Source organism: Loxodonta africana, chromosome 6 (assembly GCF_030014295.1).
Source record: "Loxodonta africana isolate mLoxAfr1 chromosome 6, mLoxAfr1.hap2, whole genome shotgun sequence".
NCBI lineage: Eukaryota > Metazoa > Chordata > Mammalia > Proboscidea > Elephantidae > Loxodonta > Loxodonta africana.
Window position 1 is genome coordinate 92,476,855 of NC_087347.1, and position 144,179 is coordinate 92,621,033.

Sequence of the window (144,179 nt, forward strand, 5' to 3'; positions counted from 1 at the left end):
AGCAGAAGGTTCCATATGTGTGTGTAGAGAATGGAGAAAAATGAGGGTCATGTTAAGTGTTTTATGTAGTTTCTAGCTATGTTTCTCAAAAGTCAGGCATTAATTATCTTTTAAATAGTATTTTATAAATTTATTTTAGAAACCATGGAATAATAAACCCACTGCTGTGGAGTTGATTTTGATTCGTAGAGACCCTTTAGGACAGAGTAGAACTCCCCCATAAAGTTTCCAAGGCTGTAAACCTTTAAGGAAGCAGACTGTCACAACTTTCTCCCAGTGGGATAATACTTTATTTAAATGTTTATTTTAATTTATAAGCTTTATAGAATTTATTGATCTAGACTTAAATATTTGTTAGCGTGAGTTCTCTGAATGAAAAAGATGTTAAGTAGTCAAATATTGTATATTTCCGTGATTCTAAGTTTTTCTCCACCTTTTAGATTTTTTCTCTTTAAAAACCATTAGCATGGCCCATAGTGGATAGCAAAAATTCTAATACTGATATGATGACATATATGTGCGTGTATATGTGTGTGTATATATATATACACACATAAATGCACACATATATTTATATTCACACCCATGTACATATATATACATATTTACATACATATACATACATACATATATATATGTATGTTGGCAAACTCTGGTGGCACAGCTGTTAAGAGACAAGGGTGCTAATCAAAAGGTCGGCAGTTCAAATCCACCCAGACACTCATGGACACCCTACGGGGCAGTTCTAGTCTGTCCTTCAGGGTTGCTATGAGTCAGAATTGACTCGATGGCAAAGGGTTTGGTTTCGTTTATGTATATGTTCATATGCATATATATGCATTTATATATATATATATTACATTAACCAATTGTGTTTTAGCCTGTTTTCCATACCATTTTGTCAACCCTCATAATTCAAAGAGAAATATTCTTAATACTATAGCCAACCCCACTGCCATTCAGTTGATTCCAACTCATAGTGACCCGATAGGGTTTCTGAGGCTGTAAATCTCTACAGAAGCAAACTGCCACATCTTTCTCCCTGGAGCTGCTGGTGACTTCAAACTGTTGTAGATTGTTTTAACCACTCTGCCACCAGGGCTCTTTTAATGCTATTGCAGGGCAGTGCAAATAGTGAAATTATGTTGAAGGTTAACTGAGAAAATGGTTGACCCCCACAGGTACCATATAGAAATGGTATTAAATAATTCCAAATTCTACACGCATTTCTACACAATTGCTTTTGGTGGAAAATCACCATCAAAATTAAACAGAATATATAATTGTAGAAATAATGCAATTGAAATGATTCAAGAATACTTCATCTAAAGAATTATATGTAGAAGTAAGTGAAATAAATCAGCTACATTTTGAAAAGATATTCTTCAACCAGGCAGAAAACAGATTGTTCACAGAAGTATTTTAAATATAGAGCAAATTAGGAGAGATTTAAAAGCATAAATGAATAGAATTTGCAGATCTTTCCCAATACAAAATTTTAACAACTGTCTGAATATATATGCTAATTTACACTACAAAGGTTTAAGGGTAGTTGATCTAATAATGGTGCCATATTTTAATATAATAACTGGTTAATCTATTTAATTTGTATAACAAACAGAAATGTGAGCTCTCAGAGTGGGGTTATCTTGCTGTTAAAGAAGACTTTCCATTTTTTTAATCAATACTACTAGATAAATTGCTGAATTTATGCTTTTGAAAATAACATTGCCTGGCATATTGAAAAGAAAAAAATATACTATAAACATAATCAAATACTAAGAAATAATTGAAAATGTGATAACATTTTTAGTCTTTTACTCACAAATATGGTGGTACTGTTGGACTTAGAGTTGAAATAGAAACTAAAATGCCCTGATTCAATGGCCCTTATTATAACGGTGGAGGGATGAAGACTCAGAATTCTCAAGAACATATAATTGCCATCAAGTTGATTCCAACTCTTAGTGACCATTTAGGACAGAGCTGCCTGATTGGGTTTCCAAGGAGCAGCTGGTGGATCCAAACTGCCAATCCTTTTGTTAGCAGCAGAGTGCTTAACCACAAGACCATATAGAGACAAAAAAAAAAAAGCAATTAATAGCCATTACTTTTTTTTTTTCACTTAAGCAATTTTTTTTAAAAATTAATTTTTATTAAGCTTCAAGTGAACATTTACCATTCCAATCAGTCTGTCACATGTAGGTTTACATACATCTTACTCCCTTCTCCCACTTGCTCTCCCCCTATTGAGTTAGCCCTTTCAGTTTCTCGTTTCGTGCCAATTTTGCCATCTTCCCTCTCTCTCTATTTTCCCATCCCCCCTCCAGTCAAGAGTTGCCAACACACTCTCCAGTGTCCACCTGATTTAATTTAGCCATTACTTTTTAAATAGACATTCAGTCCCTCAGTTTTATAGGATCATTATGTGTCAGAATTGACTCGATGGAAACAGGTTTGGTTTTTGGTTTTCTATTCAGTCTCATCCACTACTCTGGATTAGATTCATAGGTGATGTTTGATGGGGAAAAGGAGCCAGGGATAATCTTAACACCTAATAAAATGTCATAAAATTTTGAATATCCTGTATAGTTATTTTAAGTGTGTGTGTGTTTCTGACATTGCATTAGCAATGCTCATTTAAAGTAACTGTCTTAAATACATGGCTCCAGTCGAATTTGTGAGTTTATCGTTTCCATGCACATCAAATTCACCCACATATTTTAGCTGAAAAAGTTACTCAAGCATCATTTCTTGTCAAAATTATTAGAATGCCATAATGATGTGTTTGAAAGGCTATAATTAAGAGTAAGTTTAGCATTGCCATTTGAAATTCAAAATTGTTCTGTTTAACTCAATTATTCTATTGTAAATGATCTCGGTCTTTCAAGAACTTTTAAATAAATTTTTATCATAGCTTTACAAAATATCTACCACCTAAAATAATTCTGATGATCGGGGTGCTGGTTAAAAACACATGTCTTTTGAGAAAAAGATCTCACTTATTGATAGGAATTTCTATAAATTTCAAGTTTTAGTATCATTCAAAAATGGGGGAAGAGAACATGAGCACGTTGAAATTATATACAATTTTCTAAAAATTGCCAAGCATTTCAATTTTGTGAATTCACAGGAATTGAGATTGCAAAAAGCATAGCTATATTTTGCCAGGTGAAGTTATCTTCTAATTAAGACATACTTGTGAGCCATACCAGGAGAACCTAATTCATTTTATACTTAGGGTAAAATACCAAGCAAGAAAGTTGGAAGATTAAACCTTTCACCAGGGAGTAAATTCCGACTCAGAGCAACCCTATATAACAGAGTAGAATTGCCCCATAGGGTTTTCAAGGCTGTAATCTTTACAAAAGCAGACTGCCACATCTTTATTCTGCAGAGCGCCTCGTGGGTTTGAACCACCAACCTTTTTGTTAACAGCTGAGCTCTTAACTGCCGGGCCACCTGGGCTCATTGAGAAGATGATTAAATCTGCCAAAATCTCATTTAGTGACCACATATTATAGTCAGGCCATATATTCTTCTGCTTGTTCACCCTCTAATCATTTTGGTGAACAAGCCACTTGTCTGAGTGACAGAAGATTAAAAAAAAAAAAAAAAAATTCATTCTGTTCTATACCTGAAGGAAAAGGTACTGGCCATTTCCCACCTTCTCAATAGCCTTATCCTTTCAAGACGCAATTATTTTCTCCTTTGAATTTTTTGTTGATACTATGTGTTTTCACTAATGAAGGCATGCTGACGAAAGGACAAAATCAGAAATTTTGTTATGAATTATGGATTTTAATACTCATTACCTGGGATCCCTATGTTCCAGTGGTCTCTGGATGACATAAATCCTGCTGATATGAGTAAATGACAAAGTAGTTTGTAAATTTTTTTTTTAATTTTATGTCTTGAAAATTTGCAAAATACGAAGTAAAACATGAAGGTGCCTGGCAATGACTGCACATACGTTTTATTCTAATCTCCTTCTTCTTAGCCTTTTCATTATTTTTTATGAAACTTTTCAAAACGTGATAATGCATTCATCCTTACTGCAAAAACAGTACTCACAGCTCAAATAAATAAAGCCAAGGGATTTTTTTTTTTTATCTCAGGAAAATTACAATATTTGTCCTTTTGCAACTGATTAATTTCACTTAGAATAATGGCTTCCAGATTCCTCCATGTTATGAGATGTTTCATGGATTCATCATTATTCTTGATCATTGCATAGTATTCCATTAAGTGAATATACCATAATTCATTTATCCATTCATCCATTGATGGGCACCTTGGTTGTTCCCATCTTTTTGCCATTGTAAACTGCTGCAATGAACATGGGTGTGCATATATCTGTTTTTGTGAGGGCTTTTATTTCTCTAGGATATATTCTAAGGAGTGGAATTGCTGGATCATATGGTAATTCAATTTCTAGCTTGCTAAGGAAGTGCCAAATTGATTTCCAAAGGGGTTGTACCATTTTATATTCCCACCAGCAGTGTATAAGTACTCCAGTCTCTACCACCTCTCCAACATTTATTATTTTGTGTTTTTTGGATTAATGTCAGCCTTGTTGGGATGAGATGGTATCTCATTGTACATTTGACTTGCATTTCTCCAATGACTAATGATCGTGAGCATTTTCTCATGTGTCTGTTAGCTGCCTGAATGTCTTCTTTAATGAAGTGTCTATTCATATCTTTCATCCATTTTTTAATTGGTTATTTGTCTTTCTGCAGTTGAGTTTTTGCAGTATCATGCAGATTTTAGAGATCAGGCACTGACCAGAAATGTCATAGCTAAAAACTGTTTCCCAGTCTGGAGGTAGTCTTTTTACTCTTTTGGTGAAGTCTTTGGATGAACATAGGTGTTTGATTTTTAGGTGCTCCCAGTTATCTAGTTTTTCTTCTGCATTGTTAGTAATGTTTTGTATAGTGTTTATACCAGGTATTAGGGCTCCTAGCATTATCCTTATTTTTTCTACCATGATCTTTCTTGTTTTAGATTTTACATTTAGGTCTTTGATCTATTTTGAGTTAGTTTTTGTGCTTGGTGTGAGGTATGGGTCTTGTTTCATTTTTTTGCAGATGGATATCCAATTATGCCAGCATCATTTGTTAAAGAGACTGTCTTTTCCCCATTTAACTGATTTTGGGCTTTTGTCAAGTATCAGCTGCTCATATATGGATGGATTTATGTCTGGATTCTCAATTCTGTACCATTGGTCTATGTATTTGTTGTTGTACCAGTATCAGGCTGGTTTGACTACTGTGGCAGTATAATAGGTTCTAAAGTCAGGTAGAATGAGGCCTCCCACCTTATTTTTCTGTTTCAGTAATGACTCTTTCCCTTCCATATGAAGTTGGTGATTTGTTTCTCCATCTCATTAAAAAATGTCATTGGAATTTGGATTGAGATTGCATTGTATCTATAGATACATTTCTTAGTCCTTCTTTATGGATTTAACATTGTCGCCCTTTATGTAATGACATCACTGTTTCCCTGTTTTGAGTTTTTTTTTTTTTTTTTGTACTGATTTATTTATGTGGTTTCCCTGTCTGGGTCAATATCTAGTTGCTCTGTCCTGTGTTCTAGACTTGGGTTGACATCTGGTGTTCTTGATTTTCTAGCCACAGAACTCCCTTTAGTATATCTTGTAGTTTTGGTTTGGTTTTTGCAAATCCCCTAAACCTTTGTTTATCTGGAAATGTCCTAATTTCACCTTCGTATTTGAGAGACAGTTTTGCTGGATGTATGATTCTTGGCTGGCATTTTTTTTCCTTCAATGCTTTATATATGTCATCTCAGTGCCTTCTTACCTGCATGGTTTCTGCTGAGTAGTCCCAGGTTATTCTCATTGACTCTCCTTTGTAGGTGACTTTTTGTTTATCCCTGGCTGCTCTTAAAATTCTGTCTTAGTCTTTGGTTTTGGCAAGTTTGATTATATGTCTTGGTGACTTTCTTTTGGGATCTACTTTGTGTGAGGTTTGATGAGCATCTTGGATAGATATCTTCTTATCTTTCACTATAGGGAAGTTTTCTGTCAACAAATCTTCAGTAATTCCCTCAGTATTTTCTGTTCTCCCTCCCTGTTCTGGTACTGCAATCATTCTTAGGTTGTTTCTCTTGATAGAGTGTCACGTGATTGTTAGAGTTTCTTCATTTTTTAAAAATTCTTTTACCTGATTTTTCCTCAAATATGTTGGTGTCAAGTGGGTTATCTTCAGTCTCATTACTTCTGACTTCTAGTTCCTCAATTCTGCTCCTAAGACTTTCTGTTGAGTTACCTAATTCTGAAATTTTGTAGTTAATCTTCTGGATTTCTGTTTGCTGTCTCTCTATGGATTCTTGCAGCATATTAAATTTGTCTTTATGCTATTCTCTAATCTTCTTCAGTTCCTCTATTGCTTTGTGTGTGTGCTCCTTGGTTTGTTCTGTGTTTTGCCTGATCTCCTTCCTGATCTCTTGAGGAGTTATGTATACTAATCTTTTGTATGCTATCACTGGTAATTTTAGGTATACACCTTCGAGAAGATTTCCTGATTCTTTTTCGGGGAGCTTGTTGAAGGCATTATGGTCTACCTCTTTATGTGATTTAGTATTGACTGTTGTTTCTGAGCCAACAACAAGTTATTGTATTTATTTATTTTATCCTTGCTTACTGTGTCTTAAAAAAAAAAAAAAACATAAAACCCAGTGCCGTTGAGTTGATTCCGACTCAAAGCAACCCTATAGGACAGAGTAGAACTGCCCCACAGAGTTTCCAAGGAGCATCTAGAGGATTTGAACTGCCAACCCTTTGGTTAGCAGCCGTAGCACTTAACTACTACCCCACGAGGGTTTCCTACTGTGTCATAGATTCTTATTTATTTATTTGTTTGTTTGTTTATTTTTTTGTTATGCCCAAATAGTCTGCTCATGTGAGTTAGTTTGATTATTGGTGCCTTTGAAGCTCTAACATCCTGTCACTAGGTGGTTAGATCTGTTACTAGGTATGTGAGGCCAGGAGTCCATTTACTTTTCTTGTAAGGATTTAGCTCAGGTGTCCAGGTAGTCAGTCACCAAGTGTGTGCTATAGAGACTATCACTTACAGTCCTAAACAGGCAGGGGTGATTGGTGTAGGCACAGGTATCTGACTGGAGTAGGGGGTCATACGCTGAGCAAGGCAGGGTGCTGACAACCATACAAGATTGCCTGTGAGAAAAGCATGTCCCTGTTCCCTAGAGCACGTAGGTGGGTTGGTTTTGCACCTGGACTCTGGGTACCCAATGCTTTTTGCTATAAGGACTGAGAGTCACCACATATTCTTGGACCCTTGTTGTGGGTGGCTAGGTGTCATGGGTGGAGCCACCAGTCCTCAGGCCCCTGATGTGGCTGGGCGAGGACCCTGCTTAATAGGCAGAGCAGTGTCAAATGTCACCAATCTTCCTGTTCACCATATAGCTGATACAGCTGAGGTTAGACTTCATGTATATACCCTGTTATACTATGCTAATAAGGACCTATGCTGTTGTAATGGGCCCACACAGGTCTATGCAGGGGTGAAAGGTGTTCAAAGTCTGTGGACCCTGTATACCTGTGTCTAGGCAAAGGAAGTTTTTCTGCCCTGAGTTCCCAGTTTAGGGGAGCCAGGAGATTATTTTTTTCAATTTGTTAATTTGTTCCCTCTCCAAGGCTGGGAGAATGGCTTAGGGTGCATGATGGTTTCTACTTCTGGCCCAGGGGATGCACAATCTCTGAAGGTGGCTGGGCCCAGAGCAGAGCAGGAAGAAGGCAAGTAAATGGGAGAGAGGTTTTTCCCAAAGGGATGTTTTTGATCCTTTCAGTAGGTTAGATGCAGGTACTTATCTTTTGCCAACTGAGCACCACTTTTCACTGATTCTGGAGGCATCAGTGGAATCTCCACCACTCAGTCTCTCCTGATGTGGAAAACGTATCTGCCTGGAATGCCACTGCTTCCCTCGCTATGCTCTCACCAGCAGACCCAGCCTGTGGGGTACCGGTTCCTGCCAACTCAAGTCTGGCAAGTCTTCATTGCTTCTGAACCATCTCTCCCTTGCCTGCCTTTCAGTCCAATTCCTCAACTTTGCCTTTGATGTTAAGGGCTCCTAGACTGCCATATATAATTGATTCACTTGTTGTTTTTGGGTCTTTGTTGTGAGAAGAACCACAGGAAACTTTTGACTACTCCACCATCATGGCCCCCCCTTGGGTTTGATAGTATATTGGTGAGGACTTTTGTGTTTACTCTTATAAGAGATATTGTTCTGTAGTTGCCATCGTTTATTTTTGTTATCCAGGGTAATACTAGATTCATACTATGAGTTGGGATGTACTCCTTCCACTTTCATTTTTTGGAACAATTTGTGAAGAATCGGTATTAATTCTTTTTTAAATATTTGTAGACTTCACCAATAAGGTCTTAAGTTTCGGGGCTTTTCTTTATAAGAATTTTTAAAATTATTAATTCAATTTCTTGTTATAGGTCTATTCAGTTTTTCTATTTCTGCTTGAATTAGTTTTTGTGGTTTATGTCTTCCTAGGAATTCATCCATTTAATCTATGTTATCAGATATGTTAACAGATTGTTTTCATAGTATTGCTTCATAATCCTTTTTATTGCTGTATGGTTTATAGTAATGTCAGCATTTTTATTCCCGAGTTTGATCATTTGAGACCTTTCTCATTTTTTCCTGATCAGTCCTGCTAAAGGTTTGTCGACTTTTTTTTCAAAGAACCTACTTTTACTTTTGTTGATTTTCTCTTGTTTTTTTTTTTTCCTGAATTCTATTTCATTAAATTTGTTCTGATCTTTATTATAGTTTTCCTTCTGCTGGATTTAGGCCTAGTTTGCTCTTCTATTTCCAACATCTTAAGGTAGAAGGTTAGATTATTGATTTGAGGTCTTTCATCTTTTTTAATAAAGGCGTTTGCAGCTATAAATCTACCTAAAATCACTGCATTCTCTGCTTCCCATAAGTTTTTGTGTGTTATTTATTTTCATTTATGTCATTATTTTCTAATTTCTCTTTCAACTTCTTTAACCTATTAATTATTTAGAAGTGTGTTGTTCAATTTCCACATATTTATGAATTTCACACATTTTAAATCTATTATTGATTTCTAATTTCATTACATTGTATTCAGAGAAAATATTTTTATTATTTTAATCCTTTTAAATTAATGAGACTTGTTTTAAGGCCTGTCATAGGGTTTTTGCCAGAGACATTGTTACCTATGCACTTTAGAAAAATTTTTGTTTTGCTATTATTGTTTTTAGTGTTCTATAGATTTTTTTTTTTTTAAGATAGATGTTAAGTCTAGTTTGTTTATAGTGTTGTTCAAGTCTCCTATTTCTTTATTGCCCTTCTGCTTAGTTGCTCTATCATTGTTTGAACTTCATTAGAAAATCACCAACTATTATTTTTGATTTGTCTATTTTATCCTCCACCATCCGTCAGTTTGTCATGCTGTGATGATTTGTGTGTTGCTATGAGGGTCTAAGCTATGCCACTGGTATTTCAAATGTCAACAGTGTCACCAATGGTGGACAGGGTTCAGAGGAGCATCCAGACTAAGACTAGGTAGAAATGCCTGTGTCTTAGTTATCTGGTGCTGCTATAACAGAAATGCCACAAATGGATGGCTTTAACAAACAGAAGTTTATTCACCCACAATCTAGTAGGTTAGAAGTTCAAGAAGTCACCTCCAGGGAAAGTCTTTCTGTCTCTGTCATCTCTGGAGGAAGGACCTTGTCTTTAATCTTCCCCTGGTAAAGAAGCTTCTCATGCAGGGACCCTGGGTCCAAAGGATGCTCCACGTTCCCAGTACTTCTTTCTTGGTGGTATGAGATCCTCCTGTCTCTCTGCTCATTTCTATCTTTTATATCTCAAAAGTGATTGGCTTAAATTGTAGATTAATCTTGTAGATTGGGTCTACATAACTACCACTAATCCCATCTCATTAACATCTTAGATGTAGGATTTACAACATATAGGAAAGTCATGTCAGATGATAAAATGGTGGACAATCACACAATACTGTAAATCATGGCCTAGCTAAGTTGACAGACATTTTGGAGGGACACAATTTAATCCATGACAGCCTGGAAATCTACTTCTAGAAATTAGCCAATGAAAATCATATAGATCACAGTGGAATACTGCCAAACTCATTTACTTTGGACAAATCATCAAGAAGGATGAATTTCTAGGGAAGCACATCACGTTTGGTGAAGTAGAGTGCCAACGAAAGGAGAAAAAAATATGCATTTATACTCTTTTTTATATGTAATTACGTAATTGCTTTTATTGCTTTTTATTGATTGAATTGTGTCCCCCCAAAATATGTTTTGGAATTCTTACTCTTATGCCTGTGGATACAATCCCATTTAGGAATAGGGTTTTCTCTGTTATATTAATGAGGTCATATCAGTGTAGGGTATGTCTTAAATCTAATCATTTCTGAGTAATATAAAGAGAAGCATAGACACAGAAGCCAGCACAAACAGGCAGAAAGATAGACTCCATGTAGAGATCACAAGGAACCTAGGAACATATGGCTAGAGAAGCTGAGACAAGGATTTTCCCCCAGAGCTGACAGATAGAGAACTTTCCCTAAAGCCAGTGCCCTGAATTCAGACTTCCAGCCTTCTAAACTGTGAGGAAATAAAGTTCTGATTTTTAAAGTCATCCACTGTGATATTTCTGTAACAGTGGCACTAAGAAAGTAAGACACTGATGCTCTTTTTTTGTGTGTTGTGAATTAGAATTACCATCCTGGGTCATTTCCTTTCAGCCTGAGTACCTTCATTTAGTATATGTTAGCAATGCAATTTCTCTCTCTCTCTCTTTTTGTTTATCTGTGAATGTTTCTCCTTCACCACTTCATCTTTTTAAGATAGTTTTGCTGGATAAGATTCTTGGTTAACAATATTTTCTTTCAACTCTTTAAATATGTAATTCCATTGCCTTCTGGCCTCTAGTAGACAAAATAATGGCCACACAAAGACGTCAATGCCCTAATCCCAGGGAACTGTGTATATATTTTGTTAAATGGTAAGAGAGAATTAAAGTTGCAGATGGAGTTAAGTTTGCTTATCAGCTAACCTTAAAATAAGGAGATTTTCTTGAAGTATCTGAGTGGTCCTAATATATTCCTAAGTGTCCTTTAAGTGTGAAAGAGCCAGAAAGGTAAGCATCAACATGATATGATATGAGAAATACTTCACACACACACAAACTCACACACATATACAAATAAATCAATAATAAGGGCAAATCAAATCACCTGTAACCATTGCCTAAAGCATAACGAAGAAACAGAGAAAACAACCAACTTCGAGTTATGGAAAAGTAGGAAATAAATACCTACAGAGTCAACTTAGTGCCGTTTCTAGAAGAGAGAATTGAGTGAAGAACTCATAGAAAAGAGTGTTGTGGGGCAGGGGCCTGGGCTTTTTAACATACATAAAATCACTGCCCTCCACTACCAAAAAAAAAAAAAATCCATCCTGAGTAGTGAAATACACTGAAAAAGAATCATCAGAGCATAATAAAAAATGTGCTGTGAAATTTTTCTGCAGTTTATCCGTAATTTATTTTGATGAATCTTTTTGTAGAAAATAATTCTGCACAACAATTTTGGTAATACATAATTCTCATTATAGTGTGGATTTTAAATGAGTGTTCCAATGTTTTAGGCATGCATTATGGTAAGACATATATCGTATATTATAACTAAATGTGTTAAGGGAAAACCTTCCGAATTTTAAAAATATAGAAGTTGAGTCCAAAAATATATTTTTCCAAAATTTCTCTTGACATTCTTCTTTTGCTTTCCGTTTTACAATCCTTTTTTTTTTTTTCTTTGCCTCCAAAAATTGCAGTAAGTGCTCACGATACTACATACTGGAGGAAGATATCTACAAAGACTATACTTGTATTAATATTTTTGATTTTTCAAAAGTTTTTTAATAAGTCAGGTCAGCATGTCAATTGTTAGTGCTTTGAAGAAGCTTTTTAACAATCATATGGAGATAGGTATGCCCATCTTCTGGAAAAAATGAATTGTTAGAAAAATTCAAAAATGAAGAAAGCTTAATTTAGGTTTAATTTACTTTTTTTTTTATTCAAACCTATGGAGCAGCAAAGATAAAGACAAATTACAACTTCTCATAAGTCATTGCAATTTGTAACATTTTCAAGGAACCAAGATTAAATAATTTTGTGCACTGCAACACTACATATGAGATAGCAGGTATTGTGTGCACAGGAAGTTTAAAGAGCTATAGTGTGTGTGTGAGTATGTTTGTGTGTGTGAGTAAGGAAGAGAGAGAGAGAGAAGTGGAAAGAGAGATTTAAAAAGTCCATGCTTATTCTGGAGTCCCCAGGTGGCACAAAAAGTTAAGCACTCAATTACTAATCAAAAAATTGGCAGTTCAAACCCAGCCAGAGGCGTCTCAGAAGAAAGGTCTGGTGATTTGCTTCTGAAAGATCCCAGCCTTGAAAACCCTGGGGAGTGCAGTTCTGCTCTGCACACATGGGGTTGCCGTGAGTCAGAATCGGCTTGACAGCAACTAATTTGTGTCTATTCCACATTGAAATTGGGTTATTTTATTTTGAAATACAGTTTAACCTAAAAGTGATTTTTGTCATTTTACCCAAACCAAAATCAACTATACAGATTATTAAAATTGTATATATCTCTTATGAAGTAGATAGACATTGAATAATCATACCTTAACATATTTTTGAATTACTTAATAATATCAATATTTTACAATAGAAAAATATTTTTGAGAGAAAACTAAGAACTTAAGAAAAAATTCAAGCCTTCAGTTGCAATTGTGAAAGATTCTGTGGGTAAAATATTGAATGGCACAGGAAGCATCAAAAGAAGATGGAAGGAATACACAGAATCACTATACCAAAAAGACCTGTTCAATGTTCAAACGTTACAGGAGGTAGCATATGATCAAGAACTGATGGTACTGAAGGAAGATGTCCACACTGGACTGAAGGCACTGGTGAAAAACAAAACTCCAGGAATTGACGGAATACCAATTGAGATGTTTCAACAAATGGATGCAGGGCTGGTGGTGCTCACTTGTCTATGCCAAGAAATTTGGAAGAGCTACCTGGCCAGCTGATTGGAGGAGATCCATATTTGTGCCCATTCTAAAGAAAGGTAATCCAACAGATTGCAGAAATTATTGGACAATACCATTAATATCATACACAAGTGAAATTTTGTTGAAGATAATTCAAAAATGATCACAGTAGTACATCTACAGGAAACTGCCAGAAATTCAAGCCAGATTTAGAAGAGGACATGGAACGGGGGATATCATTGCTGGTGTCAGATGGACCTTGGCTGAAAGCAGAAAATACCAGAAAGATGTTTACCTGTGTTTTATTGACTATGCAAAGGCATTCGACTGTGTGAACCACAACAAATTATGGATAAAATTGGGAAGATTGGGAATTCCAGAACACTTAATTATGCTCATGAGGAATTTATACACAGACCAAAAGGCAATCATTCAACAGAGCAAGGGGATACTGCATGGTTTAAAATCAGGAAAAGTGTGTGTCAGGGTTGTATCCTTTCACCATACTTATTCAATGTGTATGCTGAGCAAATAATCCAAGAAGCTGTACTATATGAAAAAGGAGGTATCAGGATTGGAGGAAGGCTCATTAACAACCTGTGTTATGCAAATGACACAACGTTGCCTGTTGAAAGAAAGAGAATTTAAAGCATTTACTGATGAAAATCAAAGGCTTCAATATGGATTACACTTCAACGTAAAGAAAACAAAAATTCTCACAATTGGTCCAACAAACAACATCGTGATAAACACAGAAAAATTGAAGTTGTCGAGAATTTCATTTTACTTGGATTCACAATGAAAGTCCATGGAAGCAGCAGTCAAGAAATCAAACTCTGTATGGCATTGAGCAAATCTGCTACAAAACCTCTTTAAATCGTGGCAAAAATATCACTTTGAGGACTAAGATGTGTGTGACCCAAGGTTGATATTTTCAATGGTCTCATACGCATATGAAAGCCTCATAATGCATAAGGATGACCGAAGAAGAATTGACACATTTGAATTATGGTGTTGATGAAGAATATTGAACACACCGTGGACTGTAACAAGAATGAACAAGTCTGTCTTGGAAGAAGTACAGCCAGATTGCTCCTTGGAAACAAGGATGGCAGGACTTCATCTCACATACTTTGGACATGTTATCAGGAGTGACTAGTCATGCTTGGTAAGTTTAAGGGTCAGTGAAAAAGAGGAAGACACTTGACAAGATGGACGGACACCGTTGCTGCAACAACAGGCTCAAACATAGCAATGATTGTAAGAATGGCACAGGACCAGGCGGTGTTTCATTCTGTTGTACACAGGGTCACTATGAGTTGGAACCAACTCGATGGCACCTAACAACATCAAATCTGTTGGATCTGGGGGAAGGTCCTTGTCTTTTTTCAGCTTCTGTTTCTTGGTTCCTTGGAGATCTCCTGTGGTGTGGTATCTGTCGTCCCCCAACTGTGCTTGCTTTCTTGGTTGCTTGCTCAATCTGCTGTTTATATTTCTGAAAAGAGATTGACTTAAAACACACCCTACATTACTACAGCTTCATTAACATAGCAAAAAGTACCCATTCACAAGAAGGAATATAACCACAGGCATACCAAAACAAACCCATTGCCTTCGAGCGGATTCTGACTCACAGAACAGAATAGAACTGCTCTGTTGTAATCTTCATGGATGAAGAAGAATCGATGCCTCTAAATTATGGTGTTGGTGAAGGATATTGAATATACCATGGACTTCCAGAAGAATGAACAAGTCTGTCTTGGAAGAAATACAGCCAGAGTGCTTAGAAGCAAGGATGGTGAGACTTTGTCTCAAGTACTTTGAACATGTATCAGACAGGACCAATCCCTGGAGAAGGACATCATACTTGGTAGAGGGTTAGTGAAAAAGAGGAAGACTCACAAAGAGATGGATTGACACAGTGGCTGTACCAATTTGTTCAAACATAGCAATTGCACAAGGACAGGCAGGGTTTCATTCTGTTGTACATAGGGTTGCTATCAGTCGGAACCGATTCAACGGCCCCTAACAACAACAATCTTTACAAAAGCAAACTGCCACATTCTTCTCCTGTGGAGCCACTGGTAGATTCCAACTACCGCCCTTTCAGTTGGCAGCTGAGCACTTAACCATCGTGCCACCAAGGCTCCCAACCACAGGCATAGGGGTTAGGTTTACAACACATATTTTTGTGGGACACAATTCATTCCATAACGGTGGTAGAATTCTCACCTGCCATGCAGAAGGCCTGGGTTTGATTCCTGGTCAATGCACCTCATGGGGAGCCATCGCTCATCTGTCAGTGGCGAATTGCTTGTTGCTATGATATTGAATGAAGCTCCCTGGATGGCGCAAATAGTTTGTGCTTGGCTAGTAACCGAAACTTTGACCATTTGAACTCATGCAGTGATACCACAGAAAATAAGGCCTGGTGATTTGCTTCAGTAAAGATTATAGCCTAGAAAACTCTATGAAGTAGTTCTATTGTGTAACACATGTGGTTGCCATGAGTTGGAACTGACTCTATGGCACAAAATAACAACAACAATAATGCTGAACAGGTTTCAGTAGAGCTTCCAGGTTAAGATGGAATAGGAAGAAAGTCCTGTGATCTACTTCTGGAAAGAAATCCGTGAAAACCCTATGGATCACAGCAATCCAATCTGCAACCGATCAGGGGCGCAAGGCCAGGCAGTATGTGGTTCTATTGTGCATGGGGTCACCATGAGCTGGGGGCCAACTTGACCTTGATGACAGCTGACAACAACAATATATTTGTATGTCTACCTACCTATCTACCTACATATACATATAAATAAAATTAAGCATTTACTGTTGGGATATTAGAAAAACTGACCCTTTGAGAATAAATACTACAACTTATATCCTTTACTGGGGTATTACTTATTTACTATTTTTTACTTTTCTTCTTATCAATTAATTAGAACAACTGCAGATTCTCAGGAAATTTTTCAAAAGAGACATTATAGAAAAATATGATGTCTATTAGAATATCCTTAAGTATGTCATTTAATATTTATCATTTGTATCATGTTTTTCATACTCAAATCATCAAATTGTTTATATTATCCTGGAGATAGTTAACCCCTTAGTTGATCTTGTATATTTGTCTCTCTTAGAAAAAGTAAAAGATTAATTCTCAAAAGGTGACATTGCTGATAAAATGAACACTAAGGAAATGAAAACAGTCCAGAGAGAGTTTAGAATATCTGTCATAAGACTCCGTACGTCCTCTCGTGATTCCGAATTTCAAGGCAGATGAAAAATATAGTTGTTTAAGCCTGGCTAACAGCAATGAATATATCATTGGAGACTGGGAAGGGCTGTGGAAAAGAGTAGGGATCCTCACTTTAGCAAGATCTGTATAAGTATATACCTTACTATGCTATAATATAAATGAAGTTAAAAAACAAACAAAAAGAAGTCAGAGCATATGTGTTTGAAAGACAAGTGCAAAGCTAGACAGAGCTCTAGGCCAGTTTTGGAGTACATTAAAAAATTGATCATGAAAAAAGGAGATATTTCATGCCATTTAAAACCCCTAGATTTGGGGTCTCAAAGCCAAATGATTAAATTAAAAAGTTCTAAGAATATTTACTTTACCTTACAACAATGGGAAGTGTTTTTATATCTGTGAGTATACATGGGAGTGGGTGTGGGTGTGGGTGAGAGAGAGAAAATGAAGAAAATCCAACCGAAAGTCTTTAAGCACATTTCTATGTAAATAAAATAATCCTAAATTTATAGAGAAATTTTGTACCTAGTTCTGTGTTGATATTTCTCAACTTAAAAAAAAAAATGATCATATTGATGCACGCCGAAGTTAAATTCATTCAAGTAAAGTAAGATCAACATACAACATATATAGATGCAGTGTGCTCAGGTGAACAGTAATCAGAGTTTTACTGTTTAAATATTTCAGTATTTATTCTGAAATTTTGAGTTGGTGCTTGGTACAATATTAGATGCAGTGAGAGGACATTACTTGCTGATAACGATGACAGGATTGAGGTTCCTCCTAGGTTATTTTTAAAGTGCAGCTTCATAGTCCCTAGCTTCTTAATTTATTTCTTAAAACAATTTTTCCAAATTATGCATTTTTATTATTATAAAGAGATACAATGTCTTATATAAAGCATATGGTACAACGTTCTCTGAAATTGCTTTTTAAGACTGTGTCATATATCATATAATTTTGATGTTTACTCCCTAAGTTTTCCATGGTGGAATCTGTGTTTTCTTTAGAGTTTATCTTACGACTTATGTGGTAAAGATTGATAAATAAAAATTTCCAAAAAAAAAAAAAAGGATTCTAAAGACAGAAAGAGTTGACTTCTTTGCTCAGAAACATGTAAAAAATTATGAACCAAATGAATTTTGGGTATTTTACTAAAACTAAGTTATTTTATTATTTATGTAAACAGTCAGTGATTTAATTCAGAGATAGGCTCTGTTCATTGTTGCAACATGTTCTTGAATGATAAATGAGATTTAGAAAAAGATAGTTGAGACAAGGGTCCAGTGCCATGGTTTTCTTAATAAATGCTCAGTCTATCTTCTTGGAAGTTAGTTCCTGTTTGATAATTATGGCTTAGTGGCTTGTCTTAATCTTGTCACAAAAATGCTATACATAAATGACAAGGTTACAAAACAATGTCACAAGACACAGGTTGCATAATTAAGGGGTGAGATTTTAACTAAAAAAATTTTTTCCAAACTTAGCCTGCATTATAAATCTGTGGACTTTATAAACTACACACGCCTGTGTCCGGCTGACTCAGAATCTTTGTTGATGGAGAAGTTACCAAATTTTAAGAGCAAGTGGCCTGAAATATTTTGATTAATAAAAAGTTTAAAAAGTGCTATCAATTACAGCACTGAAGGAAACTTGACTTTTCAAATCACCACCTTGTCACTGAGTAGTATTAAACATTGAAATTGTGAGTCTACTGATAGACGTTAAGTAAAAGGTCAGTAAAAGAAGCCTCTCTGCATGGAGGGATGGAATGCAGTAGATGTGTAGTTTGTTGAATAAGAACTTGGCTCTTATTAAAAACTTGTAATATTACTTAAATAAATGAACATCCTTCATCAAATGTATAAAATTAACTGTCTCTATATACCTCTACTGAGTTTATGACATAATAAGCTAGGGCAAAGTGTGTCAGAAACACATTTTATTTCTTAAATTTATACACAACATTAACTTTTTGTAATGTACCTTCTGCAAATTTTGACAAATGCATAGCATTGTGTAACGACCATCACAATCAAGATACAGAACAAATTCCTCACCACAAAAAAATTCCCTCTTGCTTCTCGCACGCCTTGTAGTCAAATCCCCCCTCTCCTCCTAATCCATGACAAACACTGATAATTTCATAGTTCCTATAGATTTGCATTTTCCAGAATGTCATATAAAAGGAATTGTACAGAATGTAATTTTTGGTGTCTGACTTCTTTCATTTTTTAGAGTGAATCTGAGATTCAGCCATGTTTTTTACATGTTGGAGTAGTTTATTCTGTTTTGTTGCTGAGGAGTATTATACTGTGTGGGTGCACCAGAACTTTTTGTTGCTGTCGTTGTTTTGATTCATTCATCTGTTGAAAGACCTTGGGCTGTTTCCAGTTTGGGGAGATTATGAATAATGGTGACAGACGCATTTGTGTACTAGCTTCGTGTAAACAAAAGGCTTTTTGTTTGTTTTCCTCCTCTCTGTAGAAAATAGAGTGGGATTACTGGGCCATGTGGTAATTGCATATCTAATTTTATATAAAAAAAAAAAAAAAATCAGACTACTTTCCAGAGTGGCTGCACTCCTATCAGCCGTGTCAAAGGTCTCCAGCTCCTTTGTATCCTTGTCAGCATTGGTAGTGGCAGCTTTTCACTCATCCAATTCATTCATTCAAACCACTTTAAAAGGTACCTAGTGGAATCTCACATAGTTTTAATTGTCATTCCTCTAATAATTAATGAAGTGGAGATCTTTGCATTTTTTTTTTTTTTTGGCATCTATATATATCTTCTTTGGTAAAGCATTTGTTCAAATTTTTTTTCCTATCCTTTCAAATTTTGTGTTTACTTTCTGATTGTGGAGTTTTGAGAGTTCTTATTATGTTCTTGATATAAGTCCTTTGTCAAATATGTAATTTGGAAACATTTTCTCCAAGGCTTTAAGCTTGTTTTTCTTCTGTTGTTGTTGTTGTTAGTAATTGTAGAGTCAGCTCCAACTCATGGCGACTCCAGAATGAAATGCTGTCCAGTCCTGTGCCACCTTCACTATCATTGTTAGGCTCAAGTCCATTGTTGTGCTACTGTGTATTTTAAGTGCCTTCCAACCTAGAGTACTCACTTCCAGCACTATAAGGGACAGTATTCTGTTGTGATCCATAGGGTTTTATTGGCTAATTTTCAGAAGTAAGTAGCCAGTTCTTTCTTCCTGGTCTATCTCAGTCTGAAAGCTCTACCGAAATCTGCCCACCATGGGTAACCCTGGTGGTATTTGAAATAATTTGTGGCACAGTTTCCAGCATCATAGCAACACAGAAACCACCACAGTACAGCAGACCGAAGGATGGGTAATGATTTCATTCTCTTATGTATGTCTTTTTAATTTCAATGAAATACAATTTATCCTTTTTTTTTTTTAATGGAAAATGCTGAAACTCATTACCTAACCTAAGTTAATGAAGATTTTCTTCCATGCTTTGTTCTAAAAGTTTTGTGGCTTTACATGTTGCACTTATCTTTATTTATTTATTTTTTTAAAGTTTTATATCTTTTGAGAGGTCAGAGTTTATGGTTTTGTATATATGTGTCCAATTTTTCCAGCTCCATTTATTGAAAAAAGTACGTTTTCTCTATTGAATTGCCTTTCCATTTTGTCAGAAATTTTAGGTCTTTTAAAACATTTTTAACAGTGTTTTATAGTTTTCAGCAAACAAATCCTATACATTATTAGTTATACATATATAAGTAAATATGTACATACATATACATACACTAAAAAAACCCACTACCATCAAGTCAATTCCAACTCATAGTGACCCTGTAGGACAGAGTAGAACTGATCCATAGCGTTTCCAAGGCTGTAAACCTTTACGGAAACAGACTATTATATCTTTGTCCTGCAGAACAGCTGGTGGGTTCTAACTGCTGACCTTTTGGTTAACAGCTGAGCACTTTAACAACTGTACCACCAGAGCTTATATATATATATATATATATATATATATATATATATATATATATATATATAAAATTTGTTAGGTGCCTTCAAGTAGATTCTGACTCATAGCAACCCTATGTACAACAGAATGAAACAGTGCCTAGTCCTGTGCCATCCTCACAATCATTTTTATGCTTGATCCATCATTGCAGCCACTGTGTCAGTTCATCTCCTTGGTTGTATTCCTCTTTTTTTGCTGACCCTCTACTTTACCAAGCATGATGTACTTCTTCAGGGACTAGTCAGTCCTGATGTAATCTAGCCATCCTTGCTTCTAAGGAGCATTCTGGTTACACTTCTTCTAAGACAGATTTGTTCATTCTTTCAGAAGTCCATGGTATATTCAATATTCTTCACCAACACCACAACTCAAAGGCATAAATTCTTCCTTGGTCTTCATTATTTATTGTGCAGCTTTCACATGCATATGAGGCGATTGAAAATACCATAGCCTGGGTCAGGTGCACCTTAGTCTTCCATAGTGACGTCTTTGCTTTTTAACACTATAAAGAGATCTTTTGCAGCAGATTTGCCCAATGCATTGCATCTTTTGATTTCTTGACTGCTGTTTCTATGGATGTTGATTGTGGATCCAAGTAAAATGAAATATTTGAAAACTTCAATCTTTTCTCTGTTTATTATGATGCTGCTTATTGGTCCAGTTGTGAGAGTTTTTGTTTTCTTTATGTTGAGGTGTAATTCATACTGAAGGCTGTGGTCTTTGATCTTGATCAGTAAGTACTTCAAGTCCTCTTCACTTTCAGCAAGCAAGGTTGTGTCATCTGCATAACTAAGGTTATTCATGAGTTTTCCTCCAATCCTGATGCCCCATTCTTCTTCGTATAGTCCAACTTCTCAGATTATTTCCTCAACATACACACTGAATAAATATGGTGAAAGGATACAACCCCGACACACCTTTCCTGACTTTAAACCAATCAGTATCCCCGTATTCTGTCTGAACCACTGCCTCTTGATCTATGTATGGTTGCCATCAACTCAATTCCAACTCATAGCGACACTATATATATTAAAAAAAAGTATGAAATTAGATGTCTGTGCTTTGTTGATGCCTGTTATCATATTAAGAAAATTACCCCCTCTTACTAGATTGTCAAGAGGTTTTTTATTGTGAATAAATACTGAATATTGTCAAATTATTTCCCTTCATCAGTTGAACGTTTTGAAACTTCAGCCGACTTTTCATTCCTGGCATAAATCATAGTTGATTATGAAGTAATATTCTTATCACTTTTATGATGTGTAATCAGGGTAATGTTGACCTCAAAAAATGAGTTGGGGAGTGTTACCTCCTTGTTTATCTTCTGAAAGAGATTCTGTACTGTTGGTATTGACACCTTCCTTAAAAGTTTTGTAGAATTCACTGGGGAAACTGTTACTGGAACTCTAAGGTTTTTAACAAAGAATAATTTTTTTTTAGTAGATTATATAGGTCTTTTCAAGTAAACAATTTCTTCTTGAACGACTTTTCTTTCAACTTCCCTCTCTCATTGCATTTTAAGTGGGTTTCTTGAATTAGCACATAATTGGGTCTTATTTTTAATTCATTTTTATATTTTCTATATTTTAATTGTTAAGTTTAAATCATTCATACTTAATAATAATAGCCTTGAAGTTAGGCCTACTATTTTTGTATTAGCTTTTTATTTCTTCTCTATGTTTTTATTCTTGTCATTTTTTCCTTTGTTTTGTTTTTCTTTCTTACCTCTCTTCTGCCTTTTTTTTAGAGTATTTGAGTATTTTTTGTATTTAATTTTATCTATTTTTTTGCTGTATCTCTTTGTGTATTTCGAGTGGTTGCTCTAGGTACTAGAATATGTATTCTTAACTACAGTCTACTAAGTGTTAATATTTTATTACTTCAAATAAAGTATAGAAATCTTACAAATGCATGGTGTCTTACGCTGGATTCTCTAGAGAAGCAAAACCAGTGATGTGTATATATATATATATGGGGGGAGATAAAGAGCTTTGTATCAAGGAAATGGCTCATGCTGCTGAAGATGCTGAAAGGTCTCAAATCTATGACTCAGGCTGGAGGCTTCTCCTGACTCATGTAGTTGCAGGGGTTGGCAAACCCAAGATCAGCAGGTAAGATGGCAGGCAGATGGCTTACAGGCTTTGGAGGCTGATGAATCTCAAGAGCTGCAGATAAGCTGCTAGCTCAAATTCTGAGAACCTGAGGTCAGATGAAGGTTCAGAGCAAGCAGAACCCAGTAACTTTTGCCATAAAGTCCATGTACATTGGATGAATGCCATACCTTCAAGGAAACTCCCTTTCAACTGATTGGCTGCTTATATCAGATCTCATCATGGAGGTGATTACATTATATCAGATATAATTATGGAAGAGATTATGTCATTGTGTAGCTGCCAAACTACATCATAACTGTCAAACCACTGAGAATCATGGCCCAGCCAAGTTGACACACAACCTTAAGTATCACAGTCCACCCTTTGTCAACTTTGCACCATACACGTCTCCCTAAAACATACATAATCTCACAATAAAGACAATTATAAAGTCATACTTGTGCCTAACATGATACAACTAACACATGTACAACCAAAAACACACTAGCCCTGTTTACATCTTATATTTTATGAGTGAAGAAAACAAAAATATTTGATGCACACATATAAGAAAGAAATACTCATAAAAATTATAGTCCTTGTTTCTGCAACTGGTCACGTGGTTGTAGCTGGAATTTAGAACTACCTTCTTCCATCACACATTCCATCTTCCCTTTATCCTCTGCAAGTACCTCAGCTGTAGCAGTTCTTTGTCTGGTGGTGTGATCCAAATCTTGATTCCTGAAAGGTCTAGGCCATTAGTAGCCATTGGGTTGTTGTAGTTTTCCATTGATTTTAGTCACAGGGTGTGGTAGTACTAAGAAACATCCTAAGGGATCCCCAGTGTTCCAGACATACTCTTCTTTGCCTCCATTATGTAATATCAATCTGATTTCCTCTTGGTAATCATGAGCAATCACACCAACTCATATGGTAACTCCTTTCTTTGTTGATTCGGAGGCATGAGGGACCCAGAGTGGCTAGGTGGCATCATTCTATCCACCCTTTGGTGAGGTAAGGACATGAGACACAAATATCTTCACTTCTTTGGACCATTCAGAGAAGTCTATCCATATACTTATTCCCCATACTTCCTTGTCATCACTTTTCTGATCATATTTCTTCAAGTCCCTGACCAACCAGAAAACCATTGGTCACAACCCGTGAGTCAGTATGCAATCACACATCTGGCTGTTTCTTCTCCCAAGCAAAGAGGACTACTAGATGCACTGCTAGAAGTTCTGTCTATTGGGAGGATTTCCCTTAGCCACTGTACTTTTCAATGAGGTTCCAGCAACTGACTGTAGTGCTGCTGCTATCCACTTTTGAGTGGTGCCCAGATATTGCGCAGAACCATTGGTAAACCAGGCACAAGTTTTCTCTTCCTCAGCCAGCTGATCATAAGGAACTTTCTCTGTGGCCATAGGTACAAACTAGCAGAGGGCAGATAATGTGACCGGAGTGGAGACCATGGACATTTGGGCCAATTCATCATGGAACTTACTTGTACCTGCTCAGGCCAGATCTCATATATGCCACTTGAATTTAATGATGGAGTGCTGCTGTGCACATCTGACTTTATGACTCTGTGGGTCAGAGAACATCCAGTTCATGATGGGCAACTCAGGCCGCATTCTGGCTTGGTGGCCATGGTTAAGCATTCAGCCTCTACTAACATCCAATAACAAGCCAAAAGCTGTTTCTCAAAAGGACATTAGTTATCTGCAGAGGATGACAGGGATTTACTCCAAAGTCTTAAGGATCTGTGCTGTGATTCACCAATAAAGGCCTGCCAAAGACTCTAAACAACATCTCTATCTGCTGCTGACAATTCAATCACCATTGGATCAGCTGGATCTTATGTCCCAAGTGGCAGAGCTGCTTGCACAGCAGCATGAACCTGTTGTAGAATCTTCTCTTGGCCTGGGCCCTACTCACAGTAGCAACTTTTTAGTGATTTGATAAGTAGACCAGAGTAACACACCCAAATGAGGGATATGTTGCCTCCAAAATCCAAAAAGGATCACTAGGAGCTGTGTCTTTTTAGTTGTGGGAGGGGCCAGTTACGATAACTTATCCTTTACTTTTGAAGGAATATCTGAACATACCCCACACCACTGGACCCCTAGAAATTTCACAGAGGTGAAAGGCTACTGAAATTTTGTCAGATTAATTTCCCACCCTCTAGCATGCAAATGTTCTACCAGTAAGTACAGTCATTGACATTTCTTCCTTACTAGATCCAATCAGCATAATGTTATCAGTGTAATGGACCAGTGTGACGTCTTGTGAAAGGGAAAGGCGATCAAGATCCCTGCAGACTAAATTATGCCAAAGAGCTGGAGAGTTAACATAACTCTGAGATAGGGCAGTAAATGTGTATTGCTGGCCTATCCTGCTGAAGCCAAAGTGCTGCTGGTGGTCCTTTAAACCAGGTATAGAGAAAAAGGCATTAGCCAGATCGATAGCTTCATACCAGGTACCAGGAGATGTATTCATTTGCTCAAGCAGTGAAACTACGTCTGGAACAGTAGTCACAATTGGAATCACCATTTGGTTAAGTTTTCGTTAATTCACTATCATTCTCTGAGATTCAACTGTTTTTTGCATAGGCCAAATAGGCAAGTTGAATTGGGATGTGGTGGGGATCACCACCCCTGCATTCTACAAATTCTTGATTAAAAAAAAAAAAAATAGTGGCGGTAATTTCTGCAATCCCTCCAGGTATGTGGTATTGGTTTTGGTTTACTATTTTCCTAGGTAAGGGCAGTTCTAATGGCTTCCACATGACTTTTCTTGCCACAATAGTCCTTACTTCACTTGTTAGAGATCCAATGTGAGGGTTCTGCCAGTTGATGAATATATCTATTCCAATTAGGCATTCTGGAACTTAGGAAATCACTATAGATGGGTTCGGGCACCCACCGGACCCACTGTGTGCTGAACCTGAACTAAGACTCCATTAATGACATATATAGTCCCCTACTCTGACTGGTGGGTCACAGTGATGTTTTGAGTCTCCTGACATTAGTGTCAGTTCAGAGGCAGTATCCACTAATCCCCAAAAAGTCTGATTATTTCCTTTTCCTCAATGAACAATGACTCTTGTAAAAGGCCCTAGGTGCCTTTGGGGAAGGTTGAGAGAAAGATTAACAGTATACATTTTTGGTAGTGTAGCGGAGTCCTCCCTCGAGGGGACCTGTCCTCCCCTTACTTCAAGGAGTTGTGGGTCTGTAAATTGGCTCAAGTATGGGAATTGTTTGAGGGGTTGTGACTTCCTATTCTGGTGAATCAAGTTATACTTCATTCACTTGACTTAGAATTCTTCAGCTTGTACAGATCAAGTAAATATTTAGTAGGTTTCTTATCTATTTCACTTATAGGGACACTGTGACTAAGTAGCCAATGCCATTTGTCCATATGAATCAGACAATTCTGATTACTACTTTGACTGTTGTCCGTTATGGTAACCACGACCACCTTGTCTCTATTGATTGAGTGCCCCTACTTGGCCTCTACCACCATGGATTCCAATCAGTCCCATTGTATTTAGATGTCTTAATTTAGTTAGTGCAGTTCCCACTGTCAAATGTGACTTACATATTTTTATAATAGTAATCACTGCTGTCTTCAAGGATGCTGGGACTCCCTTCACAAATTTATTCCACACAGTTGTGGTAAAAGGTGTGTCCTCTGGTCACTCCATGTGTGGGTCTGTGAGTATTACCTGATAAATCCTCTCTAACATGCCAATTACCCTAAGCCCTTGAATACCTTCTTCTACAATATACCAAGGCACATCTAGTACTTCAGCCTGATTTACTGTGGGCCACCGCATAATCCATGCTTCAATGAATCATCCAAATAAACTATTAGACCCTTTCCTAATCTCTCAAGCTGAAACACTGAATGAAGAATCTGTGCTTAGTAGTCTCATGTCAATAAACTCAGATTGATCCAACTTTATGTTCCTTGAACCATTATCCCACACCCTAAATAGCTATTCCTGCACATATTTCCCAGGTTTCTGCTTGTACATATTAGAAAAGTCAAGCAGTTCTTTTGGAGTGCAGCATACATCCTCCTGGATCACACTTTGTACTTCACCTTTTGGGGATTGCTGGGACTTAAATCTAGTTAGAGGTCTAGAAGCAAAATTGGGTGGTGGGGATGTGTTCTGAGATCATTTGCAATGTCTTGTAAGGCATCTGTCTCAGGCGATGCCCCAGGCAATGACTCATGCACCTCCCAGGAGATTACACAGACAAAAGCTTTTCAGACACTGCAGGGCTAATCTCATCAGATGTTGGTCGAATCAGTGTTCCCAGCTTCTTGACTATTTGCCCATATGTCCCTAACCCAAGTTTCAGGATCCGATTTCTTCTCAGTCAATGCCCTCACTTTACCTTCACACAGCATTTGAGGTTGGGAATTAAATTGACATTGTAATTCAGTCACTCTTAATGATTAGACTCTGGGTTTGGTTTTTGGCAACATCCGCTCTGTTACTGCAAGAAATAAGGCTTTCTTTTAAGGCACAAGTGGAAACTTTGAGGTCATTTATGCAACACTTGACCTGTGACCCAGAAGTCCTGAGTTTATCTCTTTCTTTGACCACTTCATCTAGGAAAGTAGGATCAACCAACCAGCTTTCTTATACTTCTCGTTATAACAAAATCGTAGAAAGGTATCAAACATGAGATCACCCAGAGACTTGTCTCTTGTTAATACTTGACCTATCGGAGGTGATATTTTGCATATTTTTATTGCCATCTCACATCATAGATTAGCAGTGCCCTCTTTACCACTGGAAGCAGTCATCAACTAACCAAAGTCAAGAACCAATTTAGAAAAATAATTCTTACAGTTTTGTTTCCCTTGAACCATTCTGGGTACCAAATGTCTTAGGTTGGGTTCTCTAGAGAAGCTAAACCAGTGAGTGATGTGTGTGCATATTTATTCTTTTATATATATATATATATATATAAATCAATGGTACTGGGCTGGTGTATATAAAGGAAATAATGACTCATGCAGTTGTAGAGGCTGGAAAGTCCTGAGTCCATAGATTAGGCTGGAGGCTTTGCCTGACTCATGTAGTCGCATGGGTTGGCAAATTGAAGATTGGCAGGTCAGACAGCAGGCCTCTGGTTCACAGGGTACAGAGGCCAATGAATCCTAAGTTTGACAGGTAAGATGGTAGGCTGCTAGCTCATAGGCTTCAGAAGCTGACAAATCCCAAGATCTGCAGGTAAGACATTACCCTGCTGGCTCACAGACTGTGGATGCTGATGAATTCCAAGACCAGCAGGTGGGCTGCTAGCTCAAATCCCAAGTACCAGAGGTCACATTAAGGATCCAGAGCTAGCAAAACTAGTGAGTTTTGCCAGAAAGTCCACATATATTGGATGCCAGCCATATTCCCAAGGAAACTCCCTTTCAACTGATTGGCTGCTCATAGCATATCTCATCATGGAGGTGATTATATTATATCAGATGTAGTTATGGAGGTGATTACATCATTGCATAGCTTCCATACTATGTCATAAATGCCAAACCACTGAGAATCATGACCCAGTCAAGTTGACACACAACCTTAACCATCACATGTGGGTTCTTCTGTTTTGTTGTAATTGCCATACATTGAACATTCCATCAGTGTTAAAATATATGCTGTGTCTTGTCATACAAATTCTAAAAAATGTAAGAAGAAAAAAATAGCCTATTGTATTTACCCAGATATTTACCTTTCATAGTAAAAGTTTTTTTTCCTGTTATTATTACTTCTGGCTGAAAAATTCCTTTAATATTTCTTTAAGCCTGTATTGGTAGCAAATTATTTTAGTTTTCCTTTATCAAAAAAATATTTTTTTGATGTTTTTATTTTGCCTTTATTCCTGAAAGTGTTATACTTTTTTTTGCTTTTGTTGTTTCTTGTGGAAAACTTTCCCTCATTAAATATTTTTCCTCTGTAAGTTATGTGTCAGTTTCTCTGTCTTCCTTCTAGAATTTTGTGTTTGACTTTCAGCCATTTGATATGTTGTGTATAAATATGGATTTCTTTGTGGTTTTCCTGGTTTTGTTTCACTCAGTTTCTTTAATTTGTCATTTTTTAAACTTCACCAATTTTGGGAAAATTTCATCCATTATTTCTCCATTTCCTTTCTGTACCAACTTCTTTATCCCCTCATTCTGTAACTTAATAGACACAAATGTTGATGTTGTCCCATAGGTCTCTGAGGTACTGTTCCTTTTTAATTTTTTCTCTTCAATCTTTTCCTTTCTGTTCACACTGAATAATTTTTACCAATCTATCTTTAAGTTTAATGAATCTCACCACTGTCATTTCCACAAAGCTTTTGATTCCCTCTAATGGTTTTTCCAAAATTATTTTTTCTGTATTTTTTAGTTCTAGCATTTTCATTTGGTTCATTTTTATAGATTATATTTCTTTTCTGTGAACTTTTATCTTTATATTTGTTTAAAGAGTGTGTGCCCTTCTTCATGAAGCATTGTTAAATGATAGCTGCTTTAAAGTCTTTGATAATTCTGACATCTGGGTCAGCTCAGGATTGACATCTGCTGATTGTCTTTTAACAGTTTCTAAAAGCCTATACCCAAACAAAAAATCAAACCTGTTGCTGTCCAGTCAATTCTGACTCCTAGGGACCCTATAAGGAACTTAAAATCATCTGGAGAATGTCAACTGATTTTTTGTATGTTTGTTGGTCTGTTTTAGCAGACAATCAACCTGGTAAGGTTCAAACAGCAAGTCCTGAGAGTCTCTGGGCTCTGTTTCCAAAGCTGTTTAGTTTTCAAAGTCTTTGTGGTACTAACTTGGCTTTCCTATGCATGTTACAACCAGGAATTAATCTGGGACCTTCTCAGTGCTCCTAAATTTAGTTCAGATCTCAAAGCATTTGCTATATTGCTTGTGGCCAGTTTCACACACATGCACAGCTAAGGAATAAGCTCAAGACTTGTTAAAGGGTTTTCTTTCTCCAGCTCCTTTATCTCCATGATTTTCCCTATACTCTCTGGCTCCCAGGGGCGCCCTTTCTTGGTGCTCTGGATATCGCCAGGATATTCTACCCTGTCATGCACTTTTGAAGACTGAGTCTACCTTAGGCAAAGTAGAAAGAGAAAAGGGGAGGGGGGGAGTTATTGTCACACTCTTCAGACCACAGGGACTCCTACATTTTCTCTGAATGAAGAATATTTTCTCTCAGCATTTTAAGTGCTTGTGTGGTAGCTGCTGCCATTGCTGCCACCACCGCCACCATTGCAGAAGTGCAGCTTTGTGATACAGACTGTTTTGCAGCAGAAGTAAGACAGTAAAAAGAAAAAGAAAAAAACCAGGGATTTCCCTACACAATCTCCATTCCCCAGGAGCTTCCTGTCTTAATTTTCTGGCAAGAAAGAGAAGGCTCTTCCCGGAGTTTTCATTTCTACACAGCTCTGGAATTTAGGCATCCATACAGTCTGAGCCAAGATATATGGGAGGTGAAAAAGAAAACACAGCTGTATTGGTCATACTTTGAACAACATACCTACTCTTAATTTCCTTTCAGAGCACGTACGATTGCTTTATATATTGTGTAAAGGATTTGTAGTTGTGCTCTAAGTGACAAATAGGGTGTGATTACTCTATTCTAAACAATACAGAAGTTCCAAGAAACACATTGTTATGGTTACTTATAAAGCTGTTTTGCCAAGGTTCATCTTCAAGCTAGAAATCACATTTTCTATTGTGGTAGGCTGAAAAATGGCTTCCAAAGATATTCAGGTCCTAGTTCCTAGAACTTGTGAATGTTATCTTGAATGGAAAAGGGGACTTTGCAGGTGTGATTAAATTAAGGCTCTTCAGATGGAGATATTATTCTGGATTATTCAGGTGGGCACTAAATGCAATCATAAGTATTCTTATAAGAGAGAGGCAGAGTGATTTTGACTATAGATGACGGATAAGGCCATGGGACTACAGAAACAGGGGAGACAAGGTGATGCAATACAAGGAATAGGTCACTAGTCAAGGAATGTAGGCAGCTTCCAGAAGCTAGGAAAGGCAAGTTAAAGGATTGTCCAATAGCTTCCAGAAGAAAACAGTTCTGCTGACAGCTTTATTTTAGCCCTATAAGGTTTATTTTGAACTTACAGCTTCCAAAACTGTTAGAAAATACTTTTGTACTGTCGTAAGCCACGGAATTTGTGGTAATTTTTTACAGCAGCCATAGGAAACTAATACTCTTATGGACAGATAAGACTATCAATATGTGATCAAGCAAGATTTTGCCTTTCTTCTTCCTGGGAGGTTTCTGTCCTCCTGGGGTTCACCTTAGGATACCTGCATTACTGTTTGACATGTGTACCACCTCAGTGGAACTCCCCACCTTCTGATACTGTTCCTAGAACAAGTTGTGCCGGCCAATGTGTGGTTGGGCACTTGGTACCAGAAGCCAGAGACCCTCAGGGCTCACCAACCCCCACCTCATCCTTTACCTGATCAGTGAAGAAATAAAATTAATTAAAATAAAAAAACACCAACTCAGTGCTGTCGGCTCAATTCTGACTCATAGCGACCCTACAGAACAGAGTAGAACCGCCCCACAGAGTTTCCAAGGAGCGCCTGGCTGATTCAAACTGCTGACACTTTGGTTAGCGGCCGTAGCACTTAACCAGGGTTTCCAATTAAAATAAGTATAACACAAATTTGTTGTTTAGTTTAGCTTGTTAGTATTGTAAATAATGTTTTATGTGGTTATAAATATTAACTTTTAAGTTTTTTATTGGAATATACATTATATTTGGAAACCAAAAGAAATACAAATGTTTTCAAAGTTCAGGAAAAAATTGTGGTTCAGAAAGATAACATTTCTGTTTTTATCCTAACAATGTAAGATTAAGAAATATAAATCTTTTAAATACATATTCCTTACTAAATCTAGCTATTAAACACAAGAAATTTTAAATTAAAAAAAATTACTTAAATTAATTTTTGTTCTTTGAAATAAACTTTGAAAATTAAGTTAAAGCTCCTGTTCTTTAGTATATAACAATCATGACATACATTTTCACATTTTACCTTTTATTCCCAAAATTTTGACAGCAGAAAATAACTTTTTTTCTAATGTATTTCCTGAGAAAGAACTTCCTTTCACTTCCTTTCAGAGCTGTAAAATTAGGGAGGGGCAGAAGTACGTGAACCATTTTCACAGAGCAAGGAAGGCACTGAATAAAAATGTGTTGAATGGGAAGTGGTGAGTGACAGCTAATATAGGTTAAGTTATATTCCCATTTATCTGGCTGTATAAAGTCTTTGTTCCAAGACTTTCCCACACGAGTAGATACTTCTGTGAACAATGTATCAAGCATGGTATATAGTTACTGTCTTCTTGCCCTTGGTCAATTCTCCTTCTGTTAACACCTGTATTTTCCTCAGGAAGTATTTTCTTCTCCATTTCAATATCGTATTATTTATGTGGAACAGATGTTTCAAGGTGGGTACATGATACAGGCCTGGCCAACAGCATATTGCATTCCACTCTGCCCAGCAAGGAGGTCCAGGGAAGGGCATATGATCCAATAACAATCAGAGAGAATCTAGGGCTTTTGTGGTATGAACAGTAGAAATGTTTCTTTATTACAGTTTGCTTAAAGCTGTAGGATGCAGTCTTTAAGTTTCTAGAGGCTGAACTGGGACTCTCATGTGCGGTGTGTACGTATGAGAGTAAGAACAACTAAGAAAAAAGTAGAGAAATAATATGCCAAAAAGCACACATAAAGGGAAAGAAAGAGAAATCAGAGTCTGGTGACATTTGAGACCCTGAATTTCCAGTAAATTTCTCTTTTGTGTGTGTGTTTAAAATCAATTTAGGTTGAATTTTCCATTACATGTAATCAAATAGGTTTTAATATGCCATATAATTCCTTCTAATTGCCCACTGTCATAATTTAATGTTTTAAAAACTTGCATGATCATAACAATCAGTAAATTTTTATTAACAATGCAAATTCCCATATCACCATTTTGGGGATTCTGTTTTCTTAAGAGTTCTTTTTTAAAGAATAGTCCACAGATAAATCTTATGATCAGGAAGTATGAAATTCACCATAGTAATACAATATCTGCAAAATAAGGGAAAAAAAGTACTAATGTTCTATCATATCTCACTAGTCAAAGAATGTAGCCACATAGTCACAATACATTAAAAATGAAAGGCATGGTAGAAATCATCAAATTCAACACCTTGATTTTTACAATGGGGAAATTGAGGCTGAGAGAAGTAAAGTCACACATCTAAATCCCATAGAGAGTTAGCAGGAGAACAAAAGCTACAATATTAGTGTCCTGCTAGCTTCAGAGTGTTTCAATACCAATATCACTGTTCTAAATTGGAAAATCATAAGGAAGAATATGTAAGTAGCAGGATGCTGAAAAACCCACTCTTATATTTTATTGGCATAAAAAATTAAAACTGCTATAGTGTGTCCTAAGTTCTTAGCATGTTTATTATGGAGTACTCATTATTCAATTATTTTAACTATAATGAATCCTTTATTATTTAAACTAATTCCAAACACCCTAATTCATGCTGTGATTTTGTAACCACATCCTCTAACGCTCATACACCAAGAATCTTATTCATAATAAAATATTGAGAACTATTACAGATGAAAGACTTTTACAGGTAGGCAATTAAATCACTTTTTAAGAAAAAAATCTAAGATGTAACACAACAGAGTGGTTTTAAAAAAAACAGGTTAGTTCAAATGCAATGACCTTAAACCAGGTATTCAGATAAAATTAAGGAAAATACAGATTAATAATAGAAGAATTCAGGAAAATAATAGAAAAACAAAATGTCCAAACAAATAAGCAGGAATCATACAAATCAGTAACTAGAAATCCAAAAGAGAAACAACAAAATTTCAGAAATGAAAAACTCAATAGAAGGTTTTAGGAGCAAATTTTGAACAATGAAAGACAGAATCAGCGAGATTGAAGACAAATCATGGACCCCACTTTATCTGAGGAAAAATCAGAGAAAAAAATGAAGAAAACTAAAGAATTATGTGGGACACAATCAAGAGTAAAAATTTTCATGTGATTATAGGAGGGGGAGGAGAAAATGGAAAACACTGAGAATATTGTGGAAGATTTGCTAGAAGAAAACTTCCCAAATATTACGAAGGACAAAAAGCTGACCACCCAAGAAACTCAAAGAACCCAATATAGGATAGCCCCCAAAAGAAAGTTACAGAGACATATCATAATCACACTTTTCAAAACCAAAGACAAAGAAAGAATCCTGAGAGCAGTGTGAGAGACACGAAAAGTCATTTATAAAGAGGAAACAACCTAAGTTCTGATTACTCGGCAGTAGCTATCTGGCAAGAAGCCAATAGGATGACACAAATAAAATCTTGAAAGAAAAAAACTGCCAACCAAGAATAATATATCCTGAAAAACTCTCTCTCAAATACAATGATGATATTAGGATATTTCCAGAGAAGAGAAATTAAGGGAATTTGTAAAAACTAAACCAAACTTGCAAGAAATCTTAAAGGGAGTATTTTGGTTACAGAATCAACAATTTCAGACCATATCCAGAGTTTAGGACACAGGACAGTATCACCCAGATACCAGCCTAGGTAAAGAGCTCTGAATAATAAAACAAAGCTAAAAGGCTTAAAACAGAGACATCAATCTGTAAAGGGGGAGAGTGATGACACATTGCGGGGATTGCAACCAATGTTACAAAACAATTTGTGTATAAATCTTGTATGAAAAATTAATTTGCCTTGTGAGCTTTCTTCGCCTAAAAAGGAGAAAAAAAAGTAATAATACTTTGAAAAAATAAAAGAATAGTTGTGAGTATATTTCAAGGACAATTTTGCAAACAATCACCCCAGATTTTATTATCCTGAAGCTTAGGCCAGGGATAGATGGCCTGCATAAATTGCTGCCAAAGTTTTTGTACAGGTTCCAGGAGAGAGAACAAAAAACAAAAACATCTATGACTGTGTAAAAGTGGAAATTCAAGAGTTAGAAAACTGACCTTGTCAAAAAGGGGGAACTCTGGAGCCTATAGACTAGTATGATGAGCCTCTTACTCCATCGAGCTTATTCAGACCTTCTGAGTCAACTCTCTGCACTGCTACTCAAACTGGTGAGAGAATGAGCCTCCAATGTCATCCAGAGTTTTCATCCTTTTAAATGCCAGTTGAGTTAAAGAGTAAAGATTTATCCTAGTAATTTCTTCAATTTCTGAGCCACAAAGCTTCCTTAACAGTTTCCTTAGTCCATAGCATGTGAGAGAGCAAAGTCACCGCAAGAGTTATCTTCTGTGCTTTCTTTCCCTAATGCTGTTTTTTTTAAAGGAACAGAAATTGAGCATTTTTTTTTTTTTTTACCCCATTTTCATTTGTTTCAGGTGTTATGCTCAAGAGGTTTTAGGCAGCTCAGTAGACTGGGATTAAGACATGCAATATACTCTAATTTTTTAAATCAAATTTCAAGAACACCATAGACAGTTTAGATTTCTTGATTGGTATATATATGTAGTATAAAATTCTGCTTCAATTATGCACGTTACTTTTTTTTCCTAAGCAAAAATATTCAAAGGAAGATACATCCTAGGAGTAAGATTGATATTGTAAGGCAAATGAGTTTTTAGATCTTACACAATTATCACTGTTCCTGATCATACATAGGTGGAAAAACAAAAATGTACCTTACGTTGTTTTACAATTTATTATCCTCTTTCACTTTGTTAAATGTCTTATTTGTGTAGTTTCAGAATTAGTGTTACTAGTTATCAATTAAGCTGTCCAGAAATATTTATATCTGCCTGTTCAGATGCTGAATCTTATATTTGAGTCAAACAACACCTACCCAATAAGCAACATAATGAAAACCTGCATTTCTCAAGACTAATATTTAAGAAGATATGTCATTTCAATTATTAGTTTTTGGAGTCTCATGTGAAATTGGAGTCTTCTAAAAAAAAGCGCTCAAGAACCAAAAATCATGAAAATGGTACTATAAGCACTCCAGATACTTAGGAATAATTATGGAAAAGAAGAATAAGTCTATACATAGTGGTAAAACAAGGAGAATTGATTTTTCCTGGCTTATCAATATATAAATTTGATTTGGCAGAAAAGCATAAGCATTTCCATAGTAAATACTTTTAATTGTAATCATCAATATGATTTAGTGGAGAAAATAGCACTAGAAAACTTGGGACTGATTGTTATTGTTGTTAGAGACCTTCCAGTCAGTTTTGATTCATAGTGACCCTAGGTACTACAGAATGAGACATTGCCCAGTTCTGAGCCATCCTCACAATCATGGCTATGTCTGAGTCCATTTTTGTAGCCACTGTGTCAATCCATCTCAATGAGGGTCTTTTTCTTTTTCTCTGACCCTCTACTTTTTCAAGCATGATGTCCTTCTCAGGTCCTCCTGATAACATGTCCAAAGCTCATAAGACAAAGTCTCTCCACCCTTGCTTCTAAGGAGCATTCTGTCTGTACTTCTTCCAAGACAGGCTTGTTCCTTCTTCTGGTAGTCCATAGTATATTCAATATTCTTCACCAACACCATAATTCAAAGGCATCAATTCTTTTTTTTGTCTTCGTTATTCATTGTCCAGCTTTCACATGCACATGAGGCAATTGAAAATACGATGACTTGGGTCAGGGAGACTTTGGTCCTCAAAGTGACATCTTTGCTTTTTAATGCTTTAAAGAGGTCTTTTGCAGCAAATTTGCCCAATGTGATATGTCATATTACAATGATGTATTATAAATATTATCAAAAAAATAAACATATGGGCAGTTTACCCTGATTACAACCAGTACATACTAAAAAGATCATTATGTTTGTTAAAAATAAAATAATCAAAATAAAAACTATAAAAATGTATAATTTTATAAGTAACAATATATTTAGAAACTCTCATAACACACTTTTTTTAAAAAAAAATTTTTTTTAAAAAGTCACTTTTAAATCTGCAAAAATTTTAATTTCTTCATTAAGATCTATATTTTTGGACTATATTGTTTTCATTTGCTTCAAGAGAACCCAAGCAATTGTTTGTCATATTAGATATCAGATAAGTTTTATTGAGTTTTGATCTACTAAAATTTCTTCTGCAACTAGCAACGGTCTCTGGTAGCATAAGTAAAATTCTTAGAGCAACCTACAAATTTGGTACCACACTATTTAGATTATTTTTTTTTATGTATTTCACAATTTTATATTGTTGATTTATATCAAAGCCTCAATGGAAATTGAGAGGGGAAAATAATTCTCTTTTCAATAAATTGTGCCTTGTTAGCTGAATAGCCATATGAGAATAAAATGAACCTTGATTGTCAAGTCACATCATACTCAACATATAACTTGACATGTGACATACTTAAATGTAACTGTTAAAATGGTAAAGCTTCCAAAGAAAATTTAGACTAATACCTTATGACCTCTAGATAAAGCAAGGCTTAAAAAAGATTAACAATTTGGACCACTAATTAATCATTTCTATTCATTAAAAACCACCATTATGAGAACAAAATAGCATGCCCTAAACTTCAAAAAGGCATTTTCAATATATAAAGGATTCATATGTAGAACTATATAAATACTGTAATTTAATAATAAAGAAGCCTAAAACTCAGTTTAAAAATGTGCTTTAGGCACTTCATAGAAGAGTATATCAAATGGACAATAAATATTAAAAAAAAAAGACATTAAACATCATTACTCATCTGGGAAATAGAAAGTAAAAGCACAACATACTTTGTGTTTCATCTTTAACATGTATAAAGCTTAGAAGTTGTCGGTGCCATTCTTACAAAAGGAAGCCTGAACAAACTGAAAGTCACACTGTTCTTGGACGTATCAGAAAATTTAGGTTGCAGGTTATATAAGTCAAGGTTCAGGGTTCTCCACAGAAACAGAATTAATGGGATATTATCTATCTATCTATCTATAGACAGAGAGAGAGAGAGAGAGAGAGAGATTGAGATTGAAGAGGGGGTGGTTAAGGAATTAGCTCAGGCGATTGTGTACAATATCAAATCCAAAATCCATACTCCAGATCACTGGCTGGGAACTCCAGAAGGATACCTATGTTACAGTTTGGTTCAGAATTCCTTCTCTTCAGAAACGTTAGATTTTGCTCCGAAGGCCTTCTACTGAATGGACGAGACTCACTCACATTATGGGGGTTAATCTTTTTAATTTAGAATCAACTAATGCTAATCTCTATGGAGCAGTTCTACTCTGTCCTATAGGGTCACTATGAGTCGGAATCGACTCGACGGTAGTGGGTTTTTTGTTTTTAATGTTAATCTAAGTAGTCCTAGTGGGGCAGTGGTTAAGTCCTCAGCTACTAACCAAAAGGTTGTGGTTAGAATTTACCAGCTGCTCCACAGGAGAGAGATGTGGTAGTCTGCTTCCGTAAAGATAATAGCCTTGGGAACCCTATTAGGAAGTTTTACACTGTCCTATAGAGTTGTTATGAGTTGGAATCTACAGCAATGGGTTTGGTTTGGAAAGTTAATCACATCAACAGAATATCTTCCCAGCAACATCTAAACTAGTATTTAACCAAATAACTGGGCACCATAGCCTAGCCAAGTTGCCATATAAAATTAACCATCACAGCCCACCGTTTGTCCACTTGGCATACATACACAACTCCTTAAATTATATTTATCTCCAAATAGAGAAAATAGCAAAGTCATAAATCCACCTGACATGATACAACTATCCTGCATACAAGTGAACACACATTAATCCTTTCCTCAGAAGAGTATGCAAGGTGATGTTACTCTCCTTGATATCTGTGACTTAAAATGTTAAATAATATGATATAAAGCTAATACATGTTATATTATAAGGGGATAAGAAAGGGAATAAAACAAAAATTATACAAATGCATATTCATAATAATATAAGGAATAAATATGCACAACAATGAATACTCCTTGCTTCTTCCTTTCTGCAACTTGTCATGATATATTTAAAGCAGTCAAACTGTGGGTACTGAATTTTATTAAAAAAACCAAGAGCAGTAAAAACTAAGAGCATTTTGAGAATAGTGAAAGCTACGACAATCATCCTAAATATAAAGTTCATTTATTAGATTTTAGAATTAAGATATCTGACCTCTCTGTATAAAAAGAGAGTTACTCATCATTGTGCTTGCCTATGTAGACCAATTCTTGAGAAAAGATTGTATAAGCTTTATGGTTTTTTTTTTTTTTTTCAGTTTCTGTAAAGTGTTTGCCTAAGGCTATTTCCACATACTCAACCATTTTCAAATACAACCAAACTACATCTAATGGAGTTAACTGCAGTTATTCCCCGAAAGAATGTTAAACCAATGTAGAATTCCTAGCTTAAGCTTATTGTACTTATGGGTCTCATCATTTTTTTTTTTTTTAATTATGTCTCTTACGTTGTTGAAGATAAGCAGACCTATGGTATTATGTGTTATAGGAAAAGTTTGTGTACAGAGGACAATTTTCAGGTTTTCTTTCCTGAGGAGTTTACACTTCCTCTAGTCTTCTATTAGAGCCATTGTGACTCAGTGGTTAAGTGTTCAGCAGCTAACCAAAAGGTCAGCAATTCGAATCCACTAGCTGATTCTTGGAAACCCTATGGGGCAGTTCTACACTGTCCTACAAGGTCGCTATGAGTCAGAATCGACTCAAAGGCAAAATTTTGTGTAGTGTTCAGTTATTCTGGGATTTTCTGCTGCTGCTAAATTGGCTATTGCTGTCATTTTACCTCTTACAGATATTCCCTCCCTTTTTGGCCTATTTATCCAAGTATGGAACTCTGCCATGTTCCATGTAATTTTTCCTCCCATTCTTTATACAACACAATTATGCATAACAGAAGTTTATTAAATAAATGGATTTTAATTATTTTTTATTATCTCAGGATTCCACTTCCCTTCATTTTGGGAATGGTATCCAGGTGTTCCAACACATGTCTGTCAGTTTGTCTACTGTAGTTACAGAATGCGGAAATGATAGAACACTGTCATTAAAATTACATGCAAATAAAATTTTGCTGAAAATAATTCAAAAGGGGTTGCAAAAATACATTGACAGGGAGCTGCCAGAAATTCATGCTGGATTCAGAAGGGGATGTAGAATAAGGGATATCATTGCTGATGTCAGATGATTCTTGGCTGAAAGCAGAGCATACCAGAAAAATGTTTACCTGTGTTTTATTGACTATGCAAATGCTTCAACTGTGTGGATAATAATAAAGTGCGTATACCATTTCAAAGAATAGGAATTCCAGAATACTTAGTTGTGCTCACCAGGAGCTTCTATATAGACCAAGAGGCAGTCATCCGAGCAGAACAAAGGGATATCGTATGATTTAAAATCAGGAAAGGTGTGTGTTAGGGTTGTATCCTTTCACCATACTTATTCAATCTATGTACTAAGAAAATAATCTGAGAGCCTGGACTATAAGAAGAAGAACACAGCATCAGGGTTGGAGGAAGACATTAATGACCTGTGATATGCAGATGACACAACCTTGTTTGCTGCAAGCAAAGAGCACTGAAAGCACTTACTGATGAAGATCAAAGATTACTACAGTCTTCGGTATGGATTACACCTCAACATAAAACAAAAATCCTCACAACTGGACCAATAAGCAGCATCATGATAAATGGAGAAAAGATTGAAGTTATCAAGGTTTTCATTTTACTTGGATCCACAATCAATGCCAATGGAATCAGCAGTCAAAAAATCAAGTGACGTATTGCACTGGGCAAATCTGCTGCAAAGCATCTTTTTAAAGTGCTATAAAGCAAAGTTGTCACTTTGAGGACTAAGGTGCACCTGACCCAGGCCATGGTGTTTTTAATCATTGCATATACATGTGAAAGCTGGATAACGAGTAAGGTAGACCAAAGAATAGATGCCTTTGAATTATGGTGTTGGCAAAGAATATTGGATATACCATGGACTGCCAGAAGAATGAACAAATCTGTCTTGGAAGAAGTATAGTCAGAATGTTCCTTAGATGCCAGGATGGTGAGACTTTGTCTCCTGTATTTTGGACATATTATCAGGAGGGACCAGTCTCTGGAGAAGGACATCATGTTAATAAAGGGTTAGCAAAAAAAAAAAAGGAAGACCCTCAAAGAGATAGATTGACACAATGGTTGCAATAATTATCTTAAGCACAGTAACAATTGTTAGGGTGAAGCAGGACCCGGCAGGATTTCATTCTGTTGTGTGCATGGTCCTGAGTCAGAACCAACTAGACAGCACCTAATAACAACAACATCTAATGTTGCATCTTCAATTTTCTGGGCATATGCTTCAATAAAGCTGGCTTCACCTCATGATGCAAGGATAGTCAGCTAAGCCAAACTTAATATCCCATCTCTCTAGCTACAAGATTTTTCAGTATTTAGTGCCTGATACAAGAAAGGCAATTGGGCCAGTGGTAACAAAGCTGAAAATTGAGCTGCGAAAGCAGTATATGTAGACTGACCAGGCCATATCTGATGTTGGCTCCAGCTCTTGATTTTTCAGCTTTTATGAGCCAATGAATTCTGGTTTCACTCAACCCACTTTAGATAAAAGTTGTATATTTGCACTTCAAAATTACTATCTGATACAACATAGGCAGGGATAGGGGAACACTGGGAACAAATTAACATAGGTATCGCTTTTTACAAAACAGCATCACCACTATGAATATTTTAGAGATCAACTCTTTACCTGCATTCCACTTTCTCACTACATTGCTGGTTCTTCTCACCTATCCCCTTTCATCATGCTCTACTACCTTCTTTTCAGGGTTCCCTCTTCCTCTCTGATTGATTAGTGCAACTAAGCTTTTTTTAAAAAAAAAAATATTATTATACAGATGATCTAGAATTTTTGCAGGTTGGTCATCCAGATTATTTAAAAAAAAATTAATTAGGCAATACATGTCCATGGTACAAATTAGAAAGGCATGTAAAATGCACAGTGGGAAGAAAGTTTTCCTATCACCACTACCTCAGACATAAAATTTCCCTCCATAGAAACACATGTTGTGATCAGTTTAAAAGGGGACATGTGAGAAAAATCTGTTATCTTTTTATGGGTATTTTAAAGAGAAACAGCAGATTACATTTTCATAGAGCATTTGTAAAAGAACATTGCTTCAGTTATTTAATAAATCATTATGTAAGGAACATATAAAATAATTATTTGCCTGTATATATATAGTTTTATGTTTCTCAGGAATGTGCATAGTCACTGCCTTTTCTCTTCTTTGGTCTTAAATCTATTCTGTAAAAGGGTTTGATAAGTATGTAAAGTAAAAAAAAAAAGAGGGAGAGAAAGAAAAAAAAAATGATTTTATATCCCTTACTATCTACAGGTTTATGTTCAAGGCATAAAAGGAGAATATTATTATAAATAATATAAAAGTATCCATTTCTTAAAATATGCAGGTAAAATAAAATAATAAATTGAAACTAATAAATTGCCAATAAACCAGTAGTTTTTTTTTTAATAATTAAAATTAAAAACTAATTAGGCTTTTCACTATCTCATCAAATATTCTCAACTAAGGCCTTAAAAAAGATCAATTGAACACCCCATAAGCTAAGGAAGAAAAATCTATAGGTCAATAAAAATATATTAGTATTAGTGAGAGGCAAGATGGCAGTGTTAGCAGCTTCAGGCTTCTATCACCTTATCCAAAACCAGAAAAGAAATCAAGAAAAAGGTAAATTTTAAAATTTAGGAAACCTTTTCTTTCTACCTTAGGTACCCTTCCACCTTTCTCCCTAATTGGCAGCAGAGCTGTGGCAGTGGCGGTAGTACCAGCAACAAACAGAACCACAAACCGTTCTCCCAGAGAGGAGTCAACTCTTTAGGTCTGGAGTGTGTAGACCAGCTTTTGCTTTTGCTAGCGGATTGTGGTGTTTGTTCACGTCTGTCTGAGGGCTGCCGGAAGGACTGAGGCGGTGCACCCTCCTGGTTTCGCTAGTCTTCTTGGGCGGGACTGGGCAAAAAAGCACCAAGTAACACCCACAGGTTGTGGCTTCCCTTAATCACTTAAGGTTAATTTTTGTGATTGAAGCATACAGTACGCATATAAGGGCCAAGGGAGAAGGGCTGGTGTCAAAAATACTTGCAGAATTTTGAACTTTCAAAAGCACACTGAGTAGAAAAAATGAAAGAGTAAGAAATTCTAGAGGTCCAGCCCTCCACCAAAACAATTGCACTGGAAAGAGCAATAGGCACCAATGATTTGGGAACTCTGAACTGGATTAGACACTTAATCAACCAGTGGAGTGCTAAATGAAGGGCAAGCTATTGATCTTTCCTAGGTGGACCACCTGCACCAAGCAGCCACCATCCCCCATTTTTTAGCCTTGCCGGAGTGGTGAGGACTGTGCCCCTCTTCCTTAAAACATACATACAGCTACAGCAATCAAAAGAGTCTGGTTCTGATAGACTACTAAATATATAGACCAATGGAACTATCATATATGACCCAGAAATTTCATTCCTAGATATTTTTATAGAGTAAAATCTCAAGATTCAGTTAAAATGAAGCAAAGAGATTTGTTGGGGGAATAAATACAGTTTGAACTCGAGAGAGACAGAGTTCACAAAGTGAAACTCAGTGTTCTGTCTTTCTGGAAACAAAGTTGAGCTTTTATACACAAACCCCAGTGCCGTCGAGTTGATTCCGACTCATACACAAAGAGGTGACTAATTCTGTGAACATTTCAAAAACAGCTCTTTCTTCATATCAGTTTCTTATCTCTTTCTAGAAGACCATCTGTGCAAAACATTCTTTCTGAGGACATTGCATTTTTCTTATGTGTTTCCTAGAACATGCTGAGTACATGCATTAATTTCTCTTTCTATCTCCTTCCCCTGTGTACCCAGAGTAATTTGGACTAATCGAGCTCTCCCTGTATGCACCTAAGTTTTAAGTTTTAGATATGGAGTCAGCTCATAACTCTCAAGAACAGGGGACAACTTGTGCAAGCAGTCTTTCTGAGAATAACTACAGTTTTACCTCGCTTCCTCCTCATTCCCTCTGAGTCCGAGCAGATTAACCCATTCCTGTGAGCATGGCTCGAATGTCTCTCATTTTTCAGGTCTGTTAACACCATACAAAATGGAGTCTGGCCTCACCCTGAGTAGAAGTCTCTCCTGTGTCAAGCACCTAGATTTTGGGGGCTCTTCTTTCCACTTTTTTCCACAATATATAACTAAAAGAATTGAAAGCAGGGCCTCGAAACGATACTTGTACACCAATGTTCATTGCAATAATATTCACAATAGCCAAAAGGTGGGAACAACAGATTAATGGATGAATAAATTTTGTGTATATATTAGCAGATTAATGGATGAATAAATTTTGTGTATACATACATGAAATATTATTCAGTCATAAAGAGAAATGGAGGTCTGATATATGATACAACATGGATCAACCTTGAAAACACATGCTGAGTGAAATGAGTCAGACACACAAATAGGCAAATATTACACGATCCCACTTAAACAAAATATCCAGAATAGGCAAATGCATGGGGACCACAGTTTATATGTGGTTACAAGGTTACAAGGGACAGGTAGGCACAATATGGTGAATCCAACTGATGCCACTAAATTATACAGGTAAAAATTGTTGAAGCAGCAAATGTTTTATTATATATATTTCATCACAAGAAAATTTCATATAAAATGTACTAGGATTAGATTTACTTTAACTAGATGCCTATTCTTAAAACTCACAACCCAGTGCCGTCAATTCGATTCCGACTCATAGCGACCCTATAGGACAGGGTAGAACTGCCCCACAGAGTTTCCGAGTTCTTGGACCTGGTTTAATTCTCTTCATCCAGGCTGTATACACATGCAGGGAGCATGCACACGAACAAATACGCATATACAATCATGGTGGAATCTAGTTATTTTTCACATTCCTATGTAAAGTCTTTAACCAGTTTCTTCGAGGGTAAAAAACATAAAAGTCGAATGAAATAAGTTATCACCATGGTTCAGCCATACCTGTGATGTTTTATCCTTTTTATTATTTTGTGGTATGAACTTGTTTGAGGGAATGTACATGTTTTGACCATTTTCGATGCTGTACATTCTGAAATTCAGAGGAGAAAACTTTCTCAGTTATTACTATGACTGAATTTATAAAACTGTATAAAATCATTTATCCACACTTAGAAGTATGAAATTGATGCCAGGGTTTGACAAGTCCCTGTAAATTGTCTGGTTTCTCTTTCTCTGTTCATGTATGGTGAAGGGAACAATCTTGGCAAGACTTACTTACATTTCTCTCTTGCTTTTTAGGTATACCTGTTTGCATTATCTTCTTTTTAGTGGTTGTTTTTGGATTACGAAATAACAATGTAATTCATAAATCTATTCAGATTGCACTATTTCATACATATTATAGGACTCTTGTAACAGCGTTTTGTCATTTACTTTGTCACCCATTGTGCAATTGTAAAATCAAACCCATTGCCATCAGTCCAATTCCGACCCATAGCAACTCAGAGGACAGAGTAGAGCAGCCCCATAGGGTTCCCAGGAGCAGCTGGTGGATTTGAATTACCAACCATTTGGTTAGCAGCTGTATCACTTAACCACTGAGCCACCAGAACTCCATATGTATTTATTATACAATATATAATAATTTGTATATAATGAGTCGACGGCAATGGTTTTTTATAATAATTTATTATATAACATATATATTATTGTATGTACATATATAGTGTATGTATTTTTGTATATATAATAAATATTTATTTTATATATTTGTGTGTGTGTGTGTGTGCCATGGTGTGATGTGCATTGCATCTACATATATTGAAGACTTTGCCATATATATGTGAAAAAATTATTTTATATGTGTCTTTGAGAGATATTAAGAGAAGGAAAAATGTATAGTCTTTTATGTTTACACACATATTTCCCATTTTTGTTTTCTCCATTTCTCTCTGTGGATTCGCATTAAAATCTGGTTTTATTTCCCTTCAACCTGAAGAAATTCCTATGTCCTTTTTTGCATCACAGGTCTGCTGCTGATGAATTACTAAGTTTTTTTTTTTTTTTAATTTGAAAACATTTTTTATCTCATCTTCATTTTACAATGAGAATTTCTCTGTAAAGAAAATTCTTCACTGACAGTTTGTTTTTCCTTTCAGTATTTTAAAGGTATTGTTCATTTGTTTTCCGGTGTTCACTGATTCCAATGGGCAGTTTACTATAATTTATATATTGATCTCCTTGTATGATATGTGCCTTTTTTCTTTTTTTCTGACTGCTTTCAAGATTTTCTTATCTTTATATTTCTGCAGTTTGATTATGATGTGCTTAGCTGTGCTTCCTTTTCCATTTATACTGCTTGGGATTAGTTGTTTCCCTTGGTTCTATAAATGCATGCCTTCTACAAAATTGAAATTTGAGGTCATTATTTTTTAAAATATGTTTTCTGCCTCATACGCTGTCTCTTCTTCTGTGTATCCAATTACACATAGTTTAGATTGCTTGATATTGCATGAATGTCTGAGATTCTATTCATTTTTCTTCATTACTTTTTATCTTTATCAGATTGGGTAACTTCTATTGCTCTATTTTCAAGTTTACTTTCACTTTCCATTGCAATATCAGATTTGATTTCATGCCCATTGAATGACTTTAAAAATTTCTGTTATTATAATTTTTTGCTCTAGAATTTCCGTATGATTCCTTTATTGCTCGTATTTCTGTAGTAAGTTTCAGGATGTTCATTCATTATATGTATATTTTAAGCCTGTCTGCATTAAAAACATAACTGCTTTCTAACCGTTGTATGCTAATGTAAGTGGGTAATACCAGGCTCTTTTTAATTGGCTGATTTTTTTTTCTGTTCTTCAGATATGGGGCACTTTGCATATCTTGTGAATTTTTATTGAACGCAAGACATTGTGAACGATACAAGTTTGAGATTCTGGATTCTGTTGTGTCTTTTTTTTTTGGAGAGCAATTTTCACTCTAGGAGACAGTTTATTTCCCTGCAATCTGTAGAAATTCCTATGTCCTTTTTCGCATTGTAGATCTGCTGCTGATGACTCCTCTAAGTTTGTGTGTGTGTGTGTGTCTGTGTGTGTGTGCATGTGTATGAAGAATCTGTGCATGGAGTAAGAGGCAGTCATTCAAACAGAACAAGGGGATATAGCATGGTTTAAAGTCAGGAAAGTTGCATGTCATGGTTGTATCCTTTCATTATAACTATTCAATCTGAATGCTGAGCAAATAATCTGAGAAGCTGGACTGTATGAAGAAGAACGGGGAATCAGGATTGGAGGAAGATTCGTTAACAATCTGTGTTACGCAGATGAAACAACCTTGCTTGCTGAAAGTGAAGAGAACTTGAAGCACTTACTGATCAAGATCAAAGACCACAACTTTCAATACGGACTGCACCTCAACATAAAGAAAACAAAAATCCTCACAACTGGACCAATAAGCAACATCTTGATAAAAGGAGAAAAGTTTGAAGTTGTCAAGAATTTCATTTTACTTGGATCCATAATCAACTCCCATGGAAGTAGCAGTCAAGACATGAAAAGACATATTGCTTTGGGCAAATCTGCTGTGAAAGACCTCTTAAAAGTGTTGAAAATCAAAAATGTCACCTTGAAGACTAAGGTCCACCTGACTCAAGCCATGCTATTTTCAATGACATCGTATGCATGAGAAAGCTGGACAATGAATAAGGAAGACTGAAGAAGAATTGATGCCTTTGGATTGCAGTGTTTGTGAAGAATATTGTACATAGCATGGACTGTCAAAAGAATGAAACAAATCCGTCTTGGAAGAAGTACAACCAGAATGCTCCTTAGAAGCAAGGGCGTGGAGACTACATCTTACATACTTCGGACATGTTGTCAGGAGGGATCATTCCCTGAAGAACAACAGGCTTCGTAAAGTACAGGGTCAGCAAAGAAGAGGGAGACCCTCAACGAGCTGGACTGACACAGTGGCTTCAACAATGGGCTCAAGCATAACAACGATTGTAAGCATTGCGCAGGAGGGGGCAGTGTTTCCTTCTGTAGTACATGGGGTCACTAGGAGTCGGAATTGACTCGAGGGTACCTACCAACAACAACAACAACCCTTTTCCCCTATGGTGAACAACAAGTGAAATCTTCCTGAAATTTTTCAGCTTGCAGCTGCTGTTTTTCTCCAAGTCACCTGAATTCCGCCTGCACATGAATAGTTTGACAGACACCGAAAGATATGGATGGGATTTATTTACACATTTTGGCACATAAAGCCTCTGAGGCTCCCTTTGCAGCACCCCTCCGTCTCTCAGCCTGCTCTGTGAACCCTGAACTGTGTACTTTGACATCTCAAGCCAGTGAGATCCCAAGCCAGGCAAACTTGCAAATCTCACCAATTTCAATATTTGTTTCAATGATAGTCTCCCTCCAATTTCTTTCTGTCCTTGTTGCTCTCCAGCACCACCGAATTGTTCGATTTTTAAAATATTATGTCCACATTTTATAATTTGTATCTGCATGGGAAGTAGGTTGAGCAAGCTACTTTGTCATTTCATTAATCTGGATCCCACTTTCCTTTATAAAACTTGCCCTTGGGGACTTGAATTTTTCTTATTTTTGGTAAGAAAAATTCATGCTAAAGTGATCCTGAAGTGTTATAGTGATTGATGGAGGCATTGTTCTAGTCTAGTCCAGTTCTGTCTCAGTCTAATAAAATAACTTACAATTAAATAATAAGGGTTCACCTCTCCTCAAAAATTCTGTTCAGACTTTCTCAAACATATTCACACACACCATAAATTATCCTTTTTTATTATTTGTATGCTAATTTCTTCAAGGAAGAGGGCTCAATTTATCCAAAGATGATATACACCAACTTTCCATTAATGTGGCAGATATTTGCTCTAGTTTATTATTCTGCTGGCAAGATTTTATTTTGCTAGCTTTTCACTTGTTTTGGACATGTTAAAATAGAATTAAGCTGTCTTCATTCATAATGTAATAGCATGATAACCTGATAAATTTTGAAGTGTGCCATAATTAAATTTATTATTTATAAAGTAGTTAGATTTATTAAGTTTAGGTTATGTCTATGATAATTTCACCCTCCTATATTCTGTTCAGGTTTGTTTAGTAAAAAAGAAATGGGTGTAGTTAAAGCTGGCTTGGTGGAATCTTATAAAATTTGCTGTTTTATTTAGATCTCAAGATATGTCATCATTTTATTGCTATGTGGATGGAAAGAGAAATCAGTAAAGGATTGCAAGGTTCCAATTTTTCTACCTTGCACTTACCCCCAACAAAAACATATCTCCTTTCAACTAGTTGGAGAAGAAACACGTGCCTGTCAGAGCCATCACAGGATTTTCAAAATTTTACAAATAAACTCTTTCTGCTTTGAAAGAAAATTCTCTTACTTTTAAAATTGCCTAAGGAGAGTGTTATTTTTCTTTTAAAGATAAGACAATAAAATTTGATCACTTATGACTAACAAAATGGATTCTACGTGAAATATGCATGAACAAACCATCACTACACACAATGTAGATGAATCTTACAAGCATAAGATTGAATAAAATAAGCCAGACATAAAAAATGTATATTATACGATGCTCTTTAAAGAAGGACAGAAACAAGCAGAACCAATTCATGAGGGCCAAGGGCTGGAAGTAGGTGCTAGTAATACTATTTTTCTTGATTTAGAGAATGTCTATGCATATTTATATAGTGTATGAAGAATCATTGATATATACATTTATGTGCAATTTTGGGATGTAGTTCATTCCTTCAAAAAAGTTCCAAAATCAATCCCGCCTATATTCTAGTTACACAAAATTTTTTGCCTCCAACAAAAATCGTAGTTGTCAGCTCTTAGTGTTTTGCTTCCCCATAAAATTGGTTAAAATTCATCAAAATTTTGTGTACTTTGGAATGTGTTACCCAAAGAATATAATTCAGAATTTATATTGAGGTGGAAAAAGAATGTGCACTCTTGCTCAAGACAGTGGATTATTCTTTTTCAAACTCCATGCAGTGCTCAATACCAGCTCATCCTTTCTACTGCTATATTTTATATTTTGAAAAATATCCAAACTACTAATAAAGTTTTCAGTCCGTTCTTTGGTAGCAATTTTCCTTACTTTCTACCTGTGAAAATTGCACTATAATGAAATATGTTTTAACAAGCATTAATGTTCTCTGTAATCTCAACATGACAGGCTATTTCGTGTCCCTTTTTCACCACTGTAATGGTTTTGATGTGATAAATTTGAAGAGTAAGAGCACTGAGACTAGAGACATAGAATGCCCACTTCTAATTCCAAGTAAAGTTGGACATGAGTAGAGGAGAACAGACAATACAATCCATAATGAAAAGAAAATCAGGTTACCTTAATCTCATTGTGGGAAAAAATGTACTTTTGGCCCTTGAATTCATATTTCTTGGTTACATTTTTATAAAGGTAAAACATCACTTTACTAAAAATAAGTGACATTATTTACTAAATAACTCTCAGAGAAAAAATTGTTAGAGAAAAAATAGGAGACAACACAAGGCAGGTGACCTTTTCAAATTTCAATGAATTGAAGAGAAAGGCGTGCTTCATGGATTCCAAAAGCTCTCTTCTACAGACCCTGCCACATTGCAAGATTTTTTTTTTTTTTCCTGTTATTTACAACTAACACATTCCTCTTGTTTGGCTCTTAACAACTTAGAAACTTTTTTATTTGCCTGGGTTTTGGAAGAATCTTAAAGAAGAGTAAGTGTTGCTGAGATCTTGGAGAAAAGGTTAAGTAATTCTGTTTCATTATTGCAAAGATAACTCCTGAATACGAGAATCATGGGGGAAGGATTGGAAAGCTATTGTGGTGAATATGAATTCATTGTATTAGGTGGAAACATTTCAAAAAAATTCAGTAATGTTTTAAACCCTAGGTATTTTTCTTCCCTTCAGCAATCTCTTTCTCTCTTCTTCTTAATAACTGAAACATATGTTTTCGTTAAAAGATTTATAGATGAATTCAAATAATACTTCACATGTGCACAACTTTCATGCTTTGAAGAATACTGTCACATACACGTAATGCCACGTGCTTCCCATTTTTCTCCTAAAAACTCACCCACATGTCTCAGTCTTATCTTTCAACTTAAATTTAAAACCATGAATGTGCTCTTAAACTCAGCCTTGTCAAATATTTGAGTCATCATTCTTTCAAAGCTTGCACTAGTGATACTAGTTTTCAGCATTTCATCTTCTCTTATTGATGTGATCATGGAAGTGTTAATTCCCAAATTTGTTGTTTAGCCAAAGATCACCTAGCAAGGTAAATATTGTAACTAGGGAATGACTGGTTATCAGAGTGCTGGGAGAAGGTACTGTTAAAGATATGTTACTAGAAACACATGGAATTGTAAATTGCATCAGAGTAAGAGAGGAAACTGAATTCAAAGAAACTAATTGAAAAAGATTAGAGATATATGTTTACCTATTGAGTAGAAGTGAATAGAGGGTTAGGAAAAGACAGAACATCAATAGGCTTAGTTTCCGATACAACTTAAATGAATATTTTTGTTTAGTCGATTCCTTTTATAGCTTAAAAGTTCACATGTCTGACTTCGCTTGGCCTAATTCATATTTCCAGAGTAATGTGAAATTTAATGAGATTTTCTACTGAATTAGATTTGAGAATTAAATATGTATAATTTACACTGATGCATGAACATTTTTAGATGGAAATGGAAAAAAAAAGTGTGACATTAATCCTAAAGGGGTTAATCTCAAATTCTAAGATTTTTCAATATGTACCTTGATTATACATGTGGATTCAGAATTTCTTACTTTTAGTAGATATTCAAACTAATGATACAGATTAATTACATACACACAAAATGTCAATGGTTTGCATGAAAATACATAAGAGATATGGTAATGTTACAGACATTTCACTAATTTCAAAATCTTGAAACATAGCTAAGAATCTAAATGAAAGAGAAATTAAGAATCGAAGAGCCCTACAGACAAAATACTGACATCAATATCTAAATTTATGTATAACTAATTTCCCAGCCTGTGGTGAGGTAGAAACAAACAACCAGCCAAAACAAAATAATTAAGAGGTTGTCACACGTGGACCAGTGTTGTTCTCAGGTGCCGTCAAGTCAGTTCCCACTTAGAGCAACCCGTATGTACAACTGAATGAAACTCTGTCCGGTTTTGCAACACCCTCAAAATCATTGCTATGCTCGAGTCCATCGTTGCAGCCACTGTGTCAATCCATCTTCTTTAGGGGCTTCCTTTTTTCGCTGACTGTCTACTTTACCAAGCCTGATGTTCTACTCCAGGGACTGGTACCTCCTGAAAACATGTCCAAAGTACATGAGACAAAGTTTCACCATCCTTGCTTCTAAGGAGAGTGATGGTTGTACTTCTTCAAAAAACAGTTTTGTTCATTCTTCTGGCAGTTCATGGTATATTCGATATTTTTACTAACACCATAATTCAAAGGCATCAGTTCTTCTTCAGTCTTCCTTATTCATTGTTCAGCTTTCGCATGTACGTGAGACAATTGAAAGTACCATGGCTTGGGTCAGAGGCACCTTAGTCCTCAGAGTGACATCTTTGCATTTTAATACTTTAAAGAGATCTTTAGCAGCAAAGCAGATTTGCCCAAAACAATACTTCATGTGATTTCTTGACTACTGTTTCCATGGGTGTTGATTGTGGATCTAAGTAAAATGAAATCCTTGACAGCTTCAATTTTTTCTCTGTTTATTGGTCCAGCAGTGAGGATTTTTGTTTTCTTGATGTTGTAATTTTTGTTTTCTTGAGGTGTAATCAATACTGAGGGCTGTAGTCTTTGATCTTCATCAATAAGTACTTCAAGTCCTCTTCATTTCAGCGAGCAAGGTTGTGTCACCTGCATATAACAGGTTGTTAATTAGCCTTCCTTCAATCCTGATGCTGTGTTTTTCTTCATTTAGTCCAGCTTCTTGGATTATTTGCTCAGCATACAGAATGAATAAGTCTAGTGAAAGGGTACAACCCTGATGCACACCTTTACTCATTTTAAACCATGCAGTGTCTCCTTGTTCTGTTCAATAATTGCCTCTTGGTCTATGTAGAGATTCCACATGACCATAATTAAGTGTTTTGAAATTGCCATGCTTCAAATTGTTATCCAAAGTTTGTTATGATTCACACAGTGTAATGCCTTTGCATAGTCAATAGCACATCAGGGAGCATCTTTCTTGTATTCTCGGATTTCAGCCAAGATCCATCTGACATCAGCAGTGATATCCCAGGCTCCAGGTCCTCTTCTGATTCCGGCTTGAATTTCCAGCAGTTTCCTGTAGATGTTCTGCTGAAACCACTTTGAAGTATCTTTAGTAAAATTTTACTTGTATGTGATATTAATGGCATTGTTTGATAATTCCTGCATTCTGTTGAATCATCTTTCTTTGGAATGGGCAGGAATATGGATCTCTCCCAGTTGGTTGGCCAGGCAGCTATCTTTCAAATTTGTTGGCATAGACAAGTGAGCACTTCCAGCATTCCATCCGTTTGTTGAAATATCTCAATTGGTATTCTATCAATTCCTAGAGACCTGTTTTTCGTCAATGCCTTCAGTGCAACTTGAGCTTCTTCCTTCAGTACCACCACTTCTTGATCATATGCTGCATCCTGAAATGTTTGAGTGATGACCAGTTATTTTTGGTACAGTGCCTCTGTGTATTCCTTCCATCTTCTTTTGATGCTTCCTGCATCATTCAATATTCTGACCACAGAATCCTTCAATATTGCAAACCCAGGCTTGAATTTTTTCTTCAGTTCTTTCAACTTGAGAAGTGCCAAGCATATTCTTCCCTTTTGGTTTTCTAATTTCAAGTCTTAGCACATTTCATTATAATACTTTACTTTGTCTTCTTGAGCCACCATTTGAAATCTTCTGGTCAGCTCTTTTACTAATCATTTCTTCCATTGGATTTAGCCAATGTATGCTCAAGAGCAAGTTTCAGAGTATATTCTGACATCCATGTTGGTCTTTTCTTTCTTTCCTGTCTTTTTAATGACCTCTTGCTTTCTGCATGTACCATGTCCTTGATGTCATTCCACAACTCATATGGTCTTTGGTCATTAGTGTTCATTAAATCAAATCTATTCTTAAGATGGTCTCTAAATTCAGGTAGGATATACTCGAAGTCATAGTTTGGCTCTTGTGGACTTGTTTAAATTATCTTCAGCTTCAAAATGAACTTGCATATGAGCAACTGATGGTCTGTTCCACAGTCATTATGAATCAGACAATCATATGGTCTACTATGCCGGAAAGACAAAGAGGAATGGCATCACATTCATTGTCATTGTCACGTTCATTGTCACTGTGAAAGGAAGCTGAAAAGGAAGTTAGAGAAAATTTAGTTTTCTTGGTGACGGTGTTACTGAAAAAAATTGTAAGCACTCTACCCAGTGACTTCTGAGAAAGGGCAGTCAGCATGGTTGATAATTTGTCATAGTCATTTCTACTCTCTCAGTTGCATAATATCATCCCCGTGGAAATACTCATACTAGTTTATAATAAATGGCAAGATCTGGTTTTGGCTTATTAGATCAAATAAAAAAAAAATGAACTCAAGAGTGAGGACACTTTAAGGGTCAATTTTTCTTTAAAAAATAATATCCAAGACAATGCTTCATAGTTAAAACTCAATTTCACTGTACAGGGTAAAACTTGAAAATAAGGAGACTTATCAAAATATACTTTAAGAAGTACTCAGTGGACACAAACATAAAATGAACTACAAATGCGTGAATCTGTACTAGGAAGCACAAAATAGTGTGTTTGGTGTCAAACTTAGGAGTTCATTTAAGATGAATGAAAATCCCTGGAGTTCCTTTCACCATAAATGCATTTCTAATTATAAAGTTTCAAAAATGATGTTAAATATCAATGATTTAATTCTAAAGTTAAATATAAAACAATAAATAACATTGAATACATAACGAATTTGTCTCAGATGTCTTTTTCGAATTCTCATTTTTTTTTAAAGTAAATTCAGATGCAACAGAAATGATTGTCAGGGTCAAAGAGCATAACGTTAAGAATATCTTCAGTTTAATTTTTTAGTGTTGCTGTATGCCGTTGAGACAATTACAACTCATAGCGACCCTATAGAACAGATTAGAACTGCCCTATAGTTTTTCCAAGGCTGTAATCTTTAAGGGAGCAGATCGCTAGGTCTTTTCTTCCATAGAGCTGCTGGTGAGTTTGAACTGCCGACTCTTCTGTCTGCAGCCAAGTCATTAACCATTGCACCACCAGGACTCCTTATTTATTAATATCAATTAGTATTTAACTTTGTGTGTGTTTGAAGTTATACAGACATTAAAAAAAAATAAAAAGAAAAAAACCTTGCCATCAAGTAGATTCTAACTCATAGTGACCCATAGGACAGAGAAGAACTGCCCCATAGGTTTTCCAAGGAGTGGCTGGTGGATTTGAACTGCTGACCTTTTGGTTAGCAGCTGAACTCTTAACCACTGTGCCACCAGGGTTTATAGATAGATGCAAAGAGACTCTAAATCACATTTCCGATATGACTTTATGTATTTGTTTGAGTAGGTTGTTTGGGGGATTTTGTAAAATTAAAAAAGAACAGCCCAATAATGCTTCTTGGCCTTTTGGCTAAGATCAAGTATAAAAAGAACAACCCATTAAAAAAAAAAAAAAAAGAAATGCTGTACCTAGAGGGATAAGAACTTTCATACTTTTGAAACTTTAAAAACTGACATATGGTAATCAATGGGTCATATACATGGTTTTGAAACAATTGCAAGGCAAATTTGGAAAGAAAAAGAACACACACCAACTCTGTTTAGGAATCTTCAGATGCTATAGTTTTTCTCCAAAGATTGGTCATCCTTACATACTTGAGTGTGTCCTAAATAATGTACTATTTCATGTAAATAGTTACTTTATGTTTACATATAGAATAAGGCATTTATGTTTGCAAAGGTAAACACAAACACAGATGTCTTACTCTATATGTAGATGAATACATGGATATGTAAAACTAATGTTTAGGTAATGTTTTGTAATCTTAACTTATAATTTGTAATCATTTCTGTAAATTTCTATAATATATTTAATTTATACCTCTGAGGCGTCACCATTTTCATTTGACTTTTTTCATAGAGAGTTGGCAAAATGGCTTTTTTCCCAATTTTTTATAATCTAAGATCAACTAAAATTAAAACAAATGGCAATTAATATATATAGAGTACACTCAAAAAGTAATATGTTAATATCTGTTTATTTCATGTGACAGTTAAGTAATATATGCCATTGTTGTTAGGTGCCATGGAGTCAGTTCCAAATCATAGCAACCCTATGTGCAACAGTATGAAACACTGTCAAGTTCTCACAATCTTTGCTATGCTTGAGCCCATTGTTGCAGTCAGTTGGTCAGTCCAGCTCCTTGAGGGTCTTCCTCTTTTTTGCTGATCTTCTATGCTACCAAGCATGAAGTCATTCTCCAGGGATTGGTCTCTTCTGATAACACGTCCAAGAATGTGAGATGAAGTCCCGCCATCCTTCTATCTAATGAGCATTCTGGCTGTACATCTTCCAAGACAGATTTGTTCGTTCTTTGGCAGTCCATGGTATATTCAATATTCTTCACCAACGCCATAATTCAAAGGCATCAATTGTTCTTCAGTCTTCCTTATTTGTTGTCCAGCTTTCACATGCATATTAGGCAATTGAAAGCACTATGGCCTGGGTCACAGCACCCTAGTCCTTAAAGTGACTTCTTTGCTTTTTAAGGCACTAAAAAGATTTTCACTCAGATTTTTTCAACGCAATGCATCATTGGATTTCTTGACTGCTGCTTCCGTGGACATTGATCGAAGTAAAATGAAATCCTTGTCAACTTCAATCTTTTCTCCATTTATGAAAACATTGGTTATTGGTTCAGTTGTGAGGATTTTTGTTTTCTTTATGTTGAGATGTAATCCATACTGAAGGCTGTGGTCTTTGATCTTCATCAGTAAGTGCTTCAAGCCCTCTTCACTTTCAGCTAGCAAGGCTGTGTTATCTGCATAACAGGTCGTTAATGAGTCTTCCTCTAATCCTGATGCCATGTTCTTCTTTATATAATCCAGTTTCTTGGAGTCTTTGCACAGCATACAGATGGAATAAGTATGGTGAAAGGATACAACCCTGATGCACAACTTTCTTGACTTTAAACAACGCAGTATCCCCTTGTTCTGTTCAAATGGTTGTGTATTGGTCTAAGCACAGTTTCCTCATGAGCACAATTAAGTGTTCTGGAATTCCCTTTCGTCGAAATGTTATTAATAATTTGTTATGATCTACACAGTCAAATGTCTTTGCATAGTCAACAAAACACAGGTAAACATCTTTCTGGTATTCTCGGTTTCAGCCAGGATCCATCTGACATAAGCAATGATATTCCTTGTTCCATGTCCTCTTCTGAATCTTGCTTGAGTTTCTGGCAGTTCCCTGTTGATGTACTGCTGCAACCACTTTTGAAAGATCTTCAGCAAAATTTTACTAGTGTGTGATATTAATGATATTGTTCTATAATTTCCTCATTCAGTTGGATCACCTTTCTTTGGAATGAGTACAAATATGAATCTCTTCCAGTTGGTTGGCCAGGTAGCTGTCTTCCAAATTTCTTGGCATAGATGAGTGAGCATTTCCAGAGCTACATCTGTTTGTTGAAACATCTCATTTGATATTCCATCAATTCCTGGAGCCTTCTTTTTTTGCCAATGCCTTGAGTACAGCTTGGACTTCTTCCTTCAGTACCATCATTTCCTGATCACATGCCCCCTCTTGAAATGGTTGAATGTCAACCAATTATTTTTGGTATAATGACTCTGTGTATTTCTTCCATCTTCTTTTGATACTTCCTGCATAGTTTAATATTTTCTCCATAGAATCCTTCACTATTGCAACTTGAGGCTTGAATTTTTTCTTCAGTTCTTTCAGCTTGAGAAATGTTGAGCGTGTTCTTCCCTTTTGGTTTTGCATCTCCAGCTCTTTGCACATGTCATTATAATACTTTGTCTTCTCGAGCTGCTCTTTGAAATCTATTCAGTTCTTTTACCTCATCGCTTCTTTCTTTTGCTTTGACTGGTCAACGTTTAAGAGCAAGTTTCAGAATCTCTTCTGTCATCCATCTTGGTCTTTTCTTTCTTTCCTGTCTTTTTAATGAACCTCTTGCTTTCTGCATGTATGATGCCCTTGATATCATTCCACAGCTCATCTGGTCTTTGGTCATTAGTGTTCAGTGTGTCCAATCTGTTCTTGAGGCGGTCTCTAAATTCAGGTGGGATATACTCAAGGTCGTACTTTGGCTCTCCCGGACTTGTTCGAATTTTCTTCAGTTTCAACTTGAACTTGCATATGAGAAATTAATGGTTTTTTCCATAGTTGACCCTTGTCCTTGTTCTGACTGATGATACTGAGCTCCATCTTCTCTTTCCACAGATGTGGTAGATTTGATTCTTGTGTATTTTATATGGGGAGGCCCACATGTATAGCTTCCATTTTTGTTGTTGAAAAATGGTCTTTGCAATGAAGAATTTGTGGGTCTTGTAAACTTCTATTATGCAATTTCCAGTGTCGTTTCTATCACCAAGGCCAAATTTTCCAACTACCAATCCTTCTTTATTTCCAACTTTCACATTCCAATCACTAGCAATTTTCAATGCCTCCTGAGTGCATGTTTGATTAATTTCAGACTGCAGAAGTTGGTGAAATTCTTCTATTTCTGCATCTTTGGCCTTAGTGGTTAGTGGATAAATTTGAATAATAATCATATTAACTGGTCTTCCTAGTAGGCGTGTGAATGTGATCCTATTACTGACAGCGTTGTACTTCAGGATAGATCTTAAAATGTTCTTTTTCGACAATGAACTTGACATCATTTCTCTTCAATTTGGTGTTGTAGACAATATGATTGCCTGATTCAAAATGAAGGTCCCGAAAGTTTGACTCAATCCACGTCATTAAGGTCAACTCTATTTTGTGGAGGCAGTTCTTCCCCAGTTGTATTTTGAGTGCCTTCCAACTGGATTGGCTCATCTTCTGGCACCATATCAGAAAATGTTCCGCTCCTATTCATAAGGTTTTCACTAGCCAGTTTTTTTAGAAGTAGACTGCCAGGTCCTTCTTCCTAGTCCATCTTAGTTTGGAAGCTCTGCTGAAAGCTATCCACCAAGGCTGATCCTGCTGGAATTTGAAATACTAGTGGCAAAACTCCTAGTATCAAAGCAACAGGCAAGCCACCACAGTACAACAAACTCATAGACATGTTAATGTACAGTATATAATAATTATGTTTTTATAAAATTAGTTAAGCAAAAATTCTAAGGTGGATCTTGGATTTTGCACATTGAAATAATCATAAATATTATAATTGTGGACGCTGTTCAACTATTAAAATAAAGTTAGTTATAATGTTAGTGAAGATTGTAAATTCCATTTCTTAATGAATCTTGGGATATTATTAGTAGTAAACTTCATAGGTGTTATAAAGTAGATCATAAAATTGAAGGCAAACTCTATTTTAATAACCCCCCAAATGCACAAATTAGAATAAAACTAGTTTTTCATGTGAATTCCAATTATATTTCCTCCACATTAATGGAAAGTGTGCAAGTAATAGGACTGCAAGTTTCTGTTTTTTTTTTTTTCCACATTCCTATTTCAAATATCATTTCTCCATTTATTATGAATTGGATCTGGCCATTTTTTCCCCTAATTCAATTATGTTTCTTTTTCCTAATTCATTTATGTATTTGCACTTAAAGATTGTTATTTTCTCTGCGGGGAGAAAATGAGATTCCTCTCCATGTATCATTATTTTTAATTTTGTGTTAATAAGTACATATGTAATTTTAAAAACAGATATTTTATTTACCCATTAAAATCAATGTTTTTGACATAACAAATCACATAATAAAATAAGTTTGTTTTACATCAAACATTATGCATTCATTAAAAGAAAAAATTTAGAAAGAATTCTTTCAACTGGGTGAAACTATAATTTAAACAATTGAAATTTTTGTCTGTTTATCCAAATTAAATGATGTGTCTGTCACTTAAGTAGCTTTAATATGACAAAATGCCATACATCATTTTGAAAGTCATGTACTGAATGGATTAGCAAACAGTTTGAAACATTTCTTCCTTTAGGGCAATCTATTAACACGATAGCTTATAACAAATGACATCTGCATTAAATTGCCAATTACAGTTGCACAGAAAAATAAGCTATCAAAAAAAGGAGGGAGGGCATGGGTTACGAGTTGCTTACATTAATATCTAGTAAGATTTTGAGCAATATCATTCAGACTCAAAATTAATAGTAATGGTTCTCAATTCTTGCTGATAGATCAAATCACCAGGGGAAATTTTTAAAAAGGTTCTGATGCCTGGGTTCCTTCTTCAGGGATTCTGATATAAATGCTCAGGCATTAGGCCCAGGCAAGGGTATATTTTTGTAGAGCTACAGTCACAGGAATACCACATAGCCAGGGTTAAGCCCTGTAGCCTTAAAAGTCAGCTATGTGTTTATTCTTAACATATTTTTAGTTAAAATAAGTAGAATTATTATTCTTATTATTCTCAGGCTTCATAAAATATTAGTAAATACTAGCTGTGATGATTAAGGTTGTGTGTCAACTTGGCTGGGCCATGATTCTGAGTAGTTTGGCAGTTATGATATAGTTTGGCAGCTGTGTGATGATGTAATCACCTCCGTAATGAGATCTGATATAACCCAATCACCTCCATGATAAGACCTGTTATAAGCAGCCAGTCAGCTGAAAGGGAGTTTCCTTGGGGGTGTGGCCTCCATCCAATATATGTGGATTTTCTGACAAAGCTCACTGGGCTTTGGGTGCTCTGAATCCTGTATCTGGCTCATCTTTGACCTTCAGTTCTTGGGACTTGAGGTAGCAACCTACCTGCTGACCTTGAGATTTGTCAGCCTCCACAGCCTGTGAGTCAGAGGCGTGCCCTCTGAACTGCTGATCTTGGGTTTGTCAGCCCCGCAGCTATGTGAGTCAGGAGACGCCTCCAGCCTGACCCATGGACTTGGGACTTTCCAGCCTCTATAACCTTTTTTTTTTTTTTTTATAACCATGTGAGCCATTTCCTTGAGATAAATCTCTCTCTCTCTCTCTCACTCTATACACTTCGCTAGTTTTGCTTCTCTAGAGAACTCAGCCTAAGACACTAGCATACTAGCTATGAGATCAGTACAGTATTTCAGTTTCTACTGACAAAAAAAGTTTAAGATGAGATTAACAATTTGAAAGAAATTTGAGAATTCATATGTTGGGAGCATGTGCATCTTTTTCAGGATACAAGTGTCCATTTCAACACATGAAATGCTCTACAGTATGATATTTGAAAGAATACTATCATTCAGTCAAACCAATGTGTAAACACATGCTCTGTTGTTTGATATCGGGAAAATTATTTATGTCCCATTAACTTTGATTTCTTCATTTTCTTGCTAAACTCCCTTGCAGTCATTTAAAGATTAAATTAACAAAGAAATAATTTATTATGGATCTAGTAAGTGTTAGCCCCACCTCCCAGTGTTTTCATTTTCTTTTGTTTTGCTTTAGAAAATTAATTACACAAATAAAAGTCAAATACCTTAATTCTTGAATAAAATATTTATGAGTCTTCTTTGAAGTCCAGCTAGTAATTATACACTAATTAACTAATTAGGCCAAACTAAATCAATAAAGTAAGGATTGATATTGAAATTTTTAATAAAGTTATTTTAATAAATGAATCTACTTATAAATATTGCAGTACCAATCCAAGTCTATTCATAATATGTTTTAATTAATCACATTTATTTCCTTGTCAAGATTTCAGAAATATATCAGCTGTGTAAAATATATCTCATTTTTTTCAGAACAATTAGAAAATATTTTTCAGTTTATTAAATGCAATGTTTTTTTCTCTTTTAACTTTGACCATATAATATCTTCTCCATTATATGCACATTCACATTTTCTTATTTTGTTCCTTATTTTTAAACTCAATGTTTCTATGGCCAATATATTCAGAATTTTGATATAAATCTGTATCACTGTAATTGCTAGCTAAATATTTTGACAACAGGAGACAAGGTACATTAATCTCCTGGAGATTCAGAAAGGTTAGATCAAAGATTCAAAAGGGTCATCAATTCTATAAACTGGCTCTCTTTTTTCAGATGTTCTGCCTTGTCCATTCATCTCTGGACAGGATGCTGGGCCATAGGTCATGGAATAAGGCCATCTATGGAATAGGGAACATTTTGGAGAATTCCCTCAACACAGGGGCATGATGAGGCATCCATAGCTTTTGAAGCATAAGCAACATAATTTGTTCATTCTAATCTCTTGTTTTTGCTACCTTCAATCTCTAGATTCTAAGTCAGGAAGTTTTAGCTGCTGTTGAATATTTCTGTCTTACTTCTGTGTTTTTACTGAAGAGTTCATAAGAAAATGTAGATATCCAGCTTCTCCAGAAAAAAATCAATGTATTTAGTAACACTGACGCGACATGAGAACAACTATCGTGATTGAGTAGGTTCTGTTTCCCAGAGATGGAACGACCAGGTGCTCTCGAGTTCTAAAAAGTCCCAAAACTTAGTTTTCTTCTAACCTGTCAATTTCTTTGAGTATCCTCAACAGTGTAGTAAGGCTCTAATAAGAAGAAGAAGAGAAGCAGGAAAAAAAAGAACAACAACTGTGTCATGGATTGAATTGTGTCCCCCCAAAATTTGTGTCAACTTGGCTAGGCCATGATTCCCAGTATTGTGTGGTTGTCCTCCATTTTGTGATTGTAATTTTAGGTTAAACAGGATTAGGGTAGGATTGTAACACCCTTACCCAGGTCACATCCCTGATCCAAGGTAAAGGGAGTTTCCCTGGAGGGTGGCGTACACCACCTTTTCTCTCTCAAGAGATAAAAAGGAAAGGGAAGCAAGCAGAGAAGGGGGACCTCATACCACCAAGAAAGCAGTGCTGGGAGCAGAGCATGTCTTTTGGACCCAGGGTCCCTGTGTAGAAAATCTCCTAGTCCGGGGGAAGATTGATGAGAAAGCCGACAGAGAGAGAATGCCTTCCCCTGGAGGTGATGCCCTGAATTTGAACTTGTAGCCTACTTTACTGTGAAGAAATAAATTTTTCTTCGTTAAAGCCATCCACTTGTGGTATTTTTGTTAGAGCAATACTAGATGACTAAGACAAACTAGAAGAAGACAATGATGACAACTAAAATGGATGCTTTCCAACTAATTATTTAAATGCTCTGAATATAGTCCATATAATTATTGGAAAAACAATCCTAGATCAAAATTATTAGTGAACACTTGCAGGAATCCCTAGCCCATGCAATAAGAACGATAAAATGGCATAGAGATTAGAAAGGAAGAAATAAAACTGCTCCAGAGTTGGAATTCACCCAAAGGCAATGAATTTGGTTTGGATTTTTGATGCACATAAGACCTAATGACCCATAGAGGATATTCCAAGTTAAGAAAAAGAAAAAGAAAAAAAAAAAAAACCCTAATTAAAAAAAAAAAAAAGCAAATAAAAAACTTCTAGATCTAGTAATAGTATTCTGAGGAGTTGTAGGATAGAAGGGTGTGATTTTTAAGATTGCATGTCACCTTGGCTGGGCCATGATTCTCCGTGGTTTAGCAGTCATATGATGTTGTGATCATTTCCATGGTGAGATTTGATATTATGTGATCACCTCCATGACGGGATCTGCTGTGAGTAGCCGATCAGTTGAAAGGGAATTTCCTTGGGCATGTGGATTGCACTGAATATAAGTGGATAGTCTGGCAAGGCTTGAGGCTTTTTGCTTATGCTGGATCCTACAGCTGGCTCCTGTTCATCTGACCTCCGGTTCTTGGAATTTGAGCTAGCCTGCCAGTCTTGGGATTCATCGATCTTTGCAGCCTGTGAGCAAGAACTCTGCTGCTCTCTGACCTGCTGATCTTGGGTTCGCCAGCCCCAGCAGCTACGTGAATCAGGAGAGGCCTCTATTCTGACCCAATGACTTGAGACATTTAGCCTTTGCAATGGCTTGAGCCATTTCCTTGATATAAATCTCTCTATGTATACATTTATATGCTTTACTGGTTTTCCTCTCTAAGAACCCAGCCTAAGACAAAGGACAACACACAAAAATTAATCACATTTTTTAATATTTTAACAATGTACAAATTTTTAGTTTTGAAAGCAATGTATAATTTTCTTTAACTACAAATAAACACAATAGTGTATGCTGAAAACTGTAAAACATTGAAAAAGGAAATAAAAGGAATCCTAAGTAAATGAAGACATATAGTACATTCATGAAGTGGGATACTCCACATAATAAAACTGTCAATTCTGTCCAAGTTGGTTTATAGGTGTAGCTCAAAACTGATTAAGATCCCAGTTTTTTTTCCCATAGATAAACTGTAAAATTTACATAAAAGCAAAGAAATTAGAATAGATAAAATCATTTTTAAAAAGAATAAAGTTGAAATAATTACAGTATCTTGTTTTAAGAATTATTATAAACTTACAGTGTGGTGTGGCTGGCAAAGGGTGCACACATAGGATGGAAAAGAGTTCATAAATAGATCCACACAAATATGACCAATTGATTTTCCCAAAATGCATAAGCACTTCAATGGAGAATTAATAGTCATTTTCGCAAATTGTTTTACAATTAAATATGCTTAAGTAAAAAAAAAAAAAAGAAAGAAAAAATCCTTCACTTAAACCTCACACCTTGACCTAAACCTCATTACTTATTAAAAAATTACAAAACTTAAAACACACTTAAGAGAAAACTATCACTACCTTGGGTTAGGTGAAGACTGCTTGGAAATTATTTCAAAACTGCAATGCATAAAGGGAAAAAATAAATAAAATTTTCAAAAATGTATCCTGTGGTATAACTAAAATAACTAAAAATTCAGGAGAGATTAAAGAGTTAAAAATAGAAATAAAATTATGCCAATAAATTTGAAAACATAGATAAAATATACAATGTTAAGACCAATGATCGTTCATACAAATATTTTAAGCACAACCATATTTGTTCTCTAAAAGATCACTCTGAAGAATTAATGGGAAGAATATTTGTTTCACTGTCCTGAAAACATTTTTTATAAATCATATAAAGGTTTATTATTTATTAGTTTATGGATGCTTTTAGGAAGTTTGGTTTGAATTCATTTAAAAGACTATTTTTTGAGGCAACATACGTGAAATTAGATGCTTTATTCTTAAATGTTTTAACTGTTGCATTTAAATTAAAACAAAATAAAATTTTATGAATATTTTAATGAGATGAAAATTTATTTGTTGTCTAGTGTAGTTTTTAGTGTAAATTATATGGCCATTGGGACAATATAAAATCAGATGATTGACCCTCAGATACCAATATGGGCAACAGATTTTCTAAGTCCGTATTACACCCATTCACAGCATATTATCAGAGACATGCCTTGAATGTCTAGATATAAAGGATTCTCCTATGTCCATACTTGTCAAGATCATGTGTGAACAGCGGGAGGTAACTGGAATACCAAAATCAACTAGGGAGATGTTCCAAATTATGCTTCTGTTATGGTAACAAGTGAGAAACCGAATTTACAGTTTTATCATGTAAATTTTGTTAAGATCTTCTCAGACTTATTCCACTGCAAGGGCTTTCTACAAACTCTCTGTATTAGCCAGAAATTTCTTTTTAAAAATAAATTTTAGAAAAGCTTCAATTTCTAGCCCAATCACAGATCCAGCCACAGAAACTCTAGAGTTCAAACAGAAATAAAAAGTATCTTTCCAATTACTTTTTAAAGTATTGAGAGCTGAGTAACAACAGTGAGCAAATAAGACGTCTCCAACCTCCTTCTTCTCACTGACTTGACTGATCTGGTTGCTATATGTTTAACCTGTCCATCAAATTTTGGGGGTTGTGGCTAGTTATAAAATGCTTTCTCTGATTTCTGACTCTTTGGAATATCTCTATTATTTTGAGGAGACTGAGTTTAAATTCAGATTTTCAGGGAACTCCAATACCTTCAGTTGCAAAATCTGCATTTGAGTTCATAGAACTTTGAAATGATGTTGCCTAAATTGACAGATATTATGAAAATATTCAACTCACTTGATAATTCTTGATAATCCTTCATGGATTCTCTCATGTTACTGAGTGAGACAAAGTTGTTGCTTACTGACAGATCATTGTTTAGAAATTCTAATAAACACAAAATTTCAAAAGCTGGAAGAACTTACAAGAATCCCACAAAATATCTTTTTTTAATATCATTTACCTATAAAAAAAAAATAGGTTTTCCAAATAAAATGTCATTGGAAAAAAAAAGAATAACAGCTAAAAATAATATGGAACTTCTACTGAAGCACATAAATGAGAAGTGACTTGCTAGATTATAGAAAAATCTAGACTTAAAATTATCATAATGTATCATTGCTACCACCTGAGATATACATAATCATTAATATATGTACGTTTTATGGTTAACATAACTTGAAACTTCATTGCTTATACAAAGGATTTGGAAATCATCTTTTCTAGAAAAGGTTTTTGAGTTGGAGAACATACAAAATTGATAAGAATATGAGTGAGAAACATCTAACTTGATTAATACAGGCAGTCTCATAGTTGTCTCCTCTTGTATTCATTCTAAATGCTTCAAAGCAGACCACCTTTCTCTGCTTTTATCTGTTCATTTAGGTGCTTTTTCTCAGCATCAAAACACATGAGCAGCCCAAGTGTACAGGTAATGACAAGAAAGTTCTGCTTGACTTGGACAGCGTAAGCAACATTTTTAATTTTTAGAGATATAAGTGAGCAAATAATTTTTATTTCACAAAATTCAAATGTGCTCATCCTTTTTCCCCCCTACCTATGTTTTCCTCTCTGAGCAGAATATTGTCTTTGGGCTTGGTTATATGACTTGCTTTGGTCAATAGAATATGAATGGGCATGATATCTGATTAGGCCATGTCTGAGAAGTTTTGAATGTTCTTCTGTTTTTTGGCTGTGTATTCTCTTAAGCTCTTGCCTTTCATCATATAACAACATGCTCCTTTAGTCTTGATTCCAAAATGAGAAAACTCATGGAACAGTAGCAAGCCTAGCCAAGCTCAGTCAACCCAGTAGAGCCATAGCCAACTCCTAGAATGAACATAATGTGAGCAAGATATAAATGATTATTGTTTAAACCACTGAAATTTTACAGTCATTCATTGCCACAGCAAAACTTGATAATGTAAAATATGTTGTATTCTTGTAGATTACATTTTAAAACTCTTTGTATACTTTATTTTGTCTCATATTGAGGAATGCTGTGAGTAAATGAGAAAGTGGAAGAGAGTGCAAGGAAGAAATAGAATTATCACTATATCATGTCAACAACAAGCACACACTTTGGAAATTCTTGGTTTCTACCACCATACTGAGGAGACATTGAGGATGTTTCTGATAGCGGCAATAAAGGGCTCAGTCCACAGGGGAGGCTTCATCAAGTAGAAAATTTAAAGAAACAGCCAGGAGAAAAAGTAGGATCTCAAATGTCAAAATATGTGATTTAGTGGCTCCTCAATATGTAAAAATCCGATTTTAGATACAAGAACAGGACCAGAACAAAAGTAAAATTTCAAAATTAAGATGTAGGGTAACATGTGATTCAGAGGCAAACAGTGGCTAGACAAAGATAGAAGGCCAAGATAGATGTTCAAAGCAGGAGGGAAGCCAGCACAAGTACTCCTGTTCGTTGAGTGCAGCAGCCTCCGTAATCTGAGTAGACCATCCTGACAAAAGGTTAAGTTCACAGTGTACAAAATGAAATGTCCTTAGAGAAAATGAAGCCACAGTTCTAATATATTTTAATCAAAATGACAGTATTTTAATAAGAATTTATCTTCCAAACTATCCTACAGAATTCTATCTAAATCTTGAGATGGCAAAACAATTTTTTAATTTCTTAATTTTTTTAACAGATATTTATTGGGTGCTTGTTATGACCAGTGTAACATAATAACACTAATTTGAATTACATGCATAATACACTATAGATTTATTTTTATGAACAATATCTAGTCTAGTGTTTCTATTAAGCTCTATGGTTCATTTAATAATGTTGATTTATTTTTCTTAGTTTGTAAGCCAATATAAAGGTTTATTGATTTATTGACTATCAACTCTTTCATCAGAAATGAAACTACATAATTCCTCAGAGATAACACTGTGCTTTTCATGGCAATTCACACATTGACCTAGTTTTCAGGAAGGTGTTGAGGTGAAAAATGATGCCGTGTTTACAGAACTGCCTCTGGTCAAAATGTTTTCCCTTCAGATAATTTGATCTGAAATACTGCTATAAATATTCCACAATTATTAGTGAAAAATGTGTACTGAGAAAAATAAAAACAAAAGCACAGTTTCTACTTCAAAAGATTGCATGATTGGCTAGCAAATTTGAGCTGGCGCTAATACTGGGACAGCAGGCAATACCCAAAATAGCAACAACGGGGTCTTGTGCTCATCATTTTCTCCCAATACCAAACAACTTTGTGTTAAAATATTTCTGTGAGTCTTAAAAAAAAATAATAACATACATGCATCATACAATGGAATCAGGGTAAGACAATTTTAATTTCAGGGAAGTATGTAAGGAAAATTCTTATTTAAGGAAGTTTCCACAATATATTTACTGAATTCACTCTATCATCTGTTCTTCATAACTATGTATCTATAGAGCAATAAGTCTAGGAGATTATTAAAAGTTAGAAATCAGAGTGAATCCATGTCTCCCCTCTCCCTGCCTATGAATTTTGGAAAGGTCAGAAGTGAGAAGAGTAAGAGTTTGAAGCCTTTCAGATGTATTCACTGAAGATTTATTCCTTAATATTCTCCCACTCCACCTCTCATCCTCTCCACACTACACACATATCCATAAAGTCATTAGGGATTGGTATTGCCTGGAATTGTGAGATATAAATGTAACATTAAAACATTGTAATGATTGTCAATAATGTAAAAGTGATCTCATTTTCTAGTTGTCCCTGATAAAGGGAAAGAGATGAAATTGTGTATTTTTTAGAGAACTTGTATGTAAAGAAACTGAAAAATCCTATCAACTAATGCCTTGTATATCGTGGCCAAAATATACAAAAGCATAGATTTAATAGTTTAAGGAAGATGAATCCTCTCTTTTTGCCTCCCTGCACTACTTAAATCCCTGCCCAAGAATATAGAATCCCCTTCCCGGAATGCACAGAGGAGTTTGCTGATCTGATCTAGGTGTGTGTTTCTAATCTTTTATGCCAATAATAGAACTCTACATCTCTCAAGATTTTTTCCAATTGTCACAGAATACCAAATTCTGAACTAGCTTAACCTCCAAATAATAAATTAGGTCTTCTGAGGAACAATCCCTCAGATGATTAAATGCTTGCCCCTAAAACAGATTAGCTCTTAAGAGTAGATTATGAGAGAGAATCCTGCACCTAGACTCTGCAAAAATGTGGAGACGAGACCTAACTGTCTTTAAGAAGCTTGTGATTGCTTCTTTCACCCCCAAACATCACTGAACTTTATGCAACTCCACTTTTTTTTAAAGTGGAAACCATGACAATAAAAAGCAAACTCAGTAGCAAAAGAAAAGAACAGGAAATAGTAGTTCAGACTGTGACACAATGTGAAATGCATTTCCTTTTACCATGTGGAGAGAAATAAAAGAATATCATGTATTACAGAGAGTACAAGTAAGAGAATTCTAAGTGCGCCCTCTATGGCTGACGGCCATACTGGTACCACTTCCTAGCTGCTATTTTAATTTTTTTTTTCGTGTAAGTACATTTCCTGAGCTTATATTTTAGTTCTTTTGTTCTTGCTTGTAACTTACTAGAATATTTCTTACTCTTCACTTCTACGGAGAGTGATATATGTATACTTTTTTAGTAACATAAAATAATTTTATGTTTTGGCTGAAAATTATAAAAACACATTTTTTAAGAATATGCACATAAAAAATATCCCAAATTCTTAAACATTTATATCCTAAACCAAATTTGAAATGAATTTTATAGAGTTTTTTTTTTTAACCTTTCCTTCAAGTCTATTCAGTACCCTTTCATTGCTAACCTGTTGACAGCAATGCTAAAGCTGGAAAAAATGTGTTGAGTACCCGCTATACGTCCACTTGTGTGGCAGGTGCTAAGGTGAATTTTCTACTCTCATTGAAGTAAATGCAAATTTAAGGTCCTCTTACCATTTTACTTCTCTACGTTGAAAAATTTTCTAATACCTGTATCTATTCTGAAATTTTAAGTGGTTAGATGCCCTGGGAGGTAGTGGGAGGTGCATCCTGAAAAAGAAATGACAGACTCTGGCAAGTCTCCTGGTAATTCAGAAAATACCAGCAAGCAGAGGTGGGGTTTACGTTTCTTGTAACTTAAGAAGCAGTGGCAAAGAGAGCTGGGGAAGGGCAGGAGGGAGAAATGTGACACTGTGTAGTTTACACACGCTTGGATCACCAAAGAATTCTTGTTTCCTTGGCCTGTTTGGCCTGTACAGGATCCTAACATATGTGTTTCTGTGTCCATTCCGGTCTTCCTTTAAATCAGAAGAGATTTGGTTTAGGATCTACCCTACACTGTATGATGTCATTAACACAACAAAAGAAAAATCCTATTTCCAAGCAGGATAAAATCCATAGGTTCAAGGGCAAAAAATTCAATACCTGTTTTGGGGGACACAATTTCCAATCCATAATACTACCTTTTGAACCAAGGTTTTGAGAACTTTTATAGTCAGTGTCTTAGGTATCTTGTGCAGTGATAACAGAAATACCACCAGTGGATGACTTTAACAAACAGAAATTTAGTTTCTCACAGTCTAGGATGCTAGAAGTCCAAATTCAGGGTGCCAGGTTTAGAAGTCTTGCTCTCTGTGTCAGCTTTGGGGGAAGGTCCTTCTGTCTTCACCTTCTATCCTTGGCCCCTTGGTGATCCTCATGCTTCATGGTGTCTATCTTCCCACATCTCTGCTGGCCTTTGTGTCCCAATCTGCTCTTTCTATAACCTCAAAGGTAATTGGCTTAAAACACACCCTACATGATATGGCCTTTTAACACCACAAAGAAAACCCATTCCCAAATGTGATTATAACTATATAGGGGTTAGAATTTACAGCACATATTTTTTGGGTAACACAATTCAATCCATAACAGTCAGCAATGGTGTTGCTGCTCATGAAGTGACATAAAAGTCCTGCTCATGAAGTGACAACTTAGGCCAGCTATCTCAGGAATTTATGCCACTAAAGCCACCTCTATAAATATTTATAGCAATGAAGATTAGAGGAACAACATCTAGGGATGGAATGCAAAAATCTATTAACCCATTGCCCTCAAGGCGATTTCGACTCAGTGTGTCTCGCAGTATCTGTTAGCACCTGGAAAATACTAAGTACTGTAGATGCTGAGTGGACCCTGGTGGCATAGTGGTCCAGAGCTCAGCTGCTAACCAAAAGGTCTGCAGTTCAAATCAACCAGGCATTCCTTGGAAACCCTATGGGGGCAGTTCTACTCCGTCCAATAGGGTCTCTGTGAATCGGAATCCACTAGATGACGACAACGGGTTTGGTTTTTCTGGTAGATGCTGAGGAGGCCTGGTGAGTATGAGTCGGAATTGAGTCAACAGCAAAGGGTTTTTGTATTTATAGAATATACAGTTGTGTATGTAGAAAATCCGATTGAACCCATACGCATGCACGCGCACACACACACACGACTACTAGAACTAATAAGTGAGTTGGGTGAAGAGTAGATTGCGTTGGTCCATTGGGCTTTTCTATATAGATAATGATGCTGTATATGAAAAAAAATGCAGTTTTAATTCCCCTTTTTAATATTTTAATTGCCTTTTTGCACTGTCTAGAATGTCTAGCACAATGTTAAAGTTATGAGACTATTTTTGCCTTTTTGCTAATAATAGAAGAAAAGTATTCTATTTTTTAGCATGAAATGTGTTAATTAAAAGTGTGTTAATTGTAGGTTTTTCCTAGAAGCTTTATCAGCTTGAGTTATGGATTGAATTCGGTCCTCCAAAAATATGTGTTGTAAATCCTAGCCCCTATACATGTGGATGTAATGCCATCTGGGAAGAGGGTTTTCTTTGTTACATTAATGAGATGATGTCAGTGTAGGGTGTGTTTTAAACCTATCATTTTTGAGATATAAAAGGTCAGATGAGGTACAGAAGAAAGCAAGCACAGATTGGGGTGAGACAGGTGACATTTCATATGAAGATCCCCAAGGAAGCAAGACACTGAAGCTAAAAAGAGACAAGGACCTTCTCCCAGAGCTGACAGAGAGAGAATGTCTTTCCCATAGAGTGGGTGCCCTGAGTTCAGACTTCTAGCCTCCTAAACTGTGAGAAAATAAATTTCTGTATGTTTGGTATTTCTGTTACAGCAGCGCTAAGAAACTAAGACAGCTTGTCGACATTCCCCATTTCCCCTTTGCTGACAGTATTTATCAGGGATATTGTTTGATTTTTGTCATAGATTCTTTCCATCTATTGAGATGATCAAATGATTTTTCTTCTTTTTGCCTCAATATGCTAAATTACATTGAATCATTTGCTAATGGTAAACCAACCAACCTTTCATTACAGTGTTGCCACATTTGGACATAAACTCTATCCTTCTAATATGTTTTTGGATTCAATTTTGCCAAAATTTGTTAAGATATCATGTATCTCTATTTATAATGGTATTATGTGCAATTTTCCACTTTGTAATATCTTTGTCTGCTTTTTGCTATCAGAGTATTGCTGATCTCATAGAATGAATTGATAAGTTTTAAAATTTTTTGGAAGAATTTTTATAGAATTATCATGTTTTTACACAAATAACATGTGCCTTCTATGTTTGTTTGCCAAATGAGGCCTCCCTTCACAAGGTATTTTGGTAAGCATACTCCACTAATTTTTTTTTAACAGCAACATATTTAAAAAATTGGCATAGTGTCATTTATTAAAATACCTGGTTGAAGGAAGGCATGGCTGGCAAACAAACGTAGAAGGTGTGCGTTATTTGCATAAAGTTAGGGTACTTACATTTCTCCCTCAAATATTTAAAGGAATTTCCCAAGGAAGCCATCTGGGCCTGGTATTTTCTTTGTGACAGTTTCTAACTAAAAGTTCAATATATTTAGTTGATATATGGCTATTCAGGTTATTTATATCTTCTTTAGTTACACCTGGTATTTTGTATCATAAAAAGAATTTCTATATTTTTCCTGAGTTGTTAAAATTGACATAAAGCTGTACATAATATCCTCTTATTACCATTTTAATACCTGTTGAACATGTGATGATATCACATGCATCATTCCTGATGTTGGTAGTTAATGTCCTCCTCCCTTTTCAGTGAGATCAGTTTCACTAAAGATTTATCATTTTACTGATCCGGATTTAGCTTGATTTTTTCCTCTATTTTTTTTTTTGTGTGTGTGTTTTCTTTATTTCATAGTTTTCCTTCTGATATTTACTGTTTCCTTCTTTCCTTTTACTTTGGGTTTCATTAGCTCTAATATTCTAGTTATTTAAGATAAAAAGGTGATGTTATCCATTTATGTCCTTTTTTTTTCTTTTCTAATGTAGGTAATCAATAATATAAATTTTCCTCTAACTTTGGTTTTAATGTCATTGCACAAACTTTGATACGTAGTTTTTTCATTTGTATTCTGTTAAAATATGTTCTACTTTCCTTTTTGATTTTTTTCTTTCATCTTTGTGTTATATAAAATTGTGTTATTTAGTTTTCAAATATATGGTGATTTTCCAAATATCTTTTTATTATGAATATTTAATTACAGTCCATTGTTGTCAGATAATACATTTAGTATTTAGTTCAACTTAAATCTTTTTAAGATTATTGAGACTGATTTTACAGTCCAGATTATGGGCCAACAATAAGCATTTGAAAGCACTTGAAAAGAATGTGTATTCTTCTGTTGCTGGGTAGAGTGTTCTATAAATGTCAGTTAGTTCAAGTTGGTTGACAGTCTTGTTCAAGACTTCTGTATTATTACTGATTTTCTTTCTACTTGTTCTATCAGTTATAGAAAAATATATATTGAAATCTCTAACTATTATTGTGGATATGTTTATTTTACCTTGCAGTTCTATCAACCTTTGTTTCATGTATATTTAAGCTCTGTTTATTAGGTATATAAATGTTTAGGATGTCCCCTTTTGATTAATTGATCCATTATTATGGAATGATGATCTTTACTCTTGATAATATTCTTAGTTTTGAAATTTTAGTCTGATATTAATATAGCTTCTAGAGTTTTCTTTTTATTAATATTAGCATGTCATATCTTTTTTTCCATTCTCATTCTTTTAACCTATTTACTTACTTATATTTAAAATGGGTTTCTTGTAGACAGTATACAGTTGAGTGTACTTTTTAATCTTATTTGACAACATCGATCTCTTAATTGAGATATTTAGGCCATTTACATTTACTGTGATTTTTGAGATGGTTAGGCTTAAGTTTCTCATATTTCTATCTGTCCCATCTATTCTTTCATTTATTTTTTATGCCTTCCTTTGTATTCATTATTTTTTATGATTCTGTTTTATCTCCTTTGTTGATTTATTTGCTATAACTCTTTGTTGTGTTATCTTGGTGATTACATCAGGTTTAACAAAATATATCTTTAATGTATCACATTCTACCCTCAAGGGATATCATACTGCTTACATATAAGATATTTACAATTGTGTACTTCCATTGTTCCATCCCAAGTTTTCCTACATAACACTTGTATATATTATAAACACCATAATACATTGTTTCTATCTTGGCTTTAAAGAGTTATCTTTTAAATGATTAAAATTAATAAAAATTTTATATTTCCTATGTATTTATCATATCTAATGTTCTCAATTACTTTTATAGATCTTAATTATGCATCTGGTATAACTTTCTTTTTGCTTGAATCAATACTGTTGTATGTCAGTTATCCTTAAAAATATTTGTAGATATATAAATTCAATTCAGTCTCCACACACACACACACACAAAATCAGACGCTTCACCAAAGTCAGCTGGCAAATCATTAGTCATTAAGAAAATGAGACACCACTATGTGCTTATTATTGTGGCTAATAATTAAACCCATGAGTCAGAATCAACTCAATGGCAACTGACAACAGCAATAACAATGAAGTATAGAAAAGTTGACAATACTAAGTACTGACAGGTTTGAGGAGAAACTGGAACTCTCATATATTGATATTGGAAAAGCAGAATATTTTAGCCACTGTGGGGCAATGAATCACTTTTTCTATGGCCTTTTTAGCCATGGTCTTGTAACTCCCAGAGATGATTTGCTGAGACTATGCAGAGGACTTATGATCCCCTGAGGGGATTGGTCAGTTTACTATGCAACTTGAGTGATTTGTGGTCTACTGAAGGGATTGGTCAGTTTGTGGTACTGGTGTGAGGGCCATGACTTGAAATCAACAAGAAGTAGACTTATATAAGGGTCAACTGCACAGAAGTTTGAGGGGGAAACCTCACCACCATCACGAAGGGTCTGGAGTGGAGCATGTCGTTTGGACTGAGGATCTGGAGTCCCTGTGCTGAGAACCTCCTATACATAGAAGACAAAGCTGTAACACTGAAGATACCATGAGATGATCAGAGACAGCAGCAATGGGCTTGCTGGCCCACACTTACCTTTGGGTAGGAGGCTTACCGGTGGAGCCAAAAGAGCTATAACACTTGCCCATGTAGGGCAGAGGCCTGAATGTGCTCTGTTCTGGGGTTGCCTCAGAGGATCCTGTGCAGGGGTCTTCCTACATCAGGGCAGAGCCGTATTCCTCCGGGCAGGAGTCTTGGCAAAGGAGTTAAAAGAGCTGTAACAGTTGCTCATGCAGAGCCATAGAGGCCTGAGAGTGCCCCATGCAGAGGTTGCATGCTCCTCACCTGGCAAGAGAGCTCCGGGGGCTCAGGTAGTATGGCAGGAGCCAGCAGCAGAGGCTCAGGAGACCCTGTGTTGGGGTCTTCCCACTGGTGAGGCAAGGCCCAGCAGCAAAGCAGAAGGCCTGGAAACTGGGGAGGACCCCCGAGCAGTGTGGTGGCAACCAGAGGCAGCGGTGAAGTGAAGACAGCATCTAACATCTACCTAAATAAAAGCATGTCTGCCCAGCTACATAAGAATGGACATAGGTAATTTGGGGAAGATAAGTGTTTTCCCTTGAGAATCTGTTGTTATTGTTTGCTTCCTATAAATAATGATAATGGCTTTCACTTTGCCAACACTTGTAAATGTCTTGTGTGTCTGGCTCGATCACAGACTCAAATAGTTACATGCTCTGTGATTCTGGAAAGGACAAAATCACAAGGACAGAAAACAAGCCAGTGTTGGGGGAATCAGTGATGGAGACAGATTTCTACACAAGGGCAAAAGCAGATATTTTGGGTTGATGTAACTACTGTATGTTTTGTTTGTGTTGGTGGTTACATGACTATTCATTTATCACATTTGTAGGACTTTACATGATGATTGGTGAATTTAAATCTATAAATTACATCACAATAAAAAGATATACAAGTTATTTTTATAGGTAAATTATAGCTAAAGTTTTTCAAATTTGATTTATTTCTTATACGTGCATTTTAGAATCAAATTTGAGTTCAATTGCATACAAGTCTCTAAAATATTCATCTTCATAAAAAAGTCATTTACGCAAAGAATTTCAAAAGAAAATTTAATACTTACATGAGAAATGAAGCATCATATTGGGAAAGCAAAAAGTTAATTTATTATTATTATCATAAGTACACAAATAAAATGACATTTGTTAAAAGATTTTAGTTGAATTGATTTTGCCTTATAAAAATGGGATAAATAAAATTGTAGATTATATTCATTTAATCCATCTATTCATCAGTCTGTAAAAAATTATTCGGCATCTTTTATGGGTCAGACAGCACTGTTAGTATTTCTTATTTCCCTTTCATTATTCTTTCCCAAACCCACTTAAGTTGCAATTATATATAGCAGCATTATTCTGAAAGGAAGCCTAGGAATTATTTAGTCATTTGTGTAGTGTATCATTCCTCTTTAAAAAAAAATAAATACAGAATGAAAAGAAACAAAGCAACATGCCATACTTGTCTGTGTATAATCTGGGTTATGCTGCCTGATAAAATTTTTGTTATCGATTGCCAGATTTGAGAACCTTCAAAGAATTCATTTAAATACAAGAGAAAGCCCCAGAGCTTTTGAGACCCAGTGATCATCACATCTCTGTAAGTGAAATTCTTAAGAGTTTAAAGGCAAAGACACAGAGATTTTTCGTCTGGAACTTGGAAAGACTGAGAATAGCAAGCAAGGATACATTTTTAATAGAGGGGTTAGTATCATCAACATGCGTACCAACACCTACAAATAACTCAAAAAGATTGAATCAAGATGCCTGGTTCTGCAGGATTGAATTTAAAAAAAAAAATTTTTTTTTTTTTTTTTAATTTTAGGTACAATTAATTACTTACTGTCATGGGAACCAAGTCATATTTGTCTTTGAGTGAAAGGGCTTACTCATAAAACTTAGCACAATTCAGGTTCTCAAGTGGCAACTACTGATTTTAATTCGGTCATCATACAAAATATTTTGTGATTGAAATCAAGTTTGTCAGATAAATATGACCAAAGTTAATACTCCTGAAAGTATTAGAATTATGGGCTTGCTTTTTCTTCAAATTTTAATAATGGTTAGGGTAAGGTGGGAAAAGCTAGTAATAAAATGACTGAAATTACTTGCTTGCATAATATAGAATCTCTTGTAAATCATGTTCCCATCCATTGTCCTAATGAGCATTTCATTGAAATATCTAATGACTTTGATCTAAAATAATATTACTCATTGAGCATTGGCTAAAATCAACTTCTAATAAGGAAAACACATATAAATAATAGTTAAATTACAACAGAATTTTTTTAAAAATATAGAAAGGGAAGCAAATATACTATTTAAGCTAATATGATTGCTATGAGTCAGGAGAAAAAGAGAAGCAAATAGATTATACAACTTCCATTCTAAAACAAAAGAATGTATCTCAGGTTTGAGAAAAGAGATTTTCTTATAATTGTTTAAAGAAGTGTGTTGCACAAGAATTACACAAAAGGCTCAAGCAAAATCATGAATATTGCTCTTGGCAATAATTGGATGCTGCCAAAGCATTACATACCTCACCATTGTAGGACAGGCAATTTCACTAAACCTGAGGTCTGATAAGGAAATCCTGGTGGCATAGTGGTTAAGTGCTATGGCTGTTAACCAAAGGGTTGGCAGTTTGAATCCACCAGATGCTCCTTGGAAACTCTATAGGGGCAGTTCTACTCCATCCTATAGGGTTGCTATGAGTCAGAATCGACTCGACGGCGCTGAGCTCTGGTTTATTTTGGAGGTCTGATAAATATTGCATATTAGTGATGTGAGTGCTTTTAACTGAAGATCCATCTAGTTTTTCATATCTTCTTTTTCCATCAACATATATGTATTCAATAATTTATTTGTTGAGTTTGTATTTTAAGGCTGACTTCATGCCTAGTACTTGAAACCGCCTTAATTTTATAGTATAGAATAGAATGCTTTTCTAATCTTGGAAAGGGGCAAGCAATTTTTATCTGACACTGTCTTTTGCTATTTTTATTAGTTTTTCACACTTAACCTATTGGAAGAAAATTTCCCTTCTAATTTATCTAAAATAGTATTTGGAAACAGTTGGAAAACCCCAGAATCTTGGATGGTGTTTCATTTTTCCTCACACTGTTCAAACATTTGGCATTAATACAAATGCTCACTGCTGAGTACAATGTGTTGCTGGGCAAATTAGTCAGCTATGACTACCTATTACAACTTCTCAAACATGAATTCAGATAATTATTTCCTTGAGAAATCAATGGTAAGTTTCTAATGATTATTATTCTTTCTAGTAGCAATGCCATTTAAATACACTCTAATGTCTTTACACATACATACCATCACTTGTATAGAGCTTGAATTTTTACAGTGTGCCAAAGGCAATTGGCAGCAGACTTAAGTAAGGCTAGATTGTAGTAGGAGGTATGCCTATCAGGAAGAAATCAATGTCATGTTTATTGTCAGTGCCTTCTCAATACTGGTTGCACTAAAGCAAGGTCAGGTCTCTTAAATTATTGTCATTGAAGAGCAATAAGAATAATAAGAGCACTTCTGTAATGTGAAAAGCTTCATTTCTCAAAGGCAGGTACTTTCTGTCTTGTCTGAAATAATTCTAAAGTCTACAGGCAACGATGCCTGAAAGCAACAATGAAGTCACAAAAGCCAACTCTATTTAAAAAATACCAATTGAGCTAATGGCTTGCTCTATGTCTGTGAAGCAGTGCCTAGTAAATTGAATGTCCCTGCTGATATTTTGAGCTCTGAGTCCATCACTTAAAGAGAACCATCCATCACTTGAACCAATGTATTTTCTGTTTTCTACCTTAGCATAGAAATCAATTGAGAGTGATTGAAGGAACAGGGAATTCTATTTATGCCCACAGAAGCTTCTCAGAAGTGTTGCCAAACAACAGAAAAGGTTTTCAATATGCTGATGTTATCCCTCCTAAACAATAATTCCCAATAAGTCTCAACTCAAAAGTATGATTACAGTCAGAGTAATCCTCTTATTTCATCCAAATATGGCAGGTAGGTTCCCATCTTCATGCTTTGCTGACACTATCCGATAACGTTTGCCTAACATTCAGCTTGTTGAGGCAATATAATAAAGGAGTTAAGAGCATTCACCCTGATTGAAATTCTAGGACTGCTACTTACACAGTATTCCAAATGCATATGTTCAACCATTTGATATCATCAACCCATTGCCTCTCTGTTCTTCACCTTGAATAATTTCTATTACTCTATCCTTACTTCCTTTACCCTTTTATACTCATGTGTTTTGGGATATCAAGCCCATTCAGTGATTTTTTTTTTCCAGCAATTGTATTTTTCAGTTCTGAATTTTTCCTTCTATGTCTTTAATTTTTTCTACTTCTCTACTGATATTTCTCTACTGAGATTTATATTAATCAAAAACATGTTTTCTTTTACTTCATTAGGTATATATATACATATACATTACATGTCTAGGTGTGTGTGACTCACAACAACTCTATACTCAATTGACTCGATGGCAAAAAGTTTGGTTTTTTTAGGTTTAAGTGTGTGTAGGTATACATACACACACACACGTACACACATACACATGGACACACACACACATATATAAAATCCTTGTTTTAAAATCCTTGTCTGTCATATCCAATATCTGGTTCAGCACAAGACCAGATTTGATTAATTTTCTTTCTCCATAAGACCGTGTTCCATTTTTTGTATTTTCTTTCATTTTGAATTGTGTCCTGAACATTATGCAAGCTAAGTATTGGAAATGCAATATTCTGTTTCTCTAATGAGGGTTACTTTTGCTTGCTTGAGGGTATTTTCCAATAGGGGTGTACAGCAAACACTTGAATTAGATCATTCATATCTGCTTAATTATGACAGTAAGTCATTAAATATCTTTCTCAGGTTAGACTATTAATATTGTATTCACTTCTTTAAGTCAATTTAGAAGTTTTCCTACATTTTTGTATGCTCTAGACTAGGTAGTATTGGCACTATCTTGTGTTTAAAAGTTTGGTGGAATTTCCTTGTAAAACTCCTGGCCCTTTTGTTGGGATGCTCTTTAAATATTTTCTTTATTTCTTCAATTTTAATTGGTCTAGTTCTACTGTGAAGTCTGTGGGTGGTGCAATTGGTTAAGCACTCAACTACTAGCTGAAAAGTTGGTGGTTCAAACCCACCAAGAGGTGCCTCAGACGACAGGACTAGCAATCTGCTTCCAAAAGATCACAGCTTTGAAAATCCTATGGAGTAGCTCTACTCTGCACATATGGGCTCACCATGAGTCATAATCAACTTGACGGCAATGAATAACAGCAGTTTTACTGTGATTAATTTTCACCAGTTTTATTTTCTAAAAATATATTCATTTCATCTAAGTTTTAAAATTTATTAGCATAGTTTTGTTCAAATAATCTTTAAATTTCCCCCCTTTTGCAGATTATTCCCTTTATGTCATTTCACTAATTTTCATCAACTTCATATGTCTCGGAGAAGCGTGCTAAAGTCTGCTACTCTTGCTATGTTTCCATTTCATCTCTAGTACTTTTAAGTTTATGAACTTTGCAGTGTTCATATCTACAGACATTTATCTTCATTGATAATTGCAGAGCTAAGCATTAAAAAAGTGTCATTATTATTCTGTTTAGAAGTTTTCTTTCCTGCTATCCACCTTGTCTGATACCAAAATTCTAATTCATTTTTATTTGTTTCTGAATTTATGCAGTATATATTAGAAAATCCTTTTACTTTTAAGCTTTCTGTATCTTTTTCATTTTAGCGATGTAGTACATCTTTTGTTAAACAGCATACTGTTGGATTTTGCCTGTTACCCTAAAAATATTTTTGTTTAATTATTAGTTAAGCATATTTGAATTTTTTGATATGATCAATATGTTTGGCTACACTTCAGTCACACCCTTTAAATCGCTATAGATGTGCATATGTGTGCCTCTGTGTATACATACAATTGTTCTTGTTGGGTGCCGTAGAGACAATTTTGACTCATAGCAACCCCAGATGACAAGAATAGAACTCCCTCTTAGGATTTCTAGACTGTAAACTTTGCAGGAGCAGATTGCCAGGTCTATCTACCATGGAACTGCTGAGTGGGTTCAAATTGCCAGCCTTCTGGTTAGCAGCTGAGCACTTAGTCCGTGTGCTACAAGGGTCCACATGTATACATAAATATATATATGCGTGTGTGTGTGTGAGTGGTGCAGTGGTTTAGAGCTCTGCTGCTAACTGAAATGTCAGTAGTTTGAACCCACCAGCCACCAGCCACTCTGAGGGAGAAAGATGTAGCAATATGCCCCCATAAGGATTTACAGCCTTGGAAACACTATGGGGCAGTTCCACTCTGTCCTATAGGGAGGCAAGGAATCAGAATTTGACTCTAGGGCAATTTTTTTATAATATGTACCGTATTTTTATGCAAATAACGTGTACTTTCTACGTTTGTTTCCTTACTGTGCCCTCCCTGTGTGAGGAATTTTTTAAGTGCCACTATGCCAATTTTTTTTTTTTTACATTTTGCTGAAAAAAAGTTAGCACAGTGCACTTACAAAAATATCTTGCAGGAGGGGCACAGTTGGCAAAAAAAACTTAGAAGGCTCGTGTTATTTGCATTAAAAATGTGGTATATGTGTACCCACACATACATAATAACTTTACACATAATGAAGTAAAACAAAACGTATATTCAATGAATATAAAGGTCAGCAGTTCAAATATGGGGCAGCTCTCAGGGATTGGGATAAATTTTATTACCATTTTTTGTAATTATTTCTTTGCTTTGATTTTCTTCTTTTTAATCCTGATATTAGAAATCTGATTGAGATTGTTAAAAGCCTTAATTTCCCCAGAGAAATTAAAGATTTTCAAATAAATAAAATCTTTCATTCACGTTGGCCTTTCCTGATGTCTTAACTTTGAGAAGCAGGTCTGTACTATGGTCATGCATAACTCTTAAACACAGACTTTGCATGTTTGTTGAATGGATGTTAAATATTATTTTCTGTTGAGTTTTGATCCAGATATAATTTGTCTTTGTAGATGTATGCATATGCTTTCAGATGAACGGTTACAATCCAATATGTTTCCTGTTCTTCTTTGTTTCAAGAAAACTAAGAATACATGTCAGTGCCATGTTGTAGTTATCGGTTTATCTCAAAGATTTAGAAACATTTACTCCTTCTGTTTTCTATAAAAGCACTCCATTTTGCTTAACTCTTTTATTTTTTTTTTCCCCAATGTGTTTTAATGTATGAGATATTGAAAGTCTCTTTGGAAATGAATAGATAATAAAGTACACACTCGCATTCTTATACACACACACAGACAAACACAAATACTTAAGACATGAAGTCACACAGGCTGTAAGACAACAGGCAGATTCATTGAAATCAATACATTGTGTTCTTGAATTTAAAACGAAAACAAAAGCTGTATTCCTTTCACAAATAAAAGGGTAAGATTCACTAAAACTTACATACAGGTATGTAATCCTAAATATTAAGAAGCTATTTTTTTATGGCCTAGATCATGGTTCATAACATAGAAATTAATTTTAGTGCACTACAACAGGACAGTAGCATTATAATAAAATAAACAAAAGATATAGATTAATTCATAATGGAAAAATGTCAATAATTGTCATGCTTTTTACTATGTGAATTTTTCAGAAGAAATTAATTTAAAAAAATTTAAAAGTTTTTAAATAACACAGTTTTCCTCATGGCAAAGTTTGATTTTTTTTTTTTTCCTCTGTGAAGAATAGAATAGTATGCCTGCATGGTAAAGCTGGAAAAATGTTTGTTCAAAGCAAAAAGTGGGATGGGAACATTCTGTGTACCCAGACACGAAAGCCATCAAAGAAAAGTCCAGGGGAAAAGCAAAAGGCAGTTTCCTAAGGCTCCGTGACGCCCAAAGAAAACTTTTTATAGACTTTGTGGCCTATAAGGGTCAAAGATATAATTAATTTTATAATTTATTAAAACAGAACTCTTAGGTGTTTTGAAGTTCAGCCTACTATAAACCCATTGCTGTTGAGTCAATTCCATTTCGACTCTGATTTACAGGACAGAGTAAAACTGTCCCCTAGAGCTTCCAAGGATCAGCTGTTGGCTTTGAACTGCAGACCTTTTGGTTAGCAGCCGGCCGATCCCTTAGCCACCGCGCCACCAGGGCTCATCCTACTATAGACTAGTTAAGTCAGTATATTAGTAGTTATTACCAAGTCTATCAAAAAAAAAAAAAATTTTTTTTTTTTCAGCCACATTCTTTAGTGTATGTGTGCAGAGGTGTCAGTAGGAAAGTTGGGAAAGATGAAGAAACCCATAATTAGGGTTTATTTGAATCAAGATAAGAGAAATATTATTATTCAGGGACACAGGCACGTTGTTTTCTTCCTTCTTAATTCCCTGCCAAGCACTTACAGTGTAATCCTCTCCACAGGTCCAAATCAACTGAGTTTTTCTATTTCCTCTGCTGCTTCACTTTCTTTTCCCACCAGAATGGTGCACTAATGGGCACTGTTCTTTGTCCCCAGGAGATTCACATGATAAGCAGCCTCTGCTCAAATCATGGATCAAAATGTCAAGAACCGGAAATCGATCATTCAACTTACTAAGTGTTGCTGGTTTCTCTGAAGTAAAACCATACCCGCTTTATTCCAACAGTTGCATGTGAACCATCATTAAATATATGAGCCTGCTATGGAAGGAAATTTTTAAATGCACCCTAAACATAGCTTTACTAATATTTGGAATACACATGCAGATTAGAAGGGTACACATTTAGAATATTCACAGTTGCAAACTGGAATTACAAAAGGAAAAGTGCATAATTATATTGTCTATATGGCACAGCAGTGGTGTGATTTTATAAGATTAAATCTTGCCTGGTGATGAAACAATGTAAGTCAGTGTTACTATTGTGAACCACACAATAATATATGGGATGTCAGCCAATAGCATCACTCTAAATCGGTCTTAGAATTTCACAAGCCACTGGATGTCCCAGAGGGGAGCTGATAGTCATTCCACCTGCTTGACATGAAGAGAAACAATGATAAAAGTTCAGGAGTAAAATTAAAATGAGGCCAGGTAAGGCTGTCTCCACTCTGCTGGTTACAATTATCAGTGATGTGGTGGGTGCAGAGGCCAGAGATTCACATCGATCACCAGGCTGTGAAAAGATGACAGCACATTAATTCTAACAAGAATTTTATAGGAATCAACTTTCGTAATTTAAATGAACAAGCATACTGCCCTTATAATCTTCTTTGCAAAGATCATAAAAGGAAGACAGCATGATGGATTATCAAAATTTAGTATATTTTTTAAAAGTTTAAACCAAATGGAGGAAAAAACTATCAAGTGGTTGCTTGACTTGTTTTTTATTGTTCTTAAAATTTTATACTATAGAATAATTTAAGAATGCCTTCAGATTTTAAATTATTCAAAAGATACAGAAATTTAGAGTAAAAAAAAAGAGAATGTCTCTCTTCCTTCCCTCTCACAGGCACATAAACTCAAGCGTCACTCATACAGTTAACTAATATACACATAAATGTTTTTGAAACCTTGCTCATGTGCATATTATTGGGTTTTTTAATCATGTAAATGGGATTGAATTCTATATAAGTGATTAATAGACACAGATACAATTTTTGTATTTATATAAATGATGTATTATATGTACTTGTCTTTGACTTGCTTATTGTTTCAAAAATATAAGCATACAGGTCTACGGAATTATTTTAAATATCTACTTAGTATTTCTAATGATGAAATTAAGATCATTTACTTAACTATTAACTTATGGAATAAAACTTTATTTTTCCACTTCTCACTATTATAAACTAGGCTGGAAAGAAATTACATAGATATAGATAAGTAGATATGCAAATACTGGTAGAAATAATGAATATATGTACATGTGTTTGTATATATATTTGTGAGTGTGTGTGCACATACACCACAAACGGACATATATGCAGCAAAATGGAACATACCTTTTAAATTTTGATATATTAGATACTACTAAATGGCTTCCAAAAAGCTGCCTTAATTGATATTTACTAAGGATAGATTTATTATTGTTATTTTGTTAAGAATGGCAAATTTCATTGCAAAAAAACACATAGTTTTAATTATTATTTCCCTTATGACAGTGAATTTAAGAATCTTTTCATATGTTAATTGGTCATTTGTAATTTCTTCTAAGAATCCTCGACTCATGTCATTTGGCCATTCCTCTATTTGATTGTTTATCTTTTTTTTTTTTCCCTTAATTGATATATATCTGTCCCTAGGATAATACTACAGATATTAGTTCTTTGACTGTTCTTCATGCTGATATTTTCTTTTAGTCTGTTGGGTGTCTTTTAACTTTATTATATTGCTCAGTGAACATAACAATCGTAAAAGTCGACAAAAATATGGATTGCACATTAAATTAAGAATTTAATTGGTTAGCTAGAGAATAGCAAGGGCACAGTCCAAGGGTGTCCTTCTGAATCATGTAGCAGGATTGCTCATTAGCTTCCACTTCTGGTACAGTCTCTTTGAACATCAGAGAGAGAGAGGACAGATGCGTAGAATGGTGTCCTATATAAATTAAGCTTATTAATGTTTATGATCCTAAGTAAAATAAATTCTCTAGCGCCCAAATGAAAATCTTTTTCTTCTGGTTGTGCATTTCTTGAACTTCTCTTGAAATCTAGTTGTTGAATTTTTTTTGCATGTGTGTACAAGTTTTTTTTTTTACTACAAGTCTTTTTAATAAATAAATGCATAAATAAAATAAAAACTTGCATTTTGCATACTTTTCTCTATTGTAGACCTAGATAATATTGCTTTTTTTTGAACTATGTTTATTCTTTTTTAAGAAACATCATTCCTCTTTGTCTCATATGTATATAATGTGTAACTTTATATTCGAGAAAGGCTTTTCCTTCTAATTTATAGCTTGCTAAATACTTTCCTTGAAGATTATTCCTACCTAACAGAAAAGAGGATCCCATATGACATTTACCTATAAAATCTCATAAACCTTACAGCTAGAATGGTTTTCATGGTACAACTTCTTGTCAATAGGCAAAACTCGTGTGATTTTTTTAAATATGCTTTCCAAATTGCTTATACTTGAGATTGTTTTAGCAGAAAAAAAAAGACTTTTATTAAAAAATCAATGGCAAAAGACTAGATGCAGATATTCTCAGAGCGGCGACACTTGCCCTGATTCACATAAAGTGTACTTGACTTTTATAAGATGTTTCTTGACAATGGAGTTTTGGAAATGGCCACAAAGGTAAAAGACACAGCTCTGGGTGCTGAAGGGTAATGTCCTTCCTGAGGACCAAGAATACTCAGAATGAGGAAATAGTTGGAAAATTAGTTTCAATTGAAAATATTGCTGAAATTTTTGAAACTTAGTGACTAAACTTAAATCTATTTTTTAAATTTATTTTGCTGTTGTTGAGAATACACACAGAAAAACATACACCAATTCAACCATTTGTACAGGTACAATTCAGTGACATTGTTACGTTCTTCAAGTTGTGCAACCATTCTCATCCCCCTTTTCTGAGTTGTTCCTTCCCCATTAACAGACTCACTTCCCCCTAAGGTTCCTATCGAATCTTTTGAGTCTTATCTATCTAATCTATCTAGTCTATCTAATCTTTTAGTCTTACGGCAAAGGAGATGGCAATCAGCCACAGGTTCTGTATCCTCCTGCTATTCCTCACTTTCCTTCTTCCTCTGTTGCTCAAGGTGAATAGTGACCAATTGTTATACCTCGGATGCTTATTTGCAAGCTTTTAAGACCCCAGACACTATGCAACAAACTAGTAGGTAGGACAGAAGCACTAAATAAGTTATTAGGCCAGTTAACTGGGATGTCCCATGAAACCATGACCCTAAACTTCCAAACTTAGGAGTCAAATCCCGTGAGGTTTTTGGTTGCACGTTTGCAGTCTCAGCAGCTACTCCTTTTTTTTTTTTGGTCATTGTTGTAAATGTATCTATTACACAACTTTCGCAAACTCAACTTTTTACAGATATGTAACATATTGACATCGATTACAATAACTGGCTGTGCAACTCTACCCTTAATCAATGCAACTTTTCCATCACCGTTAACTCCCCCTTTCCTTCTCTCTCATCCCTGGTAACCACTAATAAACTTTGGTCTCTATACATTTACCTTTTCTTGTCTTTCTGTATAAGTGAGTTCATCAAATATTTGCCCTTTTATGATTGGCTTATTTCACTCAGGATGTCTTCAAGCACCATCCATATAGCAGCATATATCAAGACTGTCTTCTACTGGCTGAATAAATACAATTGCATGTATGTACCACATTTTGTTTATCCATTCATCTGTTGATGAGCATTTAAGTTGTTCCTACATTTTGGCTATTGTGAATAGTGCTGCACTGGACATCGTTGTACAAGTCTTTGTCTGAGTCCTTGCTTTCAAGTCTTTTGGGTATATACCTAGTAGTGGAATTGCTGGATCATATCGTAGTTCTGTTTTTAGTTTTTGGAGGAGCTGCCACGCTGTTTTCCATAACGGCTGTACCATTTTGCATTCCCATCAGCAGTGGAAAAAAGTTCCAGTTTCCCCACGTCCTCACCAATATTTGCTATTTTCTCTGTCTCTCTCTCTCTTTTTTTAAATAATAGCCATCCTAACTGGAGTGAAATGATATCTCATTGCAGTTTTGTTTTGCATTTCTCTGATGGTTAATGATGCTGAATATTTGTTTTATTAAACATGAAAGACAAAATATAATTTTTTTTACAATTAAATATTTTTAAGTACAAATGTCAAAAAGCTATGTCTGTAATCACCACTCTCTCAAAATAGAAGTTCCATTTATACATCTTGCAAATTCCTAAACTAAAGCCAGTAGGGTATTTGACATTAACACTTGAGACAGAAAAAGTAGTTATGAAAAGGCCATATATGTCACTTTTTAAACAATTGTGTAAACAAATACAAGAATATATAATAATTTAACTTTATTGGTAAGTACCAGGAGGGTGCAGAAAGATTTGATCTTCTGCGTGAAAAATGGAGGTCTGAAAGCCATGCCAAAGTTGTAGGGGTAAAAAAGAATACATAAAATTTGCATTTTGGGCTCAGCTTTCGGGCCACTGGGCAACAAGAAAACAGGTTTAGACAACAGGACTGTGGAAAATCCTTCTACAGCTCGTAAATAAACTGTAGCTTGTAATAAAATGGAAGGCTTACAAAGCACTTACTGTGTGTGTAGCTCTAAGAAAATTGATAGGAAAAATAGTCAACATATCTGAGTAAGTTGGCTCCATCTTGCTATTTTAACAAGGTATTTCTAGAAAGTAACATGCTGAAGGAAAACACTAGCCAGTCTGCAAACATAAATTGATGTCAATAATGAGAATCTTGAGTCTAACTTCTTTACAGGGAGGGTTTCAAAAGCCAATTGTTCCTACAGCCCAAACAGCAGAAAATGAGACTGAAGAAAGACTTTGAACAACAAAGACTCTTCAAGGCCCACTAAAGAACAGTTAAAGGAAGGTCTTTCATGGGGAAAATAAGAGAGAGAGATCAAGAGTGTGGCCTTTCTACTCAGTCTTTTAGTTTTAGAGGGCATCCAGGTAGCAGCCATTAAGCGGAGAAACATGGATGAAGACAATTGTGCAAGTAAGCAAAGAATAAAACAGGTTTAAGAGCTATCCCAGAAATTAACTTTGGATGTGGTTATAGTCACAAGGCAATGTTTGGAAGCAGTGAAGTAGAAGACAATTAACATTATTAAAAATAAACTGTTGAAGTATAACATGCTTCACACAGTGCATAAAGTATAATTATATGCTTGATTAATTTTAGCAAAGCTAAAATGCCTGTATTACCAGCACCCAGAGGAATAAAAAGAACATTACCGGCAGCACAGAAGACCCTCTCATACCTATCAGAGATTTTTTTTTTCATATTTAATTTTTTTTACTCCCTTAAAACGTCACTTCATTCATTAAAAAAAAAAAAAAAAAGAGGTCACTTATTGTTATGAGTATGGCTAGATAAATAAACTGAAAACCAAAAACCAAATCTGTTGCTGTTGAGTTGATGCCAACTCATAGCAACCGTATGGGACAGAGTTGAACTACCCCATAGGGTTTCCAAGGAGTGACAGCAGATTCGAACTGCCCATCTTTTGGTTAGCAGCTGTACCCTCAACCATTGTGTCCAGGCTCCAGATAAAATCATACTAAATGACATTCTAAGGGGGCTTTGGGAAAAGGAAAACCATATTTGCTTGTCTTTTCTGGTACCCTGTACCCTTAGAGGAAACCCTGGTGGCATAGTGGGTAAGTGCTATGTCTGCTAACCTAAAGGTCGGCAGTTCAAATTCATGAGCACAATTAAGTGTTCTGGAATTCCCATTCCTCACAATGTTATCCATAATTTGTTATGACCACACAATCAAATGACTTTCCATAGTCAATAAAACACAGGTAAACATCCTTCTGGTATTCTCTGCTTTCAGCCAGGATCCACCTGACATCAGCGATGATAGCCCTGGCTCCACATCCTCTTCTGAAAGCAGCCTGAATTTCTGGCAGTTCTCTGTCAATATACTGCTGCAGCCATTTTTGAATGATCTTCAGCAAAATTTTGCAGGCTTGTGATATTAATGATATTGTTCTATAATTTCCACATTCAGTTGGATCACCTTTCTTGGGAATAGGCATAAATATGGATCTCTTCCTGTCAGTTGGCCAGGAAGCTGTCTTCCATATTTCTTGGCATAGATGAGTGAGCACCTCCAGCGTTGCATCTGTTTGTTGAAACATCTCAGTTGATATTCCATCAATTCCTGGGGCCTTGTTTTATGCCAATGCCTTCAGAGCAGCTTGGACTTCTTCCTTCAGTACCATCGTTTCCTGGTCATATGCCACCTCTTGAAATGGTTGAATATCGACTAATTCTTTTTGGTATAATGACTCTGTGTAGTCCTTCCATCTTCTTTTGATACTTCCTGTGTTGTTTAATATTTTCCCCATAGAATCCTTCACTATTGCCACTAGAGGCTTGAATTTTTTCTTCAGTTCTTTCAGCTTGAGAAATGTTGAGTGTGTTCTTTCCTTTTGGTATTCCATCTCTAGCTCTTTGCATATGTCATTATAGTGCTTTACTTTTTCTTCTCAAGCCGCCCTTTGAAATCTTCTGTTCAGTTCTTTTACTTCATCAATTCTTCCTTTTGCTTTAGCTGCTCGATGTTCGAGAGCAAGTTTTAGAGTCTCCTTTGACATCCATCTTGGTCTTTTCTTTCTTTCCTGTTTCTTCAATGACCTCTTGCTTTCTTCATGTGTGATGTTCTTGATGTCATTCCATAACTCGTCTGGTCTTTGGTCACTAGTGTTCAATGCATCAAATCTATTCTTCAGATGCTTTCTAAATTTGGATGGGATGTACTCAAGGTCATATTTTGGCTCTCGTGGATTTGCTCTGATTTTCTTCAGCTTCAGCTTGAACTTGCGTATGAGCAATTGGTGGTCTGTTCCACAGTCATCCCCTGGCCTTGTTCTGACTGATGATATTGAGCTTTTCCATCATCTTTTTCCACAGGTGTAGTAGTCAGTTTGATTTCTGTGTGTTCCATCTGGCGAGGTCCATGTGTATAGTCGCCGTTTATGTTAGTGAAAGAAGGCATTTGCAATGAAGAAGTCGTTGGTCTTGCAAAATTCTGTCTAATGCTATTGATTCTCAAAAAACAGCTTGTCACAAGTATATTATTTCATATACTTAGCATTTTAATTTCTATCTCCCATACCTTTTTCACTTTACATATTTAGTGTGTAACCTATGACCTCTTCCTGAATAGTTGCTCACTCCTCCTGAAAATCTAGCTGATACACGATTAATTCAGTATTGCTCAGATCATTGTTTTTCATCCTCTAACCATTTATTTTACAAAACAAATGTGTGTCATCATTTTTCATCTCAGGTAAAATACTTTTCTATGTTGCAAATTCTTTCAAATCATGAATTTTACAATCTAGTTTCTTAAAGCCTTTCCTGTAGAATCCCGCAGTGTTCTGTATACAAAAACCCATCCCAGTCAAGTTGATTCCAGCTCATAGTAGCCATTAAATTCTTAATTAAGCAATCAATCTGCTGTTGAGTAATTAACCAAGCCAGCATAATAAATAACAAAATTGATCAAATGAACTTCATGTAATTTGATTGTATAATATATATAATCACAACTTCTGCCAGGTTTACATGAATTAAAAACTCTAAACACAGGATGTGTGTGTGTGTGTGTGTGTGTGTGTGTGTTGAAAAAGTTGCTGGCACATAAAGGAATTCTGTAATAATTGAATTTCACTTTGAATGTTGTTATATTTACATTTAAAGGTATGTCAAGTTTGTTTATATTTTAATTTGCTAAATTCAACTGTCTATCAAAAGCACACATGAGGAATGGGAGAATTTATATAATCACTTGTTCAAGATATCTACTGTGAAAAAATTAAAATCTTGGTGAAATCGTGAAAAATGCAAACTGGCTGCATAAAAAGTTCTATTTCATCAGATCTAACATCCTTTGATCATTTAACATTCCTCAGAAATAGATATATTATTGCAACTGTTAAGACAATGGTCTAGTGTTACATTTTGAGAGAAGCTCAGGTGTAAAATAGAAAGACTCCTACAATAATAGATGGTATAAAAACATTTTCTAGTCACATTGCATCTTTCAGTATCTGTGTGAGAGATCAAATCACTTCATTTACCCTGGACTCAGTTGTCCCATCTGTCAAATGAATGTAAATATTCATTCATTTGCTTAACACAAAAAGTGATACATATGACCTTTGAAAACTCTCTTCCAACTCTAGGAATAAAGATCCTACTAGTTAAGCTTATCATTAAATATATAATTTATATCACCATTAGCCTTTTAAAGAAAGAAAGCATTAAACAGGGTGAAATTCTCCTTTTATGAAAAGAGATATAAGAGTAACTCCATATTAAACTATTATATTGAAAAATATATCCCAGGTTATATATATAAATACAGTCATGCATCTCTGAACGTCCACAATACTTTCTGAGATATAGGGTATTATGTGATTTGGATATTGTGTGAACGCTGTATTACTTAGTAAAGAATATATATATGCTTCCTCAGGCTCTGTCCCCTCTCTGGTTCCCCCAAGTCGGTGACTTCTCCAGGGTGCCTCTCTGACCTTCTTCTCTGGCCCTGGATCACCCACTCTATGCCCTTTCCTAACCCTGCCACTTCCCCTTCCTCTTGGTCCCTTCTCCAGCTCACCCACCTTCTCAAGCCCTGCATCCCGCTAGAGCTGGCTGCACTGACCTAATTTGGAAGAGCAGCCAGCCATTCACTGCACACCATGAGCAGGCTGCAGAGGGTCCACCAAGCATGGCACCTGCTCAACCACTCAGCCTGACTCGTCAAGGTTCACTTACCTCCAGTTGACTTGTTCCCACATCTGCAGGCGACTCTCTGCTCCCTCTCCATCTTCCTGTCCTTCTCCTTCTGCCCCTTTCTTCCTAGGTCTAGATAGCCATACACACTTAGCTGTATGCACAGTATATACTTAGCAAAGCTATATGAAACCACAGACTATTTGTGGTTGGTCGGACATTGTCTGAAATGATTTTATGTGGCGCATGACTGTATACAGACTTAAAATAGTAAAAATAAGAGGACCACACCAATGAATTCTATATAGAATCCTTAGGTGGTGCAAATAGTTAATGCACTCCATTGATAGCTGAAAGGTTAGAGTTCCTAGTCTACCAAGAGGTGCCTTGTAAGAAAGTCCTGGCAATCTACTTCTGAAAAATCAGCCATTGAAAACCCTTTGGACCACAGTTATATTCTGCACACATGGGATCATCATGAGTCAGAATGGACTTGATAGCAATTGGTCAGTAGTTGTTTTTTTAATGACAGATATATAGTATATGCTACATATATATATTGGAGCACCTGTGGCACAGCGGTTAAGAGCTTGGCTGCTAACAAAAACATCAGCAGTTTGAATCCACCAGCTGCTCCTTGGAAACCATATGAGGCCATTCTACTCTGTCCTATAAAGTTGCTATGAGTCAGAATTAACTTGATGGCAATGGTATAACATATACACATAAATTTGGTATAACACATGTATATAAACACATATATAATATATACCATCTTAATTATACAAAAGGTTATAAAATTATGCAATATATGGAGAGAAATGCATCATAGGGCTTATCACAGTTTAATTCCTGGTACCACAGTTCTATGAACTAATGTGTAAGTTCACCTCATTAGCTGGAGATACATAGTTCTGTTTTTAAAAGATAGCAATTTAATACATAGCTAGACCAACACATACAAAATAACTTATGGGTCATCAACTTACATCTTGTTGTGCTGTTATTGTGTACCAATAAGTCAATTCTAACTCATACCAACCCTATATGACAGACTAGAATTGCCCCATAGGGTTTCTCCTAGGCTGTAATCTTCTGGGAGCAGATGGACAGATCTTATCTCTGGGGGAGCCACTGGTGGGTTTGAATTGCCTGACATTTGGTTAACAGCCAGCATTTAACTATAGTGCCACCAGAACTCCTCATATAAGCTTAGATAGAACATATAAAATCAAGTATATCTAATTAAGTTTTAAATTATAATCATTTCTAGCAGGTTTGCTTTGAAAGAAAAACGTTTCTTTTTTTTTTTTTTTCTCTAATTTGCCTTGTTTTTTGTATATAAAGACAGTGAAGTTTTGTTTGAAAAAATGAATTTCTTCGACCAGGATGGTAAGACCAGTCAGACAGAATTTGTAGGTATGTATCCTTTCCAAAAGTGCATGAGTTAATTCCTATTTAATATGAAGCAAATACGTCTTCATTGTTTCTTTGTTGCATTTTAAACAGCATTAAATGGAAAGTGAAAAGCAAACCCATTTTCAGGAACTGCCGTGTATGGCATGATTGGAACTAGCAACAACCTGATTTGAACAGGAGGTTCTGGTCAGTAGTTCCTCATTTCTCTCCTGCTTAGAAGTAGGGTTACTCCCAGGGCCTGCTGAAGATTTAGTCTGGAATGAACTTCAAAATTGTTTGGGAATTGAACAAAATACATTATAAAATCCCATAAACACACTTAAATTTCATGCCTGTGTATTCAATTTTTTTTTTCCTTCTAGATTGTGCTTTTAAAAATTGTATTTATTTAGAATTATGCAGTTCTATTCTGTCCCGTAGTTTTGCTATCAATCGGGATCAACTCGATGGCAACAAGATTGGTTTTTTTTGGTTTTATACATTAAAACAGCAAAAAAATCAAAGAAGAAAATAATGTTACTGTTATCCTAGCAATCTCTTCAATCAATTTCTTAGTTTTTCAGTCTTTCCTCCTATAAGTTGTGTTAGTTTTTATGAGGAAATACAGAAAAATAGTCTGTAAACAATTAAGTTTAAAAAAAAATCCAGGAGCACTGTTATGGATTGAATTGTGTCTCCCCACAAGATATAAAGAGATGTTGAAATCTTAACCTCTGTCCCTGTGAATGCTAACTTTTATGGGGAAATAGGATTTTTCTTGCAGATGTCATCTGTTAAAAGAAGGACATACAAGGTTAACATGGGTCCTAATCCTAGTCCCTTTTGGGTGGTGTCTTGTAAAAGGGGAGGACAGAAACAGAGACAGGGCCAAACACACGGGAAAGAGGCTAGTGACAATCTGCCTACAATCCAAGGAAACCCAAGAAACACCCAGGGCTACCAGAAGCAGAAAGAGAGAAGGAAAGCTCTTCCCCTAGAGCCCACAGAGAGAGAGTTTAGCCCTGCTGACACCCTTAATTTGGACTTCCAGCCTCCAGAACTGTAAGAAAAAGAGCTTCTGCCCTATAAAGATACCAACTTTATTGTATTTTGTTATGGCAGCTCTAGGAAACTAAGGCAAGTACCAAAACAAGGAATTTAATTTTAAGTTCAAAATTAAAATTAAATCTACCTTGTTTCTGGAGTTTTGCTTAGTTGAGTGTTATGATAGACTAGAAAGTTAATCATCTTTTTTTTTTTTAACAATTTTTATTGGCTTTAAGTGAAAGTTTACAAATCAAGGCAGTCTCTCACACAAAAACCCATATACACCTTGCTACACCCTCCCAATTACTCTCCCCCTAATTTTTTTTTTTTTAATGAGACAGCCTGCTCTCTCCCTCCACTCTCTCTTTTCATGTCCTTTTCTCCAGCTTCTAACCCCCTCCACCCTCTTATCTCCTTTCCAGGCAGGAGATGCCAACATAGTCTCAAGTGTTCACCTGATCCAAGAAGCTCACTCCTCACCAGCATTCCTCTCCAACACATTGTCCAGTCCAATCGATGTCTCAAGAGTTAGCTTCGGGAACGGTTCCTGTCCCAGGCCAGCAGAAGGTCTGGGGGCCATGACCATCAGGGTCCTTCCAGTCTCAGTCAGACCATTAAGTCTGGACTTATGAGAATTTGGGGTCTGCATCCCACTGCTCTCCTGCTCCCTCAGGGATTCTCTGTTGTGTTTCCTATCAGGGCAGTCATTTGTTGTAGCCGGGCACCATCTAGTTCTTCTGGTCTCAGGATGATGTAGTCTCTGGTTCATACGGCCCTTTCTGTCTCTTGGGCTCATAATCGTCTTGTGTCCTTGGTGTTCTTCATTCTGCTTTGATCCAGGTGGGATGAGACCAGTTGATGCATCTTAGATGGCTGCTTGCTAGTGTTTAAGACCCCAGACGCCACTCCTCAAAGTGGGATGCAGAATGTTTTCTTAATAGATTTTATTATGCCAATTGACTTAGATGTCCCCTGAAACCATGGTCCCCAAACCCCCGCCCCTGCTACGCTGGCCTTCGAAGCATTCAGTTTATTCAGGCAACTTCTTTGCTTTTGCTTTAGTCCAGTTGTGCTGACCTCCCCTGTATTGTGTGCTGTCTTTCCCTTCACCTAAAGTAGTTCTTATCTACAATCTAATTAGTGAATACTCCTCTCCCTTCCTCCCTCCCCCCTCTCGTAACCACAAAAGAATGTTTTCTTCTCAGTTTAAACTATTTCTCAAGTTGTTATAATAGTGGTGTCTTATACATTATTTTTCCTTTTGCATCTGACATATTTCACTCAGCATAATGCCTTCCAGGATCCTCCATGTTATGAAATGTTTCACAGATTCCTCACTGTTCTTTATCAATGCGTAGTATTCCATTGTGTGAATACACTAGAATTTATTTATCCATTCATCCGTTGATGGGCACCTTGGTTGCTTCCATTTTTTGCTATTGTACACGGTACTGCAGTAAACATGGGTATGCATATATCTGTTCGTGTAAAGGCTCTTATTTCTCTAGGGTATATTCCAAGGAGTGGGATTGCTGGATCGTATGGTAGTTCTATTTCTAGCTATTTAAGGAAGCACCAAATCAATTTCCTAAGTGGTTGTACCATTTGACATTCCCACCAGCAGTGTAGAAGTGTTCCAATCTCTCCACAGACTCTCCAACATTTATTATTTTGTGTTTTTTGGATTAATGCCAGCCTTGTTGGAGTAAGATGAAATCTCATTGTAGTTTTGATCTGCATTTCTCTAATGGTTAATGATCGTGAACATTTCCTCATATAGCTGTTAGCTACCTGAATGTCTTCTTCATATCTTTTGCCCATTTTTTAATTGGATTATTTGTCTTTTTGCAGTTGAGTTTTTATAGTATCATGTAGATTTTAGAGATCAGGCGCTGATCAGAAATGTCATAGCTAAAACCTTTTTCCCAGTCTGTAGGTAGTCTTTTTACTTTTTTGGTGAAGTCTTTGGATGAGCATAGATGTTTGATTTTTAGGAGCTCCCAGTTATCTAGTTTTTCTTCTACATTCTTTATTATGTTTTGTATACTGTTTATGCCATGTATTAGGGCTCCTAACATTGTCCCTATTTGTTCTTCCATGATCTTTATGGTTTTAGTTTTGATATTTAGGTCTTTGATCCATTTTGAGTTAGTTTTCGCTCATGGAGTGAGGTATGGGTCTTGTTTCACTTTTTGTAGATGGATATCAAGTTATGCCAGCACCATTTATTAAAAAGACTGTCTTTTCCCCATTTAACTGTTTTGGAGCCTTTGTCAAATATCACCTGTTCATATGTGGATGGATTTATCTCTGGATTCTCAATTCTGTTCCATTGGTCCATGTATCTGTTGTTGTACCAGTACCAGGCTGTTTTCACTACTGTGGCTGTATAATAGGTTCTAAAATCAGGTAAAGTAAGGCCTTCCACTTTGTTCTTCTTTTTCAATAACGTCTTATTTAGCTGGGGCCTCTTTCCTTTCCATATGAAGTTGGTGGTTTTTTTCTCCATCTCATTAAAGAAATTTGCTGGGATTTGGATCAGAATTGCGTAAAATGTATAGATCGCTTTTGGTAGAATAGATATTTTTATAATGTTAAGTCTTCCTATCCACGAGCAAGATATGTTCTTCCACTATGTAAATCTCTTTTGGTCTCTTGCAGAAGTGTACTGTAGTTTTCTTTGTATAAGTCTTTTACATCTCTGGTAAGGTTTATTCCTAAGTATTTTATCTTCTTGGGGGCTGCTGTAAATGGCATTGATTTGGTGATTTCCTGTTCAATGTTCTTTTTGTTGGTGTAGAGGAATCCAACTGATTTTTTAATGTTTATTTTGTATCCCGATACTGCTGAACTCTTCTATTAGTTTCAGTAGTTTTCTGGAGGATTCCTTAGGTTTTCCTGCGTATAAGATCATGTCATCTGCAAGTAGAGATACTTTGACTTCTTCCTTGCCAATCTGGATGCCCTTTATTTATTTCTTTATCTAGCCTAATTGCTCTGGCTAGCACTTCCAGCACAATGTTGAATAAGAGTGGTGATAAAGGGTATCCTTGTCTGGTTCCCGATCTTAGTGAGAATGTTTTCAGGCTCTCTCCATTTAGGGTGATGTTGGCTTTGTATAAAAAAAAAATATTTATTTATTTTTATTTATTGTTTATTTATTTTTTTAATATAAATGCCCTTTATTATGTTGAGGAATTTTCCTTCAATTCCTATTTTGCTGAGAGTTTTTTATCATGAGTGTTGAACTTTGTCAAATGCCTTTTCTTCATCAATTGATAAAATCATGTGATTCTTGTCTTTTGTTTTATTTATGTGGTGGATTACATTGTTTTTCTAATGTTGAACCATCCCTGCATACCTGGTATGAATCCCACTTGGTCATGGTGAATTATTTTTTTGATATGTTATTGAATTCTATTGGCTCGAATTTTGTTGAGGATTTTTGCGTCTACGTTCATGAGGGATTAAAAAAAAAAAATGAGGGATATAGGTCTATAATTTTCTTTTCTTGTGGTGTCTTTACCTAGTTTTGGTATCAGGGATATGGTGGCTTCATAGAATGAGTTTGGTAGTATTCCGTCCTTTTCTATGTTCTGAAATACCTTTAGTAGTAGTGGTGTTAACTCTTCTCTGAGAGTTTGGTAGAACTCTGCAGTGAAGCCATCCGGACCAGGGTTTTTTTTTTGGGGGGGGGGTAGTTTTTTGATTACCTTTTCAATCTCTTCTTTTGTTATGGGTCTATTTAGTTGTTCTATCTCTGTTTGTGTTAGTTTAGGTATGTAGTGTGTTTCTAGGAATTCATCCATTTCTTCTAGGTTTTCAAATTTGTTTGAGTATAGTTTTTCATAGTAATCCTGTATGATTCTTTTAATTTCAGTTGGGTCTGTTGTAATATCACCCCTCTCATTTCTTATTTGGGTTATTAGCTTCCCCTCCTGTTTTTCTTTTGTCAGTTTGGCCAGTGGTTTATCAATTTTGTTGATTTTTTTCAAAAAACCAGCTTTTGGTCTTGTTAATTCTTTCAACTGTTTTTCAGTTTTCTGTTTCATTTAGTTCAGCTCTAATTTTTATTATTTGTTTTCTTCTGGTGCCTGTGGGTTTCTTTTGTTGCTCTCTTTCTTTGTTTCAATTGTAGGGATAATTCTTTGATTTTGGCCCTTTCTTTTTTTTGGAGATGTGCATTTATTTATATAAATTGACCTCTGAGCACCGCTTTTGCTGTGTCCCAAAGGTTCTGATAGGAAGTGTTTTCATTCCCATTGGATTCTCTGAATTTCTTTATTCCATCCTTAATGTCTTGTATAATCCAGTCTTTTTTGAGCAGAGTGTTGTTCAGTTTCCAAGTGTTTGATTTCTTTTCCCTGCTTGTCCTGTTATTCATTTCCACGTTAATGGCCTTATGGTCAGAGAAGATGCTTTGTAATATTTTAATGTTTTGGATTCTGCTAAGGCTTCCTTTATGACCTCATATGTGGTCATATCTAGAGAATGTTCCATGTGCACTAGAAAAGAAAGTATACTTGGTTGCTGTTGGGTGGAGTATTCTGTATATGTCTATGAGGTCAATTATCTTTTTAGTAAAAATATTTGACACCAGAACAGGTTAACAAGGAAGTTCCTAATTTTTTTTTAGACCAATAAGTAACCACTTGTCTTTCATAGTTTAAATAAACTGTTATTTTTTTAGATCAGGGTTGGAGAATCTATCAGTTGTTACAGATCATTTAATGTCTGGTATTTACAAGCGGGCAGAATCCTTGGTGGTGCAGTCCTTAAAGTAACCGACTGCTAACAGAAAGCTTCGAAACCACCAGCAGCTCCGCGGGAGAAAGATGTGGCAGTCTGCCTCCACAGAGATTTGTACCCTTGGGAACCCTATGGGGTTGCTGTGAGCTGGAGTCCACTCAATGGCAGCAGCTGGGATTTACAAGTGGAGAATATTTTTGATGTGATCTAAAAATTAAGGGGTAAAAGCTTTGACTCTAGTGTTCAGTTGGTGTTTATACCCTGTGCACTTCTCTAATCTTTTAAGTGCAAATTCCAAAACATGAAAGAAAAGTAAGACTTTTGTAAGTGCAAGCCTGAATATTTAAAAACGGCTAGCACACACTACAATGATACCCATTAGCAGTTGTCATATTCAAAGTGTCAGAGAAATATTGAGAAGTTAGTGTATTCTTTTGGTTCACTTTGATGAAACTCATATCAAATACTATCAATAGGATTTTTCACTCCTTCAAACTTCAAAGAAAATTTGTCGCCAGTTTTCACAGCTCTAATTACAGCATTGCTTTTGCAACTCTATAATTAAGAGTGAACTACAATTTTCTTCCTACTCTCAGCTTTAAAAAACATAAAATAAAACAAAAATAAAAGGTTAAGAAACAAAACTTGTCCTGAATTTAACAAGGCATTTATTTCCCAAGGTCTTCAGTATATTTGTCTACAATTTTTTGTTGAATTCAGATTGAATTCATCCATAAGTATTGCCAATTTGTAATCAAGGTCACTATTTTAAAATGCTTATCTATCTCAAAGCGTCAACTTCTGGTAATGTCTATTTTTGTTTTTGTTTTCAATTTTGAAGCAATCATTTTCAGTAGTACAGCCCTGTGAATCAATGAGCCTACAAATAAACTACTCAATCTCTTGCTTTCTTTCTTCCTTTCCAAGATGAGTGGATGTTTCTCTTTATTTTACAACATTATATATTTGTATTTCAGATTATATGCAATTATTTCCAAATTATATGATGTTTCAGACATAACTCAAGCTAACATCTGGGTTCATGTTGCAAGTGTTTCCTAGAAATATGGCTCCAGGTATTAAACTATGATATAGGATAGTCTGAGATGCACTTTTTTCACCACACACTGCATGATTTTGTAACTTTTGGTATAACTTTCAAGAAATACTCATTTTGGAAGGCAATTTGGATTATGCGTCACCATACAGTTAGATCTGTTGGTACCACTTGTATACACCTCATGGTCCAGGCTGACATTTGTTCAAAATATCAGAGCGGAAGTAATTGCAACCTCAGTCACAGCCCTGGAGAGTGATAGTTTAGTGTCACTTCCTCCACGAATGGAAATTTGCAGGGCTTTTGCAGTCCTTTGTTTACAGACACCAAATATGAGCCCACACATAGCAATATAGGCACGCTAAAACAAGGAATTGCTTTGAATTTCCATCAACTGGGACTTTAAAAAGTCAAACCATTCCTTTACTTTTGTCAGGGAAGACTACTCACCAAATCCTTTTCCTGTGTTTTTTCCCAGTCTGCCTCCTCCATACCGTATTTGCTTCTCCTTTCCCCCAATTCTTGTCTAGGCTTTTCTAGTTATTCTACCTCTTCTCTCTTTTGTCTACCTCCTCTTTTTTTTCTCTTTATGTACTCTAATATCACCTTCTCTTTCTCTTTTCTGGTTCCCTTTCTTTGATGTAAGAGAGAATCTAGGTTTAGATGAAAACCAGAGTGGAGTGACAAAGCATTTAGGTAAAAGTTTCATATTTCCCGGTACTGTGAATCTCTGAAACATTAACAACAATGGCAATAGTAATAAAAACCAAACCAAACCCATTGCCATTGAGTCGATTCTGACTCATAGTCACCCTATAGGACAGAATAGAACTACCTCTTAGGATTTTCAAGAAGCAGTTGGTGGATTTGAACAACCAACCTTTTGGTTAGCAGCCAAGCTCTTAACCACTGCACCACCAGGGCTCTGCAATAGTAATAGTAGAAGTGAAAAAGTAATAGTAGTCATAATAGTAGTAAGCCCATTAAATGAAATTACCATGTGCCAGGCATTGTTCTAAGCTCTTTACGTATGTTAAATCAGTTAATCATTACAGCAAAAGTATGAGGTTGTTATCATTATCTTTATCTTACATATGAGAAAATGGATTTACAGAGGAGGTAACTAACTTGTCTACAGGCAAATGCAGAATCTGAGATTCGGTTCTCTAGTCCATATTTTTAAATAAGAGATGATATTAAGAAACCCTAAAGGATCATCTAGCCTCGACTTTCTGATAGAATTCAATGTTAATATTCAAAGTAAATCTTCCAAGAAGACAATTATCTGCCCCATTGTTAAAAGTTCTGCTAAAAATTGGGTTTTATAACCATTCTTGAAAGCATATCTCACTTCTTCTAACCCATGCAATATAAATACTCATTCTATAACTCTGTAGCATACTCTTTATAGAGGTTTTATTTCTTTATTCTACTCCTCAAGAAATTTGTCATACAATAACTTATAATGTACTATAATTTTTATACATGTGTTAAGTAGCAGTTTTGAAAATGTAAAATTATCTTTATATACGTTGAAAACTAACAAACAGATGCATAAATTTTGTTTTCTTCCTTTGACCTTATTGGTTTAATTTATACTTTCATAATTTTGGATTTGTCTTTAATGAAATAGGGGGCATTTACCACAAATGATAATTCTAGCAGAAATATTTATACCAGAAATATTTACTCATATTTATTATAGGTAAACTTTAGGTATAATATAAAAATAGGATGGTGATGACCAGAATGGCTATGGGAGACTTGACAATCATGAAAACCCCAAAAATCCATGAAGTTTGCCAATAATCTTTTAGCAAACAGGTGTATACAAATATGAAGAAAGTTGAAGTCATAAACATTGGTATTTATTAATATTAAATGATTAAATAAACAAAAAAAAAAATCGGAAAACAAAAAACCAAACCAAACCCACTGCAGTAGAGTTGATTCTGACTCATAGCGACCCTATAGGACAGAGTAGAACTGCCCCATACAGTTTCCAAGAAGTGCCTGGCCAATTTGAACTGCCAACCTGTTGGTTAGCAGCCAAAGCACTTAAACATTACGGCACCAGTGTTTCCATTAAATGATTAGGATCAACAAATACCTGTCCAAATAAGAGCATTTTTGGCTCCGTTCAATGTATGGATTATCACAATGTTTTCTAGCATCTCTTATTCTTGTTCATTGTGAGTATACCGAATGCAAACTGCTTTGCTGATGCCCTTACTTAGCCATAACTTTTTGATTGATTTATAATTTGCAAAATGATGAGAATTGTGGCACAGTGGTGTGTCTGGAATTGACAACCAGGGGACAGCGTGTAAGCTAGGCTTAGCTCCTCCACTAAGAGGCTATGCATCCTTCAGCCATAGCTCTCACCTCTGGAAGTGTCATTCTGCTCTTCTACCAAGGAGGCAGCTACAGGTGGCATCTAAAATCCTATATTGATTTAATAGTCTGTGATTTTGTTTCCCCTATTGTGGGGGGAAAAAGTAAATGAATGTGTATACTTTTCTGAAAAATAAGCCGCCTTTTCCACTATGCTCATTAGTGTTTGCCTCTCCTTGTTATGGGAGATGAATGGTGTTTAGACAAATAGCTCAGCCTTAGCCAAATGAATCTGTTTCGTTCTTGCTTTAGGGTAGTATCTTATGTTTATTCTGCATAATTTTAAATTTTAACCATCAGTTTCACTTTTATTTCTCTTTAACTTGAATGAAGCATTATTTTATCGTTTAGAGAGGTAAAGTATGCGTGCCTCTCAGGAAAACATCGAGTCAGTTCACAATATTCCAGACCATTAAATTGAATTTTCCAAAGAGAAAGCCTTAGGTAAAATCCTTTTACTTCACTCTTTGCTTCTGCAATATGAATGCTGATTACATCACTGTTTGGGAGAGGTGAGGGGAGCTGGAATCACTGCTAGCTTACCCTACATGGAAAATCTATTTATATAAAAAGGTATCAACTGTGACATAAGAACTTACCCATATTTCATTTTACAACATGGTTTTGTCATACTTTCATTCATCTATTTGTTCAACAAATATTTACTTAAAAAACAAACAAACCTATTGCCGAAGAGTAGATTCTGACTCATAGCAACCTAAGGGACAGTAGAACTGCCCCCACAGGGTTTCCAAGCAGCAGCTATTGGACTCAAACTGCCAACCTTTTGGTTAGCAGCTCTTGCCCTTAATCACTGTGCCAACAGGGATCCAAATATTTACAAAGCCCCTGCTTTTTCCCAAACTTGGGATTTAACAAGAGCCAAAATAGGCTAAGCCGCTGCCGTCATGTGTTTATATCATAGTAAACCAAAAACCAAACCTTTTCCCATCAAGTCAAGTCTAATTTATGGTGGATATATGTGTTCAGCATAGAACTTCTCTGTATAGTTTTCTTATATCATTGTAGAACCAAACAAACAAACAAACCTGTTGCTTTCCAATCGGTTCCAACCCATAGCAACCCTACAGGGCAGAGCAAAGTTTCCTCATAGGGTTTCCAAAAAGCAGCTGGTGGATTTGAATTGCTGACCTTTTGGTTAGCAGCCAAACTCTTAATCACTGCACCACCAGGGGCCCATATCATAGTAGAGGAAACATAATAAAACATTATTTGTCAGATGATGATAAACATCATGGAGAATAATAAAACAGAATAAGGGTATCAGAGAATGCTGGGAGAGTGTGTGTTGAACTTTTCAAGAGTGGTGAAGAAAGGCATCTCTGACAAGGTAACATTTGAATAGGTATCTGAAGGAAAAGAGGGAGCAAGTTAAATGAATATTTGAGGAAGCTCCCTCCAGCTGAGTCAACAGCAAATATAAATCTGATATAGAAGTATCTTTTTTGAGTTCCAGGAACAGCAAAGGTGTCAGTGTGGCTGTGGTAGAATGTGCGAGAGGAAAAGTGGTAGGAAATGAAATAAGAGCAGTTGGGAGATCAAAGTTACATTGTAGTGTGGGCCTCTGAAACACTTTGGCTTTTATTCTGAGTGAGATGGGGTACCAGTACAGTGTTTTGAGCTTTGAAATTACATTTTATAGTAGCAATTAGAATTAGCCAATCATACTTACCATTTTTACACATCTGTACATAAGTATCTTTAAAACTATTCAATGTTCATTAATTTTAAAAGGACCATTAGGGATTCTGAATGAAGATAAGACTATAAAGCCTCAAAGGTATAGAAAAGGGGGCTATTTACAATGACTTATGTAAGAAATATAAGAAGATGGAAGGAATACAGAAAGTCATTATACCAAAAAGAACTGGTCGATCTTCAACCATTTCAAGAGGTGGCATATGATCAGGAGCCGATGGTACTAAGGAAGAAGTTCAAGCTGCACTGAAGGCACTGACAAAAAACAAGTCTCCAGGAATTGATGGAATATCAATTGAGACATTTCAACAAATGGATGCAGCACTCGAAGTGCTCACTCATTTTTGCCAAGAAATTTGGAAAACAGCTACATGACCAATAAACTGGAAGAGATCCATATTTATGCCTATTCCCAAGAAAGGTTATCCAAATGAATGCAGAAATTATCAAACAATATCATTAATATCATGTGCAAGTAACATTTTTCAGATCATTCAAAAGTGGCTGCAGCAGCATATCAACAGGAAACTGCCAGATTCGGGCCAGATTCAGAAGAGGATGTGGAACCAGGGATAGCAATCCTAACGTCAGATGATCTTGCCCTGAAAGCAAAGAATACCAGAAAGATGCTTACCTGTGTTTTATTGACTATGCAAAGGTGTTTGACTGTGTGGATCATAATAAATAATGGATAACAATGGGAAGAACAGGAATTCCAGAACACTTAATTGTGCTCATGGGGAACCTGAGGCAGTTGTTAGAGCAGAACAAGGGAATACTGTGTGGTTTAAAGTCAGGGAATGTATGCATAAGGGTTGTATCCTTAGGGCATACCTATTCAATCTGTATGCTAAGCAAATAATCTGAGAAGCTGGACTACATGAAGAATGGGAAGTCAGGACTCGAGAAAGACTCATTAACAACCTGCATTTTGCAGATGACACAACTTTGCTTGCTAAAAATGAAGGGGACTTGAAATACTTACTGATGAAGATCAAAGACCACAGCCTTCAGTATGGATTGCACCTCAACATAAAGAAAACAAAAATTCTCACAACTGGACCAATAAACAAAGTCATGATAAGTAGAGAAAAGATTAAAGTTGTTTCAAGAATTTCATTTACTTAGATCCACAATCGACACCCATGGAAGCAGTGGTCAAGAAATCAAAAGATGCACCACATTGGGCAAATCTGCTGCAAAAGACCTCCTTAAAGTGCTGAAAGGCAAAGATATCATCTTGAAGACTAAGGTGCGCCTGACTCAAACCATGGTATTTTCAATAGCATGTGAAAGCTGAAAAATGAATAAGGAAGACCAAAGAAGAATTGATGCCTTTGAATTGTGGTGGTGGGGAAGAATATTGAATATACCACGGACTGCCAAAAGAACAAACAAATATGTCTTGGAAGAAGTGCAACCAGAATGCTCCTTAGAAGCAAGGTTGTGAGACTACGTCTTCCATACTTTGGACATGTTGTCAGAAGAGATCAGCCCCTGGAAAAGGACATCATGCTTGGCAAAGTACAGGGTCAGCCGAAAAGAGGAAGACCCTCAACTAGGCGGACTGAAACAGTGGCTGCAACAATGGGCTCAAGCATAAGTATTGTGGGCATGGCGCAGGACCAGGCAGTGTTTCTTTCTGTTGTACATAGGGTTGCTATGAGTCGGAACCAACTCAACAGCACCTAACAACAACAACAACATAAGAAATATATATAGTAAAATGTATAGTTTCATGCATACTTCTACTTTTGAACATAGTACACACAGAATGTTCACAAAGATATTTTGAAAGTCTAACTACATGAATAAATTACTTCAGAAGAGTACACAGCCTGATGTTTTTGGAATTCAATCATGTATATATCTGAATTTTAATGCTTGTTTGTCTGTTTGTTTCTTTAGTCATAGCTTCCACTAAGATCTTTTAGGTAAACTAATCTTTTAGGTAAATTAATAAGAATTTTATTTGTAATACCAAAAAAATCAAACCCATTGCCATTGAGTCTATTCCAACTCACAGTGACCCTATACGACGGAGTAGAGCTGCCCCATAGGGTTTCCAAGGAGCACCTGGTAGATTTGAACTGTCGACTTTTTGGTTAGCAGCCATAGCACTTAACACCTACATTACCAGGGTTTCCAATAATAGATGGAGAGAAATGTAGTACAGGTTACGAACTAAAATATACTAATGGTCAGTCATTTATAGATAAATATTAAAATCAACTTTAAGCAACATGAATGTATTTCACATATCTACACAGTATACATTGCTTAGATTTATTTTAAATACATATATTTAAAAAGCATGTATGTACACACACTTATACATTTATATATATATGTATATATATAAATATATCAAGTCCCCATTGGAAAATTTTCACTGTGTTTTAAAACTTAATTCTCCCTGCAGTCATTTTGCTTCTTAAAATACCTCATACAAAGCTCTAAATACAGTGTAGGCTCAATAAAAGCAAATGATTAGCATCTAATCACATGCTTCTGGATATTTGGAGAATGCTTTCATTCTCAACATGTTCAGATGGGAAATACCTTATTGAATATTTTACCTACAAACAATTCATATGCCAGTCGGAATGTCTTTTACCTAATGTTAGATTTTTTTCCCTTACAATTATTAATAGAATCTAACTCAAAAGGAGGATGGCAAATTTTCTACTTATCGGTAATTCCCTAAATTTTCCACTTCATAGTGTGATTATGAAATGAGATTATACACATGAAAGCACTTTGAGAATGGTTACACAAATGTTTGTTATTATTTTCAGAAATTTCTGCTAAATGTCAGCTCTGTTACCTGATGAGATACATGGCATGGCTTTGAAACACCCCTGAAGTGGTTCCCTGGATCTGGAGACCTTTTTCCCCATTTCTTCATGCGCCTGGATCTTTCTCACAGTTCATGTCTCATCTTTATTATCTCCTCCTTGGGTAGGGTTTTTATGATACTCAAAACAAAACAGGTCCTTATTACTATCTCTCCTGAATCCTATTATTTTCTTAACATCATTTATCACGATTTTTAAATATGTAGTTTGTTAGTTTACTGGACTCTATATTCTATGAAGCCAGAAACCATGTCTAGTGTTCATTACTGTATCCCCAACACCAATCATAAGGCCTGTCTCAGAAGAACATTTGCAAAAAGGGACAATAATAATTTCCTTGTGTGCAATGATACATGGTTGTTGTAATCAAATGAGATTCATGTAAAAATAATTTCCAAACACCCCAGCAATAGTCAAATTTAAGATGTTATTATTATTTTTATTCTTTTGAGGAATTAAAACAAGATATTATGTATCTCCATGCTGCTCCCCCATCATTCATTGTCGATGTGAAGTACATAGAGCACAGAAGACCAGGCAGGATCAGCAAATAAATATGCCTTGTCATTTGGTGGTTTGGCTTATAATCAGTGTGAAATCATGGGAGAATACCTGGATCACATACAGAATGTAGTTGCCCTCCAGTCAATTCCTACTCGTGAGGACCCCACAGGTACAGAGTAGACCTGCTCCAAAGGATTTTCAAGGCTGTGATCATTCAAAAGCAGATCACTAGGCCTATCTTTCAAGGAGACTCGGTTCTAACTGCCAACCTTTCAGCCACTAGTCAAATTCTTTATCATTTGTGCCACCCAGAGATTCCACATGTGGAAAATACTTTCCCTACAAGGAGAAGTAGGACCGAGATCTAGAACCAAATCTAGACCAGAACCAATACTGCTTCTAATTCCTTGAACTCTAGTGACTCACAGCAGAAAAGTTGCCCAAAACACAAATAACATTTAATTTGAGTTATTCATGCACAAATGAAATAGAGTCTGGTTCCCTATAATATCTTCTACTTAGGGGAATGACGGAATAACTTATTATACCCTTATTCAGACACAGGAGCCCTGTTGGTGCAGTGATTAAAAGCTTGGCTGCTAATCAAAAGGTTGACTGTTCAAATCCACCAACTGCTTCTTGGAAACCCTATAGGGCAGTTTTACTCTGTTCTGTGGAGTCTCTATGAGTTGGAATCCACTTGATGGCAACAAGTTTTATTCAGACATGAATAACATATATGCCTCCACATTGATCCTATATCAGTCTTCCTCTTTGGTAAACTATTTCTGACAGTTTTGTCTATTTCATTTAGTGCAAGGATACCAAAAATTGAAAATTTTCAATATTTGTCTGTAATTGCTCAAATGTCTGGCTTCATTATCAAATCTTCCACAAAAATGCGTGTAGTTGTTTTTCCTGTTAATTACTATACAGTTTTATACAAATTCTGGAAGTTCAAGAATCTCAACCTTCCTTCAGTTCTGCAAATTAACTACTGTTGCTGTGTGCTGATACCATAAATGCGTTGTTCTCTTTATCACATTCTACACCAGAAAGAGGGAAAATAAGAGGGATTACATAGGATGAGGACTACTATTAATCATCTACATATTTTTATGATCTCATTTGTGTTACACAGTCATACGTACCGTTTGCTATCCCTACTAAGGAAGTTTGTATTTAAATTTTTATTCCAGTTGATATGTTGGCAAATGTGGATATATTAGCTGAAAGTAATTACATAAGTCAAGGAAGATTTAAGATGAGGAATATTCTAAGCACATGAAATAAATGCCCTGCGACTTTCTGTTGGGGAACAAGTAGTCCAATTTAATACAGAAGAAGGGTGGGAATAAAGGAGGCCATAAAGGTAAGTGGGGTCCAAATATGGGAGTGCTTTAGTATCAAATGAAAAAAGGAATTTGAAATAAGAAACTGTGGATCTCTAAAAGATTTTGAACAACAGATTTAAGCTCAGCAAAATCACCCTCTCAGCCATGAATTAAAGTGAGGATCAACCAAAACAGAATTGAGAAAACTTTTTAACAGTCAAGGGATCAGGTAATAGGGATACCTAAGAACAACTGAAACAAGAATTGTGGCTGACCAAGCAGTCTATGAAAAACTCCACTAAGACTTTTCATTAGGAATGTGAAGCTCAAGGTCATAAAAATCTAGATAAAATTTTGTAAATTTGCTGAAATTATGATGCACCTCCAAATAAAGCATTTAAGTTTTCCACCAACTAGCAAATAATAGTAACTCAACAACTTTTATTAAATGAGACAAAGTCAATGCTAATGTATACTCTTTTGTTCTAAAAAAATCAATTGAAAATTCACTACAGAATGGTCTATAAATTAATTGAGACAATATGATAATAAAATAGAGACACATTAGACTAAGAGGAAATATTTTCTCACAAATCAGCTTTCGTGGACAATTTTTCCTTGTCTATAACAGTAATTGTGGATATGCTGACCCACGTGGCTCATTCCAGCTTTCTTAAATTTTATGATCTGTGACTACAGAATTGAGGGTTTCAAACTAGGTGCTCCAGCTATAAAGTTATATTATCCTATAAACACAGATTTTTCCCAGAGTCACGTTATTCTATAGATTTGTACACATTGTAAAATTTCAAAAAGATGTAGTTTTATAAATAACTCAATGTAAAATTATCAATAATTGGATTCAATTTTCATGATGTCTCATTGGCAGTGTGCATATATTGTGCAAATATTTTGAGGTGATCATTTACCCTTTATTTTAATCAATCTGCCCTTTTTAAAACAGCTTTCTTGAGTTATAATTGACTTGAAATAAATTGCACATATGTGGCACATGATTTGATAAGATTTTATAAATGTTTATACCTGTACCTGGTGGATTTGAATTGCCAGCCTTTTGGTTAGCAGCCATAGCACTTAACCACTACATCACCAGTGTTTCCATGGGTTTACAGTTGTCATCAAATTTGGAAATACTTTGGCCATTACTTCATTTTTTTTAGTAACTCTCCTCTCTTTCTTCTCCTCCCCTTCTATTTCTTCAAGGACTCCAGGTATACATACGTTAGGTTGCTTAAAGTTGTTCCATAGCTCATCGGCATTGTGTTAAATTTTTTGTTTTCATTGTCTTTTCTCTCTCTTGTTTCACTTTGGATTGTTTCTATTTCTATGTTTTCAGTGTCAAAAACCTTTTCTTCTACAGAGTCTAATCTGCTGTTGAACCCAGGCAGTGCATCTTCCATTGCACACAGTGTAGTTTTCATTTCTGGTAGTTGGATGTAGTTTTGTTTTTGTTTTTTTAAATAACTTTAATAGCTCCTTACCTTTTAGAATAAACGGAATGCAACTACAGTGTTTTTGCTTGATTTTTTTTCTCTTTTTTTTTAATTGTGTTTTAGGTGAAAGTTTACAGTGTAAATTAGTTTTTCGTTAAAAAATTTTATACACAAATTGTTTTGTGACATTAGTTGCAATCTGTACAATGTATCAGCACTTTCCTCCATTTCCTTTCCACCCTGGTTTCTCTGTGTCCATTCGTCCACGCAGTACCTTCCTGCTCTTTGCTTTTGGGCAGATGTTGCCTATTTGCTCTTGTATGCATGATTGCACTAAGCACTTTCCTCACGTGTGTTATTATTTATTTTATAGGCCTCTCTAATCTTTTGCTGAATGGTGGACTTCACTTCTGAGTTAGCAGGGTATAGAGTTGTTTTAATGCCTTTGTCTGCTAACTCAAACATCTCCCTTGGTTCTAGGTCAGTTTTTCTCCCCATTTTGTTTTCTATTTTCCTGCTTCTTTTCTCATGTTTGGAATTTTTTATTGGATGTGAGAAATTGTTAATCTTACCTTGTTGGGCATTTGGTATTTTTGTATTCTTATAAATATTCTAGATATATTTTCTGGGACAGAGTTTTTGGTGGAAAAGAGTTTAAACCTCTTGGGTCTCATTTTTTAAAGGTTATTAGTAAGAATCAGATCAATTGCTTGGTCTTGGGGTAATTATTCACCACTAAAGACCTTTCTGAGTACTCTACATTCCATACTGTGAATCATGAACTTTTCCAGTTTAGCTGGTGGGGACAGGCACTCTTCCAAGCCCTTTGTGAAGTTTGATTACTCTTCCCTTTAATTCTTTTGGGCAGTTTTTCCCCAGCCTCAGGTAGTTTTCTCATATGCATCACTAAGTACTCATCTGAGTACCTGAGGAGACTTTAGAAATTCTTTCTAGGTGTAGCTCCTTTCTCTCCAGTACTCTCTCTATGGGCTCTGTCTCCATCTTCACAACTCAGGGAGCCCTCTGTGCTTTGCCTGGGTTCCCTGTTCCATACTCTGATAAATCAAGGGAGTAAACTAATTCAGTCCTGAGGCCCAACTTATTTGCTTCCCATCACTCAGTATCATCATCATTACTTGATGTCCAGTTGCTGAAAACCATTGTGCCATAAAATTTGCCCATTTTGTCGCTGTTTCAGGTGACAGGGTAAATTAAATCCATGTTTTATTCAGTATTGACCAAAAACCCAGTTTCAAAGCTGTTATCAGCCAAGATATTCTTTTTTTTTTTTTTTTTTAATAATTTTTATAGTGCTTTAAGTGGGTGGAAGTTTACAAGTCAAGTCAGTCTGTCACATATAAGCTTATATACACCTTACTACATACTCCCATTTACTCTCCCCCTAATGAGTCAGCCCACTCCCTCCTTCCAGTCTATCCTTTCGTGACAGTTTTGCCAGTTTCTAACCCTCTCTACCCTCCCATCTCCCCTCCAGACAGGAGATGCCAACACAGTCTCAAGTGTCCACCTGATACAAGTAGCTCACTCGTCATCAGCATCTCTCTCCAACCCATTGTCCAGTCCCTTCCATGTCTGATGAGTAGTCTTTGGGAATGGTTCCGGTCCTGGGCCGACAGAAAGTTTGGGGACCATGACCGCCGGGATTCTTCTAGTCTCAGTCAGACCATTAAGTCTGGTCTTTTTATGAAAATTTGGGGTCTGCATCCCACTGTTCTCCTGCTCCCTCAGGGGTTCTCTGTTGTGCTCCCTGTCAGGGCAGTCATCAGCTGTGGCTGGGCACCATCTAGTTCTTCTGGTCTCAGAATGACGTAAGTCTCTAGTTCATGTGGCCCTTTCTGTCTCGGGCTCATAGTTGTTGTGTGACCTTGGTGTTCTTCATTCTCCTTTGATCCAGGTGGGTTGAGACCAATTGGTGCATCTTAGATGGCCGCTTGTTAGCATTTAAGACCCCAGACCTCACACTTCAAAGTGGGATGCAGAATGTTTTCATAATAGAATTTATTATGCCAATTGACTTAGAAGTCCCCTTAAGCCATAGTCCCAAACCCCCTCCCTTGCTCCGCTGGCCTTCGAAGCATTCAGTTTATCCCGGAAACTTCTTTGGTTTTGGTCCAGTCCAGTTGAGCTGACTTTCCCTGTATTGAGTATTGTCCTTCCCTTCACGTAAAGTAGTTCTTATCTACTAACTAATCAGTAAATAACCCTCTCCCACCCTCCCTCCCTCCCCACTCTCGTAACCACAAAAGAATGTGTTCTTCTCAGTTTATACTATTTCTCAAGAACTTATAATAGTGGTCTTATACAATATTTGTCCTTTTGCCTCTGACTAATTTCACTCAGCATAATGCCTTCCAGGTTCCTCCATGTTATGAAATGTTTCATAGATTCATCACTGTTCTTTATCGATGCGTAGTATTCCATTGTGTGAATATACCATAATTTATTTAACCATTCATCTGTTGATGGACACCTTGGTTGCTTCCAGCTTTTTGCTATTGTAAACAGAGCTGCAGTAAACATGGGTGTGCATATATCTGTTCGTGTAAAGGCTCTTATTTCTCTAGGGTATATTCTGAGGAGTGGGATTTCTGGGTTGTATGGTAGTATTACTTCTAAGTTTTTAAGAAAACGCCAGATAGATTTCCAAAGTGGTTGTACCATTTTACATTCCCACCAGCAGTGTGTAAGAGTTCCGATCTCTCCACAGCCTCTCCAACAGTTATTATTTTGTGTTTTTTGGATTAATGCCAGCCTTGTTGGAGTGAGATGGAATCTCATCGTAGTTTTAATTTGCATTTCTCCAATGGCTAATGATCGAGAGCATTTTCTCATGTGTCTGTTAGCTGTCTGAATATCTTCTTTAGTGAAGTGCGTGTTCATATCCTTTGCCCACTTCTTGATTAGGTTGTTTGTCTTCTTGTGGTTGAGTTTTAACAGAATCAAATAGATTTTAGAGATCAGGCGCTGGTCAGAGATGTCATAGCTGAAAATATTTTCCCAGTCTGTAGGTGGTCTTTTTACTCTTTTGGTGAAGTCTTTAGATGAGCATAGGTGTTTGATTTTTAGGAGCTCCCAGTTATCTGGTTTCTCTTCGTCATTTTTGGTAATGTTGTGTATTCTGTTTATGCCTTGTATTAGGGCTCCTAACGTTGTCCCTATTTTTTCTTCCATGATCTTTATCGTTTTGGTCTTTATGTTTAGGTCTTTGATCCACTTGGAGTTAGTTTTTGTGCATGGTGTGAGGTATGGGTCCTGTTTCATTTTTTTGCAAATGGATATCCAGTTATGCCAGCACCATTTGTTAAAAAGGCTATCTTTTACCCAATTAACTGACACTGGGCCTTTGTCAAATATCAGCTGCTCATATGTGGATGGATTTATATCTGGGTTCTCAATTCTGTTCCATTGGTCTATGTGCCTGTTGTTGTACCACTACCAGGCTGTTTTGACTCCTGTGGCTGTATAGTAGGTTCTAGAATCAGGTAAAGCGAGGCCTCCCACTTTCTTCTTCTTTTTCAATAATGCTTTACCTATCCGGGGCTTCTTTCCCTTTCATATAATGTTGGTGATTTGTTTCTCCATCACATTAAAAAATGTCACTGGAATTTGGATCAGAAGTGCATTGTATGTATAGTTGGCTTTTGGTAGAATAGACATTTTTACTATGTTAAGTCTTCCTATCCATGAGCAGGGTATGTTTTTCCACTTAAGTATGTCCTTTTGAATTTCTTGTAGTAGAACTTTGTAGTTTTCTTTGTATAGGTCTTTTACATCCTTGGTAAGATTTATTCCTAAGTATCTTATCTTCTTGGGGGCTACTGTGAATGGTATTGATTTGGTTATTTCCTCTTCGATGTTCTTTTTGTTGATGTAGAGGAATCCGAGTGATTTTTGTATGTTTATTTTATAACCTGAGACTCTGCCAAACTCTTCTATTAGTTTCAGTAGTTTTCTGGAGGATTCCTTAGACTATTCTGTGTATAAGATCATGTCATCTGCAAATAGAGATAATTTTACTTCTTTCTTGCCAATCTGGATGTCCTTTATTTCTTTGTCTAGCCTAATTGCTCTGGCTAGGACCTCTAGCACAATGCTGAATAAGAGCGGTGATAAAAGGTATCCTTGTCTGGTTCCCATTCTCAAGGTAAATGCTTTCAGGCTCTCTCCATTTAGAATGATGTTGGCTGTTGGCTTTGCATAAAAAAAAATAGATGCCCTTTATTATGTTGAGGAATTTTCCTTCAATTCCTATTTTGCTGAGAGTTTTTATCACGAATGGGTGTTGGACTTTGTCAAATGCCTTTTCTACATCAATTGATAAGATCATGTGGTTTTTGTCTTTTGTTTTATTTATATGGTGGATTACATTAATGGTTTTTCTAATATTAAACTAGCCTTGCATACCTGGTATAAATTCCACTTTGTCGTGGTGGATTATTTTTTTGATATGTTGTTGAATTCTATTAGCTAGAATTTTGTTGAGGATTTTTGCATGTATGTTCATGAGGGAAATAGGTTTGTAATTTCTTTTCTTGTGGTGTCTTTACTTGGTTTTGGTATCAGGGATATGGTGGTTTCATAGAATGAGTTAGGTAGTATTCCATCATTTTCTATGCTTTGAAATACCTTTAGTAGTGGTGGTGTTAACTTTTCTCTGAAAGTTTGGTAGAACTCTGCAGTCAAGCCATCCGGGCCAGGGCTTTTTTTTTGTTGGGTTTTTTTTGTTGTTGTTGTTACCTTTTCAATCTCTTTTTTTGTTATGGGCCTATTTAGTTATTCTACTTCTGATTGTGTTAGTTTAGGTAGGTAGTGTTTTTCTAGGAGTTCATCCATTTCTTCTAGGTTTGCAAATTTGTTAGAGTACAATTTTTCATAATAATCTGATATGATTCTTTTAATTTCAGTTGGGTCTGTTGTGATATGGCCCATCTCGTTTCTTATTCAGGTTATTTGTTTCCTTTCCTGTATTTCTTTAGTCAGTCTGGCCAATGGTTTATCAATTTTGTTAATTTTTTCAAAGAACGAGCTTTTGGCTTTGCTAATTCTTTCAATTTTTTTTCTTTTCTCTATTTCATTTAGTTCAGCTCTAATTTTTATTATTTGTTTTCTTCTGGTGCCTGATGGATTCTTTTGTTGCTCACTTTCTATTTGTTCAAGTTGTAGGGACAGTTCTCTGATTTTGGCTCTTCCTTCTTTATGTATGTGTGCATTTATCGATACCAATTGACCTCTGAGCACTGCTTTTGCTGTGTCCCAGAGGTTTTGATAGGAAGCGTTTTCATTCTCGTTGCATTTTTTGAATTTCTTTATTCCCTCCTTAATGTCTTCTATAACCCAGTCTTTTTTGAGCGGGGTATTGTTCAGTTTCCAAGTATTTGATTTCTTTTCCCTAATTTTTCTGTTATTGATTTCCACTTTCATGGCCTTGTGTTCTGAGAAGATGCTTTGTAATATTTCGATGTTTTGGATTCTGCAAAGGTTTGTTTTATGACCTAATATATGATCTATTCTAGAGAATGTTCCATGTGCACTAGAAAAAAAAGTATACTTTGCAGCAGTTGGGTGGAGTGTTCTGTATAAGTCTATGAGGTCAAGTTGGTTGATTGTAGCAATTAGGTCTTCCGTGTCTCTATCGAGCTTCTTACTGGAAGCCCTATCCTTCTCCGAAAGTGGTGTGTTGAAGTCTCCTACTATAATTGTGGAGTTGTCTATGTCACTTTTCAGTTTCGTTCAAGTTTGTTTTATGTATCTTGCCGCCCTGTCATTGGGTGCATAAATATTTAATATGGTTGTATCTTCCTGGTCAATTGTCCCTTTGATCATTATGTAGTGTCCTTCTTTATCCTTTGTGGTGGATTTAACTTTGAAGTCTATTTTGTCAGAAATTAATATTGCTACTCCTGCTCTTTTTTGCTTGTTGTTTGCTTGATATATTTTTTTCCATCCTTTGAGTTTTAGTTTGTCTGTGTCTCTAAGTCTAAGGTGTGTCTCTTGTAGGCAGCACATAGACGGATCGTGTTTCTTCATCCAGTCTGAGACTCTCTGTCTCTTTACGGTGCATTTAGTCCATTTACATTCAGTGTAATTATAGATAAGTATGTGTTTAGTGCTGTCATTTTGATGCCTTTTTGTGCGTGTTGTTGACAATTTCATTTTTCCACTTACTTTTTTGTGCTGAGATGTTTTCTTTGTAAATTGTGTGCTGCTCATTTTCGTAGTAGTCGAATTTATTTTTGCTGAGTCGTTATGTTTTTCTTGGTTTTTATTTTGAGTTATGGAATTGTTAGACCTCTTTGTGGTTACCTTAATATTTACCCCTATTTTTCTAAGTAAAAACCTAACTTGTATCATCATATATTGCCTTGTTTTCCTCTCCATATGGCAGTTCTATGCCTCCTGTATTTAATCCCTCTTTTTGATTATTGTGATCTTTTACATAATGACTTCAATGATTCCCTGTTTTGAGCATTTTTTTCTTTTTAAAATTAATCTTAATTTGTTTTGGGGATTTCCTTATTTGAGTTGATATCAGGATGTTCTGTTCTGTGACCTTGTGTTGTGTTGTTATCTGATGTTATTGATTTTCTGACCAATTTCCTTTAGTATTTCTTGTAGCTTTGGTTTGGTTTTTGCAAATTCTCTAAGATTGTGTTTATCTGTAAATGTTTTAATTTTACCTTCATATTTGAGAGAGAGTTTTGCTGGGTAAATGACCCTTGGCTGGCAGTTTTTCTCCTTCAGTGCTCTATATATGTCATCCCATTGCCTTCTTGCCTGCATGGTTTCTGCTGAGTAGTCTGAATTTATTCTTATTGATGCTCCTTTGTAGGAGACCTTTCTTTTATCCCTGGCTGCTTTTAAAATTTTCTCTTTATCTTTTGGCAAGTTTGATGATAATATGTCTTGGTGATTTTCTTTTTGGATCAATCTTATATGGGGTTCGATGAGCATCTTGGATAGATATCCTTTCACCTTTCATGATGTCAGGGAAGTTTTCTGCCAACAGATCTTCAACTATTCTCTCTGTATTTTCTGTTATCCCTCCCTGTTCTGGAACTCCAATCACACGCAAGTTATTCTTCTTGATAGAGTCCCACATGATTCTTAGGGTTTCTTCATTTTTTTTTCAATTCTTTCATCTGATTTTTTTTTTCAGTTATATTGGTGTCAATTCCCTGGTCCTCCAGATGTCCCAGTCTGCATTCTAATTGCTCAAGTCTGCTCCTCTGACTTCCTATTGCGTTGTCTAATTCTGTAATTTTATTGTTAATCTTTTGGATTTCTGAATGCTGTCTCTCTATGGATTCTTGCAACTTATTAATTTTTCCACTATGTTCTTGAATAATCTTTTTGAGTTCTTCAACTGCTTTATCAGTGTGTTCCTTGGCTTTTTCTGTAGATTGCCTTATTTCATTTTTGAGGTCATCCCTGATGTCTTGAAGTATTCTGTAAATTAGTTTTTTTATATTCTGCATCTGGCAATTCCAGGATTGTATCTTCATTTGGGAAATATTTTGATTCTTTAGTTTGGGGAGTTGTAGAAGCAATCGTGGTCTGCTTCTTTATGTGGTTTGATATCAACTGGTGTCTCTAAGCCATCTATAAGATACTGTAATGATTTATTTTATATTTGCTCACTGAGTCTTGTTTTGTTTTATTTCAATATACATAGGTGGGCTACTAGATTGCACTGTCTTTTTTGTTGTAGGCTTCGAATCACTTATGTGCTATTACCAGCTGGTTTGGGCCATTACCAGAAATATAAGCCTAAGAGTCCATTCAGTATTCTTGAGTAGAATCTGATTTTGGGTCATCAAGTGTGTGGGGTAGACTGTCACCTATTCACTTAGAGGAGTAGTGGTGATAGTTTTGTGCACCAGATTCTAGTAGCAGCAGGGGGTCACATTCCAGGGGGGTAGGATGCTGACAGGCTTCACCCAAGTGTCAGTGATGTAGGTGTGTCGCTATTCCTAAAGCACTTTGGAGGTCGGCTCTGCAGCTGTATCTTAGGCAACCAATGCATGTAGCTCTACAGATTGGTAGATGTCACTATCCTCAGACCCCTATGGCAGGAGGTTAGGTGGTTTGGGTGGAGCTTTAGCCCTCAGTTCACTGTTGTGGGTCAGTGAGGGCTCTGTTTAATAGGTAGAGATGTCAGACCTGGGAAACTTGTTGTTCCAGTAATCCGCTAAAACAATTATAATCAGATCACTATCAGAATTGCCTTTGCAGTATAATAGCCACCTTGTTCCCTGTAAGGATGAAAGCCCAAGACTGTGGATCTCATATGCTTGACTGGAGCTGGTTCTGTATTTTTAGTCCAATTTCGGGAAGTCAGGGAAGGATTCTTGGTCCCTGGGTTTTTTGTAACTGCTCCTCTCAGGCCAGGAGAATGGGTTAGGAAAAGACAAAACAAACAAACAAACAAACAAAGCAGAGCACTTCACTCTCTGGCCCAGGAAATTCCAATATTAATGAAGCCGCCTGGGAAGGGGAGGGGAAGGATCAGATAGATAAGAGAGAGTAGCACCCAGGAATACAGACAAAGTTACTTATCTTGCTTGCCGAGGACTGTTTTATCTGAGATTCCCGAGGGGCATGTAGCCTGTGTGCTTTGGCTGGGTCGAGATTGCCCCCGAGGGTCAGGCCAGTGTCCTGTGCATGTGCTGACTCAGAAGCCGTGGTCAGTTCCTCCGCTCCCAGTCCAAAGCCCAGCACCAAGGTTGCCCGGCTGGGACACTGTACTCCAGGCTCCAAAACCAGTCGCTGCCTCCCGGTGACTTCTGCTCCTGTCAACCGCGTCGCTGCGCTGCCTGTGTGCACTGGCTGGGCTCCCTTGAGGTCACTTCTGGGGGCTAGGGCTGTGTCCCATGTTTGCACCATCTCAGGATGCCATGCTTAGCTCCCCTGTACCCAGCCCAAAGCCCGGCACTAAGGTTTTCTGACTGGGACCCTGGCTCAAGGCTCCAAAAACAGTCGCTGCTTCCCCTTGGTTGCTTGTTCTCTTGTTAGCCGCATAAGTGTGCAGCCTGCTTGCACTGGCTGAGTCCCTATGGAGGTTACCCCAGGGAAATAGGGGTTAGGGTTGTGTCCCGTGCCTGCCCTGCCTCAGCAAGCCGCTATCAGCCCCGCCTCTCGGCACCAGGAAACTGCAAGGGCTCAAGGCTGTGGAGCGGGTCGCAGATTCCAGAAGCGGTCGCTGGTTCAGGGTGCAGCTTTTTGCTCACCTGTCACTCAGGTCAACTCTTTAGATCTGTATTTGATGGTCAGGGTTCATAGATTGTCATGTATGTGATCGATTTACTTGTTTTTCTGAGTCTTTGTTGCAAGAGGGATCCGAGGTAGTGTCTATCTAGTCAGCCATCTTGGCCCTGCCTCCTGTCTCAAGATTTTTAAGAAGTTGTGAGGATATTCTAATACAGATATAGATAAATGTAAGTGTATGAATCTTCCATTTTTCTGCAGAAGGATTACAAACTTCTTATGGAGGAATATCCATTCAAAATCTTTAAACCAGACTCCCTCTTTTGTCTCCAGATATTCTTGTCACCGTGAAAAATGGTTACTATCACTTAGGAAAAGACAGCTTGATGACTGAGAGGTATTTCTACAAGATGACATTTAACGTGGGGAACTCATCACTCCCCAAGGTCAGTCCTTTACTTTGGCAGCTCATAAACTGAGTCATGTCAATATGCCAGGTCATAGAGGACCTGGGATTCCTAGCTCATGCAAAAGAATTTTATTCACAAATGAAATAAATTTATATTGAATGCCTGTTATACAACAAGCACTGTTTTAGGCATTGACATTGATATGTAAGAAAAAATACATTTATGAGTTTTCAATAAGAAATACAATTGTTATGAAGACCAATCATTTTATTCTGACATGTTTATTCTTTCTAAATACCTGCTACATGAAAAGTCAGCATGCCTAGTGAGTGCAAATTTATATGTAGGATATCAAAGAATCAATTCATTGAAAATGCATTTACTATGGCAATAGCCATTGTGAAGGACGTATTTCCCAATGGAGTTAGTTTAGAAAATAAATTTGAAGCTATAAGATAGACTCAAATGCTGCATTGAGTTGTTTAGCTTTCTACTATATCTTAAAGGATGATTCAGTTTGAAAACCACTTTTCTCTATATTAGATTTTGAGTGGTTTGCTTTGTAAAATGAAGATCATTGTGTCTACTGTGGCTTTGAAATACTATTGCATTCCAGCTGCTGAACTGACTTCTTCAGCATAGTTATAAATGTTTTACAAATCATTTTCAGGAATCTTTAACAAACATTCTTGTTTGTTTGAGTCTTTACTTTGCAGTTACGATTTTAGTGACACAAAGAGAACACTGAATTTGAATGACAGATGGTATCATCACATATTAGTTCAGTGTTATTATTCGCAAAACCCATTCAAACTTTTCTTTGCTTGATTCTACAACATTAAGAAACTCCATAATTTTCTGAGAGAGATTGTATACATGTACATTCCACACTTTTTTCATGACACCAGATTGTTTTCTTGTATTTAGAGATTATGTTCCTAGATACTAAAGAGGCTTCAAAAAATATTAAGTGTCCAGAATTTTCCTGTCTACCACCCAGGACTCGCTTCTGTTTTTGTATTAGGAACAGTGACTAAGTAGTTTGTTTTTGTTTGGGGAACTCTGCCTCTGTGTTTCTTAGGCAAAATTACTCTTATTGCTATTATAAAAATAATCTACCTCCATTCAAATTGCTATACTACAAAAAGATTATCTATGTATTTTGAAACTAGTTTTAAAAGTTTAAATGTTTACCTGATGAAGAAAAAATGCACTATGTTTTGGAGACTTGAGTTAGTAAACTTTTCAGTTAATTTGCTGAGTGTTGGAATTTTTATAAATGATTGTCCTTTGTTGATGATGATGTGATCGTGTGGCTGCTGTTAAATGTTATTTCTTTCCAAGAAAATCTTAGGAAAAACAACTAAAAAACAATGGCTTGGAGAAAGTGACCTGTATCAAGTTATGAATATTTTTTAATACAAAGTCGGTTTCCATATGGCATAAGTAATGATACCCATTGCCACTGAGTCATTTCTGACTTTTTGCAACCCTAGAGGACAGAGTAGAACTGCCCAATAGGGTTTTCAAGGAGCACCTGGTGGATTAGAACTGCTGACCTTCTGGTTGCTGCTGTAGCTCTTAACTGTTATGTCATCAGGGTTTCCGAGTAGTTATAGCAAGGCAATTTACATCAATATTATTATATTAATAGTTGTTATTTGAAATTAAGATTTTTACAAGAACTTCCAATAAATGGAAAAGTTTATATAAAATATACTTACAGTGTTTGACTTGATTAGGCTTTCCTCTATAACTTATCTTCTTGTATTTTCATTTTTTGTGGTTTTAGTTTATCATTTACACAGTTTTAATCCATTTATCTAATGTAATATGGTACAAAGCTAGTATGTTCTTGGCAAATGGATGAATAAGCTATTCATTATAGGCTGTATTCTTCTTATCAGGCTGTGTTGGTATAAATAGAACTGCATAATTTATTATCAATGAGGACCCAATAGAACATTTTTATTTTGATTTGCCAGTATCTTGCCACTACATTTCTTTGAGATATTTAAGATTGCCTAATTCCACTGTAGCCCTTAAATGGCATGAACAGTTGAGTATTCAGAACCCAAAGTTTGGCAGTTCAACTCCAACTAGAAGCACATCAGAAGAAAGGCCTGGTATCTACTCCTAAAGAAAACAGAAATTGAAAACCCTACGAAGCACAATTCTACTTGTACACACATGGGTGGGTCTCCATGAGTCAGAATCAGCTCAATGGCAACTGTTTTTCTCTAATTTTTCATTCCACTGTGAGAGCCACCTGAAATTCCAAAAGCGTGATTTATTTTCTTTAAACATATTTTTAAAATAACAGATGATATCAAGAGTATCACATAAGCATTGAGACATGCTTACCCTTACACTCTAGCTTCCCTTTGTAAGTCTACTTTAGAAAAGAACTGATAATGAAGTAGATAGGAAAGTAGTGTCTGGGAAGCATCAATGATGAAATCTCTCACCTCTTTTTCTGAAAAACCTATAAGGAATAGGGAAAAAGAAAAATCATGTTGAAATTTAAAACTAATAGTAAATACAAGAAATATTTCCACCAACTACAAAGATACCAGATCCAATTATGAAAAACAAGTTATTTACCAGAACTAAGACAGAGGTTCCCCCGTTTACACTATGTATTATAACTTTTAGGTGATTGAAGCCCCGTTTTCCATATTCCAAATCCAAGTCAGTATTTCTGTTTGTAGGTCACTGGGTGGCATAAACTCTTTCCACTCAACTATTAACCTAAATCGTTGCTGATTCAAACCCACCCAGCAGGGCTGTGGAAGAAAGTCCTGGCAATCTATTTTTGTAAAGATTACAGCCAAGAAAACCTTATAGAGCCCTTCTACTCTGTAGCACATGGGGTTACCATGAGTCAGAATTAATTCGATGACAACAGGTTATGTCTTTTTGTAGAGTGATTAAGTTTTACTGAGGTGGGAGAGGATGGCAAAATAGGCATGTGTTTTTGTGTGTGTTGGTACATATTAGGGAAGTAGCCTTCTGAAATCTCTGAGGATTGCAGCTTTCATTTGCTCTAGCAGTTCAGTGTTGAAGAACCAAGCAGTCGGTACAGGAAAAATTACCTTTGAAAAACATGCAAATTAGATGAATGCCTACTGAGTCCTGGATATTTTGTTAGGGCGTCTGCACATCGACCTTCCCTCTACCACCCCCAGTTACATTGCTAGGAAGGGAATTTAACTAGCACACACGTGAACAGTGATAAGACAATCAATCAGAAATGCTGAAAGATAATGCAGCAATGTTTGTTGAAATTTAAGTACACATAATTTTATATCTTTCCAAGTGGTTTTTCATGTGTGAAAGCAATCCTCAGACAGTCCCAGAAGTGCAAGGACTTAGAGAATACTCTTACCACATATCTCTCTGGGGAAAAAAATAGAATTTTTATTTCATGAAAGCAAAAGAACCCTCAAAATTAATAGATTTTTTTTAAAATGACAATGATCTGTAAAAACTGTTAAAGATTTCTTTTCAAATAAACACACTAACTGTGGGCAATTATGGAAAACAAAGATAAATGATTACATTTAAAAAGATTAAATATAATAGAAAAAGTTATGATTTAATTAAAACAATCTGGGTACCTACTCCCGAGTATGTCAAGAAACACAGGGTAATAAACGATAAACAATACTGAAATTAACTCTTCATACATAATAATGTTGTTGTTGTGTGCCCTAGAGTCAATTCCAACCTATAGAGACCCTATAGGACAGAGTAGAACTGTCCCAGAGGGTTTCCTAGGCTGTAATCTTTATGGAAGCAGATTACCAGGTCTTTTCTCCTGCGGAGCCATTGGTGGGTTCGAACCACTGATATTTTGGTTAGTAGTTGAGCACTTTAACCATTGTGACATCAGGGCTCCTTCATAGGTGATGGTAAATGGCAAGCAGAATACGTAAATAATGGAAATGAAAGAGAGAGAAAAGACATATCAGTAAAAGAGAGATGTTCCAGTGACCTATCCTCCCTCTTCAATCCACCGGAAATGGCTCAATAAATGCTTTTAAAGCAGTCAGAAAACCAGGAGACATACAGAATAACCATGAGCAAACTAAAATAGTGAAAACCTTCTAGGAGGCATAAAGCAGATAACTGTAGATTGAGAGCAAAACCTAGTAAAAAAATAAAAAGAAGAAGAAGAAGAAGAACTTATTACCTAAACAGAAATAATAGCAATAACAAGATAACAAAATACCTTTCTCACTAACATAAATCTAAGAGATCCAGGAGCTGAGAAAATGGAGGCTGGAAAACAGGCAATGCAGTCATTAATAAAGCACTGTAACACTGGAGTAACTCTCCCTACTCCCAGAGCAGCAAGCTCCAGAACATGGCCCTAAGTGAAAGAAGTAAGAGCTATTCCTAAGTGGGAATTCTGACAGGATACCCTTAGAGTGAGCCTGGTTTCTAACACCTGGGAATCAGGGCAGCACCCATGAAAATTCATCTGTTCACACTGGACTGGTGGTTCAAACACACCCTGAGGCACCACAGAAGACAAACCTGGAGATTTGTTTGCAAAAGATCACAGCCAAAAAATCCTATGGAGCTGTTCTACTTAGACGTATGGAATCACCATGAGTCAGAATCATTTTTTTTTTTTTCAGTGCTGCATTCCCAGTATCTAGAACAGTGTAAGGCAAAGAGTAGGTACTTAGTAACTATTTGTTAAATGAATGAGTTAATGAATTGGTTGCAAACCTGATTTTAGTTTGGTAATACCCTCAGAATCCCTTTCCCTTACTATTGAAATGGAAAGTTGAACCAGACAGGCTGTGTACCTGGGGACAGCCAGAGTGATCAGGGGCTGGACAATGGGATTAAAACAGGAAAAGGTGTGAAAAACTACACACTAAATCACAAGATTACAGCATCCTATTCCATTCTGCTTTAGAAATGTTATCAGTAAAATATTAATCCTACTGTCAGTGTTACCTATCATAAGGTAAGAGATTGAACTATTCACCTCTGGAAAAATTAAACATGCTCAGAGTAAAAACCTCCATGTGTTGGCATTTTTTTTGCAAGGAAGAAGTTGGCTCTTCTCCTAACCAACCTGGTGTGAAGCCCACTGCTCATCCTACAGCTTCCAATCAGATTTACAGCCAAAGATTATCTGCTTTTTGGAGAAACCATTCACATGAGAGATTCTAAAAATTATGGGAAAAAATAAAAAGGTAAAAAGATCATATGAACACTGAAGAAAAGTTCAAAATCTACAATATCCCCCAAACCCACCTATAAAATAAAGTAGAAATGCTATGAAAAAAGAGCAAAAAGAGCTCTTTGGAATGTAAAATATAAAAAATATAAGTTAATTAAAATAAAAATTGAAAGTTATTAAAACAGCACTGAGGACAACTTTGTGAAAATTTAATAACGGAACAAAGAGACAGATGGCTGAAGAGAAAGCATGAGAAAATTAGAGAATCAACAAAGAAAGAAAAGTGTCAGAATAGTTGAGACACCTATTGCTCGGATTTGAAACCAAGTCCCTTGGTTCAACTTACTAGTTATATGACACTGAGCTTCAATGTCTTTATAATATTGAAGGTAATGATAGGATCTTCCTCATGTGATTGTAAGAGACTAAATGTTGATATGAATAAAACACTTAGAACAAGGTTCAATATTATAAATATTACGTAAGTGTTCATTAACAATTGGTGTCCCTGAAGCAGAAAATAGATTTAAAAAAAAAAAAAGTGTGTAGGAGGGGCTGGATAGGGGGAGGAGGTATCAAAGATATAATACAAGAAAATTTTAAATGACATCAAAGATATAATACAAGATAAAATGAAACATGAGCATTCATATTAAAGGGGTCTAAAAATTACCATGTATAGTGAGTAGAGCCATCATCAAGATGGATAACTAGGGAAATTTTAGTATATCGGGGCAAAGCTATAGCAAGCGCTTTCAGGGGAAAGTGGTAGTGGTAAAGGAAAGCCATGAACAGAGAAATGTAATCAAAATGGCATCAGGTATCTTAAGAGTCTCACTGGTTATTAGAAGACAGTGGAGCAATGCCTTCTACTATTTGAGGAAAAAAAATTCCCACTTTAGAATTCTATGCACATGCTGGCAGTCAAATATAAAGATGGCATTTCATGACATACAGTATTTAAAGTTGTACTTTTACATATTACCTTCCATACATCATTTCATAGGATGTTATTTACTTAAAGATTTGCTTCAGCAAAGCTAATGAGTAAACCAAGACAGAGGAAGGTATGTTATCCAGAAAACAGTAGACCCAATACATAATAATCTAAAAAGAAATCCAAGACCTGGAGAATAAACAGTCAATATTTGAACCAGTAGACAGAGGTAAGAGAAGGGCCCAGAGTATGGGAAAGGGGATTGAGTTGACTGAATTAACAGATTATGTAATACTTTAAGTGTTTCAGAAACTGTTTGATAGGAATGTGATGGATTGGTTAATTTTTTTTTTTTAAAACTATGTATGGAAAGTGAGTAATAAAAGAAAAAGAAATGAGAAGTTAATACCAAGAAAAATGCTATACAATAAACAAAACATAATCAGTGCAATATTTACTATTCATAAATGTAAATATTAAAAATTTATTTATCTAAAACATTTGAAAAACAACCTCTTTCTCTCCGTCTTTCTGTTATTATGTATATACACCTTAAATTCATTCCAGGGTACTCGAAATTAGAATAATCCTTGTGCACATATGTTATTCTCTATTCTCTTTTCCCCCAAACTTTTATACTCCAAGGTATGCCCTTCTGTGCCCTGCTTTGTAACTGGGAGGCTGACCCCGGTGTACTGTGCCTTTGTCTTGGTATTTTGGCCTTCAGAGTTCCAGGTGGATTCAGCTAATAGAAGGCACCGATAGGAAATCAAAGAAAAGGAGGAGAGAGAGCATGGAGTTGGGGTATATATTTCCCCACTTCTGCTCACAATACTGGCAGTGCCAATGGCTCTATCCCTCCAACATGGCCACAGCTACTGTAGGGTTGCCCGTCTTTTATAGATCCAAATTTCACCGCACTTCATTTTCCTTACCCCTTCAGACCTAGGGAGGGTAAATGGCTCCCTATTATTACTAATTCCTGGGTGTCTCACCATCTCTGGGTTGTTTTTGTAGCCCTACCCAAACTGACAAAAAACAGAGCCGTTGCCGTGGAGTCAATTTCGACTCATAGTGATCCTATAGGACAGAGTAGAACTGCCCCATAGGGTTTCCAAGGAGTGTCTGGTGGATTTGAACTGCCGACCTTCTGGTTAACAGCCAAACTCTTAACCACTACACCACCAGGGATATAAATAATCCCCTCATTACTGTATTTTTACACAAATAACGTGTGCCTTCTGTGTTTGTTTGCCAGCAGCCCCTTCCCCCTGGGAGGCACCCTCACAAGCCCACCATGTTAATCCTCTTCCACATGTTACTGTAAAAAAAAAATTAGCATAGCACTTAGGAAAATACATTCTAGTCAGGGGAGGGCAAGTCAACAAACATACACAGAAAGCATATGTTATTTGCGTAAAAATATGGTAATTACTTGTAATTAAAACCAAACAACCAACCCTTGTGGTAGAGTTGACTCTGACTCATAGTGACCCTACAGGACAGAGTAGAACTGCCGCATAGGGTTTCTAGGGCTGTAAATCTTTACTGAAGCCAACTGCCACATCTTTTCCCTTGGAGAAGCTCGTGGATTTCAATAGCAGAACTTTTGGTTAGCAGCCAAGTGCTTAACCACTGCATGACCAAACCAAAACCAAACCAAACCCAGTGCCGTCGAGTCAATTCCGACTCATAGCGACCCTATAGGACAGAGTAGAACTGCCCCACAGAGTTTCCAAGGAGCGCCTGGAGGATTCAAACTGCCGACCCTTTGGTTAGCAGCCGTAGCACTTAGCTACGCCACCAGGGTTTCCACTGCATGACCAGGGCTTCCCTATTTGCAGTTAAATACTTTTAAATTTGCCATATATTTTTTGACAAGTGCTCAGAAAATTGTTTCATGAAGCAGCTGGAGCATGTGACAAATCCAAAAGTTACCTGATAGTCACAATAAGCCTTCACTGAACAAAGAAATGACCCTTTAATGAAGGAACTATTCCATTTCTGTTGTGACATCTATAAACATATTTAATTTGTTGTGATTTTTCTCTTTCCTTCATTTCCCAAGACTTCTTATAATCATTTGTTAAAATGGGGAGAGGGGAAATGGCCATTTCCATCAGGCCATTTGACAAGTGAGGTCTTTTCTTGATTAAGCCCACAAAATGTTCTGCTAATGATTCCTGGAAAGACATTAGGTTTAGCTAAATTCTCAAGAGTTATTTCTTTGAAATTTTGGATGAAAATTTGGGATTGACGATTACGGAGGACAATTAACTTGGCATAGAAATGTTTGAAAACTTTTATATTTTGACAAATTACGTTAGGTCTTCTTGGTATACGTTTTTAGGGAGCAAATAACCATTCAAACTAAATTAACTTCAGCTTTAAGGCAGGTCAAATGGGGGCAGTTTGTGTTTGGTTCGAAGTGGTCCTGCTTCTCCTAGTCACCATGTGTATTCCCTTCCCTGCAGAATTGATTTTTTAAGGGAACAATTGACTCTAAGTAGGAATAGCTAGGGAAAAATAAAACCTTTGCCGTTGATCATGAGTGTACTCTCTGTAAATACCTATTTCTGTTTCTACAGATATTCACATGGCATAATTTTGTCATCCAAATCTTAGTTTAGGAATTAAAAAGTGAATAAAAGTATTCGTTTGTTTAATAATTGCTTGAATTGTTCTTGGTTGAGTAATACAGATTGATCCACATTCCAGTTCCTCTGATGTCTTTGTAAAGACTTTAGACTGTCATTGTACAATTCCTTAATACAACCTTTCAGTGGAGCAAGATTAATGTATTTGTTAAATGCTGACATAAAAGAAAATATGAGTGTGTTCATTTTATTCCTGGAAGTTTCCATGACTTTGCAGCATATACATCTTCTTTAAAAATTTCCTATTTAGAATGTTTCTTTTTTATTTTTTTATTAATTTATTTTATTTTTAGTTTTCTAACCCTTAGTTCAAAAAATAACAACAATAATAATATTTTCCTTTCCACATGTAGCTTTTAGCTTTCTTGAGACCAGGAAAAAAGATATTCTGTGGTTGTATAAATGGGTGTATAATATATTGGAAAGTCTTTTATGAAGCTTCAGAGAAGCTGTTTTTTTAATTTACTCTTATTATTATTCCTATGAGTTGCATGTTGCCCTGTAGGAATGATCATTGAGTAGCATTAAAAAAAAAAAAAAGTAGGAAACTTGGACTACATAGCAGGAGGGAGAAATAGATTTGGAAGGAAAGCAAGAATTCCAAGAGATAGAATGAGGTAGGACATTTTTAAAGGTTTAAAAAAGGAACAACTTGTTCAGTCATTGGGTCTGCTACAAAAACAAAGGGGAGGGGGGACAGAGAAGACAGATGGTCTACCAGCAAAAGTGCCCTGGAAAATCCCCACAGGGCACTGGGGTCAGGCTGGGAGGATGGAATGAGAGACCTAGTTTAATTTTGCATAATATGACATGATAAAGTCATGTCCCTGAGTGCATGCAACATCTGATCTCTTTGAGATGAGAAATTACCTGCAAATAGCAGATGTATTCATGGGTTAAACAGGGAATAACAAATGCATGTCTATGGTTCTACAGCTATTTAATGTCTGTCCTAGGAAGCCATGGAATCTTTAACTTAGGCATCTAGCCCCAGTTAAAAAATGTATGCTACACAGCATGCTTGCAGGATCACAATTTTATCACCAACACTCCTCTGATCCTGGCTGTCTACAGATATTTGGTGATTACAGTACTACTGTAAATTTGTAAAATTTACTTACCTGCTCAGAAGGACATAAGGCAGCCCTGTTAATTCATTTATCAATCCAGAGGGAAGGACAGGCTATGAAAAACGTTGTCTGAATCAATTGGGTTCGGTAACTAGGATATCCATTACTTCAGCAGTTTTAACAATCCCTGATTAAGTCTTCTCATCTGCCATTTAAAATCTAGTTAATACTTTGTCCCAGACACTGTAATAGATTCTGGCAGTCCATAGAATGTATCTAGAATGAATTACTACCACATTCATTTTGCCACAGGCTTCCAATGATTTTGTCAAATCACATGTTAGATTCCAATTTTCTATTTCTTCAGCGAGATACATGACTTGAGTCCAAATTGTCGGCAATTTCAACAAAAAAAATTGAACATGCAATAAATCCTTGGAGGTTAGCAGGGGAAGAAAGATCCTGGAGACTTGAACAAAGACTGATAACAAAATTTTGCTCGGCAATATCATAGAATTGATACATTTGAATTATGGTGTTGGCAGAGAATACGGAATATATCATGGACTGCCAGAAGAACGAACAAATTTGTCTTAGAAGAAGTACAGCCAGAATGCTCCTTAGAAACTTCATCTGCCATGTTTTGGACATGTTATCAGAAGGGACTAGTCCATGGAGAAGGACATCATGCTTGGTAAGGTAGAGGGTCAGCAAAAATGAGGAAGATGCTCAACGAGATAGATTGACACAGTAGCTACAATAATGGGCTCAAACATAGAAATGATTGTGAGGTTGACACAGGACCAGGTAGTTTTTCTTTCCATTGTACATAGGGTCACTATGAGTGGGGACCAACATGAAAACACCTAACATGAGCAACAATGGCAATTACTCCTAGAGATAGTGCTGTTGAAACAAAAGAAAAAATCATTTGTTTCGCTATTTTGGACAAGCAAACTTCCAAAAGGAACATAGCAGTTGAATAAATAAGTAAAAATTTGGTAACGCATGAACATATAATCTCAATTATTAGCTACTCTGCATATTCAGATCCTAGAAAGAAAGGATTAGAGAATACAACTGGACTGTCTCTGAAAAAAAAAAAAAAAAAACAACATATTTCACGTACTCTACAATGAAACTTGTTATGGTTTTTAGGTGCCATAATGTTGGTTCCAACTCATAGCAACTCTATATATATGCAACAGAACAAAACACTGCCCAGTCCTGTGCCATCCTTGCAGTCATTGCTATGTTTGAGCCCATTATTGTAGCCACTGTGTCAATCCAATCTCTTCAAGGGCCTTCCTCTTTTTAGCTGACTCTGCTTTACCAAGCATGATGTCCTACCCCAGGAACTAGTCTCTCCTGATATCATGTCCAAAGCATGTAAGACGAAGTCCCAACATCCTCGCTTCTAAGGAGCATTCTGATTGTACTTCTTGCAAGACAGATTTGTTCATCGTTTTGGCAGTCCATGGTATATTCAAAATTCTTTGCCCATACCACAATTCAAAAAAGTCAATTCTTCTTCGGTCTTCCTTATTCATTGTCCAGCTTTCGCATACATATGAGGAGACTGAAAACACCATGGCTTGGGTCAGGCTCGCTTTAGTCTTCAAGGTGATATCTCTGATTTTTCACACTTTAAAGAGGTCTTTTGCAGTAGATTTACCTAGTGCAATGTATCATTTGATTTTTTGGCTACTGCTTCCATGGGCATTGATCGTGGATCCAAGGAAAATGAAATCCTCGGCAACTTCAATCTTTTCTGCATTTATCATAACGTTGCTTATTGGTCCAGTTGTGAGAATTTTTGTTTTCTTTATGTTGAAGTGTAATCCATACTGAAGACTGTAGAATTTAGCCTTCATCACTAAGTGCTTCAAGTTCTTTTCACTTTCAGGAAGCAAGGTTGTGTCTTTTGCATGTCACAGTTGGTTAATGTGACTTCCTCCAGTCCTGATGCCATGTTCTTCTTCATATGGTCCAGTTTCTCAGATTATTTGTTCAGCATACAGATTGAATAAGTATGAGGAAAGGATACAACCTTGGCACACGCCTTTCCTGATTTTAAGCCACGAAGTATTCCCTTCTTCTGTTTGAACAATTAACTGCCTCTTAATCTATGTACAGGTTCCTTTTAGAGTTCCCATTCTTTGAAATGTTATACATAATTTGTTATGATCCACCCAGTCAAATGCCTTCTCATAGTCAACAGAACACAGGGAAACATTTTTCTGATATTTAATGCTTCAGCCAAGATCCATCTGACATCAGTGATGATATCCCTTGTTGCATAACCCCTTCAGAATCCAACTTGAATTTCTGAAAGATACCTGAGGATGTACTGCTGTAACCATTTTTGAATTATTTTCCACAAAATTTTACATGAGTGTGATGTTAATGATATTGTTTGATGATTTCTGCATTCTCTTGGATCACGTTTCTTTGGAATGGGCACAAACATGGATCTGTTCCTGTCAGTTGTCCAGGTAGGTGTCTTTCAGCTTTCTTGGCATAGACAAATGTGCACCTACAGTGCTGCATCTGTATTTTGAAACATCTCAAGTGGTATTCCATCGATTCCTAGTTTTTCACCAGTGCCTTCAATGCAGCTTGGACTTTTTTCTTCAGTACCATTGGTTCTTGATCATACGCTGGCTCCAGAAATGGTTGAACATTTACCACTTATTTTTGATACAGTGACTCTGTATATTCTTCCCATCTTCCTTTAATGCTTCCTGGGTCATTCAATATTTTGGCCATAGAGCCCTTCAAAATTGTAACACCAGTAATTATCAACACATCTTAATTTCTTGTTTAATCAATTTCAGACTGCAGAAGTTGGTAAAAATCTTCATCTTTGACATTAGTGGTTGGTGCAAAAATCTGAGTAATAATCATATTAATGGGTCTTTCTTATAGTCTAAAGGATGTTATCCTATCACTGACAGCACTGTATTTTGGGGTAGATCTTGAAATGTTCGTTTTGATGATGAATGTGACACCATTCCTCTTAAATTTGTCTGATTCAAAATGGCCACTACCAGCCCACTTCAGCTCACAGAACGTCTATGATATCGATCGTCATGTGTTTCATTTCATTTCTGATGACTTCCAATTTTCCTAGATTCATACTTTGTACATTCTACATTCCGATTATTCATGGATGTTTGAAGCTGTTTCTTCTCATTTTGAGTCATGCCACATCAGCAAATGAATGTCCCGAAAGCTTGACCTCATTCATGTCATTAAAGTTGACTCTACTTTGAGGAGAAAGCTCGTTCCCAGTCATATTTTGACTACCCTCCAACCTGAGGGGCTCAAAATATGGCACTATATCAGTCCATGTTCTGCTGCTGTTCCTAAGATTTTCACTGACCAGTTTTTTCAGAAGTAGACTGCCAGGTCTTTCTTTCTAGTCTGTCTTAGTCTGTGGGCTCTGCTGAAACCTGTCCACTGTAGATGACCCTGCTGGTATTTGAAATACTGGTGGGATCACTTCCAGCATCCCAGCAACATGCAAGCCACCGTAGTACGGCAAACTGACAGAAGAGTGGTGAATGAAACTTGCAGTCTGCATTAATTAATAATATAATAGAGGAAAATGATTTTTTTCAGGCAAAATGCCAAGAATTTGAGTAGACCAAATGCACGAAAAATTCACATTTGTAGCTTTAAAATTAAAGTTGTTTCTACTAGTCAAAACTAGAAAACCCAGGCCTCTAAGTATTCCCCTACTTCTCCCACATTTACAGTTCACAAGTAATTAAGTTAATAAGCATTTCTTAAGATAGCATTAATATTTTATTTTGTAGAGTTGCATATATTCCCTTTGTATAAATCAATGAATAAATGAGCTCTTAAAATCCATTCTGCTTTCTTTACACGAAAGATCAAAATAAAAGATAAGCATTCCTTTGTCCTTCATTTTGGGATACAAACTGTGCTATAAATGACACAATTTCAAAATACATTAAAGCATAGCTAATACCTTCATATTCAAAGACAGTCTTATCTTTTAAAGCAGAAAAATGGAATTTTATCATGTATGTATTTCAGAATGCCAACACTTTTCATACTAGTTATAGGACCCTGACCTTCTTCAGTGTTATGAAGGTAATATGGTTTTCTTTGGTGACCTTCTTCAGTGTTATGCAGCCAAAATGTAAGACATTTTTAGATAATGCTTTTTCCATGCAGGGTGATCAGTAGATATACATGCATTGCACTATACAGACCTGAGATTTTGATGGATAATTAAGCTGCCAATAAATCATTAAAAAACCCAGTTATTTTGAATTATCCTTAGCTTCTCTCATGAACAAAAACAGAGGCTTCATATCCATTTTTCTTTCATGTGCACGCCATACTCTATGAGAATAAGACCTTCATGTCCAAAAAAATAAAATTGTAACTGTTATTTGACTCATAACCATTGTCTCTCTACCCAGCAAAGAGCATTTCTGTCTCCTTAAATATTTGGACAATTTTGTCATAATCTCATCTTTTAGTTAAACGTGAAGATGTTAGAATTTCCTTTTTTAAGTCTTTTCCTAATAACCAGCTTACCAACATCTATATGCATACATATAGATGACACGTTTCAGATTACAGAGTAGCTGATGCAGCAATTTTGAGGTAGATATTATGTATTATTCCTAATTTACACTTTCATTGATGAAAAACCTATGTCTCAGAAGTTATGTAGTATGAACTAATGTTCATTTTGTCAGATTTCTCAGGTGATTTCTGTTGTATGTAGCCTACAGACAAGCCTTTGGGGAACACATCTGTAAAGAAATGGCTATGCATGCACTTGGAACAAGAGAACATAACTGTCTTGACAGATGGTAGGGACATCAATAATCAGAATCCAGGACTTATTTTTATGCATTTATTTACAAACCATCTACATTTTTATATAAACCCAGGATGAATCAGAGCTATGTTAGGAAATAGAAACTAATCAGAGATGAAATCTTTGTGGAAAGATACGTATGTTTTGAATGCCTGGGTTTGTAAAGGGCAAATCTTTTTTCATCCCAAAATTTCAGTCTCATCAATGATAAAACAAAATAAAAATATTTGCCTCAGTAAAGTGCCATATAATTTGCTTTAAAGTGCTATAAATTTTTGTTATTAATTCTTTAATAACAATAACACTTTAATTAAATACATTCTTGATCACATAAAGTATTTAACCTTCTCTGTAACTTGAAAATATATGTATATATATATATATAAAACCAAAGTTAAAAATCCAGCAGCAGTCTCTGGTTTTGACCATAGTTGAACACTTTTCAGTAAACTTGATTTTGGACTTGATATTGGAAAATATACCACTTCATGGATGGTTAATTATTGGTCTTCTTGCCTTTTGCATTTACCGATATTGTTTGCAAAGTTCATGAGAGTGTTATCAGAGCCCAAACCAAATTGACCTTTGCATTCTAGAGTTAATTATTAAAATTTACTGTTTATTAAAGAATATGCAATTGAATACAGAATCAGACAAGATGTGGTATGAGTAAGATATATGTGGCTAATTTATAATAATAACATTAATACATATAATACACAAAAAATTAAACTTGTAGAGTTTCTATTAATTAAATCCACTAGCCCTTGTCCTTTCCCCTATTTCACAGGGAGCCAGAAACACTTAAGGAAATGTACTACAGCACTTCTGTCCCAAGAATCATTTTCAATAGACTCGAGCGATCATAATGTGTAAGGAATCTGACTAGGTACATCAATTATTATGGGAAAGCAAAAGTCACAGTGTATAGATTCCAACATAAAGCATGGCAAATCCAAGGCCATGTGGAATATAATCAGCTTTCATTAAACAATTGATGAATAAGTAAGTAATAAATGAATTAATGAATGAACAAATACAAATATAGTGTGACAGCTCTGTCACAATTTGGGAGAGAACACATCCCTAACTACCAATACTTTCTTAGTGAAACGTTCGTTCTCAGGTAACATTTCTTCCTGTCTTGCAAGAGGAAGAATCCTGAATGCTGTTTAATTGTCGCAGATAAAACTATGTATAAATGTCACACCACAGGTTGAAGATATTTGTAAATTCCGATATAAACTCCACTTGTCAACTACAGGAGTGGGGCCTGAGAAATAAGAATTCTTACTGTGTCAAATCCACAAAAGAAAATAACTTGAGACCTCACAGAATTTGTAATGACAGGAAATGTGATACAACTTCTTTAAACCAAAAACAACCAGACCTGTTGCCATCAAGTAGATTTCAACTCCTAGCGACCTATAGGTGAGAGTAGGACTGCCCCATAACGTTTCCAAGGAGTGGCTGGTGGATTCAAACTGCCAACCTTTTGGTTAGCAGCTGAACTCTTAACCACTGCTCCACCAGGGTCCCAGACAACTCCTTTACCAGGTAATTTTTCACTAGAGTGCCAGTGAGACAATTCCCAATGCTTAAATTCACAAATTAACATCAATTAATAGATACGACCAAATCATCAAAGTCTCTTCAGGAAATGAGGCTGATAGCTTTAGAACAATGTAAAAGGAAAGAACAAGGGGGAGGGAATCCAGCATTTACTGAGTGCTTGCTATGTGTTTGTTATTGTTGTTGTTAGGTGCCTTCCAGTCAGTTCTGACTCATAGTGACCCTATGTACCCCAGAGCGAAACACTGCCCGGTCCTGCACCATGCTCAGTATCATTGTTATGCTTTAGCACATTGTTGCAGCCACTGTGTCAATCTGTCCCATTGAGGGTCTTCCTCTTTTTCCCTGACCCTCTACTTTACCAAGCATTATGTCCTTCTCCAGGGCCTGATCATTCCTGACATGTCTAAAGTATGTAAGGTGCAGTCTCATTATCCTTTCCTCTAAGGACCATTCTGTTTGTACTTCTTTCAAGACAGATTTTTTGTCTTTTGTCTTTTGGTATATTCAGTATTCTTCTCCAAAACCACAATTCAAAGGCCTTAATTCTTCTTTGTTCTTCCTTATTCACTGTCCAGCTTTCGCATGCATATCATGCACTTGAAAATACCTTAGTCTTCAAGATGACATCTTTTGTTGAAGAAAATTAGAAAAACTCCATGAGAGCCAAAGCACAATATATCCCACCTGAATTTAGAGACCATCTCAAGAATAGATTTGATATGTTGAACACTAATGACCAAAGACCAGATGAGCTATGGAATGACATCAAAGACATTATACATGAAGAAAGCAAGAGGTCATTAAAAAGACAGGAAAGAAAATAAAAATGCCAAAATGGGCATCAGAAGAGGCTCTGAAACTTTCTCTTGAAGGTCAAGCAGCTAAAGTAAAAGGAAGAAATGATGAAGTAAAAGAACTGAACAGAAGATTTTAAAGGGCAGCTTGAGAAGACAAAATAAAGTATTATAATAACATGTGCAAAGAGCTGGAGATAGAAAACCAAAAGGGAAGAGCAAGCTTGGCATTTCTCAAGCTGAAAGGACTGAGGAAAAAAATCAAGCTTCTAGTTGCAATAGTGAAGTGTTCTATGTGGAAAATATTAAACGATACAGGAAGCATCAAAAGAAGATGGAAGGAATACACGGAGTCATTATACCAAAAATAATTGGTCGATATTCAACCATTTCAGGAGGCAGCACATGATCAGGGACCAATGGCACTGAAGGAAGAAGTCCAAACTGCACTGGAGGCATTGGCAAAAAACAAGACTCCAGGAATTGATGGAATATCAATTGAGATGTTTCAACAAATGGATACAGCACTGAAAGTGTTCACTGGTCTGTGCCAAGAAATTCAGAAGACAGCTACCTGGCCAACTGACTGGAAGAGATCCACATTTATGCCTATTCCTAAGAAAGGTGACTTAACCAAATGTTGAAATTATTGAACAATATCATTAATGTCACACACAAGCAAAATTTTGCTGAAGATCATTCAAAAGTGGCTGCAGCGGTGTATCGACAAGGAACTGCCAGAAATTTAGGTTGGTTAAAGAAAAGGACATGGAACCAGGGATATCATTGTTGATGTCAGATGGGTCCTGGCTGAAAACAGAGAATACCAGAAAGATTCTGTGTTTACCTGTGTTTTACTGAATAGGCAAAGGCATTTCACTGTGTGGATCATAACAAATTATGGATAACATTGGGAAGAATGGGAATTTCAGAATACTTAATTGTGCTCATGAGAAACCTGTACACGGATCAAGAAGCAGTTGTTCAAACAGAACAAGGAGATACTGCATTGTTTAAAGTCAGAAAAGGTGTGCATCAGTGTTGTATCCTTTCAGCATACCTATTCAATCTGTATGCCGAGCGAATAATCTGAGAAGCTGGACTATATGAGGAATGGGGCATCAGGACTGGAGGAAGACTCATTAATAGCCTGTCATATGCAGATGGCACAACCTTGCTTGCTTAAAGTGAAGAGGATTTGAAGCACTTACTGATAAAGATCAAAGACCACAGCCTTCAGTATGGATTGCACCTCAAAATAAAGGAAACAAAAATCCTCACAACTGGACCAATAAGCAACATTATGATAAACGGGGAAAAGATTGAAGTTGTCAAGGATTTCATTTTACTTGGATCCACGATCAACACCCATGGAAGCAGCAGTCAAGAAATCAAAAGACACACTGTATTGGGCAAATCTGCTACAAACACCTCTTTAAAGCATTGAAAAGCAAAGATGTCACCTTGAAGACTAAGGTGCTATGTGCTGACCCATTAATTCTGCTTAACTCAATTAATCCTGATACCAACGTGGAGAGGTAGGCATTGCTCTAATTTTGCAGAAACAAAAACTGAGCTCATATCTCTTCAACTACCTAACAAAGCCATATGGTTAGTAAATGATGGAGCCATAGTGTCAATTTTGATTAGCAATTTCATGTGCTTTTTCTTCTCACCCTGCTACCTCTCAAGAAAGAAAATTGCTTCACAGCTTCGTGAGTAATTTCTGATATGGCTGGTCTTACTTCGTGTTAAGACCTACTGGTAGATCCTTCTGACAGATCCTTCAGCACCTTTTAATGTGATATACAAAAAGAAGAAGGATTTATGAACAGGAAGATGTCCTAAACATTCAAACCTAAATGACCTCTGCATTCCTAAACAATAGACGGTGGAAGTACAAGTAGGATGAAACTATGAAGTAAGTGGAGATTTATACTTATGTAGGTATTGCTTGGAACAGTCTGTCTACAGAGGTATCTACCTGCCATGAATCCCCATGCTGATTCTAATCCTTTCAACATTACAAATTAGAGAAGTGAGAGGAAAATAAATAATTAGCACTTTGGCCAGTCTCAGAATGTTTTTCTGTCTAATGTTATGTATGTTTTCATTTCACAGCAAGTTTGAAACTGAAAACAATCACAGAACCAAAAAGAACACCTAGTTGAATGCCTCTGAACTGTTCCCATTCTGTGTTGCTGTTGTACAGTCGCTGTACGTCCTTAGAGAAAGAACATACTTTACTGAAATGAATGAGAACTTTGGAAAAGAATATACATCTTTATTTTAGAAAGGGAAAGAGGCAACTGTACTTGAGAAGGAAAGGCCTAAATCACTCCTCATTTGGGCAGATGAGTAAAGGTAGATAATTGATAGTAGCTGGTAGAGCTCCAAGAAGTGTGGGAAGCAATGCCTTTGGAAATTAGATTCTCCTAGGCAATAGATATTGAACTTCTTTGGAAAGGTGCCTGAAAATCTCTTGCCTGCATGCTGAATTGAATTATTCTGGAACTGATAGGAAAATTTATCTATCTAAATAAGACATGCTCTGACTATGCCTCATCTTTGCAGAGTTATTCATTCCTATTCCCTTTTATTCTGCAATATACCTTAGAAACATCTCTGTTCTTGCACTTGCCTCACTTAGAAAAATAATTTATTTATATGCTCATCTCCTTCATTAGACTGTGAAATCTTGAGAGCAGTGTCCATATTTAATTAATTATTCATTCATTCGTTCATTCAGTTAAATTCTCAAAGCATGGAAGCCAATTGCTAGGACATTTGGAACATATTATTTTTAACCACCAACTTCCCCCCATACTACACAGACAATCCCTACTAAGATTGTCTGGCTCACTAACTTGGTTCATGGTCTATATCCTCAGTCTCTTACCTCACTCTGCCTTGTATTCTCTTCACTATATCTTTGTGAACACCTTGGCTCCTGGTCTATTGAGTCACTCTTTTTGTCTGTGCTCTCACATGCTTTTACAAATGCCCCTGACGTTTTGTACTGCTTTTATAATGCTTATAATGCTTTTGTTCAATTATATTCTACTCAGAGTAATACTATGGCTTTCATTAGTTTTAGTTTGTCCATTCTGGAGGGCATCCCAGCCTGATCCATCCTGGCTTTTCTGAATCTACTTAAACATGAATTGTCCCATTGATTTAGCAGGTTTAACTTGTCCATGGGAGATAGCCAGACACATAGCTGGCAATCAAAACATATTACTGGCTAAGTAAATATTTAAAATGCAAGAGGATTTGCAAAGACCAATGATGGTATTACAATGAAACAAATTAAGACGAATCCAATTCTATGTGTCTACATCCATAAAGAAATAAAATACTCAACTTACAGTTTTAACATAATTTAAAGATATACTGGTCTCTCTTAATATGCTAATATTTTCAGAAAGAAATGTTTAAAAATACAAATACAAGGCAAGAGAACAAAATCAATTTGTCATCACTTTTGACTATTCCTATGTTCAACACAAGGGATTATGATAAAAATTAAACTCTACACTAGTCATAATTTGCATGGGCTCACAAATCCTCATATGAAAATCCCAGAGCTGTATAAAACAGCATTTCCAAGATGAAAGAATTAAGCTGACTTGGTTTCTAAGACACCCCAGTGCATGGTGTGGATTTGTTCATACACTGATTCAAATGCATTTTAATCTCCAGCTCAGACCATATGGTAACTCCATAAGTATTCAGAATAATTCTCAGGTACATAGTCACTCAGCTCTAAAACAAAATATGAGCATATCAGGTGGATAACTTATCCATCACTTCAACATACTAATTCGTGAACCTCAAAGAAATGGTATAGGCACTACTAAAGCCTATTAATCTCCCATTCCATTTAATAGAAAGATCAAAAGCTGCCTCTGCTTCCAGTGTGAGGAGGCATGCACAGTGAGAGAATGGATACTCAAAAATGCTTTCACCACCGAGCTGGGGTACGAAGCTTCCATGTGAGTAGGAGTTCAGGATCTGTTCTGTGATTTCTGTTGCTAGGCAACTGCTTCCTTTGTCTGCTTTGTTCAGAACAGTTGCTTTATTTATACTTGGTTTAAATGATGCAGGTCGTAATGTGAAATCATAAAAGAAAACGGGGAAGTTTTTATATCAAAAATTCTTCCCAGGAATTTGTAATACTGTATGCAAACTAATGAATGTTGGTACCAATAGCACTCCCTACAAGAAAAACTAAGAACTATAACCCAGCAGGTATCACCTACCTGAGACTTTTTAAATAGACTATAAAGTAGCCTAGGCTTAACTTCTTATACCATCTATGTCTGACCAAAATAAAACTAAGTATTTGGGGAATAATTAAATGACACAAAATATACCTTGAGCTTTATTTACAGAAAAAAAGATAACTTTTTAGTGCAAGATATTGAGATAATTTGAAGGAGATTAAAAAGTATCAGAAAATATAGAAATAATAAGGCAAAATAAAGACGGTAAAGGGATGCAGGAAAGGAAGGGTATATTCATAAACATTCCAAAATTTAAGAAACCTTAGACTGTGTCACGTCTTGATTGACGAAAAAACTCACCTTTAATCTAGCACGTGTGACAAGTTGTTTTTCTTTTCTTTCTTTCTTTTTTTTTTTTTTTTACTGATTCTGAGTCTATTGTTTTAAAGGCAATTATTAAACAAAGCAAAAGCACTGGCTATTGTATGATCATGTTGTCACTTGTCTATGCCTAACATGTTCATTCTTTTTCTCATTAGTTTTTTCTTTATCCATTAATAAATACGAAACTTTACAAGGGAGTAGGGTGGCAAGGAGGGAAAAACACTTAACTAGATAGCAGATAAGTTGTAACTTTGTTGAAGGGTAAGACAGTACACAATACTGGGGATGTCAGCACAACTTGACCAAGGCAAAGTCATAGAAGCTGCATAACTTATCCAAACTCCCTAAGGGACCAAATTATTGGGCTGAGGACTGGAGACCATGGTTGTCTAGCTCAACTAGCATAACGTAGTTTAGAAAAATGATCTACATCTGACTGTGGTGAGTAGTGTCTGGGGTCTTAAATGTCTGCAAGCAGTCCACCATCTAAGACGCATCTATTAGCCCCATTCTGGCCGGAGCAAAGGAGAATGAAGAAAACCAAAGACACAAGGGAAAGATTAGTCCAAAGGATTAATGGACCACAACTACCACAGCCTTTACCAGACTGAGCCAGCAAAACTCGATGGTGTACAGCTACCAACACCAATTGCTCTGACAGGGATCAAATAGAGAGTCCTGGATAGAGCTGGAGAAAAATATTAAAAAAAATTCAAATTCACACACACAAAAAAAGACTGGATTTGCTGATCTGACAGATACTGGAGAAGCACCAAGAGTATGGCCCTCCGAGACACTTTCAACTCAATACTGAAGGCATCCTGAAGTTCACCCTTCAGCCAAAGATTAGACAGGTATTAGACAGTTCTATAAAACAAACAATAACACACGGGAGGAACATGCTTCATAGTTCAAACATGTATATGAAACTGAATGGGCACACCAGCCCACAAGCAAAGACAAGAATTAGGAAGGGACAGAAAAACTGGATGAATAGAAATGGGGAAACTGGGGTGAAGACGGGGAGAGTGTTGACACATTGTGGGGTTGGCAACCAATGTCACAGAACATTTGTGTATTAATTGTTGAATGAGAAACTAATTTGCTCTGTAAACTTTCACTTAAAGCACAATTAAAAAAATCAGAAAAAGAAAAAATAGGTAGGTATTGAATTGAACTAAAGACAGAGGTACTCAGTTGGTCAATAAAGGACATTTATTGCTGACTGAAATAAATATGAACCTTTGAGTGCATAAAAAGACAGGTATTATAGCACTTTATAAATCTTAATTCATTTGATCTTCAAATGACCTCATGAAGAAGGTACTATTATTGTTATCATTCCTATTGTATAGACGAGAAAAGTGAAGCACAGAAGCATTAAATAATTTTCCAGGGGCATCCAACTAGTAAGTGGCAGAGCCACAACTCAAACCCACATAATCTGATACCACCTGCAGAACTGCTAATCTTGAATTGTGATTTTTTTTTTCCCCTTGACACAGTTTTGTGACTGACTACTTTCTCTCTG